A 144,179-nucleotide genomic window follows, 5' to 3' on the forward strand; every position below is an offset into this window, starting at 1 on the left:
AGGACCAAAATTAGGGAAATATACAAAATAAATATAAAAAATATACAAAATATACAAAACTAAAAACTAAAAACTCAACAGAAATAGCATATACAGTCACAGGATTGAAGGAACCCAAAGTAAGACCAGGAAACAGGAAAGACCCAGGCTTTCAAACACAGCAGGAAATCTTAGATCTTCTATTTAGTAAATTAGATTATTCTCTCAAATATTCTGGTCACCATTTACATTCCTAGTGAGAGCCTGAAAGTAGCCCAATCTGGCCCACACATATATTTTTGAATTTGGAATCCCATAGTTAAATCTTATTGTAAGATTCACACAAAGTAGAGGCACCTGGGTGGCTCAGTCAGTTAAGCATCTACCTTTGGCTCAGGTCATGATCCCTGGGTCCTGGGACTGAGTCCCGCATTGAGCTCCCTGCTCAATGTCTGCTTCTCCCTCTCCCTCTGCTTCACCCCCCTGCTAGTGCTCTCTCCCTCTCTTGCTCTCCCAAATAAATAAATAAATAAAGTCTTTAATTAAAAAAAATCACACAAAGTAGAGGGGAAAAAAAGTCCTGCATTGGAAGGGAATGTTTTTAAAAAAGAAAAAGAAGTTGCCCTAGGTTGCACCCTGGGGCCACTGTGCAAACTATCTCTTAATATATCCAAACCCAGAAAATTGTTTCATTGAGCATCGCAACTTTTCTTCAAACCAACAAAAATATTGATCCATTCCCTTTCCAGTGAGAGAAACACAAGGCTGCAATTTGCTACTGAGTCCAGGAGATAATATCATGAAGCCATTGCTGTCAGAGTCCAGAATCACTAACTGATGGCACTGCTCATTTTCTTTCTCATTCTTACTATCAAACCCTATGTAATATTATAATGAGAAGGAAGATAATGTTTTTCTTACATAAGTATAACATACAACACTTTGGTGGCCCTGCCTGTGTTAGGTGAGAGATGCCTTCTGCCTCCTGATAATCATTGCCTCTAAGCATAGGGATACTATGAAGTATTCCAAATGTGTCATAATTATAAATTTCATTTAGGTCTTTATTGGATAAACCAATCCTCTTTCTTTTTCATAGTCACCGTCAGTCACCACATATAGATTTTACCCTGTTTCCAATGACCCAGTGAGGAGCACTGGCTGCAATGGGGCAGTTATCAGTGTGCTCTTGTGGCATCATCCCTTGGTCACTAAGACCTGTAGACTAGAAGAGCCCAGAATCATAGGAGCAAGCCATAAACCTACTCAGAATAAGCAACTAGTATAATCCTGAGAGGCATATCTCTTAGGAGAAAACAGTAATGCCCTACCTTTGATTTTCCTGAACCATTTCATAAAATCCTGTCTATCCCTATAGAGAATATTCTTTTCAACAACTAAAGCACCTACTTTAAATAAACATTAAAGAATCCGCTTAATTTATGTTAATAATGACTTGCGTTATGATAATATATTCTGTTTAAAATCTGCATTTCATGTTTTTAGATTATTTGACATTTTAAATACCATTCTTTTAATTACAAAATTAATTAGAGTATAATACTCTTCTCATTAATGATGAAAATTAACATGCCATGCAATATAGATTGTTTTCAAATATGAAAATTATCAGTGTTTACTGAAAGCTTAGGTAATTTTCATTAAAGTATGCATAATTGCATCCATTCATAGGAAATTTTTTCAGGAAATTATAGTTAGACTTTTTTTCTTTGAATGTGCCTCATATTTTTGAGGAAGAACTGAAAACCCGATTAAGATACATTATAAATTTAGGAAAAGATGCTTTTATCAGCAATAATCCTCTTCTAAATTTACAAAGTTAAAGCATTGAAGTGTTTCATTTCTTTACTTGTAAATTTTGAGCAAATAAATTCCTCTATCAGCAATTTTTTTTCCTTAAAAAGCCAGCAGCTAAACCCACAGAAGATTTATGGGTTCAGTTACAGATGTCAGCCAACTCCTTGGGGAACTGTGAGAAGAGATATAGAATAAGTCACTCTAGTCTTCAGAAATCATACAAAGTGCAAAATATACAAAGTCTTCAGAATTGTATTACATGTTAGTTTGCCAGAATACCTCTCTATATCTGGTCTCATCCCTACAACCTTCAGCATGAAAAATAAAATATGTATATATACACAAACACATACACACACAGAGTCAGTAAACAATTTCAAATTGAATAGCAATTTATGGTCAATTTTTACAGATTATAATTTTATCAGCTCAGCTACCATTGACTGAAATAGTATCTTCACCAGATTTTTCTATGATAGCATAGTAGGTTGATGTGTCTTGTGATAGACTAAATAAACTAGTTGCTCATTCACTTCTGGAAACATACAGGTCAGGACTGGTTACCACTCTAACTTAGAATCTATTTTGGTAATTTCCATCTTGCCTCTTACCATGGAGTGCCAGTCTTGGCCTCTGGTTTTTGAGAATACTATCATACCACCAGTACACAGTAAACTATTTCCATGGCAATACCATGGTAATTGGAACACCAAGGTAAATCAGTTTCTTCTGTCAACTCTAGCCTCCTTGAGCTTCTTAAATAGTCTCATGTATTCTTACCAATACATTTATTATTATCTAGAAGAAATGTTTCTTTTGAGCCTTTCCTGGGAACCTAATAAAGTTGAAGTTGTTCCCAAATTAATCTTTGTAGCAACCTTAGTCTGTGGATTGGTTTTAAGACAAAATGAAGATAAGCCTAGAAATTGAAATGTTGAGGCAGACATAGAGCATCTTTGTGACAATTGCCTCAAGTGAGATTTCTGCATGGTTTCCAGGTAAGAGAAAACTGTTATCTCATAACAAGGAAGGAGCTGTTTCCCTTGGGTGGAAATACTGGGAGTTCAAGATTCTCAGCTATGTTGACACAAATTTCACTATCATATATACCAGCACTCTACTCTATCCCTATCTGGGTCCCGATTTTGGCATAGATCTCTAAAGATGTGCATTTGGTGTCCTTTGAAACTCTGTCACCACTAAAATTAAATTTCACCCTGATTTTTCAGCATAGTCTGCCTTGCAGTTATAGGTAACAAGTTTCTTAAAATGTTCCCATGATGTTATTCTGACATTCATAATGTGCCATTGATAGTTTGCTAAAGTGAGCCTATCATTTTCTTTTAGGACTACTAAAATTGACCTCAAGCCATCAACCCAAGTCCTTACAATGTCCACTGTCCCAAAATGTTCAAGTATAATCCCTACAGTATAAGCCAAAGTTTCACAGTCTACCTTGTTGCATTCTGGAAGTAGCCACCAGAATCTAGAAGAGAGACATGAGACAAATCCTCTCTTAAAGCCCCTGGAGGAAGCATAGTCTTGCCACTCCTGTTTTCAGACTCCTGGCTTCTGAACTGTGGGAGAATAAAGAATAACCTTGTTTGTGGCAATTTGTTATTACAGCCACAAGAAACTAACACACACCTCATCAAAATGTTCCACCAGTGAGGTTCTTAGTAATGATAATTCTTCTGCCTTCCAGGGGTTATTATTACCTCTACTGTTAACATCAGTGGAGTCCTTATTTCTATCTGTCTTGTGGGTGATATCTCACCAGAATGCCATATTGAGTGTCTGCTTTCTAAGGCCACTACGATACCAATTATCTCATATAAATTGTCTATCTTCCAAAATAGAGCTTACAATAAGGGTTAGCATGCAGGTAGTTTATGTGAGGATGTTCTCCTTGGGACAAGGACAAGGGTGTCAGGGAGGAGTAAAACAGTAAAGTCAAACCAAGGATGTGTTATTGTGCTGGTTTCTATTCTGAACAAATAAGGCTCAAACCCTATGATGGGCTATTTGATATGCTGACTTGGCCAGACCGCAGTCCTAAGTTATTTAATCATACATCAATCTAATTTTTGCTGTGAAGATATTTTGTAGATGTGATTAAAATGGAATTTTTTTTGGCGGGGAGGCACCAGGGTGATACTGTTGTTTAAATGTCCAACTCAAGGTTTCAGCTCAGGTCATGATCTCAGGGTCATGGGATTGAGCCCTGTGCCAGGCTCCATACTCACCATGAAGTCTACTTAAAATTCTCTCTCCATCTGACCCTCCCCCTTCTACTCTCTCGCCAAATAAATAAATCTAAAAAAAGTTGAATTTTTATTTATTTATTTATTTATTTTTAGAGAGAGAGAGAGTGCGCACAAGTGTGGGGGAGCGGGGAGCAGAGGGAGAGGAAGAGAGAGCATCTCAAGCAGACTCCCCACTGAGTGTGGAGCCTGACTTCGGGCTGGATTCCACGACCCTGAGATCACAACCTGAGCCCAAATCAAGAGTCGGATGCTTAACTGACTGAGTCACTCAGGTGCCCCATGATAAAAATTGACTTTAAGTAATCCCTTGACTCTAAGTAAGGTGTATTAGATAATCTGGGTGGGCTTGATTCAGTCAGTTGAAAGGCCTTAAGAACAGAGCTGAGCCTTCCTTGAAGAAGAAATTTCATCTATGGGAAGCAGTTCAGCTCCTGACTGGGAAGTTCCAGCTTGCCCTTCCTGATGGCCTGCCCTATGGATTTTGGAATTGCCTAGCAAGCCTCCTTCAATTGCATAGGCCAACTCCTTGCTAAAAATCTATCTATCCATCCATCCATCCACCCATCCATCTATTTTCTAATGATTCTACTTCTCTGGTTGAAACCTGAAGGACATGAATCCCCTGGAAGTACCTTAAGTGGCTGTACCAACTGAGCCTCAGGATTTTTAACAGAAACAGAAAAGTATTCATCCACAGACTTCTATTTTCAAATCATCAAGGGTTCCTCCAGGAGCTATGAACTACTTTACCTTTCCAAGTTTGTGCATGAACTAGAATGGCTGAGCAAGTCTTATAGGTAAAGCATGTAGTAATGGCAGACAAATACTGGGGAAAATTAAGCAAGAGATACAATGTGGACTGAGAAAAATGACCAGTGCATTCAAATTGCTGGTTCCTGCAGCAAGGGCCTGATTAAAATGTGGCTCAAAGTTGGGGAGGGTATGTGCTATGGTGAGCGCTGTGAATTGTGCAAGACTGTTGAATCACAGATCTGTACCTCTGAAACAAATAATACAGTATATGTTAAAAAAAAAAAGAAGAAGAAGAAGAAGAAGAAGAAGCTAGCAGGAGGGGAAGAATGAAGGGGGGAAATCGGAGGGGGAGACGAACCATGAGAGACGATGGACTCTGAAAATAAACTGAGGGTTCTAGAGGGCAAGGAGGTGAGGGGATGGGTTAGCCTGGTGATGGGTATTAAAGAGGGCACGTACTGCATGGAGCACTGGGTGTTATAAGCAAACAATGAATCATGGAACACTACATCAAAACTAATGATGTAATGTATGGTGATTAACAGAACAATAAAAAATTTAAAAAAATAAATAAAATGTTGGCTCAAAGTGATGTGAAGATGATAGTATAGGAGTAACATTTACATAGCTATCTCTATGTAGGTATACAAAGATACAATAAACAACTTTTTCTAAAAGACAAAATTTTAAAAATTTCTTTTTTTCCCCAGAATGATCATACTAAAGAAAAAGATGGTTTATGTTTTACTGTGCCCAGTTTAGCAAAACATTTATATAAAGAATGTGAAACATTAAGTACTCAGCCATTCATATTAACACTTATTACTGTATAATATTTCTTCTTTATATAACCCTAATTTCATTAGTGTTAATTGGAAGTAATTAGGACTGATTAATTGAACACTTCATTAAATGATTTGTCTATTAGTTTAGCTGTGATCCCTAATACTAACATACCATATATGCAAATAGCAAACTACTATTTCAGAATTTAGATAAAAATCTCTAAAATACGTTACAAATCAAATATTTAAATTAAAAATAACATTTATACATGCACGTACAATATATACACTCAGGTGTATATATACTCATGTGTCCATGCATATATTCAGGTTGAAAGGTAAATAAATATACACACACACAAATATACACAGACACAAGAGTGTGTATATGTATATTCCTGTGTTTAGAAGAAAACCATATTTTTTCTTTACATAACCTGAAGTTTTCCTCTGAACACAATGGTGAAAATTTATATGTATATTCCTTTCCATATCTCTACTGTTTTAAATAATCAAGTTTTTTAGATTGTAAAATTCTTAACTTTTTATTTATTATTGAATTGTATGAACTAGCAATTCCATTTCCAGGTATATATGCAAGGGAAATGAAGAGTTCAAAGAGAGATCTGCACTTCCATGTTAACTGCAGCATTATTCACAATAACCAAACAACCTAAATGTCTGTCAGTGGAGGAATGGATAAAAAAGCAGTGGTAAACATATACAATGGGATATTACTCAAATACAAGAAAGGAAATCCTGCTATTTGTGAACATGGAATATGCTCAGGCAATATGCTAAGTGAGATAAATCAGACAAATACCATAAAATTTTTTTCGGAGGGGTTAATCCATGAAAATACAAACTATTATGCCTATATTTATACCAGAGTTATCATGACCTATTTGCAGAATAATCATAGATTTCCTAGTGCCTTTTTTTTTTACAGATTAGTGATTTATTTTATTATGTTATGTTAATCACCATACATCATTAGTTTTTGATGTAGTGATTCATTGTTTGCATATAACACCCAGTGCTCCATGCAGTACATCACCATACATCATTAGTTTTTGATGTAGTGATTCATTGTTTGCATATAACACCCAGTGCTCCATGCAGTACAGTGCTACATGCAGTACATCACCAGGCTAACCAATCCCCCCCACGCCCCTCCCCTCTAGAACCTTCAGTTTGTTTCTCAGAGTCCATAGTCTCTCATGGTTCATCTCCTCCTCCGATTTCCACCCCCTTCATTTTTCCCTTCCTGCTATCTTCTTTTTCTTCTCCTTCTTCTTCTTCTTCTTCTTCCTCTTCTTCTTCTTCTTCTTCTTCTTCTTCTTCTTCTTCTTCTTCTTCTTCTTCTTCTTCTTCTTCTTCTTCTTCTTCTTCTTCTTCTTTTTAACATATAAGGTATTATTTGTTTCAGAGGTACAGATCTGTGATTCAATAGTCTTACATAATTCACAGTGCTCACCTAGTGCCTTTAATAAATAAAAGTCATTGATTTTCAAATCCTCCAGAGCCTAGCAAATTGGCATAAGTGTATGTTATAGTTTAACTCAGGTTATCTCACCCTATCTTCTTAGGTACTTCTAATGACTATTGCTATACCCTTCTCCAATGATTCTTCAATTAAAACTCTTCACTGTTAGTCTTTTATCCATAGTAATCAGAAAGAAAATAAGATGATCATGAGAGAATTTCCCCAGATCTGTTTTCTAAAACCCAGAATGACTTGTATTAACTGAAATGTGGCTTTGTCTTTACAGAAAATGTATTATGAAATTATTAATTATTTCAGGTGGACAAACAGGAACTGTGTGGAGGTTACCCATACAAATTATGATTCTATATCTAAGACAAATACAATCTTTAAAACCAAACAATTCAAAGGAAATAATACATATATTATTTTAATGATGAGTATGATTAATGTTACTCTTGAATGTATATATGTTGTAAAATGCTAATTCATGCTAAAGTTACCTATTCTTAGTTGGAAGAAGTTATGGATAATAAAATAATTTGATAGGACTATATTTAAGTGTTGAACAGACAAATCAAAACTACTTAAGATAATTTAAAGCATAAAATATAATACATTGGCTGATGTTTCTCCAACTCATAATTTTTCTCTTTGTGTCTCTCTCTCCTTTTTTTTCCCCTATCCTAAGAACATCTTTGAGACAGTGCTTTTATTAATTCCCAAATTAGTGGTAAACCCTTGTTTTATCTTCAAATGATCTCGATAGCATGGGAGAAGACAGGGAGGAAATACTACCAGTTGGTATTGAATTGCCATTTTCTCAGGAAGGACTTTCTCAATTTTTCTTGCCAAAAACAAAATTAAATTAGCAAACTTTAATATAGGCATTCAAAATGGAATACTTATTCTGGCCTATTACAGAAAGAATCACTGATACAGATTCTTTGATTACCTTGGAACATTTAGGAAAATAACTACCAAAAATAATTTAAACTTCTTTTCTCTCATTGGAATGAGAAATGCAGGTAGGCTAGTAATTATGGTTATGGTTACAATGGCAAATGAAGGTGTATAAATCAACCTCCTGCAGTTCATGAAAGGATCATCACTCAAAACTCCAGGATGATTTCTCCTGGGTACCTCTAAATGGTATCCTTTCTACCAACATCTTATTTCTATTTTATTTCTCTCTTCTTGGAAATGCTACTGCTTCTTAGATTTGCAGCCTTCCTAATTTCCATCCTGTGCTTTGTGCCTGATGACAGAGCCTACAGGGACTCCCTTTGCTATCTACTTTTCTTCTCCAACTGAAATAGAACATTCTGAATTACTGACCTCTTCACTCCTAAATGATCTTCACTCATTTGAAATGCTGGCAGTGATAAACTTCAACTTATTATCTCACAAGCTGCTAAGCCTAAATAATCACTGAAGTTGTTTTAAGTCTTTTGAAAACATTGTATCAGAATTTCATTCCTGTAGGATACCCACCAGCTAGAAACTGAAACAAAGTCCATTTAACAACAAAATGAGGTGGGAAAAAAAATCACAAAAGAGGGACTGAATGCTTACAGCTTTATGCAGTCCAAGTCTCCAATGTTCTGCAATTTTGTGACATTGACAAAAACTCAGTCAAGTGAAAAAAAAATGTTACTGGTGATTGATTTATTTCAGATTTGTTTATTCTTTGTCACCTGTTACCAAGCCACAGTAAAACCACATCATGTTCCCTGAAGAACAGCAGGTTTCCATTGTGGTTTTATTGTGGTCACCATGATATTCACCAGTATTCAATACTGTGGCATTAACTACCAAAACATATTAATAAATTTTAAAACTAACAAAAAGATTACTCCTGAATATGCCTGCGAGATTTCCAAGATTAAGGAAGCACATCTGCTTAACTATTATTAAATGAGTGAAATTGAATAAAGAAGTAGGAGAAATGAATAAATATTAAATGTTCTTTGGTGTATACCTTTGTTGCTTTAAGTATTACCCAGTAAAGATTGATTTTTTTTTTAAATTATTTACCTGAAATACTTTCAAGGAACTTGTTAGATATCAATATCTTTATCAGCTAAACTGGGTAATATATTCTATTAGGTGGCACTTATATATGTGTCATAGTGGATATGCCATATTGTTTATCTAATTGAAGTTACTGAACCCCCCTTTTGTAGTCCAGAACAGGAGATATTAGGGAAAACTGGGGGGCACAAGACTACATTGGAGAACTTTGATAAATGTTTGTCATTCTCTCTTAATATTTTTTAAGGGGCACCTGGGTGGCTCAGCCGGTTATGCATCTGACTCTTGATTTCAGCTCAGGTCATGATCTCTGGGTCATGAGGTTGAGCCCCACATCAGGCTCCACACTCAGCACAGAGTCTGCTTGTCCCTCTCCCTTTGCCCCTCCCCCCACTCGGGTGCGCTCTCTCTCTCTCAAATAAGTGAATAAATCAAATCTTTAAAAATATATGTTTTTTAAGAATGTAGGTTATTTTAGTAGAATGCCCCTTACTTTGTGTACTTCTGATGTTTCTCCATGACTCTATTTAGGTTATGTATATGGGGTGAGATTACCTCTTAAATAATATAATGTCCTCTTCAGTGCATTATTTCAGAAAGCACAAGATTTTGTGTATTGGTGATATTAAATATTAATCACTGGAAGTTGTACCTGTCAGGTTTCTCTGTAAATACTATTTTTCTTTTTCTAATTAACATTTCTTGGGAAAAACTATGAAAATACTTCAATATTCTCTTATAAAAATTTCAATGAATAGTTTAACATCCATTGATGATTTTCCAGTTTCAACATCCCTACTACATTCTTCAGCCTCCATTCTAATAAAGAGCTTTTTTTGTGATATTTAATATATCAGTATGATTTTATGAATTTTCATTTCATTCGATGGATTATTTTTATTTATTTTGATGCTTGACTTGTCCCACATTTGGCCAGTGGAAGCCTCTTTAAGTTTTGTGTGTCCTTTTGACATGGTCCTATAATTCTTTAATTACTTCTTTACTTTCCAGTGTTAAAATAAGTACTAGGTTTATCTTCTACTTTTCCAGCCGCACCCTGAAACCAACTATTTTCCTTGGTTTATTTAGTGGAGAATTTTATTTAGAAACCAAGAGCTGGATGCTACATATGCTCCTTGTCACTGGTGTAGCATTGCTTTTAGGTCTTTTGAATAAACAGATATAGGAGGAGATATATAGATGTATGTGCGGATATAACATATGTGTGTGTGTGTGTGTGTGTGTGTGTATCTACACTGATATCTCCAATTCAATGCAACAACCCAAGCTTCATTCTAGCATTTTAACTTTCCATATCTTTAACTCCTTGCACCACAATGAGAAATATAACTTTTATTATCCTCACTATATTTATTCATTTGTTTAAGCCTAGCATAACAAATAGTTTTAGGATTTTTTACCCATACTGATGTGAAAAGCAAACTTAGATATAAATACTTGTTCCCATTGTGTTATGTAAAATTTGCATTTAGTGAGTGAACACATTTTAATAGTAAAATTCAACGAATTTTTAATAATGCATATACCTGGCTAAACTATATACCTATCAATAGAAAAATTCCATTAGAAAAATTTCCAATAGAAAATTCCCATTAGAAATTTCTGTCATATCCCTTCTCAGTCAATATCCCAGCCAGAGAAAACTTTTTTTTTTTTTTTTAAACCATAGACTAGTTTTAGGACATCTTATAAATAGAATTGTAGGGACGCCTGGGTGGCTCAGTTGGTTAAGCGACTGCCTTCGGCTCGGGTCATGATCCCAGGGTCCTGGGATCGAGTCCCACATCGGGCTCCTTGCTCAGCAGGGAGCCTGCTTCTCCCTCTGCCTGCCTCTCCCCCTGCTTGTGTTCTGTCTCTCTATCTCTGACAAATAAATAAATAAAATCTTAAAAAAAAAATAGAATTGTACCATGTGTACTGTTCTGCTTTCATGTTCTCACATTCAGCATATTCATTTGAATCATTCATGGTAGTAATCATATGGGTAATTTGTTCCATTTTAGTACTGTGGAAGTATTGATAAGTGATCAGATTTCAGACTTATTCTGAAGTCAGAGAAAAAATGTTGTCTATGGATCAGTGATAGAGGAGATGGAAAAGAGAAATCAAGTTGGCTGCCCAAATATTTGTCATGAGTGATTAGAAGCCTCGAGTTAACTTTTATTGAAATGATGATGACAAGGCTAGAGCTCAAGTTTGGGCATGTGAATTTTGAAATACATTTTAGAAAATTTTGAAATGTATATTAGAAATGTATTGAATTTTGAAATACATGTTAGAATAACAAATTGAATAGCTTTTATTTTGTTTTTAGAAGTTGACTGAAATAACAGCATGCTGAAGGAAATGCTTTATAATAGAACACCAAAGTTTATACTGATCTTTTTTATTTTGCTGTTTTCTCTTAAGTTCTTATCCTGAACACTTAATTCTTTGTTTTCATAATTTTGTACTACTGCATTAGCTTCATCCCATGTGTGTTTTTGGATCATTATCATATTTTTAAATTTTCACAATTATTTATTCAGAACCATGAATTAAAGTATGATATTTAATTCAAAAACATCATTTTGTTCAATTATCTATTTTTTTAAATAAGCTTTACTTTATTTTTCTTGTATAAAACTATGTGGTGGCCACAGTTGTAGCCTGAGTCCTCTGCACAGAAACTCTGGTGTGGGTCTTTACAAGATGGTCAGTGAATTCCTGATGCGGGCCCTTGGTGAACACAGTCTTCTTCCAGAGGTGAGGGATGAGATAGCTGTAAGTCTTGGAAATGGCATCAAAAGTGGCCTTGGTGTAATTGCCCAGGGTGTCAGTACAGCCCTTGGCTGAAGTGTAGCAGTTGTCAATACTGTCTATCATCAGTAGCTTCTTGGACAATGCCAGTGCCTCTGGGGCAAGGATGAGGTGCACCAACACAGAACCACAGTGGCGGGTCACCTTGCAAGGGGTCTTGTTACCACAGTAGCCTCGCTGCACAGGGTGATGGAAAGCTTGGCCAGGATAATGGCCCCAGGGATGGCAGTGGCTACCTCCCTGGGACACTTAACACCCAGACCAATGTGTCCATTGTCATCTCTGATGGCAACAAATGCCAGCCTGGTTCTGCTTTTGCATAGGTAGAACTTTCAAAACTTTATCCTTGAGGGATATCCCCAGGAAAAAGTCAATGATCTCAGATTCCTTGAGAGGCAGAGAGAAGAAATAGATCTCCTCCAGGGACTTAATCTTCATGTTCTTAACCAGGTGTCCCAGCTTGGTGATGGGGATCTACTCCTTGTGCTCGGCCTGGCCTCTGTGAGCTCTACAGCCTCAGCTGCAGCCCCTACCCAGGCCCTGGATGCCACTACCAAAGCCTCTAGTGGCCTCCCATTCCAGGGCCCTTCAACAGCACTGGCATAATCTGCCATTTAATTCTTGGAGAAGTGTTCAATTATCTCTTGTTAGTGATTTCTATTATCTATCATTGTGATTAGAAAAACTGGTACTATAAGTTCAACTTTGATATTTACTGAGATATACTTTATCTCCAAAAATTCATCATAGTCTTTGCCTAATGTGTTTGCAAAGAATCTGTATTATTCAAGATTTATGATTCAGGATTCTGAATATATTTGTTATATCAAGTAGGCAGTGATTAGTAGTATTAGTACAAAGAAAGTTGTTAAGCTACATTAATGTAAATAAAAAAATAAAGAAGTAAAATGAAAAGGAAGGGAAGCACTATTAAAGATTTAACAGAAGGGCACCTGGGTGGCTGAGTTGGTTAGGCATCCAACTCTTGGTTTTGGTTCAGGTCACAGTCTCAGGGTTGTGAAATTGAGCCCTGTCTCAGGTTTATGTTCATTGTGGAGTCTGCTTGAGAGTCTCTCATTCCCTCTCCCTCTACAACTCCCCCAGCTGTCATTCTCTCTCTCTCTCTCTCAAATAAATAAATATTTTTAAAAAGATTTTAAAAAAGATTTAACAGATACTATTTCTCATTCATTTCATTTCATTCATTACTCATTTTCCTTTTTTGTTTTTAGTAATAGAATTCTTGAAGTTTGAATAAGCATATAGCTTCTCAGCTACAGATTACATCCTCAATTTCCTGAGCAGTGACGTATTGCCATGATAGTATTTCAGGCCAATGGAATATGAGAAGATGTGATATGTGAAACATCCTTAAAGACGGCTGCTTGCCCTCAATTTCCTCTCAGCTAATCCTGTTGTCTAGAAAGATGTTAATTAAAGCAGGTGGTATTGATGCACACCTAGAAGTCATATACTCGGAATAGAACAAACAATTTATTTGATTCAAAGTTCGTAGTCTAGTTCTGTGAATTGGCTCAAGTCTGTGAATTGAGTAAATTGTGAGGCTTTCCCACTTGATTTTAAGGAAATACTTATGTATCTCAAGCCTAGTGTCCCTATAATCAATTAGTCCCTACCAAAGATCTGTGTCAAAATATTCTGATTACTGCAAACCCTGTTGCCCCTTATGATGACCATGCTTACACATCTTCTGATCATTAACCAGTATCTGCAGCCCTGGGATCCTAACATCACACTTAGGTCTGAGAACTCACTGCAATGACAGTATCGTCAACTGTAATCTTTGGCTTGCAGATAACAGCAAATAAATACAGAGGTTTTTTTTTCATGATGTTGATGTTTTTCAAAGAACTATATTGCTCAAGGATGTGGAGGACACATCCTCTGGACAGTCCCAGGTGACAGAGTTAAGGGATAGGGAGATCCTACATAATAAATTTATAAGTTCACTCATCTCCTTAAACCATTAGATTTTCACTTCAGAGGATAAAAAGTATATTCTGAAATCTCAACTTCATTTAATGCAGGCTACTTTTGAGGCCAGGTTTTATTCAAGCAAATGAGTAAAGTGTTAGAGCTACTTTTATATATTCAAAATAATGCATTCATTATTGTTAATTCAATATTGTTCAGGGTCTTTTTGGTCAGTGTACCCTTATCAATAATTTCAGCCAGGTCTAACAATACATTTTTTTCATCCCTTGTACAGCACTCTTAGATTTATTCTCACCTAAATTCATCAGGTTTGTGTCAATATAGCTTGATAAAATTTTGTAATTCTTTGTTGTGTCTGGTGCATCCTGTCAGATTAGGTTTTGTAGTCATCCTTTTGTGGTCTGCTGCATCTAGTTGTAAGTCTAAGGGCAGGGAAAAGCAACAGATGTAGGAACTGAGAACTGGCATTCACCTAAAAAGCCACTGTCAGGTGAGATCCTTAGGGGGATAATAGGCAATATTTAGATAATCCCTTGATTGGGGAGGATTCTGCTACTTCTGCCCACAAGAGAAGCTCAAAGGAAGTTCAAGGTCTTCAATTCATCAGAATCCACCCAGAAGTCCACATTGTAATTCAAAACCCAGCCTCTCCTGATCACAAGAAAGTAGATATCTGAAAACCAAGAAGATAAGCCTTACCAGAAATCGGCTTTGCTGGTGCCCTGATCTTGGAATCCCAGTGTCCAGACTGAGAGGATAGTTATCTGTTATTTGAGCTACCCAATCTGAGATATTTTCTTATGGCAGCTCAGGCTGACTAAAATGCCATTAAAATCAAGCTTTTAAGAAGTATTTAATAACATGAGGTAAAAAAAAAAAAGAGAGAGAGAGTAAAAACAATGTGTCTATCACCATAATATTTAGCATGGAAAAATAAATACACATATATGTTATACATTGAAGGCAGACTGGAAAGAACTACTGAGAAATAACAATAGGTTTAGTAAGAGTTCTTGAAAAACACTCTTGTTTTGGGGGAACAAAGCCTTCTTTTCCAAAAAAGCTGCACCATGATGAGTCATTAGAATTTAACTCCATTCTGGCTGGCAACCTCAGTTCAGAATGTCCTAGTTAATTTCATGCAATCTGGGGATACTGTGTGTAACTGCCTGTATGAAGCTAAGCTGGTTGAACTACTGGAGGGTGGAGGGATGGTGGGATAAGAGAGTAAGAGATGACACTGTGCTTGATAATAAACCAAAAATGATACATGATTCTAAGTTTAGACTTTTTGAAAAGAGATAATAATAGAGTCTTTTATACTTTGAGTGCTTCCAGTAGTAAACCTAAGACTTGCTGTTCAGAACATGTTTGACTGCATCTAGCTATTTTAATTTAGAAGTTCAAAAAAAAAGTTCTCGGTCATTCTATCATTTGTCCAAATTTTGTTGATGTTGATTTAGTGTATATTTGGAATTTTACTTTAGAAGCTTTTTTGAAAAAAAAAAAAAAAAACTCATTCTTTTTAGTAATTCAATTTTCAACTTTAAAATATGTATAACTTGCTTAAAAATTACTTTATGAAGTTATTGAGAAATACCACAGTCAAAGGGAAGCACTATGATATGCACCTACAGCACAAAGATGCTGTTGCAATGCCAGCTAACACTATACTATCCCCTCTCACACCCAAAATCAAGTGAAATTATCTTGCACACAAATATTTGATCCTAATCTCAAGCAGCTGACACTCCTCTGGAGACCCATTGTCTATCCCTCTAAAAATTTGCATAGTATAAGTCTTCCTGCCCTATTTTCCAATGCGACTTGGCTATCCATTAAAAACCAGTTTCTGGGTGTTACATGAAAACAATGGATCGTGGATCACCACATCAAAAACTAATGATGTATTGTATGGTGACTAACATAACATAATAAAATTAAAACAAAACAAAACAAAACAGTTTCTGACCTTTTAGAAGCTTCATGACTTTAAATGAGGGAGTGAATAAAAGAGTTAAAGCAAGCTCACCAGGTTTTCTTTTTGATTACCGTACATGCTTTCAGAATTATCTGTGCTGGATTGGTTCACAAGTTAGAAATCCAATATATATGTGTATATATATTTTGTTTTGCTATTGTTCTTTTTTTGTATGTTAAACACCAAAAAGGAGTTACCATTTCTTCCAGGAGCTAAAGGGGAAGGACTAGAAAGTAGAGAATTATTAAAGTGCCTTTTTCCCCACACTTCACTCTACCTGATTTACAAAACTCATGGACGAGCATAGAGTAAGTCAATTTTGCAATTTATATAATACACTTGCATAAGTGTCCCTTCTAGGCTCTCAGGCATATTTGTATCTTAAAAGAAGGGCCTCGATACTTTCAAGGAGCTACCTTTACCATTACTTATTTCAAGGTACTTCTGAAAGAGATCTTTGAGTGTGTGTATGAAAATCTACTAAAATAACTGAAAGTCAAAACTGACTGAAGAAGTCAAGCATGGTCTTGAAATATTTGCTCTTTTTGATGAGATATATTATTTCATATGCCTTTCAGATAGCAGTCAGGCAGTATACCAGATATAAGGATAAATAAAATACTTATATTATAAAAACCAATGTATAGAAGACTTTGAGCCCAAAGAAAAAAACATGAAAATACCCCTCTAACTTAGATGCACCATGACAAATTAATGCAAATAATAGTTTAATGTTTATTGTCCAATAACAGAGAGAAGCACCAATAAATGAAAATACTAGAGGAGTAACATTACCAAGATGACAACGTAGGTTATTCCTCACTTTGCTTTTCCTCACAAGAAAAACTAACAATCATTTATGGACAAGGCACAACTGAGAAAATCCCAGAACACAGGGGTAAGACTGAGGCAGTCTTTAGTACCACAGAGACCAAGACAGATCACATTAAATGGGTAAGTGGAGTGGCTACATGCTGACAAAATTGCCCTACCCCCAGGCTGGTGCAGCACCACACTGACTGGTCTCCCCTGAGCTTAAGGTACTCCAGTGGGAAAAGAGAGGCTAAGGTGGACATTCAACTCCCCCAGTGTTATGGGTCACTTCTTCGGAACCTCTAATCCAGTCTCATTCCGTAAGAACTGTATGAGAATCTGCAGGGCTAACCACTGGGAATCAAATTGTGAAGGAAAAGAGATAGAGACTTGCAATAACCAGCACTCAGATTTTGGCAGACTGAGTTCCTACCTGCAATGCCCAGGTAGTTCTAACCACCATCTTTGCTCATCTGCAGAGTCAAGACAGTGGCAGTGTCTGACCAGGAAACTTGACAGGGTACAGGCCTGTCTGATTTTGGTCTTCAAACAAAGAGCCAGGCCCTGGAGCCTGGTCTGTCCCTGCCTCGGCAGGTAGGTAATTCAAAACCTTACCCACTGCTAAAGTATAGCTCCCAGCCATGCCTGACCAGAAAACCTGGCTGGAATACCTGAAAGCTATATAGCACAGCAACATTGGAACAGAGATTCTGGCAGATAGAATGAGTCACTCAGAGCAAAGCCAGTGGTCCCATTCAGTCAAGAAAACTGGGGAGTGGGTAGGCTCAAGACAAGACCACAAGCAAAGAGCCTTACCAGCTTTGGAGGCAGGTCTGCTGCCTGGCATAAGCAGTGAAATTAATTCACAGTCCTACCCATTGTTAAATACAGCCTCAGATCACTTCATAAGGGAACCAAACCAGAGCACATTGGAATCTGTGTAACCCATCCAACAGCCTAGCATACAGGGGCACTTAATCAAAGAGTACAGCCCATGGCTTAAGCCATCTGCAGAGCAAAACAGGTAGCTCCATCTCACCAGGAAATTCAGTGCACAGTCTTGCCTAATTATGTTCCCAAACAATGAGCAATGCAGGCCCTGGAAACCATACTGCTACTCTACCAGGGAAGGGGAGCTAATTCATGGTCTTGCCCATCGCTGAATATAATACCCAGTCCTGACCACCTAGGAAACATGATCAGAAAATCCAGGAAACCATGGAGCCAATCCTATGGCATCATTTGGGTGGGGAACCAATCCATCAGTCCTATCAAACTGTTAATAACCAGTGGCACCTCCCACCCCAACCTCAGAGCTCAGGCTGTATCCTCACCAAAATATAGGCCCTGATAACAAGCCCTCCTGCCCAAGGACATTACAACAGACATGTCCAGAAACCTAAACTGGGTTGACTGATGAAAAGATATCTCTGCTAAAGTGAACCTGTAGCGTCTGGAATAGGAGAATGCTTATTCAAATGTGCAGATACCAACATAATAAACAGGATCACAAAAATCATGTAAGCATGGCACCACCAAAGTAATAAAGCTCCAATAAATGATTCTAAAGGAATAGAGAAGTATGAACAGTCAAAAATGCAATATAATTCTCTTAAAGTTTAGTGAACTACAAGAACACACAACTAAATACAATTAGAAAAAAAAATGCATGGACAGAACAAGAAATTCAATAAAGAAATTGAAACCATTTTAAAAAAACACAGAAATGCTGGAGCTGAAAAATTCAGTAACTAAACTGAAGAATTCAGACAAGATCTTCAAAATCAGACTTGAAGAAAGAATCACTGACCTAGGGGAGCCTGGGTGGCTCAGTTGGTTAAGCATCTGCCTTCAGCTCAAGTCATGATCCCAGGGTCTGGGGATCAAGCCCCACATCTGGATCCTTGCTCAGGAGGGAGCCTGCTTCTCCCTCTCCCTCTGCCTGCCACTTCCTCTGCTTGTGCTCTCTCTTTCATTCTCTGTCAAATAAATAAATAAAATCTTTAAAATAATCACTGACCTAGAAGACAGAACATTTGAAATGATCCAGTTAGAGGTCTATAAAGAAAAGAGAATGAAAAAGAATGAAGAAAGCTTTGGGAATTATAGAACACAATCAATAAAAACAATATATATTTTATGGAAATTCCAGACAGCAAAGAAAAAGAAAGTACATTTAAAGCAGTGATGGCTGAAACTTCCCAAGCCTGTGGAGAGAAATGAACACACAACCCCGTGAGTTCTAAAGACCCTAAATAGGTTAAACACAAATAGAACTAAACTGAGATACATTATAATTAAACTGTCAAACGTGAAAAACAAAGAATAATTTGGAAAGTAGCAAGAGAAAAAAGAGAAGCTATATAAAGGAACCCTCATTCAGACTTCAGTAAATTTGTCAACAGAAACTTATCAAGCCAGGAGAGAAGGAGTTATATAATCAAAATATTGAAAGAAAAAAACTTGTCAACCAAGAATCCTATACCTACCCAAACAAACTGAATCAGAGGGAGTGCATATACTTACCTTACAGGACATGCTAAGGGGAATTCATTGAGTGGCAGTAAAAGGACACTAATTAAATCATAAAAATATAAGAAGGTAGTATAAAATTCATTGGTAATGATAAATACACTTTTAAATAAATAGGTAAATAAAAGTTAAAAAGTGTACTAAAAAAACCCTAATTACAACAATGTGTTATTGGTTACACAAGGTAAAAATAAGTAAACTGTAACATCAATAACCCAAAATGTGATGGGGAAAATAAGTAAAAGTGTAAAGTTTAGGGATGCTATTGAAATTAAGATGTCATCAGTTTAAAATAAGGTTTTATAATTTTTAGATTTTTTAAATGTAAGCCCTATGGTAACCACAAGGGAAAAACCTATAGTAATTACACAAAATGACATGATAGAGCAGTCAAAGCATACTGATACAAAGACATCAAAATGCACACACACATGCACACACACACAGAGTAGGATAAGAAGAAAGGAAAAAAAATTGGATCTATAAACATCCACAAAAAATTATCAAAATGGCAATAGTAAGTCCTTACCTATCAGTAACTACACTAAATGTAAATAAATTAAATTCTCCAATCCAAAAGTATAAAATGAATGGATAAAAGTATAAAATTCATGATATGCTGTCTATAAAAGACTCAATTCAGTCTTAAAGGTGCACACAGAGAGTGAAAGGATGAGAAAAGATATTTCAAGCAAATAATAAAAAAAAAAAGCAGGGTAGCTGTACTTATATCAGACAAAAAGCAGGCTTTAAACTAAAAACAGTAAAAAGTGACAAAGAAGGTCATTATGTGATGATAATGGGATAATCCAGATGTAATCCATTACATCTGTTATATCCAGATGATATAACAAAATTAAGTATTTAGGCACACACTATAGGAGCACCTAAATATAAATAACAAAGCTAACAGAGATAAAAGAAATAAATATCAATACAATAGTATTTGAGGATTTTAAGTATGCGACCCTCAATAATGAACACTGCATTTAGACAGAGGATAAATAAGGAAACTAAGATTTGAACAAATGACCCCAAATGGGCCTAACAGACATATTCAGAATATTCTATTCAACAACAGAAAAATATATTTTTCTCAAGTGCACAAGGAACATGTTCTAGGATTGATCATATGTTAGGTGATGAAACAAGTCTCAGCAAATTTAAGAAAATTGAAATCCTACCAGCTGTAATCTTTCACTAAATGGAATGAAACTAGAAATCAATAACAGGAGGAAAACTCAAAAACTCATGAATACATGGAAATTAAACAATAATGTCCTGGAAATCAATGGATCAAAGAAGAAACTAAAATGGAGAAATAAAAATCTTGAAATACAAAAATGAAAACAAATTACACAAAACTTACAGAATGTAGTGGATGCAGTTCTAAGAGCTTATAGGAGCTTATAGCAATAAGTGCCTACATTAAGAAACAGGGAAGATCTAATAAACAACCTAACTCTACACCTCCAGTAACTAGAAGGACAAAAAAAATTTAGGCCAAAGCTGGCAGAAGAAATAAAATAATAAAAATTAGAGCAGAAATAAATGAAATAGAAAACAAGAAAATAATAGAAAAGATAAACAAAACTGAGTTGATTCTTTGAAAAGATAAACAAAATCAAGAAAGCTTTAGCTAGATTAACCAAGGAAAAAAGTGAGAGGATTTAAATCAACAAAATTATAAAGTAAAAAGGAGACATTTCAACTGGTACTGAAGAAATGCAAAGAATCACAAGAGGCTTTTATGACCAATTCTATGCCAACAAATTGGACAGCTTATAAAAATGAGAAAATTCTTAGAAACATACAACCTACCAAAAGTGAATTATGAAAAACAAAAATAAAACCTGAACAGACCAATTACTAGTAAGGAAATAGTAATCAAAAATCCCACAATTCTGGACTTCAAGCTATATTACAAAGCTGTCATCATCAAGACAGTATGGTACTGGCACAAAAACAGACACATGGATCAATGGAACAGAATAGAAAACACAGAAATTGACCCACAACTATATGGTCAACTAATCTTTGACAAAGCAGGAAAGAATATCCAATGGAAAAAAGACTTCAACAAATGGTGCTGGGAAAACTTGATAGCAACATACAAAAAAATGAAACTGGACTATTTTCTTACACCAAACACAAAAATAAATTTAAAATGGATGAAAGACCTAAATGTGAGATACAAAACTATCAAAATCCTAGACGACAACACAGGCAGCAACCTCTTTGACCTTGGCCATAGCAACCTTATTAGACATGTCTCTGGAAGCAAGGGAAACAAAAGCAAAAATGAAGTATTGGGATTTCATCAAGATCTTCTGCATAACAAAGGAAACAATCAACAAAACTAAAAGGCATCCTTTGGAATGGGAGAAGACATTTGCAAATGATATATCTAATAAAGTGTTAGTATTCAAAATATATAAAGAACTTATCAAACTCAGCACCCAAAACAATCCAGTTAAGAAATGGGCAAAAGACAGCTTTCCAAAGAAGACATCCAAATGACAAACAGACACATGAAAATAAGCTCAACATCACTCATCATCAGAGAAATACAAATAAAAACTACAATGAGATCACCTCACACCTGTCAGAATGGCTAAAATTAACAACACAGCAAACAACAGATGTTGGCAAGGATGCAAAGAAAGGGGAACCCTCTTACACTTTTGGAGGGAATGCAAACTGGTGCAGCCACTCTGGAAAACAGTCAAAAAGTTAAAAATAGAACTACTTTATGATCCAGCAGTTGCACGGTAGGTATTTATCCAAAGTATACAAAAATACTTATTCAAAGGTTTACATGCACCCCGATGTTTATAGCAGCATTATCAGCAATAACCAGATTATGGAAAGTGCACCCAAATGTCCATCAACTAATGAATGGATAAAGAAGTGGTGTACACACATACACACACACATGCATGTGCATGCACACACATACATAGTGGAATATTACTCAGCTATCATAAAGAATGAAATCTTGCCACTTACAAGGACAAGTGGATAGAACTAGAGTGTATTATGCTAAGGGAAAGACAGCAATCAGAGAAAGATAAATACCATATGATTTCATTCATATGTGGAATTTAAGAAACAAAACTGATTAACATAGGGGAAAGAAAAAAAAAAGAGGGAAGCAAACCATAAGAGACTGAGAACAAACTGAGGGTTGCTGGAGGGGAGGTAGATAGGGGAAGAGCTAAATGGGTGATGGGTATTAAGGAGGGCACTTATTGTGATGAGCCCTGGGTGTTTTATGTGACACATCACTAAATTCTACTCCTGAAAACTACACTATATGTTAACTAACTAAAATTTAAATAGAAATTTCAAACATTAAAAAAAAAAATCTCCCAGTGAAGAAAAGCCCATGCCCAGATAGATGTCTTCACTGGTGAATTTTACCAAACATTTATAGAAAAATTAATGACAATCCTTTTCTTTTTTTATTTTTTAAGATTTTATTCATTTATTTGAGAGAGAGAGAGCACAAGAGGGGGGAGGGTTAGAGGGAGAAGCAGACTCCCCGCTGAGCAGGGAGGCAGAAGTGGGGCTTGATCCCAGGACTCCAGGATCATGACCTGAGCCAAAGGCAGCCACTTAACCGACTGAGCCACCCAGGCGCCCCAATGACAATCCTTTTCAAATTCCTCTGAAATACTGAAAACAAGGGAACACTCCCAAACTCATTTTATGAGGCCAACATTACTCTGATACCAAAGCCAGAAAAGGAAAGGCTGTAACTACATTAAAAGAAAACCACAGGCCAATATCCCTCATGAATTTAAATGTAAAAATTCTCAATAAAAGACTAGCAAACTGGATTCAGCAGTACATTAAAAGGATCATTTGCCATGATCAAGTGGGATCTATTCCTACATAAAAAATGGTTCAACATACACAACTAAAAGTGATGTTACATTAATAGAATAAATGAAAAAAATCAAATGATCATCTCAATAGATGCAGAAAAAGCATTTGACAAAATTCAACATCTGTTCATGATAAAAATCTCTTAACAAATTTGGTATAAAGAACCTCAATAGAGCACCTGGGTGGCTCAGTTGGTTAAGCGACTGCCTTCAGCTCAGGTCATGATCCTGGAGTCCCTGGATCGAGTCCCACATCAGGCTCCCTGCTCGGCAGGGAGTCTGCTTCTCTCTCTGACCCTCCCCCCTCTCATGTGCTCTCTCTTTCAAATAAATAAATAAAATCTTAAATAAAAAAAAAACCCTCAATAAAATAGAGGCCACATATGACAAGCCCACAGCTAATATCATTCTCAATAATAAAAGATTGAATGCTTTTCCACTAAAATCAGAAACAAGACAAGGGTGCCCACTCTCACCTTCTATTCAATATAGTACTTGAGGTTCTAGCTATAACAATCAGGCAAGAACAAAATAAAAGACATCAGAATTGGAAAAGAAGAAATAAAATAGTCTCTCTTTGTAGACAGCATGATTTTATATAGGAAATTCTAAAGACTCCACCAAAAACCCTTAGATCTAATAAATGAATTCAGTGAAGTTGCAGGATACAAAATTAACAAATAAAAATCAGTAGTGTTTCTATATACTAACAAATTATCTGAAAAAGAAATAGAAAACACTGTAATTTACAATACCATTAAAACCAATAAAATACTAAGGATTAAATTTAACTAAGGAGGTGAATGCTCTCTATACTGAAAACTACAAGACACTGACGAAATAAACTGAAACAAATTAAAATGCATCCATGTTCATTGATTGGAAGTATATTGTTAAAATGTCCATGCTACCCAAAGCTATCTATAGATTCAATGTAGTACCTACCGAAATTCCAATGTTTTTTTTTTTTACAGAAGTAGAAAATAATAAAATTTATATGAAGACCTCAAATAGCCAAAGTATTCCTGAGAAAGAATAGAACAGGAGATACCACAGTTCCTGATTTTAAGCTATATTATGAAACTATAGTAATTAAAACAGAACAGTATTGGAATAAAAAACAAACACATGGAACAGATAAGAGCCCAGTAATAAACCCATGTATATATGATCAACTGATATGCAACAAGGGAACCAAGAATACTGAATGAAGAAAAGGCAGTCTCTTCAAAAATTGTTCTGGGAAAATTGGATGTTTACATGTAAAACAATATAACTAGACCCCTATCTTATACCATTCAGAAAAGTTAACTCAAAAAAAAAAAAAAAAAAGACTCAAGTATAAGATGAGAAACTATAAAACTCAGAAAAAAAAAAAAAGGAAAAAGCTCTTAGACATAGGTCTTGGCAATTATTTTTCTTGTTTTGTTTAGATACGATAATGAAAGCACAAGCAAAAAATGAAAAAAACAAGTCGAACTAAAATTAAAAAGCTTCTGCACAGCAAAAGAAACTATGAACAAAATGGAAAGGCAACTTACAAAATGGGAAAAAATATTTTCAAGCCATATATCTAATAAGCAGTTAATATCCAAATATATAAATAACTCCTACAATTCAAAAGCAAAAATCCAAATAATCAAAAAATTGGCCAGGACCTCATTAGACATTTTTCAAAAAAATATATATGAAATACAATAGATACATGAAAAGGTGTTTAGCATCACTAATCATAAGGCAAAGGCAAACCAAAGCCACAAGATATCACTTCATACCTATTAGAATGGGTATTATTAAAAAGACAAAAAATAACAAATGCTGGCATGGATATGCAGAAAATGGAACCCTGGTATGTCATTGTTGGGATTGTAAATTGGTGTAACTACTATGGAAAACAGTATGGAATTTCCCCAAAAAACTAAAAACAGAACTATTATATGATCCAGTAATTCTTCCTGTAGGAATATATCCAAAGGAAATGAAAACACCATATTGAAGAGACGCATGCACTACCTACTCATAGCAGCATTAGTTAAAACAGCCAAAATATGGAAACACATTAAATGTCCCTGGGTAGCAGAATAAAAAATGGACACACACACACACACACACACACACACATGAATACTATTCAGCCATTAAAAGAAATTCTGTCCTTCATGACAAGTGCATGGACCTGGAGGGTATTATGCTAAGTAAAATAAGTCAGAGAAAGAGAAATACTTTACGATCTCACTTGTATGTACAACCCCCACAAAACAAACAAACAAACAAACAAACAAACAAACAAACAAACTCATTCAAAAAGAGATCAGATTTGTGGTTCCCAGAGGCAGGGGGTGAGGGTATTGAATAAAAATGGTCAAAAGGTACAAAAATCCAGTTACAAATAAATTCTAGGGACATAACATATAACATGATGACTATCATGAACACAGCTGTATGGTATATTTGAAAGTTAAGAGTAAATCGTAAAAGTTGGCATTACAGGAAAAAAAACATTTTTTTCTTTTTTTTTCTTTTTATATCTATATGAGAGGATGGATGTTAAACTAAATTTATTGTAGTAACCATTTTACACAATATATGTAAGTCAAATAATTATGCTGTATACTTTAAACTTATATGGTGCTGGATGTCAATTATATATCAGTAAAATGGGGGATAAAAGAAAATACCAATGAGCAAGTACCAATCAAGTGATAAACTAAAATGCGTACTACATCACATGCATTTCAAATCTTGCATGCTGTTTTTTTTTTTTTAAGATTTTATTTATTTATTTGAGACAGAGAGAATGAGAGAGAGAGAGCACATGAGAGGGGGGAGGGTCAGAGGGAGAAGCAGGCTCCCCGCTGAGCAGGGAGCCCGATGCGGGACTCGATCCCGGGACTCCAGGATCAAGACCTGAGCCGAAGGCAGTCGCTCAACCAACTGAGCCACCCAGGCGCCCTTGCATGCTGTTTTTTCTCATCTGTGTCTGATGTTTAAAAACCTGAGGATTTCACATAATTGATCAAAATAGATTTATTGAAGATAAATTTAATGCCCCCAAGTGTCATCGTAAAGGACTTTGTCTTCATAACTGATTTATATAGTGATTGAGATTATAATTCTAGGGAGCTGGTGACTGTGTCTGCTAATCCTTTATAAACTGCTTTCACATCCAATGACATCCTGTGTCCCTGAAAAGACAATCTGGAAATCTACACTTACTATTGAGATTGCCATCATCAATGAGGCATTTTTATTATTTCTTTTCTTGTTTAGACAAGGCCAAAGCTATCATGTAAATAAATATGCCAACATTCCTAAATGAATATCATTTAGGATATATATTATTATTTGATATTTCATTTCATTTGATATACAGTCCATATTTCCCATTTATTTCAATGTCTTAACCAGTGCTTATTTTCCAGGATTTGTCATGTCTTATAAAAAGTATTTTAAATACATTTGCAATTGTTTTATTAATATTGACTTTTAGATAAAATTTATAAGAGATAGGGAGAATTTTTTAAATTATCATAATTTCTAGAGCAAATCATGTTATCTCACAGATTTTTAAAAAATAGAAATTTAATTAAAAACCAGTGATAAATTTCAGACATGCTAGACATAATGAAAAGATATTTATACATTGGAAATTACTGCCAAAATATAAGACATCCATGACAAATTATGATGTATCATGAGATATAATGCAGAGTAATGGACTGAGTGTTTGGGGTGTCTCCCCAGCATCCATATGTTGAAATCCCAATGTGATGGTATTAGGAGGTGGGACTTTGGGAGGTGATTAGGTTATGAGGGTGGAGCCCTCATAAATGTGATTAGTGTCCTTATAAAAGAGACCCTAGAGAGTTCCCTCACTCCTTCTGCCTGTAAAGACACAGCGAGTGGACTGTTAATGAACCAGGAAGCAGACTAACCAGACATGGAATTTGTTGGTACCTTGATCTTAGACTTTCCAGCATCCAGAACTATGAGAAATGTTTATTATTTAAAAGCCACTCAGTCTATGGTATTTTTTTATAGCAACCTAAACAGACTAAGTTAGAAATAAAGATATGGAACCCAATACATAAAAGAAATTTTATTTAAAATAAGCAATGTTGGCTTATATAAAAACCTCAAACAATTATTGTTCTTATTTGTCATTTTCTCTTGAAATTCTTGGAATGATTATGAAGCGAGTAGAAACTGTCTCATTAAACACTATTTAGTTACTTACATCAAGAGAATACTTAAGCTCTATTTATTAGATATAAACTATAAAAGGCCACATCTCTTTTCATTTACACAGAGGAAAAATCTAATCTAAATTAGTATTTTTGATTTAACTTTAGTACATTTTTAAAAAACAGGCACATATGCTCTTTATAAAATGTTTCTAAATCTTCTATTGTTATTTTCTTTAAATCTTTCTTCTAGGGTAAGCCTGATAGTTTGGAGAGAAAAAGAAAGTTCAGATAGCTCATTCCCTACAGAGATGTATCAAACTGTGTGCAAAACAGGTCACCCAAAGCCAGTAGCAAAGAAATGCTCACTGCTAATTACTGCTCTGTGAGTATGCTATGGTGGATGATGAATTAGAAGTGCTAATCTTCCTAAAGTTTACACACAGCTCTATAGCCTACTATATTGATTACTAGTTTAAATTTCATCGTTCTTTTTTTAATCTCAGATTTCTTTTCACTCACGTTTGATTAGTTTGTATTTTTACAAGTTAATTGGAATTTTTCAATAAGTTATTAAAACAAAATAATTCTATGAGTTGTCAGCTTAATATTTAATATTTTGGTATACTGTAGAGAAACCTCAACCTGAGAGTCTTATGTAAATGTAAAAATCAAAACTTGGCTTCAATCGGAATAGCTTTTTCTCAAATATTTGAATGCTATTTTATTCTGCAAAAGTGGTTGAGTTCTTTTAATTTCATTGCAAATTTTATTGGCTATCAAATTGTAACTACAGTTTTGATTTAGTGTACTTTGTTTTTAAATCTTTTTGTCTATGTTGCCATCTTTGCTTACCTCTAATTTGTTTATCTGCTAGGGATATAATCAACAGGAATTTGTGAGATTTCTGATTTTTTTATTCTTATGAAATAGGTGTTTGAAATTTCTTACACATTCAACTTTTGATCTCACAGACTTTGTAATAACACAAATACTGTGTTCGTTTTTTTTTTTTAGTTTATTGTCATTCTTATTTTAGGATTTTGAATTTTTTGTGCTTCTTTGTTTCCATTGTTATAATTAACTATGTAGTGTGGATTTTGCATACATGCTTATTTTGTCTTTTCTTATCATTCATACTAATTTAATTTTAGTTAATGATTGCTTTTATGTTTTCAAATCATCTGTAAGTATTTTTAAGTCAACTCAAGTAATAATCTTTTGAATAACTTTTCTAAATCTTTGGCAATACAGCTGAGAATTTTAGAATGTTTTTTTCTAACATTGTATAGTTCATTGTTTTATATATTTTACTCCATGTTAATTCAAAGAAAAAAATTTTGAGCTAATTCCTCTTAATCACTAATTTGAACAGTTTTATTTATTTTCTGTTGACAAAAATCTAACTCAAAGTAGCTTCAGAGAAAGAACATAACATTGGCTCATAGAATAGTTTTTTGCAACTACAGGAATGGCAGAAAATCCAAGTATTAGAAACTCAAACCGAGAAGCTGGTAGGATTATCTTCTCTCACTCTGTCTGCATTTTGTTTTTGTTTTTCTTCAACATTAAAATCTTTCTCTACACAGTGAGAAACATAGACTTTGTTGTTGTTGTTGCAAGTTTTTATTTAAATTCCAGTTAGTTAACATATAGTGCAATATTAGTTTCAGGAGTAGAATTTAGTGATTCATCACTTACATATAACACCCAGTGCTCATCACAACAAGCTTTGATAATTCCTAAATTTTAAAATATATGGCTTCTGTCACTAAAAAGGACTTTGATTTTATCCTGATTTCTAAATTCCCAAGGAAAGGAATATTTGACCCAGCTTTTACCAATTCACCAGGCTAAAGAGAGGTAATAATTTTTGAGCATCATTTCCATGTCCATCATTAAAATAAGTGCTATGATAACTAGAAGCTCTCAAATTATAGGAAAAAATAAACAATTATAACAATCTGATAATTCTACAAAGATACATAAGGCATATTTAGGCCTTTACCTTCCCTGGGATATGCTATATGCATTTTCTGTAAGTTCTTATTTGTATGTATTACATGAAGTTCAAAAGTAAATCATGCATCACAAATATTAAAATAATTTTTAGGTACATTTAATAATTTGTATGCTTAATTCCTTTCTTTATGCTATTATGCCTGTTGACAATTTGTATGTCTTCTTTTAGGAAATACCTATTCAGGTTCTTTGCACATTGTTTATAGATTGATTTATTTATTACTATTGAGTCACATGAATTCTTTATATATTTTAGATATTAAGTCCTTATCAGATATATAGTTTGCAAATATTTCCCCTATTCTGTTGGTTGCCTTTTCATTTTGTTGATTATTTTCTTTGCTGTGCACTAGCTTTTTAGTTTGATACAAAGTCACTTGTTTATTTTGGCTTTAACTATCTGTGCTTTTGGTGTCATAGCCAAAAAATTATTTCCCAGACCAAGATCAAAAGATTTTGCCCCTGTTTTTTTTTTTTTTTCAGCAGTTTTAAGGCTTCAGGTCTTAAGTCTTAATTTACTCCATCTTGAGTTGTTTTTTTTTGTATATGGTGTGAGATGTGTCCAATTTTATTATTTTGCAAGTGGATATTTAATTTTTCCAATACTATTTATTGAAGAGACCATCCTTTCCCCATTGTATGTTCTTGCCACCCTTGTCAAAGATCAATTGACCAGAGATGCATGAATTTCTGGGCTTTCTATTCTAGTCATTTCAATGTCAGTTTTTATGCCAGTACCAGGCTGTTTTGATTACTGTAACTTTGTAGTATAGTTTGAAATCAGAGAAAATTTTGTTATTCATGCTCAAGATCACTTTGGCTAATCAGGAGTTTTTTGTGGTTCCATATGAATTGTAGAGTTGTTTTATTTCTGTGAAGAATGGCCATGAGATTTTGATAAGGATTGCACTGAATCTCTCGATTGCTTTGGGTAGTATGGAAATTTTAACAATACTAATTCTTCATATCTGTATAAAGCAAGTCTGCTCACTGTCACCACTGCCAACAGAGACACTTTTACTTCTTCCTTTCTGATTTGGACACCTTTTCTTTTTCTTGCCTAATTACTCTGACTACAAATCTAGTAGAATTGTAATGTTAGCAGTGAACCATTCATATGTTGACTTCACTCTGTTGAGGTAAGTTCCTTCAATACTTATTATTTTGTTAAGACTTTGTTATGAATGGATATTGAACTTTGTCAAATACTTTTTCTGCATCAACTAGAATAATCATGTGGTATTTGCCTTTCATTTTGTTGAGTGTTAGATCACATTGATTAATTTGTCTATGTCCCAAAACACTTGCATCCCAGGGATAAAACCTACTTGGTCATAGTGTATGATTATTTTTAATGTGCTGAATTTGATTTGCTAGTGTTTTATGGAGAATTTTTGCATCTGTGGTCATCAGGGATATTGACCTATAGTTTTCTTGTAGTGTCTTTGTCTGATTTTGATATCAGGAAGATGCTAGACTTATAAAATGAGTTTGAAAGGATTTCCTCTTCTATTTTATGAAAGAGTTTAAGGAGGATTGGTATTAATTCTTCTTTAAATATTTGGTAGAATTCACCTGTAAAGCAATCTCATCTTGGGCCTTTATTTTTGGAAAAGTTTTTAGTTACTAATTCTTTATATTTGTTACTGGTTTGTTCAGGCTAGTGTTGTTCAAATCAGCCACTTACTTTTTGCCTATATATTCTATTCTATTCAGAATTTTAAGTGGGATATTGAAGTCAACTTCTACATTGAAATATGTCAACACTTGCTTTACATTTTTAACTGCTCTGATGTTGGGTATATATTTATAATTGTAATATCATCTGGTAAATTGACACATTTATCATTATCTAATGACATTTTTTGTCTCTAGGCAGTTCTAAATTTATAGATTATTTTGTCTGATGTAAATATACCCACTTCTGCTTTCTTTTGGTTACCATTTGCATGAGGTACCTTATTCTATTCCTCTACTTGCAGCCGTTGTGTATCTCTAAATCTAAATTGGTTTTCTTGTAGATGGTGTATGACTTGATCTTATTCTTATTTAAAATCAATTTAGCTACTCTATGCCTTTTGATTAATAAGTTTAATCCATTTATATTTAAAATAATTATCAATTGTGGGTTTAATACTGCCATTTTTAAATTTTCTATCTGATTTGCAGTTGTTTTGTTCCTTTCTTCCTCTCTTGCTGTCTTTCTTTTTTTTTTTAATTTTGAGATATAATTGACATATAACACTGTTCAAGTCACACAGTATGACTTGACTACATACATTGTGAAATGATTATCAAAATGCATTTAATTAACATCCAGCACTTCATATAGTTGTAATTTTTTTCCCTTTTAATGAGAACTTTTAAGATTTTCTCACTTAGGAACTTTCAAATATATCATAAAGCAATGTTAACTATAGTCATCATATTGTACTTATTTATAAGTTTGTACCTTTTGACCACCCTCTCCCAATTCCCCATCCCCCAATCTCCATGCCTGGTAACAAGAAATCTGACCTCTTCTTCAATGAGTTTGTTTTTATATTTCACATATAAGTGAAATCTTACAGTATTTGTCTTTCTCTGATTTTACTTACCAAAATGCCCTCAAGTTACATCCATGTTGTCAAAATTGTAGGATTTCCTTTTTATGGCTGGATAGTATTCCATTGACATAGGCCACATTTTCTTTATCCATTCATCTGTCAATAGACACTTAGATTATTTTCAGGTCTTACCTATTGTAAATAATGCTGCAAAAAAACATAGGAGTCCAGACATCTCTTTGACATAGGGACTTCATTTCCTTCAGAAACAGTCCCACAGGTAGAACTGCTGAGTCAAATGTCACTTCCATTTTTAATTTTTTGAGGAAACTTCATACTGTTTTCCATAGTTGGCTGCACCAGTTTACATTCCCACCAATGGTGCACAAAGGTTCCTTTTTCTCCATACCCTTGCTGGGCATTTGCTATCTTGTCTTTTTGATGACAGCCATTCTACCAGATATGAGGTGATATCTCATTGTAGTATTGATTTGCTTTTTCCCTGATGATCAGTGATGTTAAACATGTTTAATGCACCAGCTACCTACTTAAATATATTTTTTAAAAAGAATGAGGTCCTTTGCCCATTTTTAAATTGAATTGTTTTACTATTGAGTTACAGGAGTTATTTTTTAATATTTTGTATATTAACCCCTTAATAGATATACAATTTACAAATATTTTCTTCCATTCCATAGACTATTAATTTTGTTGACTGTTTCTTTGAGAAATTTTTTAGTTTCATGTAGTATCTCCACTTTTTTCTTGTTGTTTGTGCTTTAGGTATCCTGTCCAGAAAAAAATCATTGCCAAGACCCATGTGAACATTTTTCCCTATGTTTTTTCCTAGGAGTTTTATAGTTTCCAGTCCTGGATGTAAGTATTTAATCCATTCCAAATTAACTTTTTTGAGTGGTATAAAATATGGGTTTAATTTCATTCTTTTACATGTGAACATCCAATTTTTCCAACACAATTGACTGAAGAGACAGTCTTTTCTCCATTGAGTTTTCTTGGCTTTTTTGTTAAATATTAGATGACTGTATATGCATAGGATTTTTACTGGGCTCTTGTTCTGTTCTATGTGCCTGTTCTATATCAGTACCACAGTGGTTCACTTACTATAGCCTTATAATATAGTGTGAAATTATCTTTTGTGTATCTATTATGTTTTCTCTTTGCAATTAGCTTGAGGTTTACGTAAAACATCTTGTTGTTATAACTATCTCTTTTAAGTTAACAACTTCAATTGCACAAAAAAACTGTATTTTTACTCTTCCTACATCTTTTTGTTCTTATAGGTAAAGTATATCTTTTATATTGTGTACTCATTAACTAACTTTTATCTTTTAACTTTTATAGTAGGGTTTAAAGGTAATTTATATGCCATCAATGTTATAATATTACATTAACTCATATTTGTATATATATTTACATTTAGCAATGAGGCTTAAGCTATCATGTGCTTTCACATTACTGTTCAGCGTGTTTTCATTTTAAATTGACTAATTCCCTTAAGCATTTTGTATCAGGTCTATTGGTGATTATTTAGTTGTGCATTTTTGTTTTGTTTTGTTTATGCTTGGGAAGAACTTGCTTCTTCATCTTAAAATAATTTTGACATGTAAACTATTCTTGGTTTTGTGTGTGCAACTTGAATGTATCATCTCACTTTTTCCTGGCCACTAAAGTTCCTACTAATTCACTGATAGTCTTACAGTTGTTCCCTTATATGTAGAGTCAATTTTTTCTTTCTGCTTTCAAAATTGTTTTTCTCCTTGACCTTTGACTATTTAATAATAATGCATCTCACTGTAGTCTTGAGTTGATCTTATTTGGGGATTTTAAAGTATCATGAATCTATATGTTCATTTTCTTCTCAAGATATGGAAAGTTTTCAGAGTGGCTTTGGCTGGCTCTGAGGGAGAATAGCATAGACTCCAGGCACCTCATCAGCTAAGCTCAGGGTCAGCCAAGACTGTGGGTGTCCTCAGAAGCCAAATTTTGAGTAATCATGGCAATAGAAAGGGTTCTCAGTGGCAATGGATGCATGCATCTTTCTACTATCTTTTTCTTGACCACTGCAGTTAGTCATGGCCTAGGGGATCTATCTTAGCATAGGTACCAGGGTGTGGGCCTACAATGTTGGTGTGGATCCAAAATGCAGGTGTGGACAGACTAATAGTAGTATATGTGTCTGGGTCACATGTGTATATATGGTGGTGACAGTTCTGGGGCACAGAGGCACATGAGTATATGGTGACACCATTGTCTGGGGCTGAGCATGTACAGAGGGACCACGGAGCTAGAGTTTGGGGGATGGGAAAGTACAAAGCAGTGGTGACACTGGGGACTGGTATATGGCTGATATGTGGTGGTTGTGACACTGGATCTGTTGTAGAGTGGCCATTGGGCCAGGATTCATTATGTATATATATGTGGAATGGCCACAGATCTGGAGTATGGGATGCTAGCACATGCAGAGCAGGAATGACACTTGGGGACTCATGATATGGGCAGCTGAAGAACAAGTGCAGAGCCAGGGTCTGGGATGCATCCATGCATGGAGCAATGGCAGCACCAGGGTCCAGGGCATGGGAACACATGGAAAATCACAGATCTGGCATTTTGAGCATGTACACTGTGGCACCAGGATGGGGTGTGGGGCACAAAGCAGTAGCTGTGTGGGGAAAAAGCAGTAGTTTGTTCTCTGTGGGTACACACTGGCATGGACTTCAAGTAGCTCTATCAGCTGTGATCTGCATTGGTCAAGACTAGAGGTGGGGGTAACTAGTGTTGAAAGTGGTGATTTTCCACTAGTGGTATAGACTTCTGGGGTCCTTCTCTTTTTCCATTCCTTGTGGGAATGCCACAGCAGACTTGATCCCTCTTGGTGCTGAGCTATGCTGGACTGGGGCACGCAGTGACACAGATAAAATTCCTCCTACACTTTCATATTTGTTTGTGTGTATGTGTTTCAGTGGGTGCTCCAGCTTCTTTTTTGTATTCTGGTGGTCTCCCAGAGATATTTTCATCAATAAGTAGTTTTTAATTTTTATTTTTATGGGGGAGGTCAAACATTGGGATTTCCTGGTACATCATTCTTGATCTTATCCTGCTTATTTCCTTTGATTAAAAAATATAACTAATATGTTTTAACAGCCATATAATTTTTACTTAATTCTATTGGCAAAAGATGTATTATTATATAATAATAAATGGATTAGGTATGTACGGATGAGTGAGGAATAAGTAATGAATAAGGAATTGTATTACGGAAAGCTAATGTTTGCCAGTTTAAATATGTACCCGGGTCTTCAACTTTCTAAACATTTGTGAATTTATAGGAATATCACAAATCATGAGAATAATTACCAAATCCAAAGGGTAGATGTTGGATTAATTTTTCTCTAAAGTTATTTGTAACTGTTTACACACTCATGACTATTAGTCCTCTGGGGTCACTGCTCTCTTGACTATAATCCTCTTAAGGATTATAGTTTAATAGTCTTTGTTTAAAAATATCTTTATTCCTCAATATGAACCTTAAAATAACTTTTATATCTATATTATGGTTAAATAGGATTGTACAGGTTATTGGACTTCAACATTTATATTATCCAGCATTTTATGGAGTTTGCCAAGAATGATTGGCACTATAGTGGAGGTTGTTAAATTGTAAAATTAAAGAGTGATAAGAGGGAAACTTCAGAGTTTACAGTTTTATTTATTACTAAAGCTGTTTGATATTTGATATTTTTATTAATATTAGAAAAATATTGTATAAATTTGGCAAATTAAATATAAAAAGCTTAGATATTTACTGGTCTTGCCCAAAATTAATAGCTGACTCATTTGTTGTGATTTTAATAGACTACCTTGTAAAAAAATGTTGATTCACTACAGTTTACCAACTTATTAATTACCTCCCTTTCAAAATCTATTCTTTAGGAGATTATATTTACATAGTTATCATAACATAGGCACAATTTTGATATATCAAAACTATTCAACTGGATTGCTAAACTTCATAATGATAATATTAAGAAAGTATATAACAGATTTGACTAGCAATAATTTTATATCCATTCATGTAAGATTTTAGGTAGTAGTAAATATGTACCTGATACATTTCAAATATTAAAATATTTAATAATCATTGAATTTATATTTTCCAAGTTTATAACCATTAGAATTTTTAATATATGTCCAGTTAAACAACTTTTTTTTTCACACAAGCACAGTCTTAATATTTTATCCATGGATGATTTTGAATGGCTGCTTAAATTAATTTTCATTATCAACCATCATTCTTGCTCTCTCATATATGTAAAAGTAACTTATGTAGTTTCAATCATATTGAACCAAATATTTTATTTTCCCCAAATTTCTAGTCATGTGAAACATGTTTGTAAAATCAAAATAAACACTGGCTCTATTTTCAGTCTGGCAAAACTCAAAAGAAGGACAGTTATATTGTGTTATAGGTACCACCAGTAAACCTAAAGAGGAGAAGTATTCTTGATTTCAAAAGTCAGTTTTAGCAAAAGTAGAATTTTGATAGGAAAGACAGATAAACCCATATAACATACACAAATACATGTACCAATTTCTCATTTTGCCCTCAGAAACCTAAAATACGGCCTAATTACTGGGTCTTTGGATATGCAATAGGGAAGAAAAGCTGTAGGGGAATATCCACTTATGGTTGCTAACTCAAAATTTTAATTTTTAAAATCAGATTCAACTTTAGATCTCAATTTTTAACTTTTGAAAGTCAACAGGAGTTTAAAAGATTATTTAATGATATAAGGCAGAAAATTTTGGATAGGGTACTTATATCTTTGCTCTGTATTGAGTCAGATTCTTCCCATACACACCTGAAATTCATCTCTTATTTCCCTTAGAGGACATGCCAAGGAAGTCTTATGCCTTCTCTAAATCATATACAAGCTGGTGGGCTGCTTAAATACTATATTGGTTCTTAACACTAGTATATTAGAGGGGTGAACCCAAGTTGAATTATTAAAGTTCAAAATCATTTATAAAATGTCATCACCAGGTGCATTTACTTATCTATCATACCAAAATGCCATTAACATTCACAGCTCAAACATCAAAGGATAAACTAACTTTACTCCCACTAGAAAAGGGAGTTGTTAGAGATCCACATTCCTCCAAAGACATTTCATAGATTGGTGACTATCAGACATTTTTAACATTCAAATCCTCCTAAAATTTTAGTCACATTTTTCCTTTAAGACTTATAATTTGTGTTTTTTGCTTTAATAATTCCTCAGAGTCCTGGGCGCCTGGGTGGCTCAGTTGGTTAAGCGACTGCCTTCGGCTCAGGTCATGATCCTGGAGTCCCTGGATCGAGTCCCGCATTGGGCTCCCTGCTCGGCAGGGAGCCTGCTTCTCCCTCTGACCCTCCCCCCTCTCATGTGCTCTCTCTCTCTCATTCTCTCTGTCTCAAATAAATAAATAAAATCTTTAAAAAATAAAAAAAAATAATAATTCCTCAGAGTCCTTAAACATTGACTTTTAATAAACAGTAATGGTGATGATTAGGATTTTTAACCAAATAAACACAATTATCATTGCTTTACAATGATGTTTGGTTCTCAGTAAATTTACAGTTGATATTAAAATGTCTTTGTTTTCCTAATAACACCGTTGAAGAGAAATGATTAAGAACTAATGTGTAGGTAGAGGCAATGTAAGATGGCTGCTCAGGAAGATCCTGAACTCACCTCTTCCCATGAGCACAACACACCTACAGATACATAAGGCACAATTCCCTCTGAAAATCCTTGATAACTAGCTGAAGAGCCCCTCTACAAAAAGGGATAAAATGAGACATCTCTGTCAATGAGACAGAGATGTGGTCTTGCCAAAATCCCCATGTCCAGCACAACAGATCTACCAACAGAAGGGTTCTCACAAACATCAAACTCCTCCCTGAGAAGCAAGGGGTTTGTACCCCATATTAGGCATCACAATGTTTGGGACCTGAACTAGAGAGATGAGCTACTTGTTCAAACCAACAAGCTTACATTCACGAGAACCATAGGGTCATAGGGAATGAAGTAGGTGCTCTTAGGAAACAAATTGAGGGTTACAGAAGGGAGGGGGTGGGGGGTGGAGTAACTGGGTGATGGGTATTAAGGAGGGCATGTGTTGTGATGAGCACTGGGTGTTACATGCAACTAACGAATCATTGAACACTACATCAAAAACTAATGATGCACTATATGTTGGTTAATTGAACATAATAAAAAAAAGAAAAAAGAAAACAGAGAAATGAAGATAACAGAAAAAAAAAAAAAAAAGAGCTCATATGCATATATCTTGCGCTGGTACCTAGCCAAAAAAGCAGTGGTTTGAAAAGAGCCTAGACCATATGTGAAGGAAATTCATTTGCTAATCTAATTTGCCAGAGGGGCAAAAGCATACTGGCATTCTCCAGGGACAGAGGTGTTGACAGGTACCATTTCTACATTGTCTTTCTACCTTGCTAGTGCCAGAACAGGCAGCTACCATTTTTGCAATCACATTCTAGCCTGCCTAAATCCCCTCGCTCGTCACAGCCAGAGCTCCACCAGAGATATCAAGTGAATGTCTTGTCCCCTGTGCTACTGCTGCAGTGCCCCCAGAGGTGGCAGACAAATGCCTCGTCTTACTACATCCCTTTTATGGCCCCAAAAGGGCCAGCAGGTGGGTGTCCCATCCTCTTCATGGCCCCCCAAATCCAGCAGGCATACACAGCCTGTAATAGGTGATGCTACTTGAGTGCTGGGCTCAGGAGGCCAGGGAGTATTGTTTTTCTGAGCCCCATGGGCCTAAAAGAATCAGAGACACTTCAAGAAATGACCAGATTAAATGCAAGATTAAATGATAAGGTTCACTGCCTACACAGGGCCACCCATTCAAAACCAGGAGAGAGCTGTTTCAATGAATACATAGTAACAAACATAAGCAGCCAAGCAAAATGAACAGAAGAATATTTTCCAAATGGAAGAAGAAGATAAAACTCTAGAAAAAGGCTCAATGAAATAAAGATAAATAATTTACTTGCTAAAGAGTTCACAATGATGCTTACTGTACTCAAGAGAAAAATGAAGAGAGAACTTCAATAAAGAGAAAATATAAGTATAAAAAGAGGTCATAGAGCTGAAGAGTATAATAATTGAACTGAGAAATAGTAGCCAATAAGGAGAAGAATCAATGATCTGGAAGACAGGGCATTGGAACCCACTCAGAGCACCAAAAAAAAAAAAAGATCAAAAAATGAAGATAGTTGAGGGAACAATGGGATAACATCAAGTGGAATAATACTTACATTATAGGGGTTCCAGCAAAAGTAGGGATAGAAAGGGGCAGAAAACTTATTTGGAGATACCATGGTTGAAAACTTCCCCAACCTGGGGAAGGAAAGAGATATCCAAATTCAGGAAGCCCAGAGAATTCCAAATAAGATGAACCCAAAGAGACCTTCACCAAGACACACTATAAGGAGCATGTCAAATGTTAAAGAAAGAGATCTCAGGGTCCTGGGATTGAGCCCTGCATTGGGCTCCTTGCTTAGCAGGAAGCCTGCTTCACTCTCTCCCACTCCCCCTGCTTGTGTTCCCTCTCTCACTGTGTCTCTGTCAAATAAATAAATAAAATCTTAAAAAAAATGTTAAAGAAAGGATCTTAAATGTAGCAAGAGAAAAACAGCTTGTCATGTAAAAGGGATCTGGCACAAGGCTATAAGTGTAATTATCAGCAGAAATTTTACAGGCCAGAGGGAGTATAAGGATATATTCAAAATGCTAAAAGCAAAACACTTATAACCATGAATATTCTACCTGGCAAGATTATCATGCATAACTAAAAGCCATATAAAGAGTTTTTTAGACATACAAAAGCTATCAGAGTTCATCACCACTAAAGCAGCCCTAGAAGAAATGTTAAAGGGACTTTTTTAACCTGAAAAGAAAGAGCACCAATTACTAATAAGAAAACATATAAATGTAAAAATCTCACTGATAATGGTAAATATGTAAAGGAAGTGGATTAATCACTTATAAAACTAGTATAGAGGTTAAAAGAAAAAGTAGTAAAATTATAAATACAATAATTAGTTAAGGAATACACAAAATAAAAGATGTAAAATACAATATCAAAAATATAAAACACAGAAGGGAGAGTATAAATGCAGCGTTTTAGAATGTGTTCAAAATTAATTTGCTATCAGTTTAAAAGATTGTTATATACCCCAATTTTTATAGCAGCAATGTCCACAATAGCCAAACTATGGAGAGCCTAGATGTCCATCAATAGATGAATGGATAAAGAAGATAGGGTATATGTATACAATGGAATATTATGCAGCCATCAAAAAATGACATCTTGCCATTTACAATGACATGGATGGAACTAGAGAGTATTATGCTAAGCAAAATAAGTCAATCAGAGAAAGAAAATTATCATATGATCTCACTGATATGAGGAATTTGAGAAACAAGACAGAGGATCATAGGGGAAGGGATGGAAAAATGAAACAAGACTAAACCAGAGAGGGACACAAACCATAAGAGACTGTTAATCTCAGGAAACAAACTGAGGGTTGCTGGAGTGGAGGGGGGTGGGAGGGATGGGGTGGCTGGGTAATGGGCACTGGGGAGGGTATGTGCTATAGTGAGCACTGTGAATTGTGTAAGACTGATGAATCACAGACCTGTATCCCTGAAACAAATACATTATATGTTCATAAAAAAAAATTAAAAAAATAAATAAATCTTAAAAAAGACTGTATATATATATGCCATTATATGTGAGCCCCATGGTAACCACAAAACAAAAACCTATAAGGATACATAAGACATAATGAGTAAGAATCTAAACATAACACTATAGAAAGTCATCAAACCACAAGGGAAGAAAGTAAAAGATTAAAAGAACAGAAAGGACCTACAAAACAACCAGAAAATATTAACAACATGGCAATGAGAACATATTTATTTATCAATACCTTAAATATAAATGGGCTAAATTTTCCAATCAAAAGACAGAGTTGCTAAATAAAGATGTATCCATACATTGCCTAGAAAAGATTCACCTCATATTTAATCATACACACAGACTGAAAGTGAAGGGATGCAAAAGTCTTTATCATACAAAGCAAAGTAAAAAAGAAATCTGGGACAGCTATACTTATATCAGAACTTTAAAACAAAGATTAATAGAAGTCAGAGATAGCACTGCATAATTATAGAGGGGTCGATCCAACAAGAAAACAGAACACTTGTAAATATTTATGCACCCAACATAGGAGAACCTAATATATAAAGCGAATATTAAAAAACATAAAGAAATTGACAGCAATATAATAGTAGGGGACTTTAGTACCATATATACAACAGTGGATAGATCATCCAGGCAGAAAATCAATAAGGAAACAGTGGCCTTAAGTGACACGTTAAACTAGATGGACTGACTAGATATATACAGGACATTCCACCTGAAAACAATAAAATACATTCTTTTCAAGTGCACATGGAACATTCTCCAGAATAGATCATACATTAAGCCACAAAACAACTCTCAATAAATTTAAGATTGAAATCATATCAGTAGGGAGGGGCTAAGATGGTGGAGTAGTAGGAGGACCCTAGGCTTGCCTCCTCCCTCAAACACAGCTAGATAAATATAAAATCAGTTGGAATACCCAAGAAATCAATCTGAGAACTGACCGAAAAAACTGCACAACTAGAAGGAGAGAAGAGACCACATCATGGAAGGTAGGAAGTGTAGAGACATGGTTTGGGAGAGAAATGGATCACAGATGCTGTAGAGGGGAGGGAGCCCTGGTTGCAGAAAAAGGTGAGAGAGAGGAGTGCTCCAAACAAAAGACACAGGGTATCAGAATGGATTAAAAAAAAAAAAAAAAGACCCATCTATATACTGCCTACGAGAGACCACAGAGATCTGCAAAGCTTCAGTTCTATTGGAAATAGCATCAGATCTCTTTTAACAAGCAAACCAGAACACACTTAGTTAAAACTCACCTTGCTCTGCCCAAGGTCCAAACACTCCCCACTGCCGGCAAGAAGAAACTGCAGAGGACTGACCTGAGGGCTAGAGCAGCCATAAAACAGCAGAGTACACACCAGGACACTTCCTGACACCAGAGACACCATAAAGCCATTACTCTCAAGAGCAGGAAACATAACAGGCTTTCCTAACACAGAGAAGAAGACAGAGATCTAGACAAAAATGCCAAGATGGAGGAATTCATCCCAAAAGAAAGAACAAAAAGAAGGCCAGGGATATTATCAAAACAGATATAATTAATATGCCTGATCCAGAATTTGAAGCATCAATCATAAGGATACTAGTGGGGCTTGAGAAAAGCACAGAAAACATAAGGGATACCCTTACTGCAGAGATAAAAGAGCTTAAAACCAATCCAGCTGAAATGAAAAATGCAATAACCAAGATTTGAAACTGACTGGATGTAATGACAAGGATGAATGAATCAGAGGAATGAATAAGTGATACAAAAGACAATTATGGAAAATAATGAAGCTGAACAAAAAAGGAAAAGAAAAATCTTGGATCACAAAAGTAAACTTAGGGGACTCAGTGACTCCATCAAACAAAACGACATTAATTTCATAGGAATCCTAGAAAAAGACAGCAGAGAGAAGGGGGCAGATGGTCTACTAGAGGAAATTATAGCTGAAAATTTCCCTAATATGGGAAAGGAAACAGACATCCAAATCCAGGAGGCACAGAAAACTTCTACCAAAATCAACAAAAGCAGGCCAACACCAAGACACATTGTAGTTAAATTGGCAAAATATAAAGAACAAATTCCTAAAAGTAGCAAGACAAAAGAAAATTACAAGGGAAGACCAGTAAGTTTAGCAGATCTCTCCACAGAAACGTGATAGGCCAGAAGACAGTGGCATGATATATTCAACATGATGAATGAGAAAAATCTGCAGCCAAGAATATTCTATCCAGCAAGGCTATCATTCAGAATAGAAGGAGAGATAAATACAAACAAACACAAACTAGAGGAGTTTGTGACCACTAAACCAGCCCTGCAAGAAATATTAAAGGGGACTCTGGGTGGGAAAGAAAGACCAAAAGCAACAAAGACTAGAAAGAAACAGAAAATCTCCAGAAACAATGACAAAACAAGTAATAAAATGGCACTAAATTCATATCAATAATTACTCTGAATGTAAATGGACCTAATGCTCCAAACAAAAGACACAGGGTATCAGAATGCATTAAAAAAAAAAAAAAAGACCCATCTATATACTGCCTACGAGAGACTCATTTTAGACCTAAAGACACCTGCAGATGGAAAGTAAGGGGCTGGAGAACCATCTATCATGCTAATGGACATAAAAAGAAAGCTGGAGTAGCCATACTATTACCAGACAAACTAGATTTTAAACCAAAGATAGTAATAGGAGATGAAGAAGGGCAGTATATCATAATAAAGGGGTCTATCCAACAAGAAGGTCTAACAATTGTAAATATTTATGCCCCAAATTGAAAGCACTCAAATATATAGAACAAATGATAACAAACATAAAGGAAATCATTGATAATAATACAAAAATATTAGGGGACTTTAATACTCCACTTACACCAATGGACAGATCATCTAAGCAGAAAATCAACAAGGAAACAATGACTTTGAAGGACACACGGGACTAGATAAGTTTGAAAGATATAATCAGAATGTTATATCCTAAAGGAGAATACAAATCTTTTCAAATGCTCATGGGACATTCTCAGAGTAGATCACATACTAGGTCACAAATCAGGCCTTTACAGGTACAAAAAGACTGAGATCATGCCATGTGTATTTTCTCACCACAATGCTGTGAAACATTAAGTCAATCACAAGAAAAAATATGAAAAGACGACAAATACATGGAGGTTAAAGAACATCCTCATAAGGAATGAATGGGTCAACCAGGAAATTAAAGAAGAAATAAAATACATGGAAACAAATGAAAATGAAAATATGATGGTTCAAAATCTCTGGGATGCAGCAAAAGCAGTCCTAAGAGGGAAATATAGCAATATAGGCCTACCTTAAAAAGCAAAAAGAATCTCAAATAAGTAACCTAACCTTACACCTAAAGGAGCTAGAAAAAGAACAACAAATGAAGCCCTAAAGCCAGTAGAAGAAGGCAAATAATAAAGATTAGAGGAAAAATAAATAATATAGAAAAAAGAAACAGTAAGACAGATCAATGAAACCAGGAGCTGGTTCTTTGAAAAAATTAATAAAATTGGTAAACACCTAGCCAGACTTAACAAAAAGAAAGGACAAAGGACCCAAAATAAATGAAATCACAAATGACAGAGGATAAATAACAATCAATACTACAGAAATACAATTACAAGACAAGAGTGAGAAAAATTATATGCCAACAAATTGGACAATTTGAAAGGAATGGATAAATTCCTAGAAACATATAAATTACCAAAGCTGAAACAGGAAGACATAGAAAACTTGAACAAACTGATAACCAGCAAAGAAATTAAATCAGTAATAAAAAATCTCACAATGAACTCTAGAGCCAGACGGCTTCCCAGAGGAATTCTACCCAATAGTTATAGAAGAGTTAATACCTTTTCTTCTCAAACCGTTCCAAACAATAGAAATGGAAGGAAAACTTCCAAACTCATTCTATTAGACCGGCATTACCCTGATTCCAAAACCAAAGACTCCACTAAAAAAAAGAAAACTACAAGCCAATATCCCTGATGAACATGGATGCAAAAATTGTCAACAAAATACCAGCAAACTGAATCCAACAGTGCATTAAAAGAACCATTCAACACAATCAAGTGGGATTTATTCCTGGGTTGCAAGAGTGGTTCAATATTCACAAATCAATCAAGGTGATATACCACATTAATAAAAGAAAGGATAAGAACCACATGATCATTTCAATAGATACAGAAAAAGTACCTGACAAAGTATAACATCCATTCTTAATAAAAACTCTCAACAAAGTAGGTTTAGAGGGAACACCTCAACATCATAAAGGTGATATATGGAAAACCCACAGCTAATATCATCCTCAATGGGGAAAAACTGAGAACTTTTTCTCTATGTTCAGGAAAGACAGAGAGGTCCACTCTCACTACTGTTATCTAACACAGTACTGGATAGGCGCCTGGGTGGCTCAATTGGTTAAGCATCCAACCCTTGATTTTGGCTCAGGTCATGATCTCTCAGTTTCATGAGATCAAGCCCTGTGTCGGGCTCTGTGCTGGGAAGGAGTCTGCTTAAGATTCTCTCCCACTCTCCCTGCCTCTCACTATAAGCTCCCTCTAATAAATAAATAAATAAAAATGAACATAGTACTGGAAGTCCTAGCCACAGCAATCAGACAACAAAAAGAAATAAAAGGCTTCCAAATCATCATGGAAATCATGCTTTCACTATTTATGGACTACATGATACAATATTTAGAAAACCCAAAGATTCCACCAAAAAATTGCAAGAATAAATGAATTCAGTAATGCCACAGGATACAAAAATCAACATAAAGAAATCTGTTGCATTTTTAAACACTAATAATCAAGCAGCAGAAAGAGAAATCAAGGAATCAATCCCACTTATAATTATGCCAAAAACCATAAGATATTTGGAATAAACTTAACCAAAGAGGTGGAAGAGTTATACTCTGAAAACTATAGAACATTTATGAAAGAAACTGAAGAATACAAAAAGAAATGGAAAAACATTCCATGCTCATGGCTTGGAAGAACAAATGTTAAAATGTCTATACTACCTAAAGTAAGCACATGTTTAATGCAATCCCTATCAAAATACCACATGCATTTTTCACAGAGCTAGAACAATCAATCTTAAAATTTGTATGGAACCTGGGGTGCCTGGGTGGCTCAGTCGTTAAGCATCTGCCTTCAGCTCAGGTCATGATCCCAGGGTCCTGGGATTGAGCCCCATGTCAGGCTCCCTGCTCCACGGGAAGCCTGGTTCTCCCTTTCCCACTGCCCCTGCTTGTGTTCCCTCTCTCATTCTCTCTCTCTCTCTCTGTCAAATAAATAAATAAAAATTAAAAAATAATTGTATGAAACCATAAAGGACCCTGAAGAGACAAAGTAACCTTGAAAAAGAAAAGCAAAGCTGGAGGCATCACAATTCCAGTCTTCCAGTTATATTACAAAGCTGTAGTGGTACTGGCACAAAAACAGCCACAGTGATAAATGGAACAGAATAGAAAACCCAGAAATGGACCCACAACTATATGGTCAACTAATCTTCAACAATGCAGGAAAGAACATCCAATGGAAAAAAGACAGTCTCTTCAACAAATGGTCTTGAGGAAACTGGACAGGAACATACAAAAGAATGAAACTGGACCACTTTCTTACACTATACACAAAAGTAAATTCAAAATGGATGAAAAGACCTAAATGGGAGACATCAAAATCCTAGAGGAGAACACAGACACCAACCTCTTTGACATCAGTTATAGCAACTTCTTACTAGATATGTCTCCAGAGGCAAGGGAAACAAAAGCTTCTGCATAGAAAAGGAAACAATCAACAAAACTAAAAGGCAACCTTCAGAATGGAGGAAGATATTTTCAAATGACATATCTTATAAAGGGATAGTATCCAAAATGTGTAAAAAAACCTATCAAACTCAACATTCCAAGAAATAATCCAGTTAAGAAATGGGCAGAAGACATAGAAACTTTTCCAAAGAAATACAGATGGTCAATAAACACATGAAAAGATGTTCAATATCAATCATCATCAAGGAAATACAAATCAAAACCACAATAAGATACCACCTTCCACATGTTAGTATGGCTAAGATTAACAACACAGGAAACAACAAATGTTGGTGAGAATGCAAAGAAAGAGGAACCCTCTTACTCTATTGGTGGGGATGCAAACTGGTGCAGCCACTATGGAAAACAGTAAGGAGGTTCTTCAAAAACTTAAAAATAGAGCTACCCTATGACAATTGCACTACTAGGTATTTACCCAAAGGATATAAAAATACAGATTCAAAGGGGTACATGCATACTGATGCTTTTAGCAGCATTATTAACAATAGCCAAATCACGGAGAGAGCCCAAATGTCCATCAGCGATGAATGGGTATAGACACACACACACACACACACACACAGAATGAAATATTACTCAGCTATCAAAAAGAATGAAATCTTGCCATTTGCAATGACATGGATGGAGCTAGAGAGTCTAAATGCTAAGGGAAATAAGTCAGAGAAAGACAAATACCATATAACAGACTCTGAACTAAAGAGAACAAACTGAAAGATCCTGGAGGGGACGTGGGTGGGGAGATGGGTTTTAAGGAGGGCACTTGTGATGAGCACTGGGTGCTGTATGTAAGTGATGAATCACTAAATTCCACTCCTGAACCTAATATTACACTGTATGTTAACTGGAATTTAAATAAAAACTTGAAACTAAAACAACAAAAAGGAATTTTGTAGATACCATCTCAAAAAAATAGGTTAAGACATGGTTTAAAACATGCATATTTAAATTTCCTGGAAAAAAGACAAGAGAGTAGCAAAGTAGAGATCTATGTAGAATATCAACCTGCAGATTCTAATTGTCTTGTTTGGCTTCTAATTATGCTCAAGCCTCAGGGGGAAGATCAGCTTCTGGCAAGAGTGCAGACAGAATGTTTTTTCCTAATTACAAGTATCCAGAGTCTCATCTCCTGCTTCTTTTTTCCTTCTTTCCCCACCCCCCCCTTTGTATTTTAGTTCTCCATAGAACAGACCCCTTCTACTAAATGCCTTCCAAATATCCCCTTTTTTATTCCAACATCTCTAGGGCAATTTCCTATCCACCATCCCTCAGGTACCTGTTTTCTGTAAAATAAGGTCAAATCACCCTTGTTTCCTAACCTGTCTCTAATACTAAATGTTCTTACCTGGTGTTCTTCTTTGAGGGCAGAGCTGGAATGAAGGCATTGGGCACTGCTATTGCTAGGCCAGATTTTTTATCTACTCCAAATACCAGAGCAATGATTACTTACATTTTAAATGCAGATTTTGACAATCTAGTGTCATTAAATCTTTACTAAATATGTGTGCAGAGAATAAAATTTCCACCCTAATTAAGGTAAAGGTTAAAAGTGAGAAGTATTATCAAGCAATATTATGTATTACATCAATACCATTTAAAGTCTGATTCTTGTTATCCTACAGGAAAGGAAAACAATCTATGCATAGTGATGCTTAAATGGCTTAAAAAAATAATTCCTATCACCAATTACCTTACTATTACCATGTAAAATCCAGTATTTATTTTTAAATATTAGGATGAAAGTGTATTCATGGTTATGTGCATTGGGATTTTCATCTCAAAATTATAATATATCTTACAACAGACTAAGAAAAAAGTAAAAACAATTTGATTTTGGTGAAGGAGCAAGATGGCAGAGGAGTAGGAGACCTAAATTTCATCTGGTCCCAGGAATTCAGCTAGATTGGGATCAAGCCATTCTGAACACCTACAAACTCAACAGGAGATCAAAGAAAAGAATAGCAGTAACTCTCTGAACAGAAAAGCAACCACTTTCTAGAAGGACTCTTCTGATTTGTTTATGGTATATTTTTCTGGGGTCATTGTTACCCTGTTGCATTTTGTTCTCTCATTCGTCTATTCTCCTCTGGACAAAATGACAATATGGAAAAAATCACCTCAAAAAAAAAGAACAAGAGGCAGTACCGAATGCCAGGGCCCTAATCAATACAAACATTAATAAGATGTTGGAACTAGATTTCAGAATGACAATTTTAAAGATACTAGCTAGCCTTGAAAAAAGCATGGAAGGTATTAGAGAAACCCTTTCTGGAGAAATAAAAGAACTAAAATCTAAGCTAGTCGAAATCAAAAAGACTATTAATGAGGTGCAATAAAAAATGGAGGCTCTAACTGCTAGGATAAATGAGGCAGAAGACAGAATTAGTGATATACAAGACCAAATGATAGAAAATAAAGAAGCTCAGAAAAAGAGAGATAAACAACTACTGGACCATGAGGGCAGAATTTGAGAGATAAGCGATACCATAAGACAAAACAATATTAGAATAATTGGGGATCCCAAAAGAAGAAGAAAAAGAAAGAGGGGCAGAAGGCATTTTGGAGCAAATTATAGCAGAGAACATCCCTAATTTGGGGAAGAAACAGGCATCAAAATCCAGCAGGCACAGAGAATCCCACTCAAAATCAATAAAAATAGGTCAACACCCCGACATCTAATAGTAAAACTCACCAGTCTCAGACACAAAGAGAAAATCCTGAAAGCAGTTCGGGAGAAGAGATATGTAACCTGCAATGGTAGAAACATTAGATTGGCAACAGACCTATTCACAGAGACCTGGCAGGCCAGAAAGGACTGGCAGGATATATTCAGAGCACTAAATGAGAAAAATATTCAGCCAAGAATACTATATCCAGCTAGGCTGTCATTGAAAATAGAAGGAGAGATAAAAAAAAATTCCAGGACAAACAACAACTAAAGGAATTTGCAAACATGAAACCAGCCCCACAAGAAATATTGAAAGTGGTCCCCTAAGCAAAGTGAGAGCCTAAAAGTAACATAAACCAGAAAGGAACAGAGACAATATACAGTAATAGTCACCTTACAGGCAATACAATGGCACTAAATTCATATCTTTCAATAGTTACCCTGAATGTAAATGGGCTAAATGCCTGAATCAAAATACACAGGGTATCAGATTGGATAAAAAAAACAAGACCCATTGATATGCTGTCTGCAAGAGACTCATTTTAGACCCAAAGACACCCCCAGATTGAAAGTGAGGGGGTGGAAAACCATTTACCATGCTAATGGACACCAAAAGAAAGCTGGGGTGGCAATCCTTATATCAGACAAATTAGATTTTAAACCAAAGACTGTAATAAGAGATAAGGAAGGACACTATATCCTACCTAAATGGTCTATCCAACAAGAAGATCTAATAATTGTAAATATCTATGCCCCTAACATGGGAGCAGCCAATTATATAAGGCAATTAATAACAAAAGCAAAGAAACACATCGACAACAATACAATAATAGTGGGGGACTTTAACACCCCCCTCACTGAAATGGACAGATCGTCTAAGCAAAAGATCAACAAGGAAATAAAGACTTTAAATGACACACTGGACCAAATGGACTTCACAGATATATTCAGAACATTACATCCCAAAGCAACAGAATACACATTCTTCTCTAGTGCCCATGGAACATTCTCCAGAATAGATCACATCCTAGGTCACAAATAAGGTCTCAACCAGTACCAAAAGATTGGGATCATTCCCTGCCTATTTTCAGACCACACTGCTTTGAAACTTGAGCTCAATAACAAGAGGAAAGTTGGAAAGAACTCAAATACATGGAGGCTAAAGAGCATCCTACTAAAGAACGAATGTATCAACCAGGAAATTAAAGAAGAATTAAAAAATTCATGGAAACCAATGAAAATAAAAACACAACTGTTCAGAATCTTTGGGATTCAGCAAAGGCAGTACTAAGAGGAAAGTATATAGCAATACAAGCCTTTCTCAAGAAACAAGAAAGGTCTCAAATACACAACCTAACCCTACACATACAAGAGCTGAAGAAAGAACAGGAAATAAAGCCTATACCCAGCAGGGGGAGAGAAGTATTAAAGATCAGAGCAGAGATCAATGAAATAGAAACCAAAAGAACAGTAGAACAGATCAACGAAACTAGGAGCTGGTTCTTTGAAAGAATTAACAAGATTGATAAACCCCTGGCCAGACTTATCAAAAAGAAAAGAGAATGGACTCAAATAAATAAAATCATGACTGAAAGAGGAGAGATCACAACCAACACCAAAGAAATACAAACAATTATAAGAACATATTATGAGCAACGATATGCCAGCAAAGTAGATAATCTGGAAGAAATGGATGCATTCCTAGAGATGTATCACCTAGCAAAACTGAACCAGGAGGAAAAGAAAACCTGATCAGACCTATAACCACTAAGGAAATTGAAGCAGTAATCAAAAATCTCCCAACACACAAGAGCCCAGGGCCAGATGGCTTCCCAGGGGAATTCTACCAAACATTTCAAGAAGAATTAATACCTATTCTTCTGAAACTGTTCCAAAAAATAGAAATGGAAGGAAAACTTCCAAACTCGTTTTATGAGGCCACCATTACCTGGATCCCAAAACCAGACAAAGACCCCATCAAAAAGGAGAATTACAGACCAATATCCTTGATGAACATGGATGCAAAAATTCTCACCAAAATATTAGCCAATAGGATCCAACAGTACATTAAAAGGATTATTCACCACGACCAAGTGGGATTTACCCCTGGGCTGCAAGTTTGGTTCAACATCCACAAATCAATCAATGTGATACAATATGTTAATAAAAGAAAGAATAAGAACCATATGATCCTCTCAATAGATGCAGAAAAGCATTTGACAAAGTACAGCATCCTTTCTTGATCAAAACTCTTCTGAGTATAGGGATAGAGGGTACAGACCTCAAGAGCATAAAAGCCATCTATGAAAAACCCACAGCGAATATCATTCTCAGTGGGGAAAGATTGAGAGCTTTCTCCCTAAGGTCAGGAACATGGCAGGGATGTCCACTATCACCACTGCTATTCAACATAGTATTAGAAGTCCTAGCCACAGCGATCAGACAACAAAAAGAAATAAAGAGCATCCCACCCCAAAACTGCTAGAACTCATACAGGAATTCAGTAAAGTGGCAGGATATAAAATCAATGCACAGAAATCAGTGGCATTCCTATACACCGACAAGAATGAAGAAAGAGAAATTAAGGAGTCAATCCCATTTACAATTGCACCCAAAACCATAAGATACCTAGGAATAAATCTAACCAAAGAGGCCAAGAATCTGTACTCAGAAAACTATAAAATACTCATGAAAGAAATTGAGGAAGACACAAAGAAATGGAAAAACGTTCCATGCTCATGGATTGGAAGAACAAATATTGGAAGATGTCAATGCTACCTAGAGCAATCTACACATTTAATACAATCCCTATCAAAATACCATCCACTTTTTTCAAAGAAATGGAACAAATAATCCTAAAATTTGTATGGAACCAGAAAAGACCCCGAATAGCCAGAGGAATGTTGAAAAAGAAAAGCAAAGCTGGTGGCATCACAATTCCGGACTTCAAGCTCTATTACAAAGCTGTCATCATCAAGACAGTATGGTACTGGCATAAAAACAGACCCAGAGATCAATGGAATAGAATAGCAAGCCCAGAAATGGACCCTCAACTCTATGGTCAACTAATGTTCGCCAAAGCAGGAAAGAATGTCCAATGGAAAAAAGACAGTCTCTTCAACAAATGGTGTTGGGAAAATTGGACAGCCACATGCAGAAGAATGAAACTGGACCATTTCCTTACACCACACACAAAAACAGATGCAAAATGGTTGAAAGACCTAAATGTGAGATAGGAATCCATCAAAATCCTAAAGGAGAACACATGCAGCAACTTTGATCTCAGCCGCAGCAACTTCTTCCTAGAAATATTGCCAAAGGCAAGGGAAACAAGGGCAAAAATGAACCATTGGGACTTAATCAGAATAAAAGCTTTTGCACAGCAAAAGAAACAGTCAACAAAACCAAAGGACAACTGACAGAATGGGAGAAGATATTTGCAAATGACATAGCAGATAAAGGGCTAGTATCCAAAATCTATAAAGAACTCATCAAACTCAACACCCAAAGAACAAAGAATCCAATCAAGAAATGGGCAGAAGACATGAACAGACATTTTTCCAAAGAAGACATCCAAATGGCCAACAGACACATGAAAAAGTGCTCAGTATCGCTCGGCATCAGGGAAATCCAAATCAAAACCTCAATGAGATACCACCTCACACCAGTCAGAATGGCTAAAATTAACAAGTCAGGAAACGACAGATGTTGGCGAGGATGCGGAGAAAGGGGAACCCTCCTACACTGTTGGTGGGAATGCAAGCTGGTGCAGCCACTCTGGAAAACAGTATGGCGGTTCCTCAAAACGTTGAAAAGAGAGCTACCATATGACCCAGAAATTGTACTACTGGGTATTTACCCCAAAGATACAAATGTAGTGATCTGAAGGGGTACGTGCACCCCGATGTTTATAGCAGCACTGTCCACAATAGCCAAACTATGGAAAGAGTCTAGATGTCCATCGACAGATGAATGGATAAAGAAGATGTGGTATATATATATATATATATATATATATATATATATATATATATATATATATATATATATAATGGAATATTATGCAGCCATCAAAAGGAATGAGATCTTGCCATTTGCAACGACGTGGATGGAACTGGAGGGTATTATGCTGAGCGAAATAAGTCATTCAGAGAAAGACATGTATCATATGATCTCACTATATGAGGAATTCTTAATCTCAGGAAACAAACTTAGAGTTGCTGGAGTTGTGGGGGGTGGGAGGGATAGGATGGCTGGGTGATAGACATTGGGGAGGATATGTGCTATGGTGAGTGCTGTGAATTGTGGGAAACTGATGAATCACAGACCTGTACCTCTGAAACAAATAATACATTACATGTTAAAAAAAAAAAAAAGAAAAAGATAGCAGGAAGGGATAAATGAAGGGGGGAAATCGGAGGGGGAGGGGAACCATGAGAGACTATGGACTCTGAGAAACAAACTGAGGGTTCCAGATGGGAGGGGGTTAGGTGGATGGGTTAGCCTTATGATGCGTATTAAAGAGGGCACGTACTGAATTGAGCATTGGGTGTTATACGCAAACAATGAATCATGGAACACTACATCAAAAACTAATGATGTAATGTATGGTGATTAACATAACATCATAAGATAATAAAATAAAAAAAATTTGATTTCATCAAATAAGACATTGATACAGTTCGAAAAGTCCTTATATATATGCTTTTATATATATTTTGCTTCATGAAATTGTATTCTGTAAATATTTGCAAGAGTAGAGAGAATAGTATATTTTCCCTAAAATTCAAAAAAGATAAATTCTGTAAAGATGATAGTTCAGAAGAGTTATTTCAAACCAGTATATGCCAACCCTGCCAAGGAAAGATTCGTGTTAAGACAAATTCATTTTGTTTCCCCATGAATGCATATGGAGTTATTCTTTGAAACACCTAGGGAAACAGTAAAAATCTTTGACACTGAAGACACAGTATAAAAAACAGTAGAGGGGCGCCTGGGTGGCTCAGTCGTTAAGCGTCTGCCTTCGGCTCAGGTCATGATCCCAGGGTCCTGGGATCGAGCCCTGCATCGGGCTCTCTGCTTGGCGGGAAGCCTGCTTCTGCCTCTTCCATTCCCCCCTGCTTGTGTTCCCTCTCTCGCTGTCTCTCTCTCTCTGTCAAAATAAATAAATAAAATCTTTAAAAAAACAAACAAACAAACAAAAAAAAAACAGTAGAAAGAAAAAATTAAGACAAAGTACTTTAATATTTAACTTGCATTTTTGCAACTTAAATGTATGTATTTTAGAGTATTCATATTTACAGGGTATTGACTCTGCAGGAATCTACTCAAGTACCTCGAAGTGTAAAAACTGATAGACTAGCTAGTTAGTATGATGACAACAGCAAGGCTATTTTAGATCCCAAAGTGCATATTTAAAAAATTAAGACCTATATAGTGAAACTAGAGTAACAACATTATTGTTTTTCTGGATATGTTGCTTAATTAAAATTTTCAGCTCATTTATCTTTTAAGACTTACTTTATTATTTTTTGGAGTACAATTGCCATTATCAAGTCATGACTGTATAGGCTTGATACCAAAGCAAGTTATAATTTTGTTAGCATCAATGCACAGACATTAAAATTTACTAAGAAAAATCATGCACAAATTTGTCTGATTATAAACAAATGACATAAAAAGGTAATATCTATGAGTCTAATTAGCAAGCATTACTTGCAAATGTATGTTTTTCCAACTAATTGCAAAAATTTCCTAATAAGAGGGAAAGAAAGTTAAAGCTTCTGCAGAATAGGAATTTTAGACAGCAACCTGAAGTTGCATTAGATTTAATGTGCTGCAAAATTAGTTCTAGGGTTTGACAGATGATCTAAATGTATCTCATATTGGGACTGTGGGGACTCAGTATTGCTTTCTACATGTATTGTAAGAGGCTTTTAGTATTATTTTGGCCTTCTGAAATTTGTTTTTACCTTCCCACTGAGTTTGAGAGAAATAGCTGGAATGATCCTGATTGAAGGCAATGCACCCCACATTTGCCAGGTTCATGTTGAAGTTTTAAAGTTTTCTGTGATAAAGTGAGATACTTCCCGGTATTTGTCAATTACGCTTTGAAAAGCTTTTGGTTCTGGCCTGTAGGTTGTAAATTTACTATCGATGGGCCAGAAGAGGAATGTTTTAAAACTTGGAGGTGTTTAAAGATTTAGTTGGGGCTGAAAAGAGCCTTAAAACCCTCACATTGCCAACAAAAGAGGTCCAAGAAACTATAACAGCAGGTACATGGATTGAAAAGAAGATTATATCTTCAGTAATTACTGAACCCTGTTGCCACCTGTTCGTGAAGCATTTCCCAGCTCCCTACGTCAAAATGAATTGCTTCCTCTGCTCTGCTTCAATAGCACTCTGGGCATTCTCAACACCTCTCTTTTCTGTGTTACACTTAGTTGCATATCCTTCTGTTTTGTTTTTTTTTTTTTTTTTTCCAACAGATTTCCAGTTTCTTGACCATTGATAACTTTTTATTCATCTCTGTAACTCCTGCATATAGATTAATGCCTATTACTTAGCAGGTATTAGTGAAAGTTGTCTGGCTAAAAATGAATTCCAGAAGGCACTGTGAACAAAATAAAGAGAATAAAAGAAGAAACTGAAGTTAAAAACTAACAGAACATATAAATCACACACACCAGGAGTTAAGTCAGATACAAGAAAATCGGTATCCCCACAAAAGTAGAGATAATAGTTTTCTCAAAATATAAAATATGAATGTTTACATTTTTTTAAAAAAAAAAATCAGTTAAGTAATAGAAACTACAGTGGAGATGCTCTTCAAAAATGATCCAAAAAATAAAACCCATTTAGAAATAAAACAATAGTTAGGTAAATTAAATTAGGCATTAATGGATAGGATAGACAGCAAATTAAGCACAGTGAAAAAGAGAAAAATCAGAATTTCATCTTTAGGTAATGAGGGACTAGCAAATTTAAATGAAATATGCTACTGAGAATAACTAGTAAAAAAACTATACACATATATATCTTCTTAATTCTGCTTGTAGTATTGCATAGGCAAGGTCATGGAGACAGCCTAATGGAAAAAGCTTTGCCTTGGCTTTGGGGGATATTTTTTCCCTTGGGCTGTCTGATGACCTCAGCTGAGAGTTGCAGAAAATTAGCAGTTTTAACAGCCTTTGCTTTAGTGGTTTAACAAATGGATTTAGAATATGCCAAGAAGCTGAGAAGGCAGATAGATTCTGGTAAAAACCATTGGTTTTAAGTTGGCAGTTCAGGATGAAGGAAAATGTGAATTGGAAATAGATCCTTGACATTTCAGGAACTCAAATCTGTCTTTAAAGTATCACAAACACTGAAACTGGATGCAGATGCTCCATCAGAATTATTAATGCTTCCAATCTTGTTCTTGCCCTGAACTAAGAGCCAGAGTATATTATCTCTGGAGAAAGTAGACATTAATTTAGTCATCAATACTTAAAAGGATTCATTAAAAAATCTCTAGAACACAATAAAAATAACAAAGCCTCAAGGCTACAAGAAAGCCACAAACTCCAAATAACCAGTAAGTATAAATATTGATCATTTAAACACTTCATTTACAAGAGTAAAGATGGTCATAGAGGGTTAAATTTTAACAATACTCAGCTTTTAAGAAGAAATATAAAAACACAATAAATTTAAGAGAACAGGAGGAAAAAAATTTACTATGCAAACAACTAATCAAGGGAAGCTAGTATAGGTTTATTAACATCAATTAAAGTGATCCTTAAGGCAAAAGCATTAAAGAAATAAGACACTAGATAATAAAATGGTTAAATTTATCAAAAAGATAAAAATTCTTAATTTGCGTGCAAGAAATAGCATGGCTTCAATTATAAAGCAGGAACTGACAGAGATAAATGAAAAGTAGATAAATCTGTAATCATATGAAGATATTTTAACACACCTGCCTTAAAATCTAATAGAAAAGCAAACAAATTATTAACAATAATATTGAAGAAATTGAACAAGGTGATTAAATCTTGGTATAACTGATATTACAAGCCCAAACTCCAAAATACACATTCATGTCAAAATCAAAATCAATGTTTAAAAAATTAAGTTTGTCAGGATATAAATCAAGATGTAACAAATGTCAGGAGACTGAATTTATATAGGACATGCTCTCTGTCATCAATGGAAAAAAGCCAGAAATCATAAACAAAATGATAACTGAAAAATACCCATATGTTTGAAAATAAACATAAATCTATGGATCAAAGAAAAATAGCAGAGGAAATTAGAAAATATTTGAACAGAATGACATCTGAAATACTATATATCAATAATAATTGAGATAGTGGCAGTAATTTTATGAGATGGCATTACAAGAGCAGAAAAAATAGATAATCCACAAGCTAGATCAGATATATACTGGTACTTGGATTATAACAAAAGTGCCATTGCAAAGTGGTAGGGAAAGTGCCATCTTTTTAATAACTAGCTAGATAAATTGGACATCCACATGCAATAATGAAACTTTCCCACGTATGCCTCTTGTCTACACACAATAGATAGTTCAAAGTAGACTTCAGAATGAAATATTAAGGAAAAAACTAAGACGTCTTAAAAATGATAAAGGATAATATTTTTAAAAACTTGGTATAAAAAAAGATCTCTTAAAGCATAGACAACATTAAACCTAATAAAAATTTGGAATATGTTAAAGTTAAATATCTCTATTTATCAATAACACTCAATGTGTGAATGTGAAAGACAAACCACAGACTGAAATTATTTACAATATATAGCAAAGGACTCTTATTCAGTATAAAAAATACCTACCCATCAAAAGAGGGCAGTTAATTCATTAAAAAATGGGCAAAAAATTTTTGAATTGGTACTTCAATGCTTGAAATTAGCTACTAACAGTGAACATAGAGAATGTGTATGCTAATCCTAGGAATACATTTGAATCATTCTGGGCTTGATCAGAGAAGTGGAACCATATGAGCAATATGGGCTAAGGATTTATTATTGCAAATAACTCTTCCTCAATTGTGGGAGCTGGTTAAACAGTCCATGTAAGATTTCTTGATTCTACTGTGGAGGTCTGATGTCAGAGGGCTTGTAGTCAGGAGGAAAGATGGGGGTGAACTGCAGAAGAGCAAAAACAGCAACTACAAAAAACTGGAAACAGCAAAGATGTTATGAGGACAAACTGAATTCATGAGGACAGACTAACAAATTGGAACTTTATCCTGCCACTAACAAAGCCGTCTCAATTATAGGCGTGACCACAGCATGAGCTGGTGCCCTTTACCCAGAGCTGCACATGCACCTGGCCTAGAATTCAGAAACACTGAAGCTGGGGATGAGTGGCAGCAGTGCCTGGCACTGCCCTGAAATAGTTACTGCTTATCTTCTTCCTTTTAATTTTACACAAATTTAGTTGCCTTCTTTTCATTCCACAGAGATGGGAGATGGCCAAACACATGACACTCAACACTGGACAGATGAGCAGTGTTATCAGTCCCATATACCCACAGTCTGGGGAAGGATGACACTGCACCACGCAGGGTGACATAGGGTTTCATTTGGAAACAGAACAACCAGGGACTGTGGAGGCAGGTTTTGGAGCATCAAAATGGTGAGGTGGACCCTTGTTCCCACAGGAGGTTGGGATTGGCTTATGTGAATAATTCCCCAGGATCGCAGGGAACTGAAACCCACTACTCAAGGATAAGACCTGCTCCCTGTTACCTTGACAAGGAGGGCTATTCAGCTAGGGGTCCTTATCTAAGTGAACAGAGCAGGAAGGGGAACTGGCTGGCCAGCCATGGATCACTCAGTTAAAATATTTAACATGACCCAGTGAAAATTAAAACAGGGACTTCAAGGACTGAAATTTATTTTCTTTAAAGATTTTTTTTTTTTTTTTTTGAGACAGAGAGATCGAGTGAGAGAGCACATGAGATGGGGGAGGGTCAGAGGCAGAAGCAGGCTCCCTGCGGAGCAGGGAGCCCGATGCGGGACTCGATCCCGGGACTCCAGGATCATGACCTGAGCCGAAGGCAGTCGCTTAACCAACTGAGCCACCCAGGCGCCCTGAAATTTATTTTCTAAGACTTAATGAGTAAAGGGGTGATTTTCCCCCCGTTTCTCTGTTTAACAGCTCAATTTGGCCTGTTCTTAAACATAAGAAGACTGAATGGCATCTCACAGATTAACACAACCTTCATGTATGATCTCAACCAGTAAGACCTCCGTTATCTAATACCCAGAATTACTGAAATTACAGATTCTATTCAATCACCAAATATTTTGCTATCTATAGATTTGGCTGAGGTGTTTTATTTAGTGCCGACTTCAATGGTCTCTCAGCTTTAACTTGCCTTCTCTTCTGAACGGCAACAATATGCCTTTTCAAGGTAACCTAAGCAGCCTTTCCACTGCACACAATCATTGCAGTCAAGATCTTAACTGTAGCCACCTGCCTCTGGCATCACAAGAATGACATTACACCTATGAAGGGTACAATATAAGGCCTTGCCAGGATACTCCTTATTCTTGCTGGAGTTCCTGATAGTGACCAAGACACACATTTCATTTCTCAGAATGCACAATTCTGGGCCCTTGAAAAAGGCATTTAATGGAACTTCCATCTTCCCCATAGGCCCCAGGCAGCTGGTTTAATTCACAGGCATAAATGTGCTCCTTAGAGAACCCCTATTTAAGTTACAAAGTGGGAAATGGAAAACCTGCTGGGTGTGACTGTTGCAATGGGCATTAGTCTAAATTCATGCCCCCTAAGTATACACACTGCCCACACCAATGGCTCACAGGTCCCTCAACTGCCTTTTTTTTTTGTTAAAGATTTCATTTATTTATTTGAGAGAGAGAGAGAATGAGAGAGAGAGAGAGCACATGAGAGGGGGGAGGGTCAGAGGGAGAAGCAGACTCCCTGCTGAGCAGGGAGCCCGATGCAGGACTTGATCCTGGGACTCCAGGATCATGACCTGAGCCAAAGGCAGTTGCTTAACTAACTGAGCCACGCAGGCACCCTCCTCAATTGTCATTACTGGCCACAAAAGCCCTCTAAAATTCATTTCAATGACAACATTGCGATGTGCACTTACCCTTCCGATCTAGTGCCTGGCTTGCTTTCTAAGGATGAACTTCTCTCTCTCCCTAAAGACTCAGTTATCTCCAAGATTTAAACTGATGGCAAGGCATCAAGAAAGCAATTGAGATGTAAGACCTAAGATTAAAAGTCAGTAACATGTGGTACGTTGACATCATTGGGCCTGAAGAGCCTCAAATGGCCTAAATGAAATTTCTCCTTGCCAGTTTGCTCCCATGGATGAGGTCCCTTAGTCAAACAACCCTCTTTATAAAGAGAACCAGACACAGTTCCTTCTTGTTTCAGAGTAGTGCATTCAGAATTAAATCAAAGAATGATTCAAACAAGCCAGTAATATCCTATCATGGGAAATAAGGGACACCTCACCCTCTTAATATTACAAAATCATGCCCTTGATTTTTCACTATGTTCACTGTGTAGCCTTGCATGGAGTGGTGTCCTTTTTCCCCAGGCTGTGAGTTACACAACTAACAAACTGCTCTGTATTGCATCTGTTCAATGTCAGGTGTCTTGTGTTTGTCCATCCCCTTAATTCTAAGGTGTAAATCTCTCCTTCACCAACGGGAAGAAGACAGAATGATTAAAACAGGGAAGGAAGGGAAAGAGGTAGAAAATATGTTAGGATCAAAAGAATAGGCTCTAGAATTTAAAAGATAGGATAATTTTTTTCCCTCCCCAATGAAGTAAGAATATGTATTACCTATATTTGTTCTTAGGTTATAGATCCTAGAGCAAACTTTAGTTTTGTTACTCAGAACATAAGTATTGTTTCCTAAATACTGGTTGATTGCTTTACTGATCTTTCAAGATATACCATGGTATCATTTCTATGATAGGTTTCCATTGTTTTGTGAGGTGAGGAAACTGTGCATTGAGTTTTTTTTTTAATCATGTGTAAAATATAGTATATGCATTTCAAGAAGAAAATTTACTCAGCACCACTACCTGTAGAATAAAAGCCAGAGCTCTTTCATAAACCTTACTACCATTCTTACAGTGTCTGTCATCAGCATTTTACTAGGGATGTCAACAAGTCCTATTATTAATATTAAAAGTAATCTAGTTTAGAACACATTGATCCTATTACAGAACACTTAAAATGCTTAGATATTAAAACTACTTTCTAACCTAAGAAATTATATTTAGAATTTATATTTAAATATATCAGTATACATATGTATGTATGTATTGAATTCTCTACAGGCACAGAGCAAAGAAATACAATTCAAAATATTGTAATTTTTTTAATGCACATTTTCGGTTGTGATTTTACTTTAAGAAAGGGAACAGACTTTCTTATAGGCCCCAGAGAAATCTTTTTTATTTTATTTTATTTTATTTATTTGACAGAGAGACATAGTGAGAGAGGGAACACAAGCAGGGGGGTGTGGGAGAGGGAGAAGCAGGCCTCCCTCTGAACAGGGAGCCCGATGTGGGGCTTGATCCCAGGACCCTGGGATCATGACCTTAGCCAAAGGCAGCCTCTTAATGAGTGAGCCACCCAGGCACCCCCAGAGAAATCTTTTTTAAAGGGAAATAGAAGTAGATGCATTATAATTGAGACAAAACCTTATTCACAGAGATTCTTTAATATATCATCCCCTGTCTTGTCAAAAGTATAAACCAGAACAGATACCCCTTTTCCTTTGGCTCTTCTAAGCACTCTAAATTTCTTCAAGTCAACTACCTTCTGAGGTAAAATGGTAGTGATAACTCTTTATTTCTATACTTGGCAAAGATACATAATAAATAAATGGACAAATGAATGAACAAATTGCTGAAAATAGCAAGTAACATTTTGCTTGCTTGTTTGCTTTTAAATTGTTTTAAAAAAAAATCATTACAACCTCTGAACTTGTAAAGCATAAAGATTTGGTTATAATAAAGACTATAATGAGGCATATATATCCTGTTTACTTTTGTTCTCTTAAATGTTGCCTTTGAGGTTTGAGTGAAGATCTTACAACATGATAGTAATTAAAAGTTCAAAAGCATCAAATGGTAATTATGTTTCAATAAAACTTCAGAAGCCTGGAGCACTAAATGATAAATTCTAAATAACATGGCATATCCTTCAAACAGACCATGTATTTAAAATATATTATCATCATTCTTGATCAGTAAAAATAAACAATGTTCAGGGGGAAATGTATCAAATGAAAGTTATATTGTCGTATAGCATAAAAATTCTAATGTGTTGTAAAATTGTTTAATTGGACATGAGGAAAGAGTAATGATTGGGCCAATGAACATATCTAAACTTAGATACATTTATCACTTTAATTTTAGGCAAAACATTTATATTTGATGTTATCCATCTAGACCAGGAGTGGGCAACTATGACCATGGGCCAAATCTGGCCCACCTTCTTATCAATAAAGATATATTGAAGAATAGCCAAGCTCATTCATTGGCATATTACCCATGGCTACCTTTGCATTAATAAAGCAGAGTTCAGTAGCTATGACAGAGACCAGATGGCTTGCAAAGCCACATATTTTACTTTCTGGACCTATATAGAGAAAGTTTTCTGACACCTAGTCTAGACAATTTAGTTAGATCAAATATGTTTGGTAAGTACTATTTGAATATCTTCTATACTTTTATATAGTTTGATCTAACATTTGTAAATCACTGCCCCTATTCTCTATATCCTATTGAAATTATAGTCAAAGGAATACTAGAGGGATTATGAACTGGAATGGAAACACAGTGCATTTTACTAAACCACAGTAATAATTATGGTGTTCCAAAAATATATTGATTAATAATCTTAGATAATTTTTAGTGAGGTGTTGTCAAAATAAGGGAAAATAGGGATTAATCGATCTTGTTGATTGAGCTCATGTGGCACGGAATAGCATCTCTTTTCTTCATATCTCCAGATCAATTCAGTACCCTATGTAAGTATAAATTAATTTTTTTAAATTGATAGTGATGAAAAAGAGAAGTATATTAAAACAAGTTTGGAATGGGAGTTGCAAAAACACCAGGACCTTGAACTTGTATCACTACAGTGTGGATAAAGGGACAGAACGGGCAAAGTCAGAGGATCTTGAAGGATTCTGTAGTGTTTTCTCAGGCAACACCAAGTTTGAAGCAAGGTGTGTCCTGAAAAGATGTTGGAGAACTTGCTGGCATATGTCTGGCATATGTAAGAGTGTAGACCTCTGTTAAGCCAGGTTATAAATTGTAATAAAGCATCATTCTGATTTATATCTTTTTTTATGTAAACTCTGGTAATAAGGGAAGAAAACATTTTCAATTTTCAAATTGTATGCAACCAATTGCATATTATCATTCAATTCCTGAGGTATGATAGGTACTAATTCTACAACAATCAATTTCCATTATTTTATTATTATAATTAATCTTGCAGCCAGCAAGATAATGGGATGCATTGTTCCAGGAAGAGAATATACTGTAACAGAGTCAGAGTAATTAACTAATAAATATTTAAAATGTACTTTTAAAGAGAATTTTGTTAACTGTGTGGTTATGTAAGTCTTGGAATTTGTGTAAAAAGGATTTAAAACTCATCTAATTAATTGGCCATAATTCAGATAGCAAGAATAAAGTTTCGATCAGGAAAACACGTGGAAATTCAGGAATGAAAAGAAGAAGGCACAGTTCTGACATACTTTCAAACACAAGAAAGTGGAAGGAAACAGAATGGAGTTTAGTAGCATCATGCGGGGGATTAAAAATGCCTGAGAGCACATGAGGATGTTTTATAATGGTAAATAAAATGTGTTCATAAGCAGGAGAGCCCAAGACCCTCTTAAACACTGCATCTGTTATCTTCTCCTGCTCAAGTAGTGGTGAAAAGCAGTGGTAAATGACATCTCTCCTTTCTGTAAAAATCCCTCCATGGAATGAAACAACACAACACAACCTAGGGAGCTAGGGAATTTCATTTTCTGGTGGCACCCCCAGTGTCAACTTGAGTGGAGGAAGCTCCTGCATTAGTTGCATTACTTGCCCTCCAACCTCTCATTCTTTTGCCAACAAAGAGTATTAAATAACAAGTGAGTGCAGAACACTAATACCCGAATGTTTACATACACTATGGATTAGTTCCCACTTTGAAGGTATTTTGACTAAAGATAAATCTACCTTAAAATTTTAAAAACATTCTATATACAGGTGTTTTAAAGAATATTCCACAAGTTCCAAAACCATGTCAAAGGAGGCTCCAGAAAGACAATTCAAGCAAGAACAATAGAATGGGTAAGCATTGTACTGTTCATCTAAAGTGACTAATCTGAAGATAAACACATACTGAGATGCATAGGCCTGTTATGTTTGCTACAAAATCAGTCTCATTAGCATATATATATGAATATATTTTCACACCTCATATACTTCTGAATCCAAATCATAAGACTATCTGCTTCAATTAATGAAAGGCAGATTACAAAGGGAAAGAGGAGCACCTAGAGAATTATACTAGAACAACAAAGCTATTAGAAACACTCAGCACAGAAGCACTGGAGTGTTTTAAGTAAAAAGCACTGTTTACTTTTCTAGTCCATGTTTTAAAGACAAAATGAAACCTTTAAGTACATTTGCATACATTAATACCAGAAGGAGCTTGAGGAAAAACTGAAACCAGTATCTACTCTCCTCTGCTTTGGTTGTCTCTCCAATGATTTTAAAAAAGCATGTATTAATTGTGCTAGGAAAACTAAAAATAAATAGCCTTTGGCCAATGAGCTATACCCCAAAATGAGATCATTTGACCCCATCTCAGTTAGTTGTATTGTTTGACATGCTGACTCATAGAAGTACCCCCATCTTTTTAAAAGATATCTTGAGTATGTTTCTATCTGCTGAAGCTTATATCTGGTTCACTTCTTCTCTTTAGACTAGATATTAAGACTATCAACACTTTATTTTTCCCTGGACTTCTATTCACTGATATGCACAGAGCTCCAAAAAACATGCTTCATTTACCAGGAGAAAGAACCCTGCAGTGTATCTCAAACCTGAAGGAATTGATATACAGTACTTCATTTGGAGGCCCAGTTAATGGAAATGATTCTGGGGCACACTGGCTTCTTATAGGTATTCACTGCTGAAGAAAGCAGTTTAAGTCTCAATAGTACATCCAAAAAAAACCAAAGCCATTTCAAGTGGTAAAATAAGAACTACAAAAATGCACAAAAATACTTAAAAAAAAATTACATATATGCATGTATGTGTATATATGTGTATAGTTGGGAAAAAAACTAAATTAGCAAAGGCTAATTGATTTCTTTTTTAAAATTATATAGACTTCTAGTCACTCATTACTCAACTAACGAGTTACATATCCTATCAGAGGTCAAAATTAAAACTGGAGAAACTAAGGCAAAAGAGGATTTAATTTTCATTCCAATAACTTTTCAAAAATATATATTGTTCAGATTGGAGTCCATAGTTGACTCTGGCTATTTATTTAAGGTGTTATATTATTAGGTAAGTGACACAAATTTCAGAAAGTAATCACTGCAGCTTTTACTGAAGAAACATTTTGTTTCTGGTAAGTGATTTTCTTGGGCAAGATTTTCAAAAACATATACACGATATTGTTATAATTTCACTGTAGAATCTTTCACCTAGCATCTGAGATGTTATGCCCACACATCTTCACCTGCAACAGTACATTCAGAGAAAGGATGAGGAGGAAATTGGAGACAGAGAGGCAACACAACTACCCTTTTAAATCCATCTTCTCTCCTGAATGCTGTTAAACAGGAATACTTCTTATAGCAAATGAGCAGCTTTTGACAAACTATAACCACATATCCTAGGGGACCACTGCAGTATGATACCAATGCTCGATGATTACATTCCTACCTCTTAAAGATGCAGAAAAACAAGTTTCCAGCTCCGTGCTGATTTTCTAGTAATAGTTGAGTCATACCTTATCCATCCCCTAAATAACTGAATTAGCCAAGTAATCAAGGCTATTTTTTAACCACATTCCAAATACAGAACTATCTTAATTATTCAACTAGAAATGTTTAAAATAGAACTTACAGTCCATTACCTCACCTGCCAGTTCTTTTTCCTGTGACACCTATTTCTTAATTTTTTAAGTGCACAATATAGTATTGTCAACTATAGATCTTATACAGAGCTCTAGAACTTACTCATATTATGTAACTGAAACTTTTACCCTTTGAACAGCAACTCCCTGTTTCCCTCTCCTCACTCAGCCAGCCCTTGGCAGCTACCGTATATTTTCTCTCTGAGTTGACAATTTTAGTACCTCATGTAAGTAGAATCACACAGTATGGCTTCTAGATCTTTGCTATTGTGAATAATATCACAATGAATATGGGGCAGAAGACTTGAATAGACATTTCCCCCAAACAACATGAATATAAAATGGCAGCAAGTATATAAAAAGATGTTCAATATCGCTAATCATCAGAGAAATTCAAATCAAAACCACAATAAGATATTACCTCATGCCTGTTAGGATGGCTATTATTTAAAAAAAAGTGTTGGTGAGGATATGAAGAAATTTAAACGCTTGTACACTGTTGATGGAAATGTACAATAATGCATCCACTATGGAAAATATTATGGTAACTCCTCAAATGAAAAAAAAAAAAAAAAGAATTACCATATGATCCAGTAATCCCACTATGGGTATATATCTATACTAATTCTTTAAAAAACAGAAGATGTAAGAGCAATCCTTAATCATTTTATGAGTCCAGCATTATCTCAATACCAACATCATATAGTGACACTGCAAAAAGTAAAATAGAGCCACAGACCGATATTCCTCATGAACATAGACACAAACATCCTCAATGAACTATTAGGGGAAACCACCAACTTGTAGAAAAGATAGTGTATTTTAACCATTTTGGATTTATACAAGGAATAGAAAGTAAATTTAACATTCAAAAACCAATAATGCATTTTACCATATTATGGAATAAAGGAGAAAAAACTTATGATAATTTCTAGGCATAGAAAAATCATTTGACAAAAATGAGCAACAATTCATTTAAGTATTTGCACAACCTAGAAACAGACGAGGATTTCTTTAATCTGATAAGAGCTATCAACTAAAATTCTACAGCTAACATTATACTTAAGGGTTCAATATTTATAACTTTCCCCCTTATTAAAATAAAAGAGCAAAAATATGCACTCTGAATGTTTCATTCAACGTTGCATTGGAAGTTCTGGATGTTACAATAAAGTAAGGGGAAGAAAGTCATAGAAATCAGATAAAACTTTCTTTTTTTTAAAGATTTTATTTATTTTTGACAGAGAGACAGCGAGAGAGGGAACACAAGCGGGGGGGTGGGAGAGGGAGAAGCAGGCTTCCCGCCGAGCAGGGAGAGCCCAATGCGGGACTTGATCCCAGGGCCCTGGGATCATGACCTGAGCTGAAGGCAGATGCTTAATGACTGAGCCACCCAGCCCCCCCCCCCCAAATATAAAACTTTCTATTTGCAGATTGCATAATTATATACATAGAAAATCCTTAGGGATTTTTAAAAAAATACTTGAACTTGGCTCTTTCCACAGTTTGGCTATTGTGGACATTGATGCTATAATATCGGGGTGCACATACCCCTTCAGATCCCTACATTTGTATCTTTGGGGTAAACACCCAGTAGTGCAATTGCTGTCCATTGACAGATGAATGGATAAAGAAGATGTGGTATGTATATATATATATATATATATATATATATATATATATATATATATACACACACACACACACACACACACAATGGAATATTATGCAGCCATCAAAAGGAATGAGATCTTGCCATTTGCAATGATGTGGATGGAACTGGAGGGAGTTATGCTGAGTGAAATAAGTCAATCAGAGAAAGACATGTATCATATGACCTCACTGATATGTGGAATTCTTAATCTCAGGAAACAAACTGAGGGTTGCTGGAGTGGTAGGGGGTGGCTGGGTGATAGACATTGGGGAGGGTAGGTGCTATGGTGAGCGCTGTGAATTGTACAAGACTGTTGAATCACAGACCTATACCTCTGAAACAAATAATGCATTATATGTTAAAGAAGAAGAAGAAGAAGAAGAAGAAGAAGAAGAAGAAGAAGAAGAAGAGGAAGAAGAAGAAGAAGAAGAAGAAGAAGAAGAAGAAGAAGAAGAAGAAGAAGAAGAAGAAGAAGAAGAAGAAGAAGAAGAAGAAAGCAGGAGGGGAAGAATGAAGGGGGGGGAAATCGGAGGGGGAGATGAACCATGAGAGACGATGGACTCTGAAAAACAAACTGAGGGTTCTAGAGGGGAGGGGCGTGGGAGGAGGGGTTAGCCTGGTGATGGGTATTAAGGAGGGCACGTTCTGCATGGAGCACTGGGTGTTATACGCAAACAATGAATCATGGAACACTACATCAAAAACTAATGATGTAATGTATGGTGATTAACATAATAATAAAAAAATACTTGAACTAATAGGAACTTAGTTTGCAGATACAAGGTTAATATACAGAAATCAATATTTCTATATAAACAATTAGAAAATGAATTAGGAAAAATAATTCTATTTATAATAGTATCAGAAAACATTGAGTTCCAAAAGATGTGCAATATCTCTGTGTTGAAAACTATAGAAAATAGGTAAAAGAAATTAAAAGATACCTAAATAAATCAGACACAGGGGCGCCTGGGTGGCTCAGTCGTTAAGCGTCTGCCTTCGGCTCAGGTCATGATCCCAGGGTCCTGGGATCGAGTCCCGCATCGGGCTCTCTGCTCCGCGGGAAGCCTGCTTCTCCCTCTCCCATTCCCCCTGCTTGTATTCCCTCTCTCGCTGTGTCTCTCTCTGTCAAATAAATAAATAAAATCTTTAAAAAATAAAAATAAAAAAAAATAAATCAGACACAATACCAAGTCTTCTATCAATGTTCATGTTATATAATGGGGTTGCCAAACTACAGCCCATTGGTTGAGTCTGGTCTGCAGTCTGTTTTTGTAAGTAAGTTTCATAGAGCACAGCCACTTTCATTCATTTACACATTGTCTATGGCCACTTTCATGTTACAACAACAGAGCTGAGTATGGACAGACACATGTGGTCTGCTAAATCTGAAGTACAGACTACCTAGTCCTCTGTAGAAACAGTTTACTTACTCTGCAGAGGAGATTATAATTGGTTTCTGTGTATTAACCTTGTATCCTATGACCTGGCTAAATTCACTTAATAGTAGTTGTTCTGCAAATTCCCTGGGGAAGTGCTGGCTAAAGGAAGAAAGTTATCAGACAACAAAGTAGCTGCTATACCTGCTGAATGTATTTCAGGAGTCACCAAGAGAATGAGGGTGGAACTACATTCTGGGTGTGTTCAACAAAGGAGAGTAGAACATCAACTTTCAGAGTGGCAAATGCATCACCATGGGGACACTCTCCAATGACAGGGAGTTAAGTCCATGATAAAGAGCCTGAGAGATGATACTAGTGTGCTGCTAGGCAATCTATTATGCTCTTGGCATCAGTTCCCTCTGCCCCTAAGTCCCACCATGATGATGCCAACAGGTCCAGAAGGATGCTGTACTTCCATAAGTTTTGCACTGCAGCTGCATGACATGAAGTTTGGGGGACATGCTATTGTATAGCAAATGATAAGCAAGTATTCTCTTTGTCCCAGAGGGAAAATGATCTCTTCCCTCAAGTTTTCTTGCTGCAAACACACACTGACGAAGGAAAAGCGTAGAGTGGTCAGAGCCCTGTATAGTTGTCAAGGGCATGCAGAGTCACTCAAGGCCATAATAAAATGTCATAGACTAAGTAGCTTAAACACGGAAATTAATCTTCTCAGAATTCCAGAGGATCAAAGTCTGAGATCAGGGTGCCAGCATGGTGGGTTTGGTGAGGCCTCTCTTCCTTAATTGCAGATAGCTGCCTTTTTACCATGTTTTCATATGTCATGTGGGTGAGGATAGGGTTGGGGGAGGGGAGAGGGACAGTGGAAGAGAAGGAGACACACAGAGATAGAGACAAAGAGAACAAGCTCTTCAGTGTCTCTTCTTATAAAAGCACTAACTTTTATAAGTTATAATATATATAATATAACTAATTATTATATGGACCCCATTTCTCAGGACCTCATCTAAAATACCTCCCAAAGGCCCCATCTCTGAATATCATCACACTGGGCATTAGGTCTAAAACATACACATTTTGAAAGAACACATTCACTGCATACCAAGGCCTATGATGGATTGCCTATCCCAATGTTGAGAGATTAAATAACATAATAAATGAAAAATATTCCTTGGATTTAGAGACTATGAGATTGGTAGTAAACTTGGAGTTAAAATTTCAATGGTATGTGTGGGCAGAAATTAGATTAGAAGGGAGTAAGGTGTGAATAAGAAGTTGAGAAAGTAGGGCCAGAATATAAACTTAGAAAATAACTTTAAATCCAATGAGCTCATGGTGTTAACGTGCTCAAGGCATGAACTGCAATTAATTTCAAAATTAGAGTGAATCTGACTTTGAGTGATTGTCATAATTCTGAAGACTCTGAGGTGAATATTATTTACATAAAATGAAGCATCCCACATGTTGCAACGTAGTTCATGATTGAAAAGAAAATCTTTTGCCCTTTGTTGTTGCTTTTGTTTGCTGTTTGATAAACATATAATCCTTGTCTAATGCCTACTTGCTAATTAAGCCCACTTAAGCAAGAAAATTACGATTCATTTAATGTCGCCTATATATTATGCCCAACATTTTTACCTCTTTTAATCCTCATAGCAATCCTGTGACATGGATCTTTTAATTACCATTTTATACCCCCATTAAAATGTGGCAATGTCTGACTTTAAAGCCCATCCTCCCAATTCCTAGCCTAATGCTCTTCTCCTATAATACACAGTTTTGAAGGAATAGGCATGGCTTAGTTTTTTTCACTGAACATTAAGAAAACCAACTAAGGATTCAAGGAAGGAGAAGGTGGAGGAGGTCCCCTTCAACGAAAGGGAGCTCAGAGATCAATGGAATGGCATTTTCCAATGCCTGTCACTATGATCACTGAGAAAAAGGAAAATTCATAATGTTAGAATTAGCAAGAAACTTTCTAGAACTAAATTTGGGGCTCCAGCCCAAATGTGTCACAAATACAGTTTAATAATGAAAGTATTGTTAACTGATGAGCCTGCAAATATTATATGTGGCACTTATTAATCATTACAGAAAGGTCTGAATGTAAAATACCTGGTCCTCAATTTTAATTAAAGGAATCTCCTCTAGAGCTTTGAAGGAATAATCAACAAAGTTGATTAGTAAATCCATTAACAGAAATTTTTTTTTTCCCTTAAGATATGGGAAACATTATAGCTTGTGACAATACTGAAGCTTATAATGGCAGCATTTGAAAAGATAATTGTTTAACAATTCTGTCAATATCACTTCTAGGATGTCTATCAGGAGACATATTTGAAAGGATTAACTTCTCCCCCATACGTTGTAGTTCTCTCTCTCAGTGGTTCTCTCATATATTGAGAGATAACATAACTTCTCATACATTGAGATGGTTAATATTTCTCCTACCAGGAAATTGAAGATACAGCAATGTAGAGCAATTACTTTGGACTCACACCCAGCAGTGTTCAAATTCCAGATCATCCACTTATAAGGTGACATTTGAAAAATTACTTAACCCTTCAAAAATGTTAGGTTCTTCATCTATGGGGTGTGTATAATAAACACTGACATGTTCATTAGGATAATGAAATTATTATCATTAGCATGTTTTAAGTGCAATGAATGACCCCTATTTTTTATCCTTATTAGGAGTGATTCAAGTATTTTCTTGTAATATAGATCAGGAAGCTCAGAGACTCATTTGAAATCATGCTCTAGACCATTATCGCCTCTTCCTGAGTGATAGATTGAAAAAACAAAATCCCCCAAATAAAATATTAAATATGAGCCAGCAAGACACTTGTCAACAGGAGACACTGTCACCTTTCAACTTTTTTGTTGATATAGCAAAAGAAAGGAATCAGGGTGTGCTTGAGAGAAACAGAATTCTTTTAGAAGTCTCTATGTTAAAAAAGACAGGTCAGCTAATTTTTTATGACTTGAATGATTTTTCTTATGCTCTCTGAGTGGTGTCTGAAGGAAATTAGGACTACATCTTGTCTTCTTGTTGTTAAATTAGGCAAATGAAGAAAACAAAATGTGTGGCTCTTTTAGAATTTTCTCTTTCTCTAAATCTCTTTTACCTAGAAAACTTGATAATGAAAAACATTTTGTAATTGAATATAATTTTTAAAATACCTCAAATAATTATAAAAATAGGCCAGCATTTGTGAATTAGCCTCTCTCCTGAACTACTTCCAGACAGGAATGTCATTCTGCCTTAATATAAAGCTCCTTAGCTCTGCAAGTCCATTTCGATGGAGGATGGCTCTACAGCTATCTATGTATCACTAGTAAAATCCTATAGGCCACTAATGTATGAAAAAGAACACATTACCAGGTACATTCTGAATTTGGTGATTTGGTTAGAGTTCTTTATCCCTCTCATGCTATATTAACCTACTAAATAAGTCATACTCTGTACTTGGATCATTTTCTCCCTTAGGCTACCTTGAAGGGCTAAAATCTAACCAAATCAACCAACAAACAAGCACTGGGCTTCCAAGTCAAACTGTAGACAGAGCATATAGATTGGTCTCCTCTACCCTGTAAAGATCCACAAAGGAGGACAAAGAAAACCAGAAGGAAGAATGAAAAAGTCAACAGCAAAATGGGATGACGAGTTTCCAGTGATAACAACAAACAGAAGCCATAGTCTCAGAAGGGGCCTAAAGCAGAAGTGGAAGCCAGTCTTTCTGCAGAAGCCTCAGAGGCTACAAATTAGGAATTAGTGAGGACAGAGGGTAGGTAAGAATATAGGACAGGAAGCTGAAGCATTTTTTCCTCTACGGAATGTCTGTTTATTAGCTCTGCCACTTGACAGCCCTGTCCATCCATGCATGGAATTTGACTTCCAAGCAAAATCAATTGTTCTGTTTGGCCTTCACAATTGCAAAAAAAAAAAAAAAAAAAAAAAAGCCTGGAGAGATCAGGGACATCTTTTGGGTATTGATACTTCACAGAGTTCCTCTGCATGTTGCTGCACAGGGGATGAGGATGCTTGATTACTGGTTATTCATTAATTCACCCTAGGACTATTTGGTTTGAGAAGTCTTCTAGATAATGGGGATACAGAAACGAATCAAACAGAGACAAATCCCATAAATTATGAAATGTACATGGTGGACAGGGGTGGGAGGGTAAGCCAATAAACAAATAGATACAGTTTATATTGCATACACGGATAAGTCATATTGAGAAAATAAAGCAGAGTAGGAAAAATAGGAGGTGTGTTTGAGTGTGTGTGTGTGTGTGATGGGGGAGGGTCACAGCCAGTGAAAGCACCTCAGCTACAACTGCAGCACAGCCTATGACTTTCCATCCAGGAGTAAGGGATATTTTAAGAACCCAACTACATCTATAACAGCAGAAAATACCCATACCAGATACCTACTTTGTTAAAAATAAAAGAAGCAGAAATCTCTAGATATTTGAAATACACAACACAAAAATAAGGAATCAAAATAAACAATTAGGATTATTGAAACTGAAATAAAAATAATTTAGGAAAGAGGTTAAAATGTTTTAAATTCTTAGTAATAGTCTTAAAGGGATAGAGAGATATATAGATGCTCTCAAACTTAAGCACACTTGTTGAAAGAATTAAAACAAAGAGGTACATGCTTATGATCTCAGTAGGTGAGATGAGAAACAAATGAACTTCACCCTCAAAGGAATGCAAACCAAATTTATCTCTAAAAATACAGAATGCTAAAAGAATATTGAATGCCTCTGAAGTTACATAAAAATAATTCTTTAAGATATTATTTATTTATTTGAGAGACAGCACAAGAAAGCCCAGGAGTGGGGGGAGGGGCAGAGGGAGAAGCCGACTCCCTGCTGAGCAGGGAGTCTGATGCAGGGGCTTGATCCCAGGACCTGAAGATCAGGACCTAAGCTGAAGGCAGCCACTTAACTGACTGAGCCACCCAGGTGCCCCTGGAAAAATAATTAATTCTGAACACAGAACTTTATACACAGCCAAACTAATCAAGAAAATTTCAGAGAAGCTAGATTCAAAAGTTTATTTAACAGAGGCAGTTTCTGAAAGACAATATTTTTTAAAAAAGAATTTATTCCAGAAAAACAAACAAAAAAAAAGACACTAAAACAAACTTAAGTTCCAAGAAACCCTGGAAATAATACAATAGGGCAGGGTAGAGGAGAGGTTCCATTTAATAACTGTGCCCACGGCCAGGATGGAAGAGAAAGTCAGAGGGTTTGAATCTACATCTACAGGAACTTCAACATCACTCAGCCCCCTTTGCCCACCATCACTCTAGAAGTAAGGCAATATTCCTACTTGACAGTTCCCTATGTATGCACTGAGATACAAACTATAAACCAAGGGAATATTCTTCATGAGCAGGAAATTGATGTTAAGGGACCCAATTGCTAGAACTGAAAAGAGTTTTGGAAATATTTATGGAATAATGGAATCAGTAAATCAGCAGGGGCTGCTTAGTTTAAAATGCCTTACTTTAACTCATGTGTTTATTTTTTTCCTGGAGGAAGTTACCTTAGAAACAAGCTTTATTGGCCCCAAACATTAGCAAATTTTAAAAATGCTATATAAAAAGAGACACATTTTCAAAATTACAATAATCTGTTGCCATTTTACTAATTACCTGCTCTATCTCAAGCTATTGTGTATGTCAGATGAAGACCTAGTTATAATTTTTGTACATTACCCTCAATGTGTGGGATTTGAAATATGTTACTGTGACCACACCTAAGATGACACTTAAATCATTTTAAATTAAATGTAGTTTTTTAATTCAAAAAGCAAAACAACCATATCTCTTAAAAATCACTTTTTCTCTTTGAGATTTAACCTTTTTTAATATAGCAAGAATAATCTATTTAAAGACAACATTAAGTACAATATACATAAAATGAATACATTTAATTTTGATCGCTTATTTTCTGCAACTATTTGAATTCCTCCAATACCTATATGTCCTAAATGTTTCTTTTAGATCTCATGTACAAACAAAACAAAACAAAACAAAACAAAAAACAAAAAACAGATAGTTCTTCCTTACCAGAAAGGAAAAAGAAAATTTACTAAAATTACATTCAGTCCATAGATGGATCATTATGAAGAATATTTTGAAATTCTCTGGGAAATTAAATTTTGGCAGTTGTTAGGATTAAATACATATCCTATTTAAATAATAGAGTTGCTGATAGACCCTTGGCATTTAAAAACAAATAAAAGAAAAATACTCCTAAGACTAGTCCTCCTAATGTGTTACTGCTTGACTTGTTTAGGCAAACGTAAACCAAATTTGGTAGGAATTAATCACAATAGAATGCACAGTATTTAAAGTTATGAGTCGGATAAAAGTGAGGCTCATCCTGAACTTCTTTGTACTACACTATCCCAGGGTTATTTTTTATAGTTTAATTTGATTTAAAATAAAAATCCCCTTTTCTCCAACCTATTTCCTAACCTCTCCTTCTCTTGAAAGCTGGAGCAAACTGCTGTTTCTGCAGGTCCTACTTCTAGATCTTAGGGTGAATGTAAACTGTGGCTCGGAATCCTATCATACCTAAATCTGCATACCCTTTTGAGAAATAGGTTTCTGTATGATCTGAGGACCAAATGCCTTCTATTGCCTTGGCCTCAATTATTTGGTCAAAAGCTTTATAAACTGCCTGGCAAACTGTCTGGCTCTTCCTATTCCTAGGACTTGGCCTTGCTCTTATCAGTTCCTCTTAAGTGGATTAGGGACCTATTCTTTTTTTTTTTTTTTTTAGGGACCTATTCTTCAGTATTTCTCTTATACTGTCTGACATGCTTCTTTAATGCAGATTGTTTGCCTCATGATTTCCAAATATTGTACCTTGTAAAGTCCTAGTCTATTGTTATTTTAGCTATTGGAACACTCTGTAAAATCACTTTAAACCATATGTGTCACCTACTTACTTGTACTAAAGTCTGTTTTTGTCATTTCCCATAGATATAATTTTTGCTTGACTAACTGGATTCTAAGGCAGGAACTGTATTTTTTTTTTCAGAAAGCAGAGATTATTTATAATGCCTGAACTCTAAACCACACCAACTTCCATTTTTATCCTACAGAAAGTAATTGAACAAAGTCTAAGTCTCAAGATATGCCAATCCCTGACTAGGCATATGCATGCATTCAGACAGTCATGGAACGTGAAAACAACCGTTTCTCTAAAAATCGTTTTTTCAAACATCAGAGTATTTCTCTACAAGACTATGAATTTTAGAGTATGAACTGTGAGCTTATAAGTAAAAAACACTATTATATGGACATGTTATTTATAGTATTACTCTCTCTAATGGAATTTTTCTTGTGGTACAAAATAAATGGGATGGTTTTAAAGATCATGTACCTGAACCAAGTAGCAATAAATAAGACAACACAAACTAGGGACAATCTTTCCTTCTTGCAATTGGGTTCTTGCTGGGTTTTAATTGTATTCTATCAGGTAATAGGAATCCATTCAGGGGAATGGAAACAATGATAGGTATTTCAAACAGAGACAATTTAATACAAGGAATTGATTACACAGATGTTGGAAACAGAAAGAAGCAACAAAATATGTCAAGGAATCTCAGGTTTAGTAACAGCAGGAAACAGCTAAAACCACCAGAACTGGAGAAGAGAAGGGAGAGGTGCTTATGCTTTTACATGAGGCACATGTAGCTAATGTGTGGCTGCCAGCAGAAGCCACTGAGGCTGAGGTGCAGACCCCAAAAGGGCCCAGCCCTGTATGTCAGCTTCTCACACCACTGAGATGACTTCAGCATGCATGGCTAGCTGGGTTGAGGCTGAAGCAGAATGAAGCTGGAGCCTGGGGACACTAAACCAGCTCCCTTACCCCTTTCCATTGCCCAGTCATTTGTGCCAGTGCTCCGTGCTCAAATTCGAAGAGGAAGTCCACCAAAAAGGGAGTCTGGAAATGACCTTTGTATGAGCAGATCCACTAGGGTGAGGGAAGAGCTGAATGATGATATGTAAATAATGATATACAATCGATATGCATAGAAAATAGGTAAATAACCATTATACCATATACGATTTGTAGGGAACTGACAAGATACTGATAATATATCTTAAAAATATAATGTGGCTTTCTAGAGTATAATATATTTTTTTTAAGATTTTATTTATTTATTTGACAGAGACAGACACAGCGAGAGAGGGAACACAAGCAGGGGAAGCGGCAGGCAGAGGGAGAAGCAGGCTTCCCACTGAGCAGGAGCCCAAGGCAGGGCTCGATCCCAGGACCCTGGGATCATGACCTGAGCCGAAGGCAGATGCTTAACTGACTGAGCCACCCAGGGACCCCAAAGAGTATAATATTTTGAGCATGAAGTTCAAATCCCAGAGCTTGGAGTATAGGAATTTTCATTATATGGTTATCACATATTTCTTCATTATATGCTTTCACTATTACAGTAATCTCATCAGGCCAACTTTTCTTTATGCTCAAGTGTAGCTCACTGCTAGCATATTAAATATCATAGAAGAGGTACTATTAAAATAGATTGAGTTAGAGCTAACAACTAGATAATTTAAAAATCAAAAAGATGTTTATATTCTCCACAGAATGTCATTTTTCCCATTTTTTTAAATTCAGAAAGTAAAATATGTAGTTTTACTTGTTCTTCAGAGAAAATACATTGAGTAGTTATTGGACCTAACTTCATATTCAAAAATGTTTACGTACTTTCAAATGAACTTGTTTTTAAAAGAATCTACATTGTAGTAATTTTTCAAAGTACTTCTCTAAGAAAATTAAAAAAAAAAAAACTTTAGAATGTTGTACATCCATTTTCACTAATTAAAAGGCTCAAATAAATTGTTTATTTTTGCTGAGGAGTTGTTCAAATCATAAAGTGTCTCTCATCCCACTGCCTTCAAAAATCAGTGTGTTGTTGCATTATTCATCCAAACAGCATTTCAACAGATTAGAAGTTTAAGTAAGAATGAAATAGATTTTTATAAATATTCTAAACAATTTGATTACACTGTTGGAAAGGCTTGTAAACATTATGGATTATGAGATTTTACTGCCATCTTCTGATGAAAGTACTTTATGAGGAAAACAAAGTGTTTAGAAATTGTTCAGAAGACATTCTCAGTGTTTTACTTGTGCTTGGAGATGGAATACTGGAGTAATATATGGAAACATGTTAGTAACACACATAAAACTTCCTTACTGCTCCGTTTCCTCAAACATGTTATTACTATTGTGCTGACTTTCTTCTCGGCCATTTTAAATAAAAGATTCAATATCCTCTGGTTTAATTGGAATAAAAGTAATTGGAAAGATTTAGTCATGCTCCATTTTAAATTGGTAAATTTAAGTATTACAACATGGTTTAGACAATTGCAAAAAATTAGCAGGGTTTTAATCTGGAGGATCATTACTATATTTAACATAAATATAAAGATCTTCAGGTTTATGCTCCCCTTTCTGAAAAATATACTGTTCAAATTCTGTTTTTACTGTTTTTTTTTTTAAATGTATAAAGTCTAAAGGAAAAGTTAATGAGATTATCATGCAAATTTCTCAGATGATTATACTGGAATACATGGAAATCCATGAGCTTGCAGTATAATTTTATGTTAGTTATACTTGGGCCCCTAGTTCAAAATGAGTTCAATATTTCCTATTAACCAGTTTCAGAACATCATGCCTATGTACTCCTACATAAACTTCTGAGGTGACAAAATACTGGATTCCCCTCTTCATCCCTCACCAAGTTTTTCTCTCACATTTGCAGTTATAAGCTGAGATATAAGAAAGCTTGTCTAGCATAATTTGGGATAGAAAACATTAGATGATTGAAAGGCCTATATTCTAAAACATTTATAAAAAAATGGAAGATGACACAGAGTGAAAGACATTCCATGCTCATGGATTGAATGAATATTGTTAAAATGTCTATTGTACCCAAAGCAATCTACATATTTAATGCTATCCCTATCAAAATACCAAAAGCATTTTTCACAGAACTAGAACAAATAACCTTAACATTTTTATGGAACCACAAAATACCCTAAATAGCCAACATAATCATGAAACAAACAAACAAACAAACTGGAGGTATCAATTCCAGAAAGTTATATTGCAAAACTGTAGTGATGAGCCCTGGGTGTTATACACAACTAATGAATCATTGAACACTACATCAAAAATTAATGATGTACTATATGTTGGTTGGCTATTGAATTTAAATTAAAAAAAATAAAAGTAATTTAAAAAAAAGCTGTAGTAATCAAAACAGTATATGATACTGGCACAAAAATACACATACAGATCAATGGAACATAATAGAAAGCCCAGAAACAAACCCACAATTATATGATCAATTCATCTTCAACAAAAGAGGCAAGAATATACAGTGGGAAGAGACAGCCTCTTAACAAATTGTGTTGAGAAAACTGGACAGCTACATGCAAAAGAATGAAACTGGACCACTTTCTTACACCATACACTAAAATAAACTCAAAGTGAATTAAAGACATAAATATGAGACCTGGAACCATAAAAAATCCTAGGAGAGAGCTCAGGTGGTTATTTCTCTGACATTGGCCATAACAACATTTTTCTAGATAGATCTCCTGAGATAAGAGAAACAAAAGCAAAAATACTTATTGGAACTACATCAGAGTAAAACTTCACATCAAAGGGCATGACCAACAAAACTAAAAGACAACCTACTGAATGGGAGAAGATATTTTCAAATGACATATCTGATAAAGGGTTAGAATCCCAAATCTAAAAAGAACCTATCAAACTCAACACCAAAAGAATAATCCAATTAAAAAATAGAAGACATGAACAGACATTTCCTCCAAAGAAGACATACAGATGGCCCACAGACACAAGAAAAGATGCTCAAAATCACTCATCATCAAGGAAATGCAAATCAAAACCATAATGAGATATTATTTCACACATGTCAGAATGGCTAAAATCAATGACACAAAAAACAAACAGGTGTTGGTGAGGATGAAGAGAAAGGGGAGCCCCCTTGCACTGTTGATGGGAATGCAAACTGGTGAAGTCACTCTGGAAAACAGTATGGAGGTTCTTCAAAAATTTAAAAGTAGAACTACTTTATGATCCAGCAATTGTACTACTAGTCCTTACCCAAAAGATACAAAAATAAGGATTCGAAAGGGCATATGCATTCTGATGTTTATAGCAGCATTATCTCTAATAGCCAAACTATAGAAACAGCCCAAGTGTCCATTGACTGATGAATGGATAAGTCGTGTGTGTGTATATATATATACACACACACACAATGGACTATTACTCAGCCATAAAAAAACAATGAAATATTGCCATTGCAACAACATGGATGGATCTAGAGAGTATTATGCTAAGTGAAATAAGCTGAAAAGACAAATACCAATTCAAGAAAGAAATGAAGAAAAAAAATAAAAAGAGAGAGAGACAAACCAAGAAACAGACTCTTAACTACAGAGAACAAACAGATGGTTACCAGAAGGGAAGTGGGTGTGGAAGTGTGAAATAGGTCAAGGGCATTGAGAGTACAGTTAGCTTGATGAGCACTAAGTAATATATGGAATTGTTAAATCACTATATCATACACTTGAAATGAATATAACACTGTATGTTAACTACACTGGAATTAAAATTTTAGAAAAATTGGATGATTAATCACAGGCTTCAAGTTCTTACACATGTGAACTGTGACCACTTTAGTGGATGGATAGTACCCAAACTATGGAATAGAGTTTAATGTAAAACTCATCAGAAATGTTGAAAATTCCTTTTTTTAAAGCATATTTTTTTGCAACTTTACCATTAGCTTTTTCCTTCAATTCTTATAATCTCCCCAGTTTTCCCTTATCTGTGGAATAGTGGCTTTAGAAAAGTACCTGATATGTTAAATTTAATTGTGAAGATGGACTCATTTATACTTTTCCTAAGTATATTTTTTTATTTTCATAATTTTGTGACACTTTAAAGAGTTACCTCTAAATGTGGGAATTAGCTATACATCCCACTTATGCACAAAGCACAGTGGTTTTTTTAGCCTTGAGATAGCAACATTAGACCAATGATGGTGACTAGCACATACTACATCAATGTATAAATGACAAAAAGTCCTCCCTGTAGACACATTGCAAAAAGCACATTTCTTTGTCTGAAAGACCCCCTAACCAGGAACATGAACTTGGTGAATGAAAATAAATGAAAGTCAATATGCAATGCATAAACTACACAATCATATACAGTGACTCTAACTAATGTAGGAATCTGAGATTTCTTGAGTTTCTCAGCTTAATTGGTGCCCGAGATAGATTTTTAAGGTATCTTTGTCTACTCTTTCTCTGCCCATCAAGCAAATGAGTAAATGGGATCTGTCCTTGACCTCTTCTGTGCTCACTCTACCTTCTTTTTCTTGGCAATCTCAATCCCTTTTATGGCCATGTATTCAATGTCCCAGATATACCACTGTAGTATTTCCTTCCTGGTTCTCAGGACTCCAGACTGAAATATGTCCTTTATCTTCTTGAAATCTGCACTTGCATGTTTTGCATTCATCTCAAACCCTAAGTGCTCAAAATTCAACTTGTGATCTACTTTCTAAGTCTACTCCTTCTGCAGTAGTTCTAATTTCAATAAATTGCCCCATTATCCACTACTTTTCCTTCTTTCTCCAAAACTGTGCATTTATCTCCACCTTCACTGCTACCATATCCATATACTATCCTTGTTTCTCGCTGTAAATATGAGAATACTTATATCCATTTCCACTCTGTTCTTTTCACTTTCATCAGAGAGAGTTTTAAACACAGAGGTCTGGCCATGTCCTCTCTCTGCTCAGAATCCTTCTAAGCTTTCCTATTTCTTGGAGCACAAATGATTGGCCCTTGCTCATTATTCTTGCTTCAGGCAGATCTCTCTTTTGACCTTTATGTTGGATTTCCTGCATTTCCCTTAACACAATATATCCTTTTGAGGACCTACCATTACAGTTTTCTCTGCCCTAGAGCATCTGTCCTTACACCTAATTAGTGCCTATTTTTCTTTAGTTCTCCGCTGAAAATTATTTTTCTGAGCCCAAGATTAAGTAGTTATCCTTGCAAATACTTATCCCTCTATAATATAAACTCTTCTAGTACCTTGATTTTATTTTTACCTTTACTACTTGGATTTAATTACTGTGTCTACCTGGGCAGACGGTGGACTCCATGAGGACAAGGACCTTGTCTGCCATGTTCATGACAACATCTCAACCACCTGACATGTGTCTGACAGACACGGAGACACTCAGTAAATATGGTTGATTATGACATTCATTCATTTACTCTTTCTACAAATTTATTTTAAAGCTATTATAAACAAGCAATGTGCTATTATGTTTGTAAATAAATTTTATTGACTATAATACAAAGTATGGGTTGGAGTCAGTAAAATATGAAAATAAACAGGACCATATTTTAACTATTCTTTATGCTGATTTTATTCAAAACAATTGTCATCTTATTATTTACAACCATACTTCGAATTTCCCTAGTTTTATGGTACTTTTAGTTGATAAAAAGATGCCATAACCATGAGGATCCTGTATTATTTCCATAGTGAATATAGTTAAAATATTTTCTCAGAAAATTACTTCTGGTTTACATTCATTTAGGTCATTAAGTTTCAGGAAATGTCAATGTCATTTACTCACTAGCATATGTTTGTTTCATAGGTATATGTTTAACTTTGAACTTCCTTCATTTCTTCATTTAATTATCTGCCATGTTTTAAATACTTTTCAAAGATCGTGATCTTCAAATTGTGTTGAATGCAAGCAACTTCTTTACAACTATTAAAACTTTAAAAGATGTTGGTGTTGTTTTATAAAAATACCACTAAATCATCTGTGATGTTAATAAAATGAATTTATTCTCCACAAAATTATTTTTCTAAATATCTGAGCAATAGTTATCTTTTATCCTATGTTGAAAATATTTAGTTTCATCACTGAGTTCCATATTTTCATAATTTTCATTTTCTTCCTATAGATATTTTATTTTCCAAATTGTATATAGAATACTAGAAAAATCAGCTATACCTGCTAGTTATTTAAAAAATTGTCATAAAAGTAGTCTGCATTGTTTTTTGAGAATGACTAAAGCTTTTTACTAATTAAAATATTAGGCTTCTTAGATCAGATTATAACTAGATACTACACACAAGGATGTGAGATATCTCCTAAGAAAACTCTTGATAGTACAAATCAGCAAACCATCCACTTTTCAGTAATGAGCTTCACAAAATTAGACTAAAATTCAGATTATAGAAATGTAAGATATCCATAAACCCTTGATTATAGCTGAAATGTGTTTATTTGGGAAAATCTATTACCAGCAGATTAGATTTTTAATGTTTACTTATAATATGAGCTTGTTCAAACATTTGAAAATGAGGTTGAGTCCTCAACAGATAATGATAAACTTATGCAAATCAGTCACATCTTATGATGTAGCAGATTGCATTGTTTATTAAAAACTAAAAGCCTTAAATATATCAGTGTTCACAGAGTGGCACCACTCTGCTGTAAAGATAGTTTACAAGAGCTGCACACCCAAGTGATTTTATATATATTTCCTATTTGTACACAATGATCCTATTACGATTTTACTCTAGGGAAGTTCACAAAGCAAAGCTGCTAAGTTCTTCACCTTGTTACCAAAAATGTGTGGTGGTTACTTTGGGGGACTCGTTTTTTATATTACCAGCAGAATGTTGAATCATATTTCAGCTCTTTATAATTTCTTTTTTTTTTAAAGATTTTACTTATTTATTTGAGAGAGAGAGAGAGAGTGAGCACGAGAGGGGGGAGCGGGAGAGGGAGAAGCAGACTCCCGCTGAGCAGGGAGCCCCATGCGGGACTCGATCCGGGGACTCCAGGATCATGACCTGAGCTGAAGGCAGTCACTTAACCAACTGAGCCACCCAGGCGCCCTATAATTTCATTTCTTTCCAGGTTTTCAGCTCTATAAGGATAAAAACAGTGTGTTTTGTCTTTGTACTTCCAAATGTCCCAACCAAATTTGTGGCACACTGTGGATAACACGGAGGTCCTGAGCAATCTTGCTACTCCAACTGTGGTGCATGGGACATCAGCATCATCTGGAGCTCATAAGAAATGCAGAATCTCAGACCCTACTCCAGCCTTGGCAAATTAAAATCTGAGTTTTAACAAAATTCCCCAAATCATTCAACTCACATTAAAATGCTAGAAAGACTGGTATGAAAGACACTATATAATTTGAAGATAGGTGTTTGAAACCCGGCTTTTGTCACATACCGTCTCCTGAACCCTGAAAATTCCTTAAACATCTTTGAATCTTATTTCCTTTCCTAAAACAAATGAGAAGAAATTAACTGTTTTAAATCTTTGAATTATTATGAATAACCAGAATTATATAAAAATCTGAATGTTTGTGAAAAAGCTCAACAACCTTTACCTTTATATACAGTGTTAAGAAAACCAAATATTTGTTATATGTGTCACATATGTTTTGCATGTTTTCACCTGTTTTGACTTTAATATTGGCATTTTTACTGTTCAAAAATTTAATGCTTATATAGTCAAATATATTTTTGTTCTGATTATTTTTTTAGAAAAGTCTTTTTTACTCAAATACTTTATTTTTCTCAGTTCACATTTTGAATCATGTTGTATATTTTGAGAGAAAACATACAGAACGATGTACAAAGCAAAAATTTCCAGCCCCATGATTTATTCAAAAGTGAACAAACCCATACAACTACCAGCTAGAATAAGAATCAGGCACTTCTAGTACTCCAGAAACTTATTCCCTAATTGTGCTCCTTTCCAATCAACATCCCATCTTTCCACTCTAGTGGTGACCACTATACTGATCTCTAAAACCACAGATTATACAAAATTTAAGAACAGGCAAAACTAAGTGAAATCAAATAGTAGGTATTTTTTTGTATCATGTTCTTTTAATTTAGAAATTTGAGAGACTCATGTTGCTGCCTAAGCAGTTCATGCATGTATTTTTCTCTAAGATATTTCCCCATATGCATAGGCCATTCTACTGTTGATGTTTTGGTGGTTTCAACTTAGAGCTATTATACTGTTGCGAGTAATATTCTTGTACATGTATTTGGGTACAAATGTGCACCCATTTCTTTTGGGTATCACTTAGAAGTGCAATTGCTGTGTCATAAGGAATACATGTGTTCAACTTTAGTGATTGTCCTTATACCAGCAGTGTATGGGAGCGTCAGTTGCTCTATAGCTTCCCTACCACTTGGTGTTATCTTTTTCATTACAGCCCCTCCAGTGAATGGATAGTACCAAAATAATACTGTGGTTTTAATTTGCATTTCCATACTAATAATTTGATTATCCTTAAACATGGCTATTATCCTCTTAGACATCTTCCATGTGAAGTGTTCAAGTTGCTACCTTTTTTTTTTTTTTAATTTGGGTGTTTGTATTTATAAGCGTTCTTTAGATAATATAAATAGCATTTCTTTGTTGATATATAATCTAAAGACCATATGACTCAATATCTTGTCTTTTTACTCTCTAGCATCTACTGATTAACAAAAGTCCTTATGTTAATACAGTTCCAAATATCAGCTCTTTCCTTCTTGATTAGGCTTTTTTGGGGGGGGGGCAGGTGAGTGGGGAGTGGATCTTTTTAAGAATTTACTAGGCAGGGGAGCCTGGATGGCACAGTTTGTTAAGCATCTGACTCTTGGTTTTGGCTCATGGTCATGGGATTGAGCCCTGCATGTCGGGTTCCATACTCAGCATGGAGTCAGCTTGAGATTCTCTCCCCCTCTTCTTTTGCCCCTCCCACTCATGGCTGCTCTCTCTGAAATAAATAAATCTTAAAAAAAAAAAAAGAATTTCTTTGCCAGATATCATGGAGATATATTTCCTTTTATCTTGCATAAGCTTTGTAGTGTTCTCTTTTACATTTAGATACACAATCCATACAGAATTGATTTTTATATATGGTTGAGATATTTTACATTCATAATGCATTTAAAAATATGTATATCCTGGTGACTCAGTTTCTTTTTTTTTTTTGAAGTCTGTCCTTTCTCCACTAATGTACTGTATCATTTTAATCACCATTCAAGTGTCATATATGAGCGTTTCTGAATTCATTTCACTTTCTTTTCCAGTGATATAACAGATTCTCCTTGTGCCATACCACACATTCCTTTAATTACTATAGCTTTAAAAAAAATATCTTGTTTTCTGACAGAGTAAACCCTCCTAACTTGCTTTTCAATAGAGTCTTGGCTCTCTGGGAATTCTTTTTTTTTTTTTTTTTAAGATTTCACCTATTTATTTGACAGAGAGAGACACAGTGAGAGAGGGAACACAAGCAGGGGGAGTGGGAGAGGGAGAAGCAGGCTTCCCGCGGAGCAGGGAGCCCGATGAGGGGCTCTATCCCAGGGATCATGACCTGAGCGGAAGGCAGATGCTTAACAACTGAGCCACCCAGGCACCCCAGTTCTCTGGGAATTCTAATTATATTCATATGTTAGACCTATTTATCTCATCTTCTATGACTCTTATGCCCTCTTTTGTATTTATTGGTTTTATTCCCTGTATTTATTCCTTTACTTCCCATTATCCATGCTAGTATACATATTTTTTCCTGTTTTCTGCAGTTTAATTCTAATTTTTTCTAAACTAATAAATCCATACATTTAGTCCTAAATAGCCATGGTTACAGTTTAAATTCTAGAATTTGCATTTCTTTTTATTGTTTTCAGTTTTGTGCTGAAATTACCAGTTTTATTTTCTATCCCCTCATAACCATTCACCCTTATTATTTACAAGTCTAATTTGGAATGACATCAGCAATATGGCAATATAAAACATTTTTCCTTTTAATGCTCTTTATAATCAATGAATTAAACATGCATACACTAACAAGAGCACCTTTGTGGAAATTTTCAGAGTTTGCACCTGGCTCCAACAGACCCAGAAGGAGACTTGCCTACTAGTGAAGCAGGTAGGAAATAGTCAAATCTCTATATGGGTTGTGAAAACAAAGGAGCCAGCAAGACTGCCTGACCTCTCCTGACTGTTACGTAAGAATTGAGTTAGTGCTGAATTGGGCAGGCACTCACCCAAAAGAGAGAACTTGCTCAAGACCAACTCTTAAAAAAAGACTCCAGCACACCATTAGAGGAAAAAAAAAAAAGAGAGTGAAAGAAAAATACAAGTTTGTAGTTGCAGTGGAAGTGATAAGAGAAACTTTCTCACTGCTGCCTCATCCCCAAGGAGGTATTGATTGGGGCTGACTTATATGGCAGAGATGACTTCTCCCACAAGGCAAGAAGAGGGTAGTTAGAGAGAGCACAGAGATTCCAGCTGCCCCAGACATGGCTGGAGAAACCCCCTTCTCTCCACCAGCACACAGTGGACTGAAGTGGGAGCTCTGTGGTTGAAAGGAGGGAGGATATAGGGAAAGAAACAGTAAGAATTTCAAATGGACTTGAAGGCACTGTGCTCAGGAGAAAGTTTACCCATGAACCTCTGGGAATACCATCTTTTGGGATTTCTCTACCAGGGCATGGACATCCCCAACAAACCAAGTGCTAGATCCACACCTCTCCTCACTCTGCTACTACCTCCTTGTGCATGTCCTCCAGTGTTGCCACAAGAGGAAGCTCTGGTAATAGGGAGCATGCTCAGAAAGGCAATGGGGGGTAGGCAAGGAAGAAACCACAAACTCAAGCTACAGTGCCACTTTTTGGAAAACAAAAGAGGTTTCTAATAGCCAGCCTGGTGTATTGTAAGAAACAAATATGGCATAAAAGCTAAATTAAGGAGGTGTCTGCTACTTCAAATGCAAAAGTAGAAACACATAACTACAAGCAATATAAAAAGCCAAGGAAATATGTTATCACAAAAAGAAAATAATCCTCCAGAAGCCAAGATCAAAGGCATAAAATATTAAATCTAACAGATAAAGAAATCAAATACTTATGAAAAATTCAACAAACTACAGAAGACTAAGACAATTCAATGAAATCAGGAATAAAGTTTATGAAAAGAGAGAGCTCTTTACCAAAGACATTGAAATAAAAATGAATCAAACAAATTCTGAATCTGAAGAATTCAATAAATGAGATAAAGAATACAATGGAGAGCATCTGAAGCAGGGCAGACCAGAAAGAAGAAAGAAGAAATGACTTAGAGAATAGGAATACAGAAATAACAGAAGAGAGGTAGGTAAAAGAGTGAGGAAAGCCTATGAGAGCTGTTGGATACCACCAGAAAAATAAATAACAGAATAATTGAGATTCTAGAAGGATAAAAAGAAGTAGAAGGGGGGCAGAGAACTTAACTGAAGAAATAATGGCAGAGAACTTCCCAAACATGGGGAAAGATTTGAACATACAAGTCCATGAAGCTAATATAACACTCTATCATTTCAATGCAAAAAGACCTTCTCCAAGATACTTTATAATTAAATGATCAAAAATCAATGATAAAGAATCTTAAAGGCAGCCAAGGACAAAAATGAATGTAATCTGCAAAGGAAGCCCTGTTAGCTATCAGCTGATTTCTCTGTAGAAACTCTTTAGGAAAAGGTATAATGACATATTCAAAGTGTTGAAAGATAAAAATTGCCAGCCAAGAATACTTTATCTGGCAAGTTATCCTTCAAATGTTTAGGAGAAGTAAAGACTTTCTGAGACCAACAAAAGCTGAGGGAGTTCATCACCACTAGACCTACCTTGCAAGAAATGCTGAAATGAGTTCTTCAAGCTGTAATGAAGACATTAATTAGCATTATAGAAATATATGAAAATACACAACACACTGGTAAGGGTAAAAAAAATACAGATTTAAAAAACTATACCTCTATATTAGGATGGTGTTAACCACTCTAAGTGAAAAGGAAAATTGAGTCAAAAAAATATAGCAACTATAAATGTTAATGAATATATGACATGAGATAAATTGTGACAATAATAGTGTAAAAGGATGGGACCTTAAAGGCATGCAAAAATAAGTTACTATCTCCCTAAAATTGACTGTTTTATTGACAGTTTACGTAAGTCACATGTTAATCACAAAGCAAAAACTTAGAGTAGATCCATAAAAAGCAAAGGAGATATTGAGCATACCATCAAGAAAAATAACCAATTTATGAAAGTATGATGAAAGAGAGGGAAAAAGAATCATGAAAAAAACAAAACAACTAGAAAGCAATTAATAAATTGGCAATCATAAGACCTTACACATTTACATAATTACTCTACATGTAAATAGGTTGAAATCACCAATCAGAAGACACAGAATGGCTGGATTTAGAAAAACAAAACAATTACATGCTGCTTCCAAGGACCCATTTCATATTTAATGACTCATATAGACTCAAAGTGAAGATATAGGGAAAAAAAAATACTCCATGCAAGTAGAAACAAAAAGAAAGCAGGAATAACTATACTCCATCAGATAAAATAGACTTTAGCTAGAAACAACAAGAGACAAGGAAGTTCACTATACATAATGATAAAAGGATAAATCAATCAAGATGCAACAATTATAAATATGTATGCACCCAACACTGGAGTACCCAGGTGCATTACACAAATACTAACAGATATGAAGGGAGAAATAAACAATATTACAATAATCTTAGGAAACTTCAATACCCCACTTTCAACAATAGATATATCATCTAGACAGAAAAATCAACAAAGAAACAATGAACTCGAACCACACCTTAGACCAAATGGACCTAACAGACATCCATAGAACATTCTATCCAACAGCAACAAATCAACTATACATGGAAAATTCTTAAGGACAGATCATATTATAGGACACAAAACAAGTCTTAGAAAATTTAAGGAGACTGAAATCCTACCAAGTATCTTTTCTGACCACAGTGGTATGAAACTAGCTATCAACAACATGCATGAGGAAAGTTGGAAAATCTTCAAATATGGGAAAACTAAACAACACATTCCTGAATAATGAATCAAAGAACAAATAATAGGGAAATCAAAGAGTATCTCAAAACAAATGAACACGGGGGAAAACAAAAGCAAAAACAAAAACAAAAACAAAAAAAGAAAGAAAGAAACCACCTTACCAAAACCTACGAGACACTGCAAAAACTGTTCTGAGGGGGGAATTTACAGTAATAAATATATATATTAAGAAATTAGAAAGATTGCAAATAACCTAAATTTATGCTTCAAGTAACCAGAAAGGGAGACTACTGTGACAATTCTATGGCAACAAATTAGATAACCTATAAGAAATATTTTTTTTAATAATCAAAGTTAGAAGAAAAAAAAAATATGAGAGTGAAAATAAGTGAAATTGAGACCAGGAAAACAATTAAAAAGATCACCAGGACTAAGAACTGGCTTTTCAAAAAGATAAACAAAATTGACAAAGCTTTAGTGAGACTAGAACAAAAAGATTCAAAATCAGAAATGAAAGAGGAGAAATAGTAACTGACACTACATAAATACAGAGGATTATAAGAGACTACTATGAATAATTCTATGACAACAAATTAGATAACCTACAATAAATAATTTTCTAGGATCATACAACTGACCAAGACAGAACCAGGAATAAATATCAAGTCTGAACAGACTAATAAGAAGCAGAGACTGAATCAGTAATCAAAAACTTCCCAACAGAGAAAACACAAGGACCAGATGGCTTCATGGGAGATCACTACTAAACATTTAAAGATTAATGCCAACCTTCCCAAACTCTTCCAAAAAATTTAAGGGAAGACTTCCAAACTTATTTTTAAAAAGCCAGCATTACCCTGATAGCAGAGCCAGATAAGGACACTGCAAGAAAACTAGAGACCAATATCCTTCATGAAGATAGAAGTAAAAATCATTCAACAAGACAGTAGCAAACTAAGTTCAAAGAACTTGGTAAGATGATTTTACCCTATGACCAAATGGGATTTTCCTTGGAAGACAAAGGTGGTTCAATATATACAAGTCAATAAATGTGATATACAACATTAATAGAATGAAAGATAAAAATCATAACTATCTTAATATGCAAAAAAAGCATTTGACAAAATACAACATCACTTCATTATAAACACTTTCAACATACTGAGTAATAAAGAATATACCTCAATATAATAAGGACCATATATGACAAACTCAGAGCTAACATTATACACTCAAATTGAAAACTTTTTCTTTAACATAATGATCATAAGATTGTTCACTCTCACACTTTTATCCAACATAATACTACAAGTTCTAACTAAAGCAATCAGGCAACAAAATAAAAGGCATCCAAATTGGAAAGGAAGAAGTAAAATTGTTGCTATTTGCTGATAATATGATTTTATATATTTAAAATCCTAAAGACAACTAAAAAATTGCTAGATCTAATCAATGAATTCAGTAAAGTTTCAGGACACAAAGTTAATATGCAGAAATCATTGCATTTATATACACTAACAATGAAATATCTGAGAAAAAATTATCTCATTAATAATAGCATCAATAAAATACCTGGGAATAAATTTAACCAAGAAAATAAGAGATAAGGGTACCTGGGTGGCTTAGTCAGTTGTCTGCCTTCAGCTCAGGTCATGATCCCAGGGTCCTGGGATGGGGCCCCACATCAGGCTCCCTGCTCGGAGCCTGCATCTCCCTCTGTGCTCTCTGTTGCTCTGTCTCTCTCTCTCAAATAAATAAATAAAATCTTAAAAAAAAAGAGAGAGAGAGATGTGCAATGAAAACAGCAAAATCCCTAAAAGAAATTGAGGACACGAATGGAAAGATACCTTTTTCATGGATTGCAAGAGCTAATACTGTTAAAATGTCCAAACTACCTAAAGCCATCTATAGATTCAACCGAATCCTTATCAAAATTCTAATGGCATTTTTCACAGAAATAAAAAAAAATCCTAAAATTTGTATGGATCCACAAAGGAGCCTGAATACCCAAAGCAGTCATGAGAAAAAAAGAACAAAACCAGAGACACCATATTTTCAAAATCCAAATTATATTACAAAGCTATAATTAAAACAGCATGGTACTGGCATAAAAATAGACACACAGACCAAGAGAACAGAACAGAGAGCCCAGAAGTAAATTCCCACATATATAGTCAGTTAGGATTTGATAAGAGAGCCAGGAACATCCAATGGGGAAAGGATAGTTTCTTCAACAAATGATGCCGGAAGACTGGATAACCACAGGCAGAAAATGAAATTGGACCTCTATTTTACAACATTCACAAAGATTAACTCAAACTGAATCAAAGACTTAAACATAAGGCCTTGTACATAAACATAGAAGAAAATGTAGGAAGTGCCTCAACAGTGGTCTTGGCAGTGATTTAATATGACACCAAAAACCACAGATGACAAAAGAGATCAACAAGTGGGACTACATCAAACTTAAAAGCTCTGCACTGCAAAACAATCAACAAAATGAAAAGGCAGCCACACAAATGGGAGAAAAATATTGTCAAACCATATACCAGATAAGGGGTTAATATCCAAAATTTATAAAGAACTCATCAACTCAGTAACAAAAACCCACAAATAATCCAATTTAAAAATGGGCAGAGAAACTAAATATACATTTTTTTCCAAAGAAGATGTCCAAATAGCCAAGAGGCACATGAAAAGGTGCTCAACATTGCTAATCATCGGCGAAATGTAAATCAAAACCACAATGAGATATCACTTCACCTACAGAAATGGCTATCATGAAGAAAGAACAAGCATTGGTGAGGATGTGGAGAAAATGGAATCCTTGTGCACTGTTGGTGGGATTGTAAACTGATTCAGCCACCATAGAGAATGGTATTGGTTACCTTTATAATACCTTATGATTATAAATTTTATATATCTAGAATAAAAAATTTGGTATCCTCCCTTTTAGTCTCCTCATCCTCACCGCCAACACTTAATTTTAGTTGGTTATACTATTATTAGTTCTTTCATTGTTGCCTTTGAAACCTCTGGTACTCTTGAATATATTTCATAAATTACATTTTATAACTCTATTTTGACCTTTTGTTTTGAAATACAGGGAAACTGGTATGCTACCACTTGACTTTTGTTAATTGGCCTAACAGTGTCCTTTATAGTATATAGCAGATGAATTCTGTTCTGAAACCATATTTTCCACAAGTATAGTTCTTCAGTTAAGTACATTCAGTATTCATTCCCTATTATTTTATCGCTATATTTCTATTCCTTTGTAAGTTGGTGACAAATTGATCATTTGTAATATCTGAGAAAAAATTATGAGAATTATGTTGCCTAAATTCTTATATTTGAAAATATTTTCTGTAGCCTTTATGTTTGAGGGAAAGTTTGAAAAGTTGTAAGATTTCTATAACATGCTTTCTGAGGATGTGGTAGACACAGCCTTATTATTGTATACCATTAAATGTCGCTATAGTGTATTATAAACACAAACAGAACTTTCCATTCAGAGGTCACCTGCTTTTATATTCCCATGGTGGTTTTTTCTTGTTTCTATAGAATTCTCCTTAATTTACCATCAATAACAAGATACTTCTCAATGTTAGTCAATCTATCTATCTTATACATAGAATAACCTATCAATACGTACATATATTTTTTTAATTTCAGGATACTTTTCTCAAATTATAACTTTATGTCTTCTATCATGTTCATGGAAAACACATATGTCTATACTGTGTCTGTCTTCTGTAGGATTGTAATATAACTTCCATATGATTTGTGATAAAGATGTACATCCATTTATCCTCTCTAACTAATGTCTTTCTAATATATAGCCAATTATATTAAGTGGGTAGATCAGGCAACACATTACATTTTATCAATTATGGTATTTTTGGAAGGGCTGCCTATTTTACAAAAATAGCACTTATTTACACTACTTTCAAGTAAAAATGAAGAATGAAGATAAATTAATTGTAATAAGAATGAAAATTAAATGGGTACTATTTTACATTTGTGAATAATTACAAAATCTAATTGATATAGTAGAAAAGATTGTTCTTCTGAATTTACATATTTATTTTTATTTTTAATAGTTATGGCACTGGTGGACTTTGCCGTGTAAATCAGTCCTACCTGGATAAATACCCAAAGTCCATGGGCACTGAGACCTGGCCACCAATTAGAACTTGAGTTTTCTATTAGATTTTATTTAATTACTTAACGTAAAATAAAGTCTAGAAATTACACGCTGTCAAAAAAAAAAACATTACAAAAAGAGATTATTTCCATTTTAATCATCAAAAACATTCTTGATAATAATGCTTCATTCTCAAACCAAAGAAAAAATATAATTTTCATTAAAATGTTTTATATAGCTCCATAACACACACTAAATAACTATTTAATGACCATAGGAAACCAATTCAGTCTATACAAATCTAAAAGAAGTGTTTTTGGGGAACACCTGGGTGACTCAGTCGGTTGAGCATCTGCCTTCAGCTCAGGTCATGATCTCAGGGTCCTGGGATCAAGCCCCACATGGGGCTCTCTCCTCAGTGGGGAGTCTGCATCTCTCTGTGTGCCCCTCCTCAAATAAATCAAATCTTTAAAGAAAATTAAAAAAATAAGTGTTTTTAATTTTGTTTTTATAGTAGCTTTAATTAGTCTCTCTGAAGGAAAATATGACATATGATCTATGATTCTTAAAGAATAAAATATTTGCACCATCCCTTCTCATCCAAATTTTCCACTCAGAAGCCTAACAGGGAACAAAAGTGCAGGCAATCTTCACTTTGTTTTGTGATCTTTAAAATTTGTAATTAAATTGTTAAAGCTTTCTTATATTTGGTCATAAATTCATAGAGAAATGAAAAAGATATAGTATAGCTAATACCTATTAGCACACTATAATTTAAAATATTAAAAACACTGAGAATTAATGTTTTATTTTGTGTGATTTATCAAGAAAAGTTTGAACAGTACTTGCCTTTCTCTTGGTACAGAACCTAAAATACCAAGAAATAATCTTTTCAAAGACTGGAAGAATTGTCATACTCTTTTCCAAAATTTTGGATGGGCTTCCACCATTTTATCCTTTGAGCTCTTAAATGTTGTGAAATATACCCATAATTTCCTTTACTGTGAAGTTAATTGCCAATGGTGCTTCCTCTGGAATACCTTCATCCTTTTTATCGCAACCATTTTCCTCATTTAGGTAAGTAAATTTACCTTCACTAAGTTCTTCCTGCTGCAAATCGACTGTCTGCAATGGTAGCAATGCCAACATCCCCAAAGTCAGCTATTTCTTGTACAGTATCATCTGCATTTGATTTGAATTTCACTTTCAGCATTATCACATTTTTTGGGAGGGGGTTGGGGATGGATGGGGCTGCACTTTTGCTTTTGTTGGCTGATTTTCTTTACTGATTATGCAATCTTGTAAAAAGCCAGATGGGCTTATCACTGGGAACAAGAAAGCAACCCAAATGCATCCTTCATTGTCTGTATGTAAGAACTGATTAATAGATGTTCTCTGATCAATCAGCAATCAACACATTTTGAAAGAATAAGGTGATTGGTCAGTGATTAGGATGTGCGTCTGTTACATATTTAATGATGTGTAGGCTGAAAGCCTAACAAAGACATTTGCCCCTTATGTGGTAACTCACAGTTTAAATATATTGTAGTAACTGAAATTTGAACCATGTTGTCAGAGGACTGGTTTTATTAATTAATTAAAGACTTATTTAAGAGAGAGAAAGCAAAAGTGTGAGCGAGTACATGAGTGGGAGGGACAGAAGGAAAGGAAGAGAGAATCTCAAGCAGACTCCACACTGAGCATAGAGCCCAATGTGGGGCTTGATCTCATAACCTTGATGTCATGACCTGAACTGAAACCAAGAGTCAGATGCTTAACAAATTGTGCCACCCAGGTGCCCCAGGACTGGCATTATTTAAATAAACTGTGATAAGTTAAATGTGTACAACTCTGAACCACACAAAATGAGAACTGGCTGTGGTTCATAGTGCTTACAAGCTTCAATACCAAAACCAACAAAAATATGTTAATGCAATTTATCACATAAATAAGGGAGATTAATTCAACCAATGCAGCGATAATATTTGCTAAAGTTCAATACTTCCAATTGGTTTTAAAAAACTCAACAAATTGAGAAAAAAGCCACCCATATCTATCTGGTAATAAAATATACAAAAATCATAATGGATCTCAAGTTTATATGGAAAACCAAAGAACCCAGAATAGCCCACTCAACAATGATGAAGAACAAAGTCACAGGACACTACTCATCCTAAAAACCTACTATAAAGCTAAAATATTAAAGACAGTGTAATATTGGCAAAATAACAGGCAAATAGAACAATGGAAAAGAATAGAGATTTCAGAAATAGACCCACATAGGGATGCCTTGGTGGCTCAGTCGGTTAAGTGTCTGCCTTTGGCTCAGGTCATGATTCCAGGGTCCTGGTATCAAGTCCAGCACTAGGCTTCCTGATTGGTGGGGAGCCTACTCCTCCTTCTGCCTGTCACTCTCCCTGTTTGTGCACTCTCGCTTGCTCTCCATGTCTCTCTCTCTCTGACAAATAAATAAAATCTTAAAAAAAAAAAAGAAATAGACCCACATATTGTTAATTGATCTTTGACAAAGGGGTAAATTAATATAACAGAGCAAAAACAGCCTTTTCAATAAATGGTGAACAGCTAAGCATCCACATAAAAAAAAAATTTAGAGACCTTACACCCTTCATGAAAATTAGCTCAAAATTATTGTAGACCTAGATGTAAAATGTAAAACTATAAAATTTTTAGAACATAGAAGAAAACCTAGATGAGTTTAAGGATGGCAATGACTTTTTAGATGCAACACCATAGGAAGGATTTATGAAAGAAATAATTGAAATGCTGGACTTAATTAAAACTTAAAACTTTTGCTCTGTGGGGGAGAAAAACACAATCAAGAGAATGAGAAGACAAGTCACAGTCAGAGAAATATATGTAAAAGACACATCTGATAAAGGACTGTTAGCCAAAATACACAAAGAATTCTTAAGAAAAAATAATAACAGCCCAATTAAGACATGGGCAAAAGGGCTGAATAGACATCTCACCAAAGACGATATATAGGTAAAGAAGCCATTTGAACATTTTATGTCTCTGGAAAATTGCCCATTAAAACAAAAATAAGATACCACTACAAACCTAGGAGAATGGCCAAAATCTAGAACACTAACACCACCAAATATTGGCAAAGATGTGGAGAAACAGCCATTCTCATTCATTGCTGGTGGGAATGCAAAATGCTTGATATAGCTACTTTAGAAGACAGTTTGACAGTTGCTTATAAAACCAAACATACTCTTACTATGTGACCCAGTACTTGCATGCCTGAAACCTCTGTCCATGCAAAACAAAAAATAAATAAAATAATAATAATAACAACTGTACACGGAGGTGTATAGCAGCTTTATTCAAAGTTGCCAAAACTTGGAAGCAACCAAAATATCTTTCAATAGGTGAGTGCGTAAACTATGATACATCCAGAAAATGGAATATTGAGAGTACTAAAAAGAAATGAGCTATCAATACATGAAAACATAGACATTAAATGCATATTACTAAGTAAAAGAAGCCAATCTGAAAAGACTACATACTGTATGATTCCAACAACATGACATCTGAAAGGGCAATATGGAGGCAGTAAAAAAAAAAAAAAAAAAAAAATCAGTAATTACCAGGTGTAGGGTAGAGGGATAGATGAATAGGCCAAGCACAGGGGATTTTTAGGCAGAGAAAGTATTCTGTATGATACTATAATGGTGGACACACATCATTATATATTTGTCAAAACCACTGGCATATACCACACCTAGAGTGAAACCTAATGTAAACTATGGATTTGGGGTAAGAATGATGTCAAAAATAAGATCACATTTGTAACAAATGTACCACTCTGTTGTGGAGTTTTGATGGTGGGGGGTACTGCATATGTAGAGACAGGGGTATACAGGAACTCTCTATTTTACATCTAATTTTTCTGTGATCTATCTGCTATAAAAAGATTTAAAAATTTTTAAATGATAATAAAGAAACTTCATGAGTTTTCATTTTGAGGGAAAAAAGAAACCACATTAAAGCAATAAAACAAAAAACAAAATAACCCAGTCTTCCATTACTAACACAGAACCAAAATTATTGACAATGAGGGTATAATTACTTGAAGAATTGACACAATATTTGAAACAATATGATCATTTATCTAGAGGAATCAACAGAAAAACTATTACAACTAAAGAGTGTTCAATGAGTTTATCAGATACAAAATAAGCCTATCAATTTAGTAGTACTGCTTTATATAGTTATCAGCATGGTATATAATTTAAAAATGATACTACCAACAATAGCAAAAACTATAAAGCATAAAAGTTAGCACAAAAATGAATGTGTAGGATATCTATGGAGAAAACTTTAAAACTGTAATAAAATTCATAGAAAATAGTCTGCATAAATGAAGACATTCCAAACACAGGCTTTTTAAATATAGATGTTAATTCTGCCTTAAAAAAGTCTCATCAAAATTCCATTTTGATTTTTAAGGATTTGAGAGAGAGAGAGAGAAAGCACGTGAGTGCTGGGGGGAAGAGTAGAGGGAGAAGGAGAGAACCTCAAGCAGCCTCCCCAATGAGCATAGAGCCCATCATGGGGCTCAGATCATGACCTGAGTTGAAACCAAGAGTCTGATACTGACCGAGACACCCAGGTGTCCCTCCATTTTTATTTTTTTAAGGTGTCTACATAAAACATTCTAAAATGTAGAAAATAAATGTAAATTTACAAATTAATTAACCTTAAACAGAATAAGCAAAAGAATAAAAGGAAGGGAGAGTACTTTCCTTACCACATATAACATTGAGATAAATAGACCAATGGAACAAATGAGCAGCCAGCTAAGAAATGACCTACGCATACAAAAATGCATAGTAGGTGATAAAGATAATAAAAATTATTGGTGATAGGACAGATCATTTAGTAAGTTATATTGGAAAAACTGGAAAGAATTAAAAACTCCTATCTAATAGCAAATATAAAGATGAATAATAAAGGAAGTAGTAACCTAAATCTAAATGTAATTATATTAATCTTAAAAAATAGTGTTTTGTGAAAGGCAAAGAAGGACTTCCTCAAATTTTAAAAGACAAACTTAGAAAAAATAATTGATAATATATAGAACTGAGCATCTCCTTTGTTGGGGTTAATGTAGAGTATGAAATCATCCATAATACCTGGCTTGCTAAAATGTAGCATGAAGGCCACTCGGGGCAGGGAAGATTTTGGAAAAGGGCATAGGCCTTTGGAATGCCCAGGCCTGCATGACACTCTGCGTTAGGAATGCCTCAGGGAGTTACCTTCCCTGGAGCTTTCTTAGCCCAAACAGCTGGCCTGTGATCTAAGAGATGTAGGCACTGTCCCCTAGGCTATGTTTAGCAGAACTCATAGAACAAGCTGAACAGCACATTGTATCTTTCCCGTCATCAGACTCTTCTATTTTCTGTGAGACCCCTTGCCACACATCACTTGCTTGAGAAACAGAGTAATGACGATTTATGATTATCCTGAAACATGAATAAAGGTGAGAGAAAAGAAGAGCAAAGGGTCTTCGTCTCTGAGTGTTGACCCCTTGCCTTTTCCTCTCTTCAACAGCAAAGTCTGGAGTAATCTTTCGTTCATCAGTACAGGGATTGATGGCCATTCCTGCACTCCTTCAATAAATGATATTATGGACAGAGTTGACAGACCTACTACATATTGTGGAAAAATACTTACTGAAGCTAACAATTATTTGTAGAAAACACAAAAGATTTATCCAGAGTAATAGGCATAAAATAATAACTTCCACTAGATCTCTATGGACAAATATTATTATATACAAAGTGCTGCTTATGGAAGAGAGAATAAAAAAGCTAATGGAAATATGAAGCAATGCTCAAAATCCTTAGTAATCAGAGTAAAGCAAATTAATTATTCAAGTACTGGTAAGGATGTGGGTGGAAACCCTGCATATTGTTGGTTAGAATGTAATGGATGCAGAACCATTCTACAGAGTGAGTATCTATTAGTTTTTGGTCATAACAAGTATTCTTATAGTTTATGAGCTAATAATGCTAATATCAGTTTATATCTCTAAGGAATCATTTCATAGGTAAAGGAACACACATATAAAAAGATATTTATCACAGCATTCTTTGTGTGGTGAAATGAGGAGTCAGCAATAGCCTGGGTTTCTATAACTGGGTTGGTGGATATGCAAAACGTGGTATGTGCACATCACAGATTACTATGCAGTAGAAGTAAACAATGTGATAGGAATCCAAGTGGATTTTTAAATCATAGTGTTGAGTAAAAAACAGAGCAATGGCATTATACATGCATATATTTAATATACAAAGTGTTATATATAAATTTATATGAATTAGAAATACATGTGTGCAAAACAAATATATTTGATGAGAACACATGCAAGCAAATGTACATCTGAATGAGTGTCTATAAATAAGGAGCTTGTACAAATATCATAATTTCAGAAAAATGATTAACTCAACATTCTGTACCCAAACAATCCTACTTTCCAACTTGCAGAGCAATTGCTATACATATTTAACACCTAAACCAAAGAGGTCTTTGCATTTGTAGCATTGAGAAATCAAACTTATTTAAAGTTTTTAGGAAAAATGTCTGTTCATGTCTTCTGCCCATTTTTTTTTTTTTTTTTTGAGACAGAGAGAATGAGAGAGAGAGAGAGCACATGAGAGGGGGGAGGGTCAGAGGCAGAAGCAGGCTCCCTGCCGAGCAGGGAGCCTGATGCGGGACTCGATCCAGGGACTCCAGGATCATGACCTGAGCCGAAGGCAGTCGCTTAACCAACTGAGCCACCCAGGCGCCCATCTTCTGCCCATTTTTTAACTGGCTAACAGACATATGAAAAGATGCTCAACATCACTTATCATCAGAGAAAAACAAATAAAAAACATGATGAGATACCATCTCACACCTGTCAGAATGGCTAAAATTAACAACACAGGAAACAACACATGTTGGTGAGGATGCGGAGAAAGGGGAACCCTCTTACAATGTTGGTGGGAATGTAAACTGGTGCAGCCACTCTGGAAAAAAGTATGGAAATTCCTCAAAAATTTAAAAATTGCACTACCCTACAACTCAGCAATTGCACTACTCATATTTACCCAAAGGATATGAAAGTACAGATTCAAAGGGGCAGCTGCACCCTGATGTTTATAACAGCATTATCCACAATAACCAAACTATGGAGAGACCCCAAATGTCCATCAACTGAGAATGGATAAAGAAGGTGTGGTGTAGGGGTGCCTGGGTGGCTCAGATGGTTAAGCGTCTGCCTTCGGCTCAGGTCATGATCCCGGGGTCCTGGGATCAAGCCCCACATCGGGCTCCTGGCTCAGCGGGGAGCCTGCTTCTCCCTCTCTGTCTGCCTCTCCCCCTGCTCATGCTCTCTCTTTCTGTCTGTATCTCTGTGTCTCAAATGAATAAATAAAATCTTAAAAAAAAAAAAGGTGTGGTGTGGTGTGTGTGTATGTAGTGGAATATAGGTGACATATATATATGGAATATATGTGATATATATGTGATATACATATATGTGATATATCTATGATGGAATATTACTCAGCCATCAAAAAGAATGAAATCTTGCCATTTGCAATGACATGGATAGAGCTAGAATGTATTATGCTAAGCAAAATAAGTCAGAGAAAGACTAATGCCATATGATTTCATTCATATGTGGAATTTAAAAAACAAAACAGATGAACATGGGGAAGGGGGAAAAAGAGGGAAATAAACTGTAAGAGACTTAACTATAGAGAACAAACTGAAGGTTAATGGAGAGGTGGTGGGTGGGGGGTGCACTAAATAGGTGATGGGTATTAAGGAGGGCAGTGAGGTGATGAGCACTGGGTGTTATAGGTAAGTAATGAATCACTAAATTCTACATCTGGAACCAATTTTACCATATATGTTAACTAGAATTTGAGTAAAAACTTGAGGGTCACCTGTGTGGCTCAGTTGGTTAAACGTCTGCCTTCAGCTCAGGTCATGATCCCAGGATCCTGGGATGGAGCCCTGCATCTGGCTCCCTGCTCGGTGGGGAGCCTACTTCTCCCTCTCCCGCTCCCATTGCTTGTGCTCTGTCAAATAAATAAAATCTTTAATAAATAAATAAAAACTTGAAATTAAAAAAATAAAGTTTTTATCTGTCACAGACTTTTGAATAGCTTACTGGAGTCCAAGTTGGAGCACAGCATTTCTCACTTCATCTTTTCTCAAAAACTGCCTTAGTCATAATACTTTCTCATTCTGTTAGATCTAATTATTTGGGAAGACAACTAAATTTTCTGATATTGATAGAATAATTAGTATGGAACCCATCAAAATTCAGAAGTTTAAAGAAGACCAAAATCCATGGTCGTTAGCTTAACAGAGAGAAGACTACTCATAACTTGTATCAGTTCTTATAACACTTTTATACATCCAGTTAAAAACCCAGCAGGTAAGTATATATTGTTTTATAATCTCAGCTTTATAAAGTAGCCATTTCTTGATTTCCACTGGTAGCAGAGTCAACAGAACTGATGTCAGATATAATATTGAACTATCATCTGGTGAAAATAACATGATTGTGACTAATGTATTAAAAAGCTAGGGGAAAAGATAAATGATATGCATAATAAGATGAGTAATTTCAGCAGAGAAATGGAATTGTTAAAGAGAAACAGTAACAGATAAGGACTGCTTTTAATGAGCTCATCAGTAGACAATACAGCATAAATCAACATAAAAATCATCAACATGAACAAAAATCAATGGAAATCACCAGTTTGAAACACAAGGGGATAAAAAGTTTAACCAAAACCATCAAAAGTCTGTGAAACAACACATTTTAATTTTTATATAACTGAAATCCCAGAAGGGTAATAAAGATTTTAAAAAGGCAAAAAAAATATTTGAAGGATGGCTAAGAATTTTCCTAATTAATGATAGACACTATAGTTTCAAGGAACTCAAAGAACACCAAGCAGGATGAGTACAAAACAACCAAACAAAAAAATCTCATGCCTAAATATATACTATTTAAACTCCTGCAAACCAAAAAATATAGATAAAATACTAAAGGCAGGCAGATTTTTTTTAAAGATTTTATTTATTTATTTGAGAGAGAAAGAATGAGACAGAGAGAGCATGAGGGGGGGAGGGTCAGAGGGAGAAGCAGGCTCCCCACCGAGTGCAGAGTCCGATGCGGGACTCGATCCCAGGACTCCAGGATCATGACCTGAGCTAAAGGCAGTCGCTTAACCAAGTGAGCCACCCAGGAGCCCAAGGCAGACAGATTTTTTTAAAGGCAATTTCATAGAGAAGAACAAAGTTTAAATAATTACAACTAACTTATTTCCAGAAACTATGCAAACTGCAAGACAGTGAAAGGATCCTTTAAAATGTTGAAAGAAAAATATCGTCAACCCAGTATTCCCTACTGGTAATGACATCATCTTATTTATTTATTTATTTATTTAATTTATTTATTTATGTTAATCACCATACATTACATCATTAGTTTTTGATGTAGTGTTCCATGATTCATTGTTTGCATATAATACCCAGTGCTCCATTCAGTACGTGTCCTCTTTAATACCCATCACCAGGCTAACCCATCGCCCCACCCCCCTTCCCTTTAGAACTGTTTCTCAGAGTCCATAGTCTCTCATGGTTCGTCTCCCCCCTCCAATCTCCCCCCCTTCATTTTTCCCTTCTTGCCCATCATTTTAAAAATGAAGAAGCGATAAAGGCTTTCCTGCCCCTGAGTAAAAATTGAGAGATTCTGCAAACAATGAATCATGGAACACTACATCAAAAACTAATGATGTAATGCATGGTGATTAGCATAATAAAATTAAAAAAAATTGAGAGATCCCATTGCTTGTTGACCTGCACCAAAATATTAAAGGAAGTTCTTCAGGCAACAGTAATATGATGCTAGACAGAAACTTAGCACTACACACACAAAAAAAATGAGTACTGAAAAAAATCAAAAAGGAAATAAAATTTATTTTTATTTTAAATATTCTAAGGAGATATTTGTTATGTTGTGCCATGCAAAAGACTATACAAAAAGAAATCTATGGAGGCTAAAGGAAGGCTAATCTTTCTGTCAGGCAAACAGTCCTCACTCTTATGTCTGCCCTTGTGATAACTCAAGAGACCAAGGTTTTGGAAAGTTTCATTAGAGACTTTGAGTGATTAGGTCTAAGAATCAGAAAGGGATATCGGGAGAAATCTGTTTTCAAATTACATAATTAAAATTGCTGGCACTTTCAAGATGGCCACTTAAAGGTGCTAGAAGAGTCTGAAAGGAAGCTTAAAAGAATCTTCTATGATTATTTTGTATTAGAACAAATGGGCCACTCACTCCACCCAACCAACATTGTACATGAAACTTAACTAAAATCGCTAATGTTTTTGGTACTTATCTCCTGCTAACTTCGGTAAAATTATAAAGTTGATTCATGATCAAGTCCCTAATCTCATATTTCCTTTGAATATCTCTTCAGTCTTACATGTAACTCCACAACAATATCCTCACCAATGTTGCCTAATTCGCAGGGTAGACTGAAGCTTTTCCTTCAAGAATTTTGGCTGTGACAGTCCTGGGAAATTACAATATATTTCTGCAGCTATAGAGGCACTCATTTTCATGCAGCTGTCATTAAACAGTGTTATAAATACTTGCCAATAAGGGAGATGGTCCACTCTCTGTACCACTCCAATATTCTGGATAGGTAGAATAAATGAATGGTATTTTTAAACTAAAATTAGCAAAGCCCTCAGAGATCTTCAAAGTCTTATGGCCTAAGATATTTTCATTGACCTTAACAACAATGAATTTAACTCATTTAGGGGAACATCAGCTCTCTTCAGAAATAGGCTATACCATACATCTGTAAATATCAACTCTATTTATAGATTGTATCTTTGTTTTAACAAATCCTCCAAGAGATTCATACAAATACAGTCACTCAGTGTGAAAGGGCAGCCTTTCTTCAATATCCTGCTAACAACCCTTGCCATGACCTAAAACCTAAATAATTAGTCTGTTGGAAGAGATGTCAGATATATAGCCCTTAAGCTCTATGTAGGTTGGGCCTTACTGGGTAATGACAGTAATCAGCAATTAGATGTAAACATTTCTCCAAGAGAGTAAACAGGTGCCCCTAAATTTTCCAACTCTTATAAAGAGTAATAGATGTTTTAGTCAGTTATACTATATTCTCTCCCCCATATTCTTCAAACAAAATGGTCTATATCCACATCAACGGTTTATTCTTCATAACTTTTTAAATAAAAACATTCTACTTAGTATTTATTTTTATTTTATTTTATTTATTCTTAGAGACTTTGGCAGATGAAAATCTGTATCCTGTCAGGGAGAGGATCTCTGTGACATAGTAACCAGACAGTATTTGGTAGAAACATCTATTAAATTGAAATTCTTCTCACAGGGGTGCCTGGGTGGCTCAGTTGGTTAAGCATCTGCCTTCAGCTCAGGTCATGATCCCAGGGTTTTGGGATTGAGCCCCAATTCTCCCCCTCATGCTCTAATAAATCTTAGAAAAAAAAATTCTTCACACAGTCAGAAATTAGATATAGAGATCTTTCTTTTGCTGGATTCTCTGAACTGAAGTATATGTGGTCATTTTCCACTTGAAAAGTAACCCATTAATTACTATTAACTTTGGATGCTAGATATTTTATATTCTTTCCTTTATAGTATGCCATGGAAAGCTACATATATATCACGTCTCAATTGACATGCTAAGTTTGATTTGTAGATATATTTCATGAAATTTATAGTTATAAAAATAGATTCATATACTGAAGTTGTTCCAAAAATACTTTTAATGCCTGATTCAAGTGCCAAAATATATTACATTTAGCTTTCATCCCACAGTGATGAAATTTCTTCATCTTTTTTGGGAGAATGGATTTGACTTTGAAGGAAAAACATCAATTTTGAAACTACAGCTGACACTCTTGTGTCAACTCAGTATTACTAACATTGAATGCAAAGTATTATTAACATTAAATGTATAAATTTAAGTGCAATCTTAAATATATCAACATAAAAATTAACATAATGTTGTCAGTTACAATTACATAATTGTATCAATTAACAATTAAAATTAAAATCTGCATATCAATCTGTTAAAAAAGCAGATAAATCTGTTTTATTGATTTATTTTATGAAAAGTTTAATTTTCAACATAAGTTATCATATTGTCTATCTAGGTCTCACACAGGCCTCTCCTCTCTGAGGAGCTCATTTGTATGCAATCTAATATTGGCGAGGAAACAAATCACACTGACATTTTTGTCTTGATTGTTGAGTATTTGGCAAGCATTCCTTTTGTTCTAAGAAAATCTTGAATTGGAGTTAACAGAACAAGCAAATCTTTATAAAACTCTTCTACGACTCAACCAATGAGCACTGACAAAGAACACAAGATCATTAAATTCATTGTCTTCTATTTCTCTAAACAGTTCCATAAACTGGTGATGATTCATAACATTTGCATATACAGACTGAAAGATTTTAACAACTATATCCATGACACTTTTATAAGCATCTGCTTCAGAAAATCTAGCAAAAATATATTCAGTATGTATCATACAGTGAAATAAAACTAGAAGGGGAACATTAGTCTCTTGTTTTGAAATTCCAATAAATACTAATTTTGGTCTAACAGAAAGAGTACCATCTGTCATGATAGAAACTAATTTTGAAAAAAAAAAAAAGAAACTAATTTTGTTTTATTTAGCTGAAATTCTTTCTTGACAGATAAAATGTACAAAAATTACTATGCCACAAAATTTATATTTCATGATGCAAATTTACAATATTTGTTAATAAATTTGGAACTCTTGAGACAACTCGATATTAACTGGGAAGTATCTCTTATTGCATGGTTAATCTAAAGCTAAAAAGGAACTTGCAAGTTTTTGAATTTTGAACCAACTGATCTTTGCTATTTGAAAAATCTTGTATTCTGCAGTCAGTTGGTAGCTAATTGAAGATCTTTAACTTTTTGTGAAACATCTTTTTTAGTCTGCTCCTCATTTCTAACAAAGTTTTAGTAACTATTTCACTGTTTTTCCATCAAAAAATGGCTTTCTTTTTGTGTACAAATAAAAGCTAGTCAAAATTATAAACTCGGATCTTGTTAAGATTTGTTTAAAAATTTTTATTTTAGGCAACAAATTTCATTGGTTTTTGATTGGTGAGGGAAAAACATCAATTCATTATGTATCCATTGAAAATACTTCTTCATATTGTCCATTTTATTACTTTAGAATTTTTACAGGGCAAAGAATATTATATCGCTCTTCTCTGATGCAACAAATCTGCAATACACTTTTTTTTTTTTACTATTCTCATTGTACTATTTGTTTCTGCATCTTCACTGAATTCTCCATCAGTTGTTTGCTTTCATTTTAAATTTTAAAAAAATCTATACTTATTTCTTAACCTAAAAAAATCTAACTATATTAAAAGTATAATTTGCTTAGGCATAGCATTAATGATATCTTCATAGGGCATTCAAATGAACATGTTCTATTTGTACAAAGGAAGAGCTGCTCCAACCGACTCAATCCATTGACAACAGCTAGATCAATGAGGTGCTTGCAACACTGGAAATGACGTCTACTCCCAACACTTGCATTGCAACACAATAATATATCTCAGGCAAATCAGCAGTTGACATTAAATGAAGTCCCACTGAAAGAATAAAGTTGAGTTTAACAGAAAACTATTTCATACTGTCTTCACAAACAGTTCAAAAAAAAATCCATAATGCTAAAGTAAAATTTAACATCCAGTTCCTCTGTACGCTAACCGTATTTCAAGTATTCTATGCTAACCTGTGTGTTAAACCCCTCCACATCCCAATACTCAAACACAGAAATTCAATCAACAGACAAGGAAGATTTCTGATGTGATCTCTGACCCAGGACAATAATATAGTTAACTAAAAGCATGATGAGCACCATTAGCTACCAGAGATAATATAAAGATAGAATAGATAAGACAGATTAAAAGTGTAGAATACAAGTTTCCTAAAAAAGTGAATCCAAGAGACAAAACAAAATTCATTACAGCATTTAACAGAAAAAAAAAATTTTTTAAACCTAGTTTAAATTTTCTTCAAACTATGCTAGGACTTGTTCTTATATCCCATTTACATACCTTCCATACACTCAACTTATTTTCAACCCTTTATTTTTAACTATTTCAGACCCGCAGGGAAGTTGCCAAAACAGCATTACGCCTACTTACTTTTTCCCCAATTCCTCAAGGTTAACATTTTATATTTCCACTTTAGGTTTTTATTTAAATTCCAGTTAGTTAACATATCGTGTAATATTAGTTTCAGGTGTACAATATAGTGATTCAACACTTCCATAGAACACTCAGTGCTCATCACAACAAGTGCACTCTTTAATCCCCATCACTTATGTCACCCATCCGCCCACCCACCTCCCCTCTGGTAACCATAACTTTGTTCTCTATAGTTTGCCAGTCTCTTTTTCCCTATGCTTGGTTTGCTAGTCTCTTTTTCCCTATGCTTACCTGTTTTGTTTCTTAAATTCTACATATGAGTTAAATCATATGGTATTTGTCTTTCTCTGACTTATATTACTTAGCATAATACTTTCTAGCTCCATCCACATCATTGCAAATGGCAAGATTTCATTCTTTTTATGGCTGAGTAATATTCCATGGTGTGTGCGTGTGTGTGTGTGTGTACAGATGTGTATACACACACACACACACACACACACACCTTCTTTATCCATTCATCCATTGATGGACACACAGGCTGTTTCCATAGTTTGGCTATTGTGGTTAATACTGCTATAAACATCAGGGCACATGTATCCCTTTGAATTAGTATTTTTGTATTCTTTGGGTAAATACCTAGTAGTGCAATTGCTGGATCATAGGGCATTTCTATTTTTAATTTCTTGAGGAACCTCCATACTGTTTTCCAGAGTGGCTGCACCAGTTTGCTGTCCCACTAACTGTGCAAGAGGGTTCCCCTTTCTCCACATCCTCGCCAACACCTTTTGTTTCTGTGTCATTAATTTTAGCCACTCTGACAGGAGAAAAGTGGTATCTCCTTATGGTTTTGATTTGCACTTCCCTAATAATGAGTGATGTTGAACATCTTTTCATGTGTCTGTTGGCCATCTGTAGGTTTTTGGAGAAATGTCTATTCATGTCTTCTACCCATTAATTAATTGCATTATTCATTTTTTGGATGCTGAGTTTTATAAGTTCTCTTTATATTTTGAATACTAACGCTTTATCAGATATGTCATTTGCAAATATCTTCTCCCATTCCATAGGTTGACTTTTAAGTTTTGTTGCTTGTGTCCTTTGCTGTGCAGAAGGTTTTTATTTTGATGAAGTCCCAATAGTTTATTTTTTGCTTTTGTTTCCCTTGCCTCAGGAGACATATCTAGAAAGAAGTTGCTTCAACCAATGTCAAAGTCAAGAAAGAAGTTGCTTCAACCAATGTCAAAGTCAAGAAAGAAGTTGCTTCAACCAATGTCATGGAGGTTGTCTGTGTTCTCCTCTAGGATTTTTATGCTTTCATATCTCACATCTAAGTCTTTAATCCATTTTGAATATATGCAGCAAACCAAATCCAACAATATATTAAAAGAATCATTCACCATGATCAATGGGATTTATTCCTGGGCAGGCAGCTTGTTTCAATATTCACAAATCAAGGTGATATACCACATTAGTAAAAGGAAGGATAAGAACCATGATCATTTCAATAGATGCAGAAAAAGCACTTGACAAAGTACAATATCCATTCACGATAAAATCCCTCAACAAACTGGCTTAGAGGGAGCATACCTCATCATCATAAAGGCCATATATGAAAAGCCCACAACTAGTATCATCCTCAGTAGGGAAAACCAGAACTTTTCCTCTACAGTCAGGAAACAAGACAGGATGTCCACTCTCGCCACTGTTATTTAACATAGTACTGGAAGTCTTAGTCACAGCAATCAGACAACACAAAGAAATAGAAGGCATCCACATAAGCAAGAAAGAAGTAAAACATTCACTATTTGCAGAGGACATGATACTTTATACAGAAAACCGTAATGACTCTACCAAAAAATTGCTAGAACTGATACATGATTTCAGTAAAGTCACAGGATAAAAAAAATTAATGTATAGAAATCTGTTCCATTTCCATACACCAATAATTAAGCAACAGACAGAGAAATTAAGGAATTGATCCCTTGTTCTAGGCCTCACTCAAAAATAGCAGCTTTGAGATCTCTTAGTAATAAACTGCTGTAACACATCCAAATGAGGGATATGTTGCCTCTATAATTGAAAGGAATATGTTGCCCCTCAAAAACAAATAAAGACAAATAAAATCTAAAGGGGCACACCAGACATTGTACTTCTTTTTTGGTTATAGGAAGGGCCAGATACAACAGCTTATCCTTCATTTTAAGAGGGATATCTCAAGATATCCCACATACCACTGAGTCCTTAGAAACTTCACTGAGGTAGAATTTGTCAGATTTCCCACCCTTGATATACAAATGTCTGACCAACAAGTCTAGAGTAGTTGCTACTTCTCATTCACTATGATTAATCAGCATAATACCCTCAATGTAATGAAACAGTGTGATAGAGCTAGTGTAAGAGAAAGGCAATCAAGATCTGGTGAACTAAATGGTGTCATTGACCTAGAATACTGATATACTCCTGCAGTAAGTCACTGAAGGTGTATTGCTGGTCTTGCCAGCTTAGTGCAAACTGCTTCTGGTGGGCTTTGTGGACACAGTGGATAAAAAGGCATTGACCAGATTAATACCAGCATACTAGGTACCATGGAATGTGTTAATTTGCTCAAGCAATGGAATTGCAGCAGGAACTCAAGTCACCACCTGGTTAATCTTACAATAAGCTACGGTCATTCTCCAAGATCCATCTATCTCCTACACAGGTAAAATAAGCACCTTGAATGGGACTGAAGTAGGAATCAGCACCCCTGTATCCTTCAGTCCTTGATGGTGACACTATTCTCTGCAATATCTCCAGGAATGAGATATTGCTGACTTTAATAGTGGACATCCTATGAGACTGGGAGTTTGTATTATAATTTAGCCAGTCACAGAATGAGATTCTGGGTTTGATTTTCAACAATCTGCCCTGTGGCTACAGGAGATCAGGGTCTCCTTCAGTGTACACATAGACGTTTTCAGGTCATTTATGTGGTACTTGAGCTAGGAATTCAAATATGGTTTCTTTCTATATATAGAAATTGGTACACATACTTATGGAAGCTCAAAAGTCTCAGTATCTGTGGTTGTCAGGCTGGAGACCCAGGACAGCTGATGCTCTAAATCCCAATCCAAGGGCAAATGAAGACTAATAATGTTCCAGATCAATCAGTCAGGCAGGTAAAATTCTCTCTTCCTCAGCCCTTTGGTCTAGTCAGGTCTTTAAGTCATTAAATGAGGCCCATGCTCCACTGGGAAGTCAATCTTTTTTATTCAGCAAACCTATTCAAATGTTAATCTCATCCCAAAACACGTTCCAGACACTCAGAATAATATTTGACTGTGCACTCCATGGCCATCAAGTGATACCTAAAATTAAGCATCACTATTAATAAATGACAAAGGTTGCCTGAAAAATGACCCCAAACCACCAAAATGAGTGTACCAAATATCCCCAAGAGAAGATCAGCAATGACTAAACATTTACTTAAATGTTTATTGACTATAACTAATAAATATTCTATGATAAAAATTATGAACAATGTCTATAATGAAAAGTTAAGCTAGTATAAAGTTCCATAATTAGGCTGATTATATTGTTTCTTCTGTGTTTAAATTCATAAATATCTAATTTATTGTTTCCTTTGAGTATATTTAAGTCCATGTGACATTCTATTAAAATGTATTCAACATAGGCATTCCAATAGAATCATTAAAGTTTCTTTTACTTTTTTGGTACCTTAGTAAACTGCAATGTCACATTTTAAATCTAAATGATAATCAAAACACTAAAATGATGTGACTGAGATACCTTTTTAAATGCATTAATTGATATTGAAAAGTGAATACCATAACTGATAAAAGACTAAGCAAATATAAAACATTAAATGTGATTTGAAAACAAAAACATACCCAAATCTGACAAAAAGTATCGTTTACAAATATAAATGTTACACTGAAATATTTTCATGTGTAATAGCACTTCACAAAAAAACTTACTTTGCTATTTGTTCTTTAATTTTATTAAGAATTTCCTTTTCTATTGTCAGTATAAAATGATTTGACGAGTATTATGAAACCAAAAGGAAAAACAAGAAATAAACAGGTTAGACCTGTAGGTATAACTGTTCTTAAATTAATACTTAAAAGTTCAGAGCACATGGATGCCTAAACAGAGTCTCTGTGTTCCTTTAAATTTTATATTTTCTTTAGGCTTTGCCCACTTTACTTCATATTTGACACCAGTATGGTCGCTTTCACATGTTTGCTATACCCCTTATCACCTGCAACCCTAAAATGGACATAAGTCCCTTTTCACCCACAAGAAACAATGCTATTTGTTCAAAAGGCCATCCCATTTTTCTTCTGAACATAGAAGACAGTATTACCCTGTATCCTTGCATCTGGATAGGACATGTAAGTAATTGTAGCCAATATATTACAGGAGGAATATAACATACAAGGATGCATGCCTTTCCAGATCTAATACTTGGTGGAAAACAAAACAAAACTCCCAAACACAATCTTCACTCTTCCTCTTCCATAGTGGCTCTGGAAGTCACATGTTGAGGAGCATGATCCCCAAATCAAGGAATTTTAGATTCCTAGGTCACTCCATGGAAGAGAGCCATCTCAACCAGGAATGTCTACAGTGGAATTTGCATAAGTGAGAAAGCTTTTTACTTTCTGTTAATTCACTGAGGTTTTAGAATTGCTGTAACTTAATATATTTCACTTATAAAGCTAAGCTGGCTTGAATATTTATAAAAAATACTAAAACCTAAGTAGTGTTAAAGAGTTTGGGTGAATATTGACACACTGTCTTATTTAAAATATTGAAATTTCTGCTGTTGGTCTCATATACACTGTCCTATTCAGAAACTAGTCTAGGAAGTCTCCATTATTGTCAAAAAAAAAAAAAAAAGAAAAGAAAGAAAGAAAGAAAGAAAGAAAAAAAGAAAAAGAAGAGAAGAGAGGAGAAGAAAAAGAAAGAAATAAAAAGAAAAAGAAAAAGAAAAGGCTGGAACATTTTCACATGCAAATCTCTCTTTAGTTCCAGATAATGGGGTTGCTTTCATGAGCTATAAAACAACTTCTACCAACTACTCAGAACTTCCTTTTATGTATATACTGACACCATATAGGTAAAGAGAGTTAGTCTCCTATTGCTTATCATGTAGGCTCCCCCTTCTCCATTTTCATTTCTGATCTCTTCCCAAATAGGTGAAACCATACACTTCACTCTTTCAGATAAGACCATTAACTTCATCCTTATAAGAGTGAAACAGAATAACATCTTGCTAATATCATACATGTTCCAAGGGTTACAGATATACTAAAATGAGTCATTCAATCACAAATCATCCTGTAAGGTAATTCCAAATCTTATAAGAACATCCAACACAGTTCTTTTAGGAGTAGTTAGCAGGAAAAGTCAAGTAATTTGGTGACTTTGTGTACCTTATCAAATAAGATATTGTGGTAAGTCGGACTCTAGAACATAAAATCTCAAAAGGCTGATAAAAAGATTAACATACACTACTGAGTATGTAAAATATTTAGTGTGTTCTATAGAACAACTTCAAGAGTGAGAGATGTATGTTATAATATTTCAACCATGACATTATGGTTAAGTGCAATGTTATTTATGGTTCTCTTTCAATTTTAAAAGTATCAAAAGTGCCATTTAAACTAATTTGTGCATTTAAACTTCAAATACTGGAAAATATTTCTTTTGCCAAAAAACCCAGAAGTTCAGATTCTTGTAATATTGTCATTTGCATATGTGGTCTCAATAAATCATTATTTTTGCAGCTTGCATGTACAAGAGAGGCAAATAGAAGCAGATCAGTGATAAGACATCAACATAATTTACATAGAGATAGTGGAGACATTCTTTTTATAGTTATGTTCAGAGTAATTTTATTTTGATTATTTTGCTAAAAATAAACACTCTGATATCTTTTCACTTTCTATTTTTCTCAAGTGCTCCTTGGAGGTAATCCTCTAAATTCTCATGTACAAATTTCAGTTGGAAGAGAAATGGATTCAGAAGGGTGACAAATACGGAAAAGTTATTTCAATAAGAATTGTACACCTAAAATATTTTTAATAATTTCCCTGTTTGCTGAATGCTCAGGTTCTGTAAAGTAGCACCTCTAGTGTGGATAATTTAATGACTTTCTGCTGCTTTTCCATAATCCAAGAAATCTGAAAAAGGCCTCTACCAATGCAATATAGAGGAATTGAGCTGAAGATAACTAGGTACCAGAAGAAAGTAAAATAATTATGTTCCATTTTTTCCTCATGCATAATACTTTCTAGGGGATAACCCCAGTAAATTTCGAAAAACTAAAAATAGGACCCATGCCTATATGGACGTTAAAACATTTTAGTAGCCAGTCATCAACTTGTATCTCAGAAATATTTCCTTTTTCATTGCCAGTGTTACCTCCTCTGTCAAGTTTTCATTATTCTTTCCCTAACCCTGTTTTAGACCCTGGATTTCCTGCAGCTAATTTCTGTATTCCAGTTCATCATCTCTAATGCTAGTTTCTGCAGAAAGAATTATTTTCTGCGAAATCCATATAGATGTTATAACCCAGGTAACTCCAGAGTGCCTACCGAATAATGGAGATATTTTAGTTTTACATTAAAAAAAAAGCCTTCAGAATATGCCCATCGCTCTAATTTACCAACTTTTCTCCTTACAACCCTGAAGTTTCAGCCAAACAACTTCAAACACCTGCCTGAATACTCCACACCCTTTAGAAACTCCATGTCTTGGGGCGCCAGGGTGGCTCAGTTGGTTAAGCGTCTGCCTTTGGCTCAGGTCATGATCCCATGGTCCTGGAATCGAGTCCTACATTGGGCTCCCTGCTCAGCAGGGAGTCTGCTTCTCCCTCTCTCTCTGCTTGCTGCTCCCCATTTGTGCTTGCGCTCTCTGTCAAATAAATAAAATCTTTAAAAAAAAATTTATACACACTTTTATTCTTTAAAGATTTTATTTTCTTACATTTTTTATTATGTTATATCACCATATAGTACATCATTAGTTTTTGATGTAGTGTTCCATGATTAATTGTTTGCATATAACACCCAGTGCTCCATGCAATACGTGCCCTCCTTAATACCCAGCACCAGGCTAACCCATCCCCCCACTCCCTCCCCTCTAAAACCCTTGTTTGTTTCTTGGAGTCCATAGTCTCTCATGGTTTGTCTTCCCCTCTGATTTCCCCCCTTCATTTTTCTCTTCCTTCTAATTTCCTCCATACTATTCCTTATGTTCCAAATAAGTGAACCCATATGATAATTGACTTTCTCTGCTTGACTTTTTTCATTTAGCATAATCTCCTCTAGTCCCATCCATGTTGATGCAAAAGTTGGGTATTCATCCTTTCTGATGGCTGAGTAATATTCCATTGTATATATGGACCATGTTGTCTTTATCCATTCATCTACTGAAGGGCATCTCAGCTCTTAACTTAGGCTATTTAGAAAGAGTGTGTGAGTGCACGTGAACAGGGGAAGGGGCAGAGGAAGAGGGAGAGAAAGAATCTCAATCAGGGCCTGATCCCACAACCCCAAGATCATTACCTGAGCAGAAATCAATAGGTAGACCCTACTAGGACTGAGCCACCCAGGTGCCCCCCTTCTATCTTTTAATAAACATTCCCACTTTTCAGATGGTCATGCTTCAACTCCTTTTCCAAGACCCCCAGAGGAACAGTATTTCCCATTGGATTTTTTTTAGTCACCTAGAAAGTTATGTTTTTCCTTCTGATTCTCACATGACTTTATTCCTATCCTATAATTTATCTGCTGGAGTCATGTTAAAGTTTGTTGAGATTAATAGATCTTTTGATTGGCTCTTTCAGCAAATGTTTCATGGGAAAACTCTGAAGCTCAGATTTCTTTTCTGCCACAGCATTATCATATCTTCATTTTATGGAAAAAAAAATCAACTTGGAATACAGTTACCTTTACTTCAGTTTCACCAAAATATCACTAAAATAAGCTAGGTGAACTTATAATAAAGTGGATCAAACTTCTTCACTGCTTTAGTTCCTTTGTGACTTTTGTTCTGTCCCTGAAATTACCAGGTGTATCACACTCACACATAGAATACACACACACACACACACCCATATAGCAAGTGATCTCATCACAGTTATTCTCTGGATGAAAGGTAAATTTGTCTTTTGCTCTGCAATTTCAGTGTAGTTTATCATGTTATGCACTTAAATCAAAAACAACTATGACAGAGAAAAATGATAGTTTAGTAGGCATGGAGCTTTTGGATGCCAACTGTGGTTTTAAATAAGTTTTTCTGTACAGATATACTTCTAGAAAACACTTTTATTGGTGGACATACAAATAACATTGAATTTAAATATCTTAGGTATTTTGACCATGTTATATTCTTTGAAAACCTGTCAAGAAATAAAATGCCTTACATATATTAGGCATAAAAGATGCATTTATTGACTCAAAAATAGAACTGAAGCAATCCTATCATTTTAATTTATATTTCCTTTCTAGATAAAGGAGATTAACTATTCTTGAAAACATTATATGGAAACCATTAAAGACTGTCCATCTAAAGAAATGGTTGTCAATAATGTACTTGTTATTTCAAGATGAGATTTTTTTCCTAAAATCTATAGTTTATGCAGAATTTGAGAAGTGCCTCACAAGAGTAACAATTTAGTAAGAAGATGGATCTATATTCCTGTACTAAAATTGTGGTGTCTGGATATCAAAATTCTGGTTCATTTTCCATACTGCATGACTTGTAACAACATATTAAAGCTTGATAAAATTGGTATTTTATTAAACATTTAATATTTGCACCACACTCAATTATTTTAAAATATCTATATAGAAATTACACTTCTACTGATATAGTAAATAGATACTGCATACATTAGAATTCAATTTTTAATGAATTTTTAATTTTTTTAAAGATATATAGAGAGAAAGTGCGCTACCAAAAAGAGCGTGAGTCAGGGGAAGGGCTGAGGGAGAGGGAGAGAATCTCCACCTGCTGAGTATGGAGCCCAACAGGGGACTCAATCCATCCTATGAACCTGAGATCATGACCTGAGCCGAAATCAAGAGTTGGACACTCAACTCACTGAGCCACCTAGGCACCCCAATTTGTAATGTTTTTTAAAGCTTGCTACAAAGTAAGGAGATAAATGAATAGAGGTAGAGAACAACAGCTGGTTAACAGTTATGCAAACAATATTATATCCCAAGTAGGGAAAATTACAAATTATCCTCAAGGCAGTTAGTCCAAAAAAAAAAAAAAAAAATACCCAAACATGCTTGCATTGGCAGTTCTTCTTCATAGCAGACCAGACTGTTTAAAAGTGAAGATCACAGGTTGACAAAATTCACTCAGACAGCTTTTAATCAGCTTTTTAATGCCCCACTCTTAAACACCAGCAGATAGTCAAGGATCAGACATTAGAATAAAGCAAAAAGATTATATAAAGCAAATTAAAATAATTCGGTGGAAAAATGTAAAAAGAAAACATTAAAAGTAATTGTCATGATCAGACAAGTTATAAAAGTTATGACAGCAGACATTTGGTTCCTGGACCTGTTTTGAAAGCATAAACAGAATTATAATTGTATTAACTGCATTATTAATTTAGCTCCACATTCGGTTTTGTTCCCTACTTATGTTTTATGCACCTCTTAATCTCCTGCATAATCAATCATTAACTTTGCCCTTTTACTTCTACTCTGTGTTTACCCACTGATTGTAGAAACCTAATGGAGATTGGAGGGTGACATTTGTCTTGACATATCTGATCGAACCAGGTTTCAAATAGTGCCTCAGTGTCCAAAAGAACTCTTTCCCCTAGACTGTTTCAAAGCCTCCCTCCCCCAAGGTTTCAAGAAATCCCTTACCCTCCTCTCATGTACATAATTTGTCCCTAGACTCAGTAAGGCAAGACAGCTTTGGGATGATCCCTGACTTCTTGTTTTCTTAGCTTCAAAACCAGTGTCTCAGAGATTGGTTTACTGTACATTGGGTGCATGGACAAGTCTGACATTGGTAATAGTTATAGTATCCATGAACCAAGAAACATGCCATTAAAAAAAAAAAAAAAAAAAAAAAACGAGAAATAAGGCTAAGAAATCTCTAAGAAAACAGAGCAAAAAAAAAAAAAAAAGCAAGATTTAAAACAGGAGAAAACACATAAGAAATTAGAAGACTTTGAAAAGAAGAAATTACAGAGCACAGAAAATAATTAAAAAAATATTTCAAAACCTTTCCCAGAATGGAAGGACAAAAACTCTGTGTTGCAAAGGACCATTTGAGGGCCTGTGCAAATGGAAGGAAAAAAAATAATCTCTAACAAGGCATATGAAATTTCAAGATGTAGAAATTTTCTTTTACAAGTTTTAAGAAGGAAATCAAAAGCAGAATAAGGGCAACTGGGTGGCTCAGTGGGTTAAGCCTCAGACTCTTGATTTCAGATCAGGCCAAGACCGCAAGGTCATGAGATCAGCTCCAGGAGCCCCATATGGGGTCTGCACTGGTCTTGGAGCCTGCTCAGGATTCTTTCACTCTCTTTAAAAAAAAAAAAAAAAAAAAAGTTATATTAGAAAAAGCTCTTTAAATTCTGACATAACAGAATTTCTGGTCTAAAATTCTATACCCAAACTCCCAGGAAGTGAGAAGATAAGCATATTTTCACATGTGCAGGATTTCAGGATTTGAAAATAATGACTTCCCATGCATCTGCTTTTAGAAAGCTTTAGGAGTATGTGCTACACCTAAGCAGGAGGCTAGCAGAAGGAAAACACTGGATTGTGGAAACAGTGGATCTACAAAAGCACAGTGACAGGAAGTCTCAGAGTTGAAGGGTTTTTGTAAACCTTTGACTATGCAACAGACCTAAAAATAACCAGTCAAGATTGGACTACCTCAAAAGCTTCAAAAGAGATTTTTTTTTCAAAGAGATAAAATTTTAAAAATATTTGAAGTTACTGAACTTATTGAGTGGGGATCAACATTATTGGAAGAGAGCTGGAAGTTAAACTGGTGAAAAAAAACAAAAATGAGGTAAAAGGTAAAAAGATACTCTACATGTTAACTAGAGGGAAAATAAAAGTTCTAAAAGAAGAAATATTACTAAAATATACTGTATGGCTCAGCTCTGAATAGCATTTAAATAGTCATAATATAATAAGTGTGGATTTTAATATATTTTAAATTTGATTTAATTTGTTTTCAAATGCTTTTTAATATGTTTTTAAAAGCACTGGTTTTATTTCAAATGTAAGTTTAATAAAATTTTATTACATTTTTTATGCCATAAGAATATTGACAGGATAAGGCAGTAGGAAGTGGTTGTAAGTGTGGTCGAATACAGAGTTTGGGGATTGAAAAGAGCTAAATCCTTACCTTCCAAATGGAAAGTCAATAAATAATGTCTAAAACAGAAAAGGCTATAAACATATATTCCAAAAATAAGGATATAAAAAGCAAACCTTCAGCTAAAAGAATGGAAAAGATCAGTGGTATTTTTTTTTATTGTTACATTAATCACCATACATTACATCATTAGTTTTTGATGTAGTGTTCCATGATTCATTGTTTGCATATAACACTCAGTGCTCCATTCAATACGTGCCCTCTATAACACCCATCACCAGGCTAACCCATCCCCCCACGCCCCTCCCCTCTAGAACCCTCACTTTCTTTCTCAGAGTCCATAGTCTCTCCTGGTTCGTCTCCCCCTCCGATTCCCCCGCTTCATTTTGGTATGCTCTTTATATTAACACTTGATGTAGGACTTTTCATGGCACCAATTAAAAAAAAAAAAATGGGTGTATAACAAAAATCCTTATCACATTCAGGAAACTCATCACCTTTAAGCAACTTATGGTAAGGGAAGACAGAATATAAAGGTAATATTTCTGAATATTGCTTTTAAAAACTGAAGTATCTTTCAAGGACACAACTCTACCATGACATCTGGTACCAGAAGACATTCAGTACTAGAAAACATCTGGCATCCTCTATAACTGTATTATTAAAATGTAAAACTATTTTGGACAACTATTTCCCAAAAAAGAGTAAGAATAAAACATGGCAGTAATCTCAGTTCCACGTGAATATTCAAATACATTTACACAATTCACTGAAAATAAAAATAATACATTAAGCAGAAGACATCCTTCCTACATTTTAACCAAATGTTACAAAGTATTAGGAATATTTATGAGTTTTAACTTCAAGATTATGGCACTTTGTTCTTTGAAAGTCTCATGTAAATATGAATTTACTTTCTATTTGTTTGCTTTTTTACTTACCTTTTAAAATATTTTCAGAAAAATCTACACTGAATAGATTTGTTATGAGTTAGTTTTTGTCATTTATGTGCCATTTCTCACAAAATTTTATGTAGAAGGCATAACACCAAATGTAAAGCTCTCCTAAAAAGTGGGTACTTTACTATCTTAACAGAACTTTAAAACAGATATGCTTCTCATTTCTAGCCTGGCACCTAAGGAGATTCAAAGTTGCCACTTTATCCTAACAAGTAAAAAGGTGAAATGACAAATCAAATCTGAGATCCATAAGAAAGGTGAGGTCAGTGGGCAAACTGCTGCTCCCAAAATTGGATAGTCAGACAGGTGGATACAGAGAATCACAATTTACTGGAGGAAAAACCCCTGAGTAGAAACCTATAGAAACCAGTCCCCACATAGGAAAACCTAAAATAATTTCTGGAAACTCTAGGGGACAAATGTGAGAGTTAAAATATCCAGGGGTACCCAGTCATCAGGGGCCCCCACATTTGAGTTTTACTTATTTTTAATTAACAGAGAACAGTTTGTTCAAAATAATGGTAACAAGATCTTTAATCAGGTATGCTTATGTATAAGGGAAATGGATAACAAAATGAAACAAGGGATGGGAAGAAGCAATCAGGTTTATTTTGTTATTTTCAGATACTATACTCATGAGTGTTCTTGGTAGAGTGTTCCTGGATATTTGGATTAGGTGTAAATGTGTATTGCAAACTCTGAGGCAATCATCAAAAAAAGTAAAAAAGTAAAATTGATGTTCTAAAAAAGATAAAATAAAATGTGAAATTAAAACCACAGAAGTAAAAGACAAAAAATAGGAACAAACAAGAGCTCATAATAGAAAATAGTAACAAATATGGTTAATATTAATTCAACTATATCACTTTGAACATTAGCAGTCTAAATACACCAATTAAAACACAGATTGTCAGAATGAATTGAAAAACATTACCTATATATATGCTGTCTACAAGAAACTCCCTTTATGAAGACACATAGATTAAAGTAAATGGATAGAGAAATATATACTACTCTAACCATAGCTTTCTAATCAAAAGAAAGCAGGCGTAGATATATTAGTTTCAAATAGAGCAGATTTCAGAGCAGGGGAAGTTATCAGGGATAAATAAGTGTTGACTCACACTTGAAACTAATATTGCACTGTATGTTAACTAACTGGAATTTAAATAAAAAAATTGAAGAAAAAATAAGAAAGCTTCTTCTGGGGGAGGGGAAAAAAAAAGAAAATACAACTTATCAAAATTTGTGGGATATGTGAAAGTAGTGCTCACAGCAAAATTTATAATGTTGAATGAACTTATTAGAAGATAAATATAAAATTAGTATCTAAGTTTTTACTTTAGGAAACTAGGAAAAGTATATTGAATTCAAAGTAAGCAGAATGAAAATTAGAGTGGAAATAAATGAAATTGGAAACAGGAAATTAATAGAGAACGTCAACTGAAAACCTGGTTGTCTGAGATTAATAAAAGTGATAAACCTCTAGGCAGGCTGACAAAGAAGAGAGAGGACACAAATTAGTATCTGAAATGAAGGAGGGGGCATCACCACAGATCTCATGGACATTAAAAGGAAAATGAAAGAACAGTATGAATAACACTATGTCCACAGATTGATAACCTAGATGAAATGGACCAATTCCTTGAAAGACAAGCTGCCAAAACATACACAAGGAGAAACAGATGATGTGAATAGGCCTAAATATTTATTAAATTGAAACAATTAACCTTCCAAAACAGAAAATGTCAGCCCAGATGGGTTCATAGGATTTCATCTTTAAACGTTTGGTAGAATTCCCCTATCAACTTTCTAGTCTCTCTCAAAGCACAGAAGCTGAGGGAATACTTCCTAATACATTCTATAAGACCAGCATTACTGGTCAAAATTATTGCTCAAGGTTATAGAGCTAGAATGTGACAGAGGATGAATTGAAACCCAGGTCACCAAACACCATATAATTTGTTTTCCGACATTACAAAAGCACTCTACTCAAGAGCTCCCCCTCGTGTCTCTCTGTGGTACTGAAGCCTCTGAACCAAGCCACTTTGCCTATTTTCAGCAGGCCCCCAAGCTAATGCCCCTTCTATGTGAACACCTCTATTCATGCAAGTCAGAAAGTAATCCTTAGAACAGCTTGTCCCCAAAAGTCAGAATATTGGACTTACATTCAACTTCTCTTTTTCTCCCCAAGGAAAAATCAGGGGATGAGAGGTTTCTATTATGCCACACTGCACTGGAAAGAAGGCCTCTGGAGAATAAGTACAACAAATTTTCCTACTGGCTGTTCATGCACGTGGCTTTTCACTTGCCTGAGTTACAGAAACCACACTGCACTGGAAAGAAGGCCTCTGGAGAATAAGTACAACAAATTTTCCTACTGGCTGTTCATGCACGTGGCTTTTCACTTGCCTGAGTTACAGAAACCTCTTAATTGGGTTTATAGATTTCTTATAAAGGCAATTGGTCTATATATTGTTAAGTCCGTGCCTCTGTGGGAGAAAGTCTGGGTCTTCTATTCTACCACCTTGATGATGTCTGTGTAGGTTTTTAAACTAGTTTAATATGTATTCAACTGATGCTAATTTGCTAGTATACTTTTAAGGGTTTAAACTTTCATATATTATCTTAAAATTTAAGTCTTTTTTAAATAGGGTAAATTGTGCAGCTTTTGAAGATGGTCATTATATAAGGATTTATCTTTTTCACATGCATTATTTCTTGCAATGAAAATCTATAAAATTACATTGTACCAGAGAAATCTGCAACTGACTACAATACTGAAGCACAGTGTTTCTAACTTATTTTGGTTCTAGATCCCTTTATACTTTGAAATGCCAAAATAAATACTATTTTTAAAATTAAATGTATTTACCAAAACAAAAAAAAATGTATGTTTAAAAAACTATTATCTGGATTAATAAATATGTTGAGTTTTTCTATCTAGTTATGTATTCAAACTGTCACAACACGGTTTTTGTTGAAATATATAAAGAAAAGCTAGTCTTCTACAGGTATGTAGTTGGAAAAACAAAGTATAACTTAGCAGCCTTTCCAGATAATTGAAGATATTCTTTGGACACCTCATCAAAACTCAAAGCAGTATTTCTTTCAAAATTAGCTTTAATGGGGAATTTGAAATCATATAAACTTTTTGGATACTATCTTCGTAAAATTAATGGGGGTCTGTTTTGCACTTTGAATGGAATTTTACCTATGAGTAATTCTAGCCCTGCAGTGAAAAAGTCTTATGAACTCTCAAGGGTCCCCAGAACATTTTGAGAACTGTTTGCCCTAGCTTGTGACTGAAAGAAGTGCTCTCTCCCTATCTCCCTAAATTGAGATAAGACTAGATATATGTAACTTGAAGGTTTGCTTTATTCACTAATCATATTAAACAATTTATCGAGGTGCCTGAGTGGTTCAATTGGTTAAGCATCTGCCTTTGGCTCAGGTCATGATCTCAGGGTCCTGTGAAAGAGCCCCGCATCGGGCTCCCTGCTCAGTGGGGAGTCTGCTTCTCCCTCTACTTCTCCCTCTGCCCCTTCCCCCACTGCTAGTGGGTGCTTGCTCTCACACATGCTCTCTCTCTCAAATAAATAAAATCTTTTTTTTTTTTAGAATTTATTTATTTATTTGAGAGAGAGAGAGACAGCGAGAGAGGGAACACAAGCAGGGGGAGTGGGAGAGGGAGAAGCAGGCCTCCCGCCGAGTAGGGAGCCGGATGCGGGGCTCGATCCCAGGGTCCTGGGATCATGACCTGAGCCGAAGGCAGATACATAAGGCCTGAGCCACCCAGGCACCCCTCAAATAAATAAAATCTTTTTTTAAAAAAAGTTGCTTTTATCATGAGATAATCATTTTAATGGGGTTATGGATTACATAATCAGCTAAATTCTAGACATAAAAAGTAATAGGGGATGCTAAGCAAAATAAGTCCGTCAGAGAAAGTCAAATACCATATGATTTCATTCATATGTAGAATTTAAGAAACAAAACAGATGAACATAGGGGAAGGGGAAAAAAAAGAGGGAGGCAAACCATAAGAGACTCTTAACTAGAGAGAACAAACTGAGGATTACCTGAGGGGAGGTGGGTGGGGGATGGGTGAAATAGGTGATGGGGATTAAGGAGGGCACTTGTGATGAGCACTGGGTGTTATAGGTGAGTGATGAATCACTAAATTCTACTCCTGAAATCAACATCACACTACATGTTAACTAACTAGAATTTAAATAAAAACTTAAAAATAAATATATAGAGGAAGTATTTAACCATGTCCCTATTGTTGGAAATTTAATTTCCATTGTTTAAATATACATAAGAGGCAAACTTTAGCCACACTCCAGTTAATTCACAAATGGGGAAAATAAACATGATGTTAATAGGGAGCAGAAAAAGAAGTGCTTTCATTTATTATATTACTAATGAAATGCAAATTATTGCATTTGAATCTTCTGGTCATAAAACAAAATTAAAGAAATACCTGCCTCAGTCTTGTAGATTTTACTACATAAGTATTTGGTAGGCATTACAAATTAATCTAGGGACTCTGCACAAACTAGTTTTTAGTTGTAACCTGAAGGTAGGAATATGGTATTACAAGAGTAGATAATGAGGAAGGCTAGGAATGTTCCATGGCTAAATACAGAAGCTGTATATATTCCTCTACATTCAAGGTTGGGGAAACAGATAAAACAGAAAGCAAAATAAGGTTTCGGGGCACAAAAGAATCTGACTTAGAAGAACACCTACTTTTGTCATTATTATTCCACAAATTTACTTCTAATTTTTTTACAAGACAATGTTAGCTGTTATGTTCTAGTTAATGGATTTTAAAATATTTTAGCATAGATTATAGGATGTTACAGTTAACAGTTACAAGGGTCTGAGCTATTGACCAAGACTTTTCTAATTAGCATGATGAATATCAGAAATAAGTTTTCATCAGCAAAATTAATACTAATCAAAGTCAGAATTGTATGTTCACTTTAAAATGAGAGGCATTCAAGATATATTAGTTGGATAAAGTATTGTAGAAAAATTCTCTGTGCCCATATTAATGGGGTATAAGAACCCACCCAGCAAGCCCCATAACCTCTACTTTAGGAATCCCTTAACTCATTGCACAGGTCTCTGGTTGCTTAATACCAACAGCAAAAATAACCAAGTCCTCCAGCCTCTGGAGTACTCTTGTGTCCTCCAAGAGAGTCACAATGCCTAAGGGACAGGGAACATGAACTCACTTCAAACCTACACAATAGTTTTTTCAACCTACATAATAGTTGTTTCCTTACCCGCTACTAGGTACTGCTTACTTAATAAACACCTGCATGTGAAGAAGAATTTCTCCTGGTGAGATTACTCCTTCTCAGACCTCTTGGTAGCTAATTTTATTTACATCAAAGAACCTAAGAGTTATGCATGACTAAGCGTAGGTCACTTTCCAGCCATAGTGGTATGAATTTTGTAAATTTTTAGTAAACACTAGTAGAAATAAAAACAGTTTAACTACCAAAAATACTTATATACAAAGCATAATTTATATAGCAAAGGCTAAATTAAAGATCCAGAAGCCACATACAAAAAACAAAAAGCATAAAATTTAGACAAAGTAAGGAAGATATATTAAATACCAACAACTATGTATTTGTATAAATGTTATTTAATCTGTAGTGTGTACTTGAAATTTGCTAAGAGGATAGATCTAAAATTTTCAACACACAGATGCACACACACACAATGGTAACTATGTCAAGGTAATGGAGAAATTATTTAGGTTGATTATGGTGATCTTTTCACAGCGTATATAGCAAAATATGTTGTACACTTTAAATATACACAAGTTTTAGATGTTGAAGATCTCAATAAGGTTAAAATTTTATGTCATCTGAAATTTCAAGTGTGGCTTTACTATTGAGTCTTTATTAATCTGAAAGTGTATTATATAAAATTATGTAAATAAAGTAAGCATTGCAATACTTATTAAACAAAAGTAAAAGTTTATACAGAAGTTAAAATTATATAGAAGTAAAAGAAAAGCTAAAGAGGCAATCAAAACAGTAGAACTTCAGTAGAATTGAAATAAAGTAACTTCCAAATACAATTTTACATAAATTGCAATCAACAGGTAAAATTTAATGTTGTGGAATTCTCAGGCCAATATTACATTAGAGCGATGTCTCAGAAAATGTAGAAGCAGGCAGTTGGTGCCACTATTTTTTGTTAGGCTCATAAACCAGGCCAATTTTCTCTTAAACCTTATAGGTGAACTAGAGGATATTTTTTAGTAGCGTTCATTATCCTCAAATGCTACAGCTAACTGAGAAATACCTTCAGAAGCCCTGACAAACTAGTACATGTAAAGGAAAAAAGTGAAGAAAATCACATTCATCTAGTAATAAATGGTACTTATTGATAAGATTTCATTTGTATCTTTTTCCCTGTAAAGCACTTAAACTGTCTAAATTGTAATCTAATTTTTACAAGAAGTCCAGTTGGAGAAATATCTTTAATCTCTTTGAATATCAAATTAGCTAAATATTAAAATATAAATGTAAAGTTATGGGTAATGAGAATATATTACATCTTATTTCTATTCACATATAGTCATTCCAAACTATCCAAATGACTAATATGGGTGAAAAACTGTATGGTCAGTTGAGTACTAGAGAAAAGTAAAGGATTTCATTAACTAGCCAGGTCAAAGAGAAATATAAATATATATGATGTAGTATATTTATTTACTGTACAGAGCATTTATTGTTTTTCAAAATTGGAGAGTTTCACAAAAGAAGCACAGACAGTGATATTAGAGTGTGTTTATGTAGTAACATTTTGTTACTTCATTGGGAGAAAATAGGTAAAAACAGAAAATTCCAATAAACTTTAAAATATTTTACCACATTTAAATATATTTCAGAAACCTAACTTCTTTAAATTATGACCTTATATAAACTACTGCTTATATCCTGACCTTTATTTTCTTGACAAGATCATTCAATAGAGTAGGAGTAACACATTAAAACACAAACTGTAAGACAACAAAGAGTAGTACAGACTTCTTTGTTCTAAACCACTATCTTTTCAAGAGATCATCCAAGTCCTGGAGGGCTACAGAATGAATTGCAATCTCTGTAATAAAGCTCTCACTCAAGATAGAAGCAACACAACAGTGTAGGATTAAGATCTAGTTTTCCTATAGAAGAAATTACAAATTTTAGTTATGTCAGAAAAAGAAAATAATTATAAAATGAGACATGTTAACAATTTCATAATCTTATTTGGAACGAGACATATGGTCTTGTTAAATTGTAAAAGATTGCTATAGAGGCAATTACAGAGGATCAAGATTATAACTGGAGTAAAAATGGAAAATTGCAAATTTTCTCTTATGTCCAAGCATTTTCTTATTGTTAAATATTTTAATATATCTACCACTATAAACAAATTAAAATTTAGATATAATCTACATTATTTACACCATTAAGAGAATTATAAAGGCTATTGCATGAAGTTTTTTAATCTTCTTTGTAAAACAGTAATTTATTATTCATGCATTGTTTATGATGAGATTTTAGAAAATTCTTTAATCCATTAGAATGCTGGACAGCAGACCTGAAAACAAATTATATGGTGTTCAGGGACCTGGGTTTCAATTCATCCTCTGTCACATTCTGGCTCTATGACCTTGGGCAATAATTTTGACTTCTCTGAGACCATTTATTTTGGGGCTAATGATAAAATAGTATTCTACTGCACCAATGGTTTTACACAAACAGCTAAAAAAATTGTAAGTATAATGAGGAATATCTGTAAATTGGGTTTTCTTATTGGGAATATCCATTTGCCTTCAGGACATAGTGAATTTTCTGTTATGAAACTGTCAAACAGTACTGGGAAGCCAATAAAGGTCTTGCATTATTTTTAACAAAATACAGCAAACTCTGACATATCAGTTGAGCTTTTTTCCCCTCAGAAGCACAAGGACAAAAAAGATGCTTTTCTGTACAGAATTAATGGATTTTGTTTAAAAAAGAGAAAAGCTTAAAATCACAAAAAAAAATCTTCTTAAAACAAGCAAATCTTATGAGGCCAAGAAGTTTGCAAGACCAATAAAACAAATTTAATGACAGATTTTGTGTTTGGAGATAAAGAAGAATGCGTTATTGGCAAACTGTCTATACTTGTTGACATTTTTGTTGTGGCATAATATCACTGAGATAGAAAAGCAATTGTTCTCACTCCTCGGAGTGTTAAGACAGTCTGAGAGAGGGGGCACTGCACTCATTGCCAAAAGAAACAGCACATGTTGACAATTAAGGCTGATTTCTTCAGAGTCTTTTATGAATCCATGACTGTCCATCTTCTAAATTATAACCCCATGTCAAAATTTTGAATGTCATATAGTCACAAACTTAACTAGCAAAAGGTTTAAAGTAATTTTTAGTCCACAATGTTTAGGTTGACTTTGATTTGAATATCTAAAATTATCTGATACAGATACCAATGTTTTTGCATTCCTGATCACGTAAGATTGAGTGTTGGGATTGTCTGATCTATAGTTCAAGTTATTGCTCAGTCAGATATGAATAACTTGGTAAAAAACTGAACAGTATGCCTCTCACACACACACAAAAAAACAAGCATTATAATTATGTTTTAGTTTTACTGTTAAAATGTTGGAGAAGACAAATGCTCAGTGATTCATAGACACTTACCTATGATTAAGCTGTGCTGAAAAGCAACTCAGAAAATATTTAATCTCCCCAAGTTTATTATTCCCCTCCTATATTTAAAGCCCTAGTTAACTTCAGATGAAAGTAATTATTTATATATGGGTCTTGCCTGAAAAACACAATGATAATGTCCCCCAAAATTCATAAGAAAGTGGCATGAAAAGAAAATCCTATTTTTAGTACAAGGGAAGAAGTGCAAACTAACCTTACTAACTACTTGACTTCCTCTCTTTAGTATTTTTTAATAATAGCATTGCAAAATCCAGTGATTATGGAGGCAAGGTCTAGGGCAGTGGCCGTGAATAAATGAAATAAATGTTTAGATTTCATATCTAGGAGCTGGATTATTGATTGTGAGAAGACAAAAGGTAGATAAATGAGAAGATCACACAATTCATTGGCTTAGATAACAGGGTGGGTAATGGTGGAACAAATTCACGAAGAGAAGCAAGCTTAGGCTACAGACTTATAATCACAGATTCTATTATATTAAAAATGGCTGAAGGTTATTAAAAATGATTAAAGATGAAAAGAATTAAGATCTTAAGCCTTTGATGGGTCCATAGATAATTGTTTAGAAAACTTTCAAAACTTGCAGAGTATGGACACAAAGATAATGACTTCATGGGAAGTACATGAGAAGAACAGAGAAGCTGATGGTATAGGCAAGTTCCCCAAATAAATGGTGTTTTTAATAGAAACTGAATGATCTAAGATCATCATTAGGATGGCTGGTTCCCATCTGCCATGCTGATACTTGTGGAATGTCAGACAATAAGCACCTCTCCTTTAGAAGGCTGTACGGAAAGCAGAGTTTCACTTAATGTCAAGGAAGCAGAGGAAGCATTTTTTTTTTTTAAGGAATTGAGAATGTAGATGGCTTTTCTTCCCACCCACCCCCCCCCGGCACTGTAGAAAGTTCCAGAGGGAAGGGTAGAGATTTCTTGGAAGCATAAAAGCAACAGAAGCTTGCATGAGAGGAAATAATGCACAAAGGAATATAAAGATCAGAGTAATGGAAAGGAGGGCTCAGAGCTGTTTATATTAGGATCATGATGGAGGTACACTTGGGATGTATGGAAGGATGAATGAAGTTACATCAAGACTTTAAGGTGGTAGTACCAACATACATTTTTAGTTTTCATGTGCCTTTTCTGATTAAACTAACCACAATGTGTGTGGGTATGAAATCAAAGTATCTTACCCTTCAGCCTATGAACTATATGCATGAGGGCAGGGACCCCATAGTCATGCTCATCGTTTTCCTTGGATCACAGGTCCAAACACAGAATAAGTTTGTAATGCACTGAGTCAAAGGAGTTACAAGATCTATTTTTTTTTTATCTGTACTTAAATGAAAATGGATTTTAATAGGATATGTATAGTATTAGTCCACAGGATACTTGTATGAGACTGTGCAAAGAGAAGATTAATCAGACACTAACAGTTTTATTCCAGCTATTTTCTTGATTTTTTTCTTTTTTCAGTGGATATGTATAATATTTATAGTCTCCATGAAGGTGAGGATGTTTATTTTGATCACTAATAGATCCCTAACATCTAGATGGGTACTTGGTATATAGTAGACACTTTCTATATTTGTCAAATGAGTGGCTGAACCCATCAACTTCATCATATGTTCTTCAGAAAGAGTAGTATTTAGTAATAATTATACTTGATAACATTCTCAACAGATACACTATTTCAGCCACACTAAAGGGAATCAAGATATGTGTTGGTCTATTATAATAGCAACTAGTCATGTTTGTTATAAAAATATACTATTCTAAGAGTAACATAAGATATATTAGAAGCGTCATCCTCAAAGAGGTTAAAGTAATATTCTGAGAAACACAATGAGGAATTTGTAATGAGGTCACAGCTGAACAATGTACACAATAGTATAAACTATTTGTGTACTCATTTTTAAATTCATTTCTAACATCAACTTCCACTACCGTCGGGGAATAATTTCATTTCCTATTTAATTTCAGGTGTTGCAACTGCCTTAACGTTGTTATAAATTATGTACAGCACTATATAGAAATAAAAGTTATCATTTCTATTCTTTACCAAGTACAAATTTTGTTTAAATTAAACATGCTTTCGATTTCTGGTTCAACTCAGGATCTTGCTGTGGTTACCTACTTATCAAAGGAAAAATGCCAGTTTTCAGCAGATTACCAAGAATTCTATTACTCCAATACTTTTTAAAATTCACAAAATAATCACATATATAAATTATAATCAAAAACCTATTTTTCCAACTGAAAATTAAGTTACTTTCCTTAGAGCTAAATCCTCACTAGTGGTGAATTTGTCTTTTACTTCCAATTGCAAATCTTGATTCTTTTTTATTCTCTCACATTAGAAATCTGATATTGTTTTCTATTTCATACTGTGCAGCAAGAAAACAAGGGAGTAAGGCTGTGCTTCCCCCCATGATATTTTTAAATGAAATTTGACAAATTGTACTGTTATATAAGACTTTGATATTTTCTTTTTTAATCTGCTTAATTTGCTTCTCAAACATGGTTATCATAGAACTTTATTACAGAGTTTTTTGTACTAATTTCTGATCAAGTTTTGGTGGATGTTTCCAGAATTTCTAAGAAAAAACATAATTTTATCTATTGTGAGCACTTATTTTAGAATTAAGCAAATACTGAATGAGAAATTTACTATATTTCAAAAAAGGGAATGACTTTTTTTGTAACAAACAAATTGAATATATTTCAACACAGGCTTTTTAATCTTGAATTTCTGCAGCATTTGACATAGTTGATCACTTCACCCATCAAAAACATTCTTGACTCTTCAGGTTTCTGGCACTCACCTGCCTTGCTTCACCCCCTACCTCTCTGGCTACTACTCCCATGTACTATTCACATCACTTGCTCTATTCTGTGCTGCCACTGAGCTTGGTTCTGAGCTCTCTTACTCTCCTTTAGGCTCTAAACACCTCAGAATCACTATTTTGAACTCAGAACTACTATATGCCTGAAGCTCTTCTGCTCCCCTTCCTTAATAGCTAGTCTATCACTAATGTGTAAAGGGTTGAAGAGCCCCCAAATCTTTATCCAGTTCTGGAAATCAAAATGTAAGGGATTTCTTTATCCATCTCTTTTTGTTGAGCCCCCCCCCACACACACACACACTCTTAGCAAATGCTTTTCCTGTCCTTCCCATTTTTCCCCAAACCTATCTCAAACCCATCCTCTTCCATCTCCACTACTACTACCACTATAGCTTATCTACTACTGAAATAGCTTTCTAACAGATTTCCCTGGCCTGTTCATGATCCAAAGAGTTAATTCACTATACAACAACCATGGTAATATTTTAAAAATATAAAACCAAATAATTTCACTTGTTTAAAAACTTCAGTGGCTCCTTACTGCTTTCAGAATAAAACAAATGCCTTGACCTGGCCAGAATCACCCATCTTGATGGGATTGGACTGTCTTTCCAACTTCATTCCATAACACAGTCCTTGCCTCCCTCTCCATCATGTTACACCTTCACTAGCTCCCTCTCAGGTCTCTTTAAAAACTTTAAGGCCTTTTTCATTTCAGGGACTTTCATCTTACTGTTTCAATCCTGAGAGAAGTCCCTTTAAACTCAGTTCAGAAGTCAGGTTTCATAGGGACCTTGGAGATCATCTTTATTAACATCTTCATAATTCTAATCAGAAATTATGTATATATGGTTAGTTTTCCCTTTCCTGAATGGGAAGGGAATTAGATCATAGATAATAGAGATCTTTTTCAAATATACATCTCTATCCATTAGCATGGTCTCGTAATATAGTAGGTACTATGTAAATACTTGCTGCCTTATGAATAAACCAATTAATGAAAGAATGTGTAAGTCATGTTGCCCCATATCAGTGGATAAAGTGACTTCTCTCACAGTCTATCTGTACAGAGAAGTTATGTGTTAGCACAAGAGGATAAAAATATCGTTAACAGAACTACTCAATTCTCCTATATTGATATTATTTTAAACCTCATAAATGACCTTCTTTCAAATCTACTCACAAATCTGTGGAACCCAATTTTATGTATATATTCACAGTATTAAGTTAGAGCAATGATGTTCATGGCTTCAGAAATTCTTATCTCTATCTTTACAACATGGACACAAACCATCTTCCTGAGCTCTAAGGAAATAATTGTTTTAAGGCGATCATCGGAGAAAGGGGTCTTCCGACCAAAGTTCTTTGTTGACCTATGCAAGCTTATGTTATTATAGATGTTATTATAACATCTGATTCCGAGAACCAAGAGAAATTCGAGATTGTTTGACATCCCGAAGCTCAATGATACAGAAAAAGCATGTGTTGCCACTGAAGGAATAGGACAGCATTTGCCAACTCCTCCAGATGCTTCTCCTTTTAGCAAGATGAAGCGTCACAGCAAGTTGTATTTTATATAGATGCTACCTTTTTGAGGCAAAACAAAGGTAAACTAGGTCTATGATTCAGATAAACATTTTTCCCCCTCTCCCCTTAACACCCCCATCAGGTTAGCAAAAAGGAGCTACAACTATCCCTTCAGAATTGTCTATTTCGATGACCCATTCAACAGATGCTGTAGTTTTTTTCTGATTGTAACCCCTCAAATGTATCAAATTAGACATTTTATACTAAATTGCCACACATGGGTGGACACGTGCACACACACAATGGTTATTTGTTACCACTGAAAGGATTTAGATTTAACTTATGGATATTTTTCAGACTTTTTGCATTTTTAAAATAAAAAAGTTGCTTCATTTTAACTTTGTTTTTTATCTAAAGTTATAAATCTTCAGCCTTCACTTTAGGTCTAGAATCTTCTTATACTCATTTCATTAAATTTTCTCTTTTGTCACAGTAGGAAAGCATAGTCATTTAAGTCAAATAAATGTGTTTTCAAAGCTGGATTTTGGGATTTACCTAATACACTTGGAGTAAATATGTGGACTCCCTAAGTCTTACTAACTAGAGTTTTACCAGAGCTAATAATTATTCTATCAAAAATTGTTAAATGATTAAGTAATACATACAAAATGTCTAGAGAAGTGCCTGATAGTAAGTGCCTGATGGTAAAAATACAGGTCTTATATTATGCCACTAATGTAAAAAACAGCTTAAAAATCGTTCTAAAGAAAAACATTGGACTAAATGAGGCAATGCTTCCATAAATAGCTCACATCTGAAATGACTAAAATATCCTATGAATAGCACATACCATCTTCAAATGCAAAAGGATGTAAAAATTGAATTTTGACTAAATAGGATTCCAAAGTAATGAATAAAAATAGGAGCCTGAGCCAGATAAAACAGTTCAAAACTCTTGAGGGAGGGAAAGAGGTAAAACTGAACATGTGTAATCATTAAGTAGTTGTATTCCCCACTTTTTTCCCTGATTTGCTTGTATTTCTGCAGCTCACAATTCATGTGGAAAATAATATATATTTAGTGCCCAGGGTTTCTCAAAATGTACATATACTCATGAAAATCTATAGTGAGTCATTAATGCCAATAAAGAAAATAAGATTTTACATAAAATATGCAGTTTTTCACAAACCCGTTGAGTCATTCATTTTATTTTTTTCTGTACACATATTTGCATTTATTAGGTATTATTGTTTATTTTTGACATTTTAAAATTCAAGAAAAAACATAAACCTCATTTATGCTCAACAGACCTATCATATTTCCAATTTTAGATTGTTTCACTTCTGTTCCACCAGTGTCTTCCACACAACAGTTGCAACTCCCATTTGCCTCATTGCCGGAAAAAAAATTGCATCTGTTTCAGCCTATCAGAGAGCCAGGAGGCTTCTGAGGCAGAGAGACCTTGCTACTTAAGATGAAAGCATCTTCATTATGCTAACTGATTCAGGGCAGGTTTGTGTCAGAAGTGCAAACTCTGGATTTATTAGCAAAAGGACACTGAGGGGCAAATGTATGTAACATTTGGCTAAACCAATTCTTCTCATTTTCAATTTCACTTGGCTCAGTTAATTTACCATGAATTTGACCTTGGAATGTGTGTTTTTAAATCACAGCACAAAGTGTTCAAAATGTCCCAACTAAACATTTATTTTAACTTCAAGAAAATTAATTCCCCAATCTCTGAAAAAAAGATAAATACAAACTTCAGCAATTGTGCAATATATTATCTGCATAGGATAAAAAGGTGATATGATTTTAAGTTTTGTTCTACAAATCTTTGTCTTTATGCTTATACCAAAATGCTAAAGACAGACTAAAATCATTAGATTTAGATTTATGGGTTATTCTTTTGTAAAACTATTTTTTATAGTCTCCAGAAGAAAGGTGTGCTCCCTGCAAAGTATTTAGCAAAAAGCAAATAAAGGGTTTTACAAGATATTCGTGGACATTTTTTTTCCTGATCTTTAATTCCAGTATAGTGAACATATAGCATTAGTTTCAGGTGTACAATATGGTGATTCAACAACTCCATACTTTACTCAGGGCTCATCATGTTAAGCATATTCTCAGTCCCGTTCACCTATTCCACCTATCCCCCCCGCCCCTAGTAATCGTAAGTTTGTTTTGTATAGTTAAGAGTTAGTTTTCTGGTTTGTCTTTTTTACTTTTTTTTGTTCATTGTTTTGTTTCCTAAATTCCACATACGACTGAAGTTATATGGTATATTTCTCTGACACTATTGTATTTTAAACTGATGAAACTGTCATTTTATAGGTCAAAATTCAAAGGAGTTTCATGTTTCAAACTTAATAGCCTCATCTTTATCAATTCACAAAATCTGTATCACATTTGTTTCACTTGTTTCATTATGCCAGTGGTTCCCAAACTCTGCGGCACACTGACATTTAAGACCTAAAAATGTCTATTTCCCACCCCAAGACATTCTAATTTAATTGATATGACCTTGTGTCAAGGTTTTTAAAAATCTTCCCAGACATTTCCAATGTGCAGTAATGTTTGGAAATCCGTTTGCTATATCTCTGGGTTTTAATCTTTTAAAAATAACCTAGGAAGCTAGTTAAATCTCAAGATTTACAAACTCTATCCTATGAGATTCTGATTCAGAAAAGCTAGGGTGGTCTTGTTTTGAACTCTATAAAAACAGTCCAGCTACTATTTTTGTAGAAATCTCTATAACAGTGGTTTTCCTAGTTGATGTACTCTAGAGTTCATCCAATTAAACCAATAAAGTACAAGAATTCAGAACTCCTAGTGGTGAAGCCTGGCACCAAAATTTTAAGATTTCCACACATAGTTCTAATGTGCTGGTAGTGATGATAAACCATAGGCTTATGGTTTCAGTTAGGTATAATGATAAAGCTACAACTGGAATCAGAAGCCATAATTTGAGCCCTGTGATTCACTTAATGACCATATATAAGAACATATAGTTTAGGACAATTACTGAAACATCTAATTTTTTTATCATATGGATTATTTGACGGCAGAGATTTCATCAGTAAACTGTTATAATTAGTGAACCAGGAAGCTATAATTATTAAACATGGTATGAAATTGTTTTTTTTTTTAAAAAGCAGCAACAACAATGAAAAACAGTGAAACCATTTTCTTCTTGTAGCCAAATTCCCAGCTAATCTGGTTACCAAGATACAACGCGATGGGTCTCTAGAGTCAGACTCAATCAATATTCACAGGTAACAGTGAAAATTCATAATCTGCTACAAACACTTAACTCTATCCTCAGGACCTCAGTCTCTTCTGATTTTCCTCTTAACCTTACGGGACATTTCTTCTCATTATGAAGTGCTCCAGGGCTTAGTCTTGAGAAAGCTCTTTGTTTACGTTCACACTCCATAGACGTGATCTCATCCATTTCTACACCTGGAAATATTATTTGTAGGCCAGCACTACTTCTAACACCAGGTCAGGACAAAGCCTGGCACCCACCTTCCTAATTCCTCTTTGGAACCATGCAACACATACCAACTCCTGCAACGCTTCTCCAGCTCCCTTTATTGAGATACTCTGACAGCCGCTTGGGAGCATGCTCTCCTTCCCTGGCAGCAAACGAAATAAAACTTTGATTGACTTTAGCTGTGTTCCTGGAGACTTGCTCATGCTTCTTGACAGCTGGTGTCAATATCTGACAGATATGTTAGCTTGTTTAATTATTTACTCGGCCTCCAACACTCTACTGTAAGCTATTGGAAAGCAGGAACTTTGTTATCTTCACTGCCATATCCCCTGAGTCTGATCCAAAGTAGATGCACAATAAACATTTTGGAATGAAGAGTAATATTACTATAATTTTGTTATGATTGCTATTTTCTTTTCTGTCACACTTACCAGTTTTATAGAAACAAAACTGACATCTTGCTCTTCCTCTACATCATAACCCACAGTCACAAAAGTAAAACATTTTGCCCACTGAAATAGATGAAAATAATGAAAAAAAAAAAATAGGGTAATCCTCCCTAGCCCTCTTCCCCAAATAAATAAAACCTTGGCCCTTTTCTGTAAGTTATTGATTCTAACAACCTTATTCCTTATCTTGACAACAGTAATACATGATAACCCTTGTAAGAATAATAATCATGTGAAAAAAAACCTCTTCTGCCACCAGGAACAGATTACTTGTATCTGGTTACCTAGTGAGGTTTTGTCTGTCTGTTTTTTAAAATTTGTTTTTCTTTTAAGTACTTGCATTTTATTTTTTTATTATGTTATGTTAGTCACCATACAGTACATCATTAGTTTTTGATGTAGTGATCCATGATTCATTGTTTGTGTATAACACTCTGTGCTCCATGCAATACATGCCCTCCTTAATACCCATCACTGGGCTAGCCCATCCCCCCACCCCCTCCCCTCTAAAACCCTCGGTTTGTTTCCTGGAGTCCATAGTCTCTCATGGTTCATCTCCCCCTCTGATTTCCCTCCCCCCTTCATTTTTCCCTTCCTTCTCCTGGTGTCCTTCATGCTATTCCTTATGTTCCACAAATAAGTGAAACCATATGATCATTGACTTTCTCTACTTGACCTATGAGGACATGAACAGAAGACATACAAATGGCTAACAGACACATGAAAAAATGTTCACCATCATTAGCCATCAGGGAAATTCAAATCAAAACCATATTGAGATACCAACTTACACCAGTTAGAATAGCAAAAAATAACAAGGCAAGAAACAACTGATGTTAGAGAGGTTGTGGAGAAAGGGGAACCCTCTTACACTGTTGGTGGGAATGCAAGGTGGTACAGCCACTTTGGAAAACAGTGTGGAGGTTCCTCAAAAAGTTAAAAATAGAGCTACCCTATGACCCAGCAATTGCACTACTGGGTATTTGCCCCAAAGATACAGATGTAGTGAAAAGAAGGGCCAAATGCACCCCAATGTTCATAGCAGCAATGTCCACAATAGCCAAACTGTGGAAAGAGCCGAGATGCCCTTCAACAGATGAATGCATAAAGAAGATGTGGTCCATATATACAATGGAATATTACTCAACCATCAGAAAGGATGAATAAACAACTTTTTCATCAACATGAATGGAACTGGAGGAGATTATGCTAAGTAAATACTTGTATTTTTATTTGTTAAGCCTGAATATCCAAAACATGAATCCTCTTAAAAACATTGTTTGAAATAAACTAGTTTTCTTTCTAAAATTCTTTTGCCCTGGAGTCTTTGCTTAACATTGGAAAGTACCATAAAATGAAAATCAGTGAAATAGATATAAAAATTATCTCATGAGTGAACAGTCTGATTCCAAGTTCCTTACTTCCCCTAAAGAATCTCTTAAAATATTATAGCAAATATAAATTATCTTACAACCATATGGAATATATGCATTGCAGGCATATATATATGTATATATATCAGGCACATATAATATATGTGTATAATTCTATATGCATTATACATTTACATAGTATATATGTATAATTATATATATAATAGTTACAATTGGAAAATGAAAAATATGAATGGGTTAAATGAAAGTTCTGCCCTATAGCAGCAGCCATAATATAACACAAAATGGCTTGCTATAGGTAGGCATTGATGGTTTAACGAATGAAAAACAGGTGGACTTGTTGAACATAGAGGGCAATAAGAGCTCTGCCATTCAAGGACTTGTCTGTTAAAGATAATAAGATCATTTACAACAGCAGGTATTTAAAATGTCATCTACCAGGGGCGCCTGGGTGGCTCAGATGGTTAAGTGTTTGCCTTCAGCTCAGGTCATGATCCCAGAATCCTGGGATTGAGCCCCACATCGGGCTCCTGGCTCAGTGGGGAGCCTGCTTCTCCCTCTCCCTCTGTCCCTCCCCTTGCTCATCCTCTCTCTCTCTCTCTATCTCTGTGTCTCAAATGAATAAAAAGAATCTTTAAAAAAATAAAAATAAAATAAAATGTCATCCACTCAAGTGGAAAAATATGTGTTGGGCATAGAAAGCAATATTTAACCTGTTCAGGACTTTCTCTCAACTTAGGAAATTAGGTTCCATTTAAATGTGATAGAAGAATCTCCTCTAAGAAATTCAACTGACTCTTAAAAAATTTTAATTCCTTAATATGTAGGTTTACAGATGAATGTGGTGACATATTTTGATAATATATAAGCTATTTTTACAGTTCTGTGCTTAATCTAGGTCTTCCTAACACAACATGATAGGCAAAGATACCTTTCATATATTTTGGCCCCAAAATAGAATATAGTCAGTATAATAGGGGTGTAAAACGGCCCTATTTTCTTTATGCCGTTGCATTAAGATTCAAGGAAATAGCTTGAAAGTATATATTATGTGTTTTTTATATCTGTAATATTTATTAGTTACTAATAACTTATATTTTTAAGTAAAAGATGTAGCCTGCCACTAAGTACACTATTTTCACTTAACATTTGTGGCTGTTAGCAGTTGATTAGATAGTTCCCTTGTGAAAGGTATAATATCATGCCAGATTGTGAGAGTTAAAATGAATTGCTTTCTGTGTTTGAATGACCTTGCTTAAGCCTTTTATGTGTGGCAAGATTCTTTTTACCATTATTTTGTTAAGGAAAAAAAATAGATCCATAACTTGGAAATAAAACGGGAAGATGACTACATGTCCTTTCAATGTCATTGTTTAACAGGCTCACTCAAGAATTTAATTATCTAGGAGGATGCACCTGTGTTTTACTTTACTATTTATTATTTTATTAGAGCCCCGAAACTGTGAAATTCAATGTTAACTTAAAGGTTTTTGTCAGGTAGAAAAGATAAACCCAAAGGTTTCAGGGTTTCACTTTCAAGGCTTATAGGACATTTAATAGTTTTATTTCTATCAAACTCTTTTCAGGAATACTTTAATGATATAAATCTGTTTCTTGAATCATCCTTTGAGCCAGTTTTACCAACTTACTGGTTCCCTCACTGATGAATAAGATGAATTAAATAATTGAAATATGTTTATTATATGTTTGTATGGTAGTCATACTTTTAACTTTAGAAAACTGTACTTTAACACTTGGAAGTTTCACAGACTCACCTCCCAGGGACAATTATACTGAGTCACCTGAGAAAAACACCTGACCACACATCTTTCCTTGGAGCTCACAATAACTCCCAAGAGGCATTAGACCTTCACCTTGATGACTTTTAGTTTCTGCTCTTTTTCCTAGCTTTGTGTGTTTTACCTTGTTTCCAGTTCTAGACCAAGTTTGGTTCTGGTTCTCATTTGTTTGTGCCTGATAAATTATTTCTTGTTGGTGACAGCAAAAATTAGGAATCTGGTTTTATGATCTAATTATTTAATGGTCTTTGTTGAGTGAATGATGGTGATGTTGTGTGAAAGCTGATAAGGAATGTTTCTTGATGATCTTTTAAAATTTGCTCTCTTATTTGGGAGAACAAATTGATAGAGAAAATATCCCATGGTCCCTGGAAGGGTAAACAGGTCTTTGAAATCTGAGCTGGAGTGTTCTGTTTCTGACTTACGTTGACCAATTATAGAGGTTATAGAACATAACCTCCAAGTTCTGTGACTCTTTGAACTGGTAAAAGCCTTTATCTCTCATTTTGTGAGATGAAACATTTTCCTAGTTTAAGAAGGTATTAATAAATTACATTATAGGGGCACCTGGGTGACTCAGTTGGTTAAGCTTCTACCTCCAGCTCAGGTGGTGATCTCAGGGGCCTGGAACTGAGCCCCATATCAAGCTCCCTGCTCAGCATGAAGTCTGCTTTGCCCTCTCCTGCTGTCCCCCTCCTCGCTTGTGCACTCTTTCTCTCAAATAAATAAATAAAATCTTTGAAAAAATAATTATAAAGACAAATTCAAGGAGCTCTTTATTAATTGCTTTATAGAGAAAAAAAGGTACTTACATTAAGTCTAATATTTCAAAAATAAATAGAAAATAAACTGATAAAGTAATATTTTAATATACTAGGCTTTTAAGAGATACAAAAATTATTTTCTCAGAAATTTCTACATCAAAAACCTGTTTACATGAGAATCCACATTCACATGAGTCTCCTGATGACACAGGACATTTTAATAATTTTGGTTTAAAAACACATCTTATACTTTTCCTTGTGTTTATTAGTGTGAAGTATGTGTAGAGTTTTTTGTTTTTTGTAATACAGATGCTTTGATTACTAAAAATAATTTTAATACACATATTTATATTTATGATAGTTACATATCGGTATATATATTTATAATATAGTTACATATACTTACATTTGTATAAGATATATTTATATCTTTATATAATATATAATATATACTAATTTACTTATAAATATATTCAATATAATATAACATATAAATATATATATATATAAAGTGCTACTTTTAGATATTGTTCATATTTTTATATGTTGTAGAATAGACAAGTTCTTAGGCCCTGTTCAGGACTATTCTCATTCACGTCACTTTAAAAAATTACAAAAGTGATGTTTGTGACTATAAAAAGTTGTGCCATATATTTATGTTAATCTGTAAAATTACAATATAGGATTGATATTTTTTGCTTAACTACCCACTTGTTTTGTGAAGTACAAGGCAATTATTTTAATTAAAAGTTATCATTAATATGGGTAGTTTGAACCACAGTAGAATCAATAATAAAAGAGAAATGCAACTGTATATATAAGGTTATGGGATAAGTTTTTGATTTTCAGGGAAAAAGAGAGAAGTTCTGTCCTAAAGTTTCTGTTTGTTTCAGAATATGACAGAGTATAGTGAAAGACAAAACTATAGTGTGTATGGCAAGTTATGGAGGATTAAGGGAAATAAATTTTATTCGTCTTGGTTTCTAGTATCTTAGTATAAGAATAAGTTATGAGGGGCGCCTGGGTGGCTCAGTCATTAAGCGTCTGCCTTCGGCTCGGGTCGTGATCCCAGAGTCCTGGGATCAAGCCTGCATCGGGCTCCCTGCTTGGCGGGAAGCCTGCTTCTCCCTCTCCCACTCCCCCTGCTTGTGTTCCCTCTCTCGCTGTGTCTCTCCCTGTCAAATAAATAAATAAAATCTTAAAAAAAATAATAATAAGTTATGAAATGTGTCAAAGTTTTAGCAATGTTTGCCCAGTTTTGATGAGTTTGGTCATAAGGAAATCATTTTTTTTTTAGAAAGTATGAGTACTTTACTTTCAAATATTATATTAATGCAAAATTAGACTTTGGCTTTTCTTTATTAGAATAACAATTGATCTTAAAAAATTCAGTATTCTCTCATCCTGAAGTATTACCTGGTTACTAATTACCTTCTGTGAAATCTGCCCAGGAGACAAAGATTCTGTATCGGACCAGAATATTCTTTGTGTTGACTCTTAACATTTTCTTGATTATTTTTTTAAACAAATTTGTAGTTTCCTCAACTCTGAACTGGCTAAGTCTATAAAGTTGGATGAATTCACTTCTATATTTATGCTATAATATTTTATTAGTATGTTGACTAGATAGGCAGTCAAGTATTGTTTTGCAGGTACAAACGATCCTATCTTAATCAAGTGACCTAATCTTTGACAACTATTATTTGTTTTGAATGCTCTTTTTTTAAATTTTTTTATTGTTATGTTAATCACCATACATTACATCATTAGTTTTTGATATAGTGTTCCATGATTCATTGTTTATGCATAACACGCAGTGCTCCATGCAGAACGTGCCCTCTTTAATACCCATCACCAGGCTAACCCACTCTCCCACCCCCCTCCCCTCTAGAACCCTCAGTTTGTTTTTCAGAGTCCATCGTCTCTCATGGTTCGTCTCCCCCTCCGATTAACCC

General features: G+C 34.9%; 1 pseudogene; it reads right to left on the reverse strand.

Moving 5' to 3' along the window:
* Nucleotides 1–11,768: 11,768 nt before the first annotated feature.
* On the reverse strand, nucleotides 11,769–95,712 carry LOC123862905 (small ribosomal subunit protein uS5-like; annotated as a pseudogene).
* Between the last annotated feature and the right edge of the window lie 48,467 nt (nucleotides 95,713–144,179).

This window comes from Mirounga angustirostris, unplaced genomic scaffold, assembly GCF_029215605.1.
Source record: "Mirounga angustirostris isolate CCGP_5_RB_7025 unplaced genomic scaffold, mMirAng1.0.hap1 SCAF_1, whole genome shotgun sequence".
Lineage (NCBI taxonomy): Eukaryota > Metazoa > Chordata > Mammalia > Carnivora > Phocidae > Mirounga > Mirounga angustirostris.